Raw genomic sequence first — 144,179 nt, forward strand, 5'->3', positions numbered from 1 at the left:
TATATGTTTGTGTGGTGGTACTTTGGGGGGAACTCACTAAGCTTCGTTGTAACATACTTAAAAATACGGTCTGAAAATTTCATTTTAAATCATTAATAAAAGGCATAATTATCAACCATTTCATTCATAAACAAAAGTATTATATCCAATTAGAGTATAATCCCAAAACATATTCTTTTTATATCATAGTAAAACATCCCAGGGTAAACAAATAATGGTGTATGCCATGCGATCACCCCGAGCTCCTCCCTCCGCTACCGAAAGTACCTGAAACCAAAACTGAAAACCGTAAGTACAAAGCTTAGTGAGTTCCCCAACCTACCACATACCACATACGCATAACCACATGCACATAACCACATACTGGGCCCCCGCCCGCTGCATCGGGACTTGACAGGCATCGGACTAGCTCCGGCATCGGGCCTCGCCCGACATCAGGCCCCGCTTGGCATCGAGCCCCGCTCAGTATACAAATCTGTTTCTCTTAGGCCCCGCCTGTCTCTGGGCCCCGCCCGCTAATCACATACAAACATATTACATAACACATAATAAATAGCTAAACATACTCTACTATACTCCTGTTCTAAGGCCTCGCCTGAGTTGGGCCACGCCCCTGTACTGCTACTGATGAGTCATGGAACCCCATCCACGCTCCTGCTGATAGTGAGATACGGGCCCCCGCCCACACTCACCTCCCTCCTTACTCGGGCCTCACCCATGTTCTGCTACTAATGAGATGGGAACCCCGTCCATACTCAGCTAGTGATGAAATACGGGACCTCGCCCACACTCACCTCCCTACCAGGCACATACAAGTATCACGCAGACAACATGTATAACTAACATACTAACATTACTCGGGCCTCGCCCGGCATCATATCGTAATCCGAAACATATATCATAGTAATACCTATGGCTAACCCCCTGGTCTTCCTACTATACACAAACAGAATGGGCCGGCATTGTGGCCGTAGACCCATGCACACAGTGAGGAGACTCACCTCGCACAACTGAAGACTGGTTGCTGTTCGACAATTTCCCGAACTGCTACTCCCCTAGCTCCCCGAGCTACCAATACCAACATAACACTTAGTCCCAAAATGCTCTTCAGAAGTCAAACTCAATCAACTCTGACCAAAGTCAAAGTTAACGGTCCATGGTCAAATTCAACCCTCCAAGTTGACTCAACTCGTTGAGTTCCTCCTTCAACTCGCCGAGCCCTAAAACCCAGATCACAGAAATCCTTAACCAACTTGTCGAGTCAGCCCCTGACTCGCCGAGTTCCCTGGCTATTCAGACTCGTGCTAAATCGAGTCAACTCGCCGAGTCATTCCCCTGACTCGCCGAGTTCTTCCATAACAGAAAACGGGACAACTCACTTAGACTCGTCGAGTCCCTCCCTGGACTCGCCGAGTACTCCTGTCTGTTGGGCTATCTTAATGGATTAAGCCCCTACACCTCAGATCTGAACTCCAAACTTCATAAACACTCTGGAAATGACTTATTAAGGGTAAAGTTTCTAGATTTAACCATCCCAAGTCCTTCTTAATGGGTCTAGACAAAACCCTAGCTCATTAAGACATAACTCCATGATCCAAAACCCTTACTACTCCAAACCAAAGGAGGGAAATCAAGATCTAGGCTCTAGACATCCAATAACCACGTAAAGTCCTGGACTTTACTTCCTTGCATGGCCTTTAGGGCTCCAAAAGGCCATGATAATCTCTTTAAGCATGCATGAGGCATCCTAATGGCATAAAGCTTGCACCTTTATGCCTTAGCCACACCTAGGGTGTCACACCCCGATCCTTGTCGGAATCGATCAAGGCGTGATATATTGTTCAAAGTCTCATGACAACTATGTTATAATATGATTAGATTCAATTAAGTACTAAGTATGCAAACAAGATCCACAACATACAAATACAAATCCAAATACGAACAACATTTATTACATCAAATTTAAATAGTCTTGTGGATTTCTAAGGCACAACCTATTTTTCATCAACTTCATTCTTCAAATCTGCATCATGGGTAAAAACAGGTCAACTACGAGAGTTGGTGAGTAATCTAATTTTAGTAGAGAAAATTTGTGAAGTTGAAACATTTATAATTTGAAATTTGTTTTCTTTTGAAGTCGGCAAACAATTGTATTTGAGATAACGGTTTATAAATCCAAAATTGATTAACAAATGATAACAACAACAACAATAAGTCCTCACCCTATATATACATATGTATATATATATATATATATATATATATATATATATATAAATATAAATATATATATATATATATATAGGATGGAGCATCTAATCATCAAACACACTCAACCACGTGCGATCAATCACCTTAGCGTCCCAAGGCGGGGTGGTCACCCCAATAGCGCTATTATTGTCCATAACGTACCTCAAGAATACGGGCATAGTCATGGAGATTAGACTAAAAATGGTAATGCACTACAAGTACATGTAGCATAAACAAACAATAGTTATACAATTAATGACTCACGTATAAATGTCCCAACCATGTCTCAATTGTGATAAAACAATAAAATGAAGTTGGAACATATTAGAACCACATGATACACCCAAAAGTATTGAAAATTATAAAGTATGGGGTAGATTACTCACATTAGTCCCAAAACGAAATGCGTGTGTCGTACGATAGACGGTTCGGGTCAAAATGGCGTAGAACCTAATATAATTAATAGTTTTGATTTAGGAACTGCTAAACGAGAATAGAGTATTAATACAAATTATAGTTTGTTATGTAAATGTATCATAAACTATACCTATTATAGTTTATCACAACAAGGGTAGTAGTAGTGTTCATAAACAATAATTGTCATAGTTTACCAAATGTTTGTGTATAACGGATGTAAACTTTGTTTATAAAAATTAATTATTTACCATACTTGTGAAGGTAAAAATCCATTTGTTTTCTGATGTATGTCTAATTACCAAGACAAAATAACTTATAATGTAATAATATATGATTACATAATGATATACACCTTGCTCAACGAGTTACAAGGCGTAAATGAAATTGATGGTATTTTTCTAGTAATAACGTTTCTGTTACTGTTCTTAGAAAATTTATAGAAAAATCATCAAAGGTCTAAATCAAAAACCGCAAATTCTGAGAGTTTATAAAGTGTGTCTAGTTTGTTCATAAATTTTCTCATGATTTTTAGTGATCTCCAACTTGTGTGAAAATATTCATATTCACAGACTGGTCCGGTTTTGTTTCTGAAATGATAGACAGTTTTGTAAAAATCACCATAAATCGTAGAAAAATCATATGGTGATGTGCAAGTAGTCATTTTAAAGGTATGAACCTGAACTATATGTGTCTGAAACAGTTTTGAAAACTAAAATGTTTAAGTTGACCAAAACAGTCCGTGAATGGAGTTAATTTAAAAGGAGTTTGGAAATTTCTTATTGTAACTCGAGCTGAGTCAATTTAAAAGGAGTTTATTGTTTTAGGATGATAAAGTATTATATGTGTGCTTTTATACTCCCTGTTTTATCCTTGGTATTACCCCTATGAATATTTTATAGTTAGCGAGTTCCATCATTACGAATGTTTCAACAAATTTTGACGAAATTTGCATTATAAGTCCTACCAGTTCTTTTATAGTCGCTTGGCGTAAACTAGTCGTATATCATTAAGATTGCAAGGGCATTCGTCGTCACCACAGGTTTAATCTATTACGATGACTTGTTGTCGTTATAGGTTTTTAACAAGAGCCAACGACATACCTATAGCGACACACAAGTCATAATTTGCATGTGTGAAGACTTGGAGTACTTTCTAACTGGTTCATGTGTAAAGACTTGGAGTATTTTCTAATGAAAAGTGTGCTACTGGGGAAATTGGAAACTGATACGTAGCTTCAAAGTCAAGAATATGCAGTAGGCATGTGATGCATTAAATGCATGAGGCACACAAGTCATAATTTGCAGCAACAGATACGTATATGTGTGTGAATTGAAGAAGAAGGTTACGGATCAAAGAATATATATATTCATTTTCTCTTCATTTGTTAGATACACAATAACCATAACATCATAGACTATATATATTCAATTTCGTTTGTAATTTTCACTAGTTTATATTCCGCGAGTGTTACCGAAATCATTTATCAATTTTTCAGAAGTGCTTAACTTGTTTTGTTGCATTCCCAACAATTTGCTATTTATTACTTCTCCCACTTCACTTATATAAATCATCACATTCTTACCGCGACTTTTAACTTCTCCCTCACAAATGGATCCACCTGCAGATCATCAAAACCCCATAGATGACCTCGATTGGTTTCAGTACTTTGATCATCAAGATCTTTTCAGGTATATATAAACGTCACTCATTACACCATCTTTCGCACAGAAAAGTGATTTTGTCGACATTGATCAAAACATGGTTTGGATTTGTAGGGATCAAAAAGAGTCTTTCATCGTGTTGGATTTGATTATCTTGAGTTTTTTTTTTTGGATTTTTGCAGTGGTGACATGCTCGACCATCAAGATTACGAGTTGTCGGAAAAATTACATGAAGTGCTCGATCAAAACGTTTCCACAGTACTTAACAAAGATCAAAACATCATTTCTAGAAATGAGTTTCACGATTTTGATCCCCTTGAAGACATAAGCTTATGGGATTGTTGGGAGGATGGTAATTTACCATTGGTTAGTTTCAGTGAAGACTGTAAATCTGGTGGTGAGGCTACATGTAGTTCTAGTGCTGCCACCACTGATCACGGTGGCCGGAAGATGGCAAAGAGATTGAGACCATTGGAGTTTGAAGAGATAGAGAAGTACTTTGAGATGCCGATAATCATGGCAGCAAAGGAACTAGGGATAGGGTTAACAGTGTTGAAGAAAAGATGCAGAGAGCTAAACATAAACAGATGGCCTCATAGAAAACTTAAGAGCCTTCAATCCCTCATTCAAAATGCCAAGGTAAAATACGATAATAACCTTCTATACATTACTCATGCATGTATGCATGCACTTGGTAACCAAAGTAGTTTTGGTATTTTCTAAAATTTTAATTATTAGTTTCTTTATAACATAAACATAGGCCCTAGGCATATGCCACATCAAATCAATTGATTTACTACGATTTCCTGATTTATATTTATATAAACTTAACTCATTGTAATTTTTTTTTGTGAACTCACACGAAAAAATATATTACATCTACCTTTAAAAAACTAGGAGTTGGGATTAAAGGAGGAGATAGAGACGTTAGAAGGGCACAAGAAGATGATGGAGAAATTGCCAGATATGGAATTGACAGAAGGAACAAAGAAGCTTAGGCAAACTTGCTTCAAAGCTATTTATAAGAAGAGAGGACTTAACAATCCTTAGTCCTTACCTTTTCTTTTAGCCATTTTGTTATAATTAGTGGATTTTAATCTACATTGTATGTGTTTTTCTCTTGATAGTTTGATACCCTTTTCAGTTTCATTGTGTTTATCTATTGATTTTTAATGCAGAAAATTTTGTATAATTTGGGTATTATAGTTTGTATTATGTATTTAACTATATTCTAGATTGCCGACACGACTACGCCGACGACTCTATACCAGAGGTCTTTATAAATAGACTTATGAATTTAGTAGGAATAATTTGATTATAATCTTGTGATTTGTTCCATGTCTGATCCACTCCTAAGATTCACTCGACATGCCCCCAGTTATGTGTAATTAAAATTTTATTAGACTGTTGATCCTAATGAGTCTACCCTAAGTCCACAACCAAACAAGGAACAAGAAGTAGAGCAATAGTCATAGATTCTGAGTCTATAATATCTTTAATTATGTATAACGTTGGCGTATGCACTCAGTTATCATAGGCCTACTAATAGAGGTCTTTAGTTTTCACATAAGTTGGTTATAGTATCACCAAATACTCCTATAATATTTTTAGGTGTTTAGATTCGATTCTTAAAGTATTCCCTGTAGGATGTAGTTAGGTTGTTAGATTTGTTTCCCATTATGACTATCCCCCAGTATATGCAAGTCACTCCTCGGACAGATATAGTTGATCAGTCTATATCCTTCCCAGACTTGATTCACATATACCAAGGCATACAGCCTCTCCCTTTGCCCGTTTTTTCTAGGTTCCACCATGTGAGAGCATGACCTTGGAGGCACCCTGTAGCATGACGGACCATCAGGTCCTCAGGACACTCGCTATGGATGAAAGTACTCTCCATTTCTTCAATCCATGTGAGGAGTGCGGTGGCACCCTCGATGCCTTTGAAGTAAGGCGGATTGCAGTTATGAAAGTGCTTGAACGAGTAACGAGGAGTGGTTGCTGGAGCTTGTGGCTGAAGAGAATGAAGTTGGGTTGCAATTGTTGGGATGATGTTTGCTACCTCCTTGGCGATAAGGGCAGCTAGCCTTCAGTTGTTGCGAGCAGCGTATGGGGGTCGTAATGCTATCTACGAGAAACACGCATATGGACTTGTGAGTTATTTGTAAATTGATTATGGAAGTAAAGTTTTTAGACATTGTTGGGTAAAATAATTATAAAACACTTGTTGGGCCATGGTTAGGAGTGTTGGGCACCTTTTGGGCTTTCCATGGTTACTAAATGTGAAACATGTAGCACTTGCGTGGGCCCCTACAAAACTAAGTTTTCACATGTCTTTCCCACTTCTAGGCCCATTAGGGAACTTAATAGTCCAATGAGTTGGCCATTTTGGAGTGTATCATTTTGGATACGTTTGATAAGGTCAGGTATTTTGATGGCTCAAAAGTAATGTGAATGACGCACTTTGGCCTATAGGTTTGGGAACTCTCGCCTTTGGTCCCCAGGTAAGCAAACTGGTCCCTCAGTTGATTGGGATGTATACGAATGCTTGCCTAGTCAGGACTTTCGGGCTACCGGCACCTCCCCCTTCCAGTTACTACACGTCCATTAGTATGATCCTACCCAACTAGAGTGGATGACTTTGAATTTCCTATGAGCTCTAAGGAATATATATGTATATACATTTTTTTTAAAACCACTTGAATATGTGTGTGATTTTCAGAGAAAGAGGAGAATATTCACCAGTGTATGCACACATATAAGCGTCAGGAGTAATACGTATGCACTTAAGGGAGCAATTAACACATAAAGGTATTCCTAGGATTTTCTAAGTGTGAATTGCATGCAGTTGTGTGTCCATTTTATAAACTAGCATACGAGAGGACCCTAGAGGCTATAGACTAGGTCAAGGCAATTAACCTAATTCCCTATAGTCAAGGGCTCTGATACCAATCTGTCACACCCCGATCCTTGTCGGAATCGATCAAGGTGTGATATATTGTTCAAAGTCTCATGACAACTATGTTATAATATGATTAGATTCAATTAAGTACTAAGTATGCAAACAAGATCCACAACATACAAATACAAATCCAAATACGAACAACATTTATTACATCAAATTTAAATAGTCTTGTGGATTTCTAAGGCACAACCTATTTTTCATCAACTTCATTCTTCAAATCTGCATCATGGGTAAAAACAGGTCAACTACGAGAGTTGGTGAGTAATCTAATTTTAGTAGAGAAAATTTGTGAAGTTGAAACATTTATAATTTGAAATTTGTTTTCTTTTGAAGTCGGCAAACAATTGTATTTGAGATAACGGTTTATAAATCCAAAATTGATTAACAAATGATAACAACAACAACAAGTCCTCACCCTATATATACATATGTATATATATATATATAAATATATATATATATATATATATATATATATATATATATATATATATATATATATAGGATGGAGCATCTAATCATCATACACACTCAACCACGTGCGATCAATCACCTTAGCGTCCCAAGGCGGGGTGGTCAACCCAATAGCGCTATTATTGTCCATAACGTACCTCAAGAATATGGGCATAGTCATGGAGATTAGACTAAAAATGGTAATGCACTACAAGTACATGTAGCGTAAACAAACAATAGTTATACAATTAATGACTCACGTATAAATGTCCCAACAATGTCTCAATTGTGATAAAACAATAAAATGAAGTTGGAACATATTAGAACCACATGATACCCCCAAAAGTATTGAAAATTATAAAATATGGGGTAGATTACTCACATTAGTCCCAAAATGAAATGCGTGTGTCGTACGATAGACGGTTCGGGTCAAAATGGCGTAGAACCTAATATAATTAATAGTTTTGGTTTAGGAACTGCTAAACGAGAATAGAGTATTAATACAAATTACAGTTTGTTATGTAAATGTATCATAAACTATACCTATTATAGTTTATCACAACAAGGGTAGTAGTAGTGTTCATAAACTATAATTGTCATAGTTTACCAAATGTTTGTGTATAACAGATGTAAACTTTGTTTATAAAAATTAATTATTTACCATACTTGTGAAGGTAAAAATCCATTTGTTTTCTGATGTATGTCTAATTACCAAGACAAAATGACATATAATGTAATAATATATGATTACATAATGATATACACCTTGCTCAACGAGTTACAAGGCGTAAATGAAATTGATGGTATTTTTCTAGTAATAACGTTTCTATTACTGTTCTTAGAAAATTTATAGAAAAATCATCAAAGGTCTAAATCAAAAACCGCAAATTCTGAGAGTTTAGAAAGTGTGTCTGGTTTGTTCATAAATTTTCTCATGATTTTTAGTGATCTCCAACTTGTGTGAAAATATTCATATTCACAGACTGGTCCGGTTTTGTTTCTGAAATGATAGACAGTTTTGTAAAAATCACCATAAATCGTAGAAAAATCATATGGTGATGTGCAAGTAGTAATTTTAAAGGTATGAACCTGAAATATATGCGTCTGAAACAGTTTTGAAAACTAAAATGTTTAAGTTGACCAAAACAGTCCGTGAATGGAGTTAAACGTTTCTGTTGAAGACTGTTAAATGAGTTTAGTTGTGTTTTTGGTGTTTTAACTTGTATTCCCCCCCCCCTTAAAACTTAAGAAAAACATGAAAATATAGGGGTATGAACTCACCTTATGTGTTATTAGAGGATGGATGTTGGAGAAGAGAAGTGTTCAACCCAAGAACACTTAGAAGATGCCTTGACGAATCGAGAACCTAACATGAAGGTGACGATGTTTGTGTAAGATTCTTATGATTTTGAGTAGAAGGATGTGTAATAATCATAAGAAGAATGAATTATACTTACCAAGAGTGGAAGAAAGCTTGATAATCAGCCTTGGAAGTCTTGGAATTGAGAGAGAATTTGGAGTGTGATCCTTGGAGGAAAATGAGAGAATGAAAGAAGTATGAAGGGATGGGTTTTTATACTTAGACAAGGAGTGGGGCTGGTCATGTAGTGGGTATGAGTTGGTCATGTAGTGGGTAAGAGCTGGTCATGTAGTGGGAAAGAGTTGGCCATGTAGTGGGTGTGAGTGGTGGCATGTGACATAAAGTAAAGTAAAGTCATCTTTCCACCTCAAACACCTCCCCCACTAATTATTGGTATGAATGGCCCTAAAAACGTGGGGATTACTGAAATATAGAGTTCTAACTGTAAAAATAAAGTTTTTGGTGAAAATCCCGCGTTAAAATGATGAAAAACGGGCCTAAAACAAAGTTGTAGTCGAAAAACCGGACAAATTATGACACGCAAAAATGCATGTCGTCTTCTTTTATGACGGAGGCTTCCTTGATACTCATTGCGTGTCATCAACACGCGCGTCGTAAGGTTACGACAGACAAATGTGTGTCGTCTTCCTTTATGACAGGGACTTCGGTCCTGAAGCTTCAGTTTTGGGTCCTTAAGCCTATTTTACCCGTTTTTACCCCGTTTCAAGTGGTTTTTGACCCAGTTAAGGGTCGGGATGGCCCGAATGATTACAAAAATTTAAAGGAACTTTTGAGAGAGATTTGGGAGAGATTCGGGAGAGATTTGGGAGAGATTTTAATAGAGAGAGGTTGAGTGAAAGAGATTGTGAGAGGTTTCGTTTGTGATCTTTTTGAGTGTCCGGCTTCGCAACGAAAGGTCCATAAACCCCGTTAAGCCATGATTTAGTGTCTTACACAATCCCGATGATTGTGCAATAGTGTTTTATCGCTTTGGTTCGTTGTTTAGCACTGTTAAGGCTAAGGAAAATCAAACACATGAATTTTTCAAATGATGTTTTCTCATTGAAATAGCGAATTGTATAATGTAAACCCTAACATACAAGGGTTAATGGAGTTGACCGGTTTGACTTGTTGACTTTGTTTGACTTTGACTTGACCGAAATTTGACGGTTGTCACATAGGGGCTCCAGATCTGAATGGATCTAAGCTTGGGACGTCCTTGTCCCCATAAATCTAGCTTTTGAACCAAAACTCAAACAAAAGGGACATGAGGAGATCTAAGAGGTTGATGAGCAAGGTCAAGACTTGATTACCAGAAACTGATGAGATTGAGAAGCTACTTCTGGATCTACAATCCTCTTCTTGATTCCTCCAAGCTTTTCTCCTTCTTCAAGCTTCCAAGTAGACCACACACACTCCAAAAATGGCTTACAATCACAAGAAAGGCACTAGGGTTTCGTGGGTGAGAGTTTGGGGTCTGGGGGTTGAAGATGAGGCTGAGGGGATGAGAATATGAGGCTTAAATATGGCACCAAGTTCCGAAATTAGGGTTTCCCAACCCAGACCAGACTCGCCGAGTCAGTCCCCCGACTCGCCAAGTCGGCCACTTAATCCGCGACACGAAACTCGCTCCTACTCGTCGAGTTCTTCCTTGGACTCGACGAGTTGACTCCTTGACTTAGGGTTTTCCTTTCCATTCTTGGTATGCTGGATTAGGGGTGTTAAAACTCTCCCCCATATAAACTAGACTTCATCCTCAAAGTCCGCTACGACCAACTATCCTGCAATCTGCTCACAGCATTTCTGCCCGGAGGATACATCTCTTATCGAGTCCGATCCTCGAGGGATCAATCCCATTGACCTTCCGCCCGATCATTTAGCCAAAACTAATCCTTGAAGATAAAAACCTCGAGAGTACTCTGATCACCAGCAATCCTGAGAACATGGCTCTTATCCAGCCGACAATCCCTCCAGTAATCCCCGAGTACTTTCACTTGGCATCCAAGGGGCTCACCCCTTTACTCTGTGCCGCTACGCCCTTCCCAAGGCAATGATACACAATCAACTCCTTTTCCTATCTATGTGAAGGGGATACTCTTCACTGTATCTGCATTTCCAGCCACTCCCAGTGCTGGTCACTTCACTGATACCCACCGAATGCTTCCTCCTACTATATCTCAGTGCTGAACGCCCATCGTAGCGAATGGATTAGATATTTCTTCGAGTAAAAGATTCATCCCTGCAACGGTTAGACTCATACGAGAGCTAGGCAACAGGATCAAACCCTTCCCTCTGAGATTATTCAACCCTGCTGTGAGTGGCGTAGCACCTCTCGGTCAACTAGCTGCTCCACCAAGAATTCTCTTATCGCTATCCCCGACCGAAGGTCCTGATATCCCCTGTCCGCTTTCCAGATGAAATGCGACCACCCCGGTCCCAACTAATCTGCCATTAACTGGTTTACCGGACTCCCACCGGTTACTGAACCCAAGATCAATCGCTCAGTCGCTCCCAGCGACTTCCGAAGTAACTTCGGCTATCTGCAACTGCTCTATCTACTTAGCCACTCTGACCCCATAAGTCCTGGGGTCCTCGATCCCCTATCTTGACCCTACGGTCTCTACCAGGTCCCACCTGCGCTGCTAAAATCTCACGAGCCTCGCCCACGGGTCTCACCCAAACTTTATCTTAGAGCGGTCTCTCCCTCAAGTCTTACTTGTCTTGCTACTATCGCAAGGGCCTCGCCCACGGGTCCCACCCAAACCATACTACTGAGCGACCCTGCCCCCGGTCTCACCTATCTAGGGCTACGCGGGTCCTAAACCATCCTGAATTCTCAACGAACTATCCTTTCTCGATCTCTATCAGGCTGACTAGGAGATACGGGCCCTCGCCCATATTCCTCTAACTAGCTACTAGTGAATGCTGCGGCTACACCCACAGACTTACAACACCCTAACACTATCTTACTGCTAGAAAATGCTATGGCTATACCCACAGCCTTACTACTCTTCCCGCTCTGTCTAACTGCTGGAGATTGCTACGGCGACCCCGTAGTCTTACATCCTGACTAAACTCGCATCCTGCCGCGAAAATCTCCCACCTAGTTCCCACCCAGGGATCATCTACCGCGAATACACGAACTCAATGTTGGGAAGTTTCCCAAAATCCCAACTCATGTGCTCCTCTATCCCAACAGCCATTGGGGCTGCTTTCCTTCCCAACAAAGTTGCAAACTAATCCCAATTTGCACTTACTCCTGCTCCTGACCTCTAGGATAGTTCTCCCCCACTTCAATTCGACTAGACCCTTACAGATCCCAGCTTGGGAAGGATTCCCAATCCTTCTCTCCATCTAAAGGGTCGATCTGCTGACAACCAACACTTACTACCGCTAGAGCCCCAAAACTAACCAATACCGAATCTGAGCCACTCTTGAAGACTAGTAGAACACCTCCCGAGCCCCATTCACACTTGCTACATTGACAGCATCCTGAGAACCTCCTCTACAATGGAACAACTTCTAACTACTACTCTAAAATCCAAGGTATGCAGATGGCATATAACTTAACCATAATCAGGAAACATAGTACCAAAGCACACTACTAACATCAATGTAGTACCATAACAAATAAATTACAGATAAAAGCTGGTAGGGAATAGAAAGATACGCACCTGCCACATCAGGGGCTGCTCGCGTCTCCTCGGCGATCAACTGTAATGCCCTGCTCCCTACTGTAGGTGCCTCTGCTCGGCCATGACGGCCGCCGGTGATCCTCAAAGTTGCAGGATCAGGTGCCATCACCTGTCCTGCTGGAAACAAACTCGGACACTGGGCCTTCTTGTGGCCCCTCTGGTTGTAATGGAAACATATCAGGTCTGATCCCTGAGTGGTAGTAGCAGTATAATCCCTTCTGAAATGACCAGTCCGACCGCACTTGAAGCAGCCAAAATCACCACCACTACCACCCCTGCACGCACCCTCATGCGTCCTGCCACACTTGCCACAACGACTGCGGTCCTGATAATCCCTCGATCTTACATCTGACCCCTTGGGTCTCTTTCCTGAACCTGCGACTACCTGAACCTCCTCCGGCTTCCTCTTCCTGAGGTGCTCCAGATGGATCTCCCTCTCCCTGGCCTGAGCAATCATATCCTCCAGCGTCTTGCAGCTGGACCTACTCACAAACTCACTGATGTCACTCCTCAGCATCTCATGATATCGGGCCTTCTTCATCTCCTCGTCCGCGACATACTGTGGAATAAGAAGAGCCCTCTCCCTGAACTTGGCGGTGATCTCCTCCACTGTCTCTGTGATCTGTCGCAAATCCTGAAACTCTCGTGCTAACTGTTGCACCTCAATCACTGGTGCAAACTCGGCCTTGAACTTGGTCGAGAAATCACTCCATGTCATCGCGTCCAACGCGACATCATCTCTAATGGCATGTCCAACCTCCTCCCACCAATCCCGTGCTCTGTCCTTCAGAAGACATGAGGCAAGTCGGACCTTGTCCCGCTCGGGACATCGGCTCGTACGAAAAGCGTTGGCAACATCAGCCAACCACCTGCTGCTAGCAATAGGGTCCCTAGCCCCATGATAATCCGGAGCTCCACAAGCTCTGAACTCTCGGAATGTCAGCGACCGCGCCCCCATCATGGCCATTATCTCAGTACGAAAAACTCCCAACTTCTCATTCAAAAGCTCCAAAATACCCTCCTTGACCGAACCAAAGATCACAGGAGTTTGGTCTAGAATACTGCGCGTAACCTCAGCTGAAATAAACTCCCTCATCCGCTCCTCAAGCTGCCTGTGACAACCATCAAATTTCGGTCAAGTCAAAGTCAAACAAAGTCAACAAGTCAAACCGGTCAACTCCATTAACCCTTGTATGTTAGGGTTTACATTATACAATTCGCTATTTCAATGAGAAAACATCATTTGAAAAATTCATGTGTTTGATTTTCCTTAGCCTTAACAGTGCTAAACAACGAACCAAAGCGATAAAACACTATTGCACAATCATCGGGATTGTGTAAGACACTAAATCATGGCTTAACGGGGTTTATGGACCTTTCGTTGCGAAGCCGGACACTCAAAAAGATCACAAACGAAACCTCTCACAATCTCTTTCACTCAACCTCTCTCTATTAAAATCTCTCCCAAATCTCTCTCAAAAGTTCCTTTAAATTTTTGTAATCATTCGGGACATCCCGACCCTTAACTGGGTCAAAAACCACTTGAAACGGGGTAAAAACGGGTAAAATAGGCTTAAGGACCCAAAACTGAAGCTTCAGGACCGAAGTCCCTGTCATAAAGGAAGACGACACACATTTGTCTGTCGTAACCTTACGACGCGCGTGTTGATGACACGCAATGAGTATCAAGGAAGCCTCCGTCATAAAAGAAGACGACATGCATTTTTGCGTGTCATAATATTTCCGGTTTTTCGACTACGACTTCGTTTTAGGCCCGTTTTTCATCATTTTAACGCGGGATTTTCACCAAAAACTTTATTTTTACAGTTAGAACTCTATATTTCAGTAATCCCCACGTTTTTAGGGCCATTCATACCAATAATTAGTGGGGGAGGTGCTTGAGGTGGAAAGATGACTTTACTTTACTTTATGTCACATGCCACCACTCACACCCACTACATGGCCAACTCTTTCCCACTACATGACCAGCTCTTACCCACTACATGACCAACTCATACCCACTACATGACCAGCCCCACTCCTTGTCTAAGTATAAAAACCCATCCCTTCATACTTCTTTCATTCTCTCATTTTCCTCCAAGGATCACACTCCAAATTCTCTCACCATTCTCTCTCAATTCCAAGACTTCCAAGGCTGATTATCAAGCTTTCTTCCACTCTTGGTAAGTATAATTCATTCTTCTTATGATTATTACACATCCTTCTACTCAAAATCATAAGAATCTTACACAAACATCGTCACCTTCATGTTAGGTTCTCGATTCGTCAAGGCATCTTCTAAGTGTTCTTGGGTTGAACACTTCTCTTCTCCAACATGCATCCTCTAATAACACATAAGGTGAGTTCATACCCCTATATTTTCATGTTTTTCTTAAGTTTTAAGGGGGGGAATGCAAGTTAAAACACCAAAAACACAACTAAACTCATTTAACAATCTTCAACAGAAACGTTTAACTCCATTCACGGACTGTTTCGGTCAACTTAACCACTTTAGTTTTCAAAACTGTTTCAGACTCATATAGTTCAGGTTCATACCTTTAAAATGACTACTTGCACATCACCATATGATTTTTCTACGATTTATGGTGATTTTTACAAAACTGTCTATCATTTCAGAAACAAAACCGGACCAGTCTGTGAATATGAATATTTTCACACAAGTTGGAGATCACTAAAAATCATGAGAAAATTTATGAACAAACCAGACACACTTTCTAAACTCTCAGAATTTGCGGTTTTTGATTTAGACCTTTGATGATTTTTCTATAAATTTTCTAAAAACAGTAATAGAAACGTTATTACTAGAAAAATACCATCAATTTCATTTACGCCTTGTAACTCGTTGAGCAAGGTGTATATCATTATGTAATCATATATTATTACATTATATGTCATTTTGTCTTGGTAATTAGACATACATCAGAAAACAAATGGATTTTTACCTTCACAAGTATGGTAAATAATTAATTTTTATAAACAAAGTTTACATCCGTTATACACAAACATTTGGTAAACTATGACAATTATAGTTTATGAACACTACTACTACCCTTGTTGTGATAAACTATAATAGGTATAGTTTATGATACATTTACATAACAAACTATAATTTGTATTAATACTCTATTCTCGTTTAGCAGTTCCTAAACCAAAACTATTAATTATATTAGGTTCTACGCCATTTTGACCCGAACCGTCTATCGTACGACACACGCATTTCATTTTGGGACTAATGTGAGTAATCTACCCCATATTTTATAATTTTCAATACTTTTGGGGGTATCATGTGGTTCTAATATGTTCCAACTTCATTTTATTGTTTTATCACAATTGAGACATTGTTGGGACATTTATACGTGAGTCATTAATTGTATAACTATTGTTTGTTTACGCTACATGTACTTGTAGTGCATTACCATTTTTAGTCTAATCTCCATGACTATGCCCGTATTCTTGAGGTACGTTATGGACAATAATAGCGCTATTGGGTTGACCACCCCGCCTTGGGACGCTAAGGTGATTGATCGCACGTGGTTGAGTGTGTATGATGATTAGATGCTCCATCCTATATATATATTATATATATATATATATATATATATATATATATATATATATATATAGGGTGAGGACTTATTGTTGTTGTTATCATTTGTTAATCAATTTTGGATTTATAAACCGTTATCTCAAATACAATTGTTTGCCGACTTCAAAAGAAAACAAATTTCAAATTATAAATGTTTCAACTTCACAAATTTTCTCTACTAAAATTAGATTACTCACCAACTCTCGTAGTTGACCTGTTTTTACCCATGATGCAGATTTGAAGAATGAAGTTGATGAAAAATAGGTTGTGCCTTAGAAATCCACAAGACTATTTAAATTTGATGTAATAAATGTTGTTCGTATTTGGATTTGTATTTGTATGTTGTGGATCTTGTTTGCATACTTAGTACTTAATTGAATCTAATCATATTATAACATAGTTGTCATGAGACTTTGAACAATATATCACGCCTTGATCGATTCCGACAAGGATCGGGGTGTGACAGATTGGTAGCAGAGCCCTTGACTATAGGGAATTAGGTTAATTGCCTTGACCTAGTCTATAGCCTCTAGGGTCCTCTCGTATGCTAGTTTATAAAATGCACACACAACTGCATGCAATTCACACTTAGAAAATCCTAGGAATACCTTTATGTGTTAATTGCTCCCTTAAGTGCATACGTATTACTCCTGACGCTTATATGTGTGCATACACTGGTGAATATTCTCCTCTTTCTCTGAAAATCACACACATATTCAAGTGGTTTTAAAAAAAAATGTATATACATATATATTCCTTAGAGCTCATAGGAAATTCAAAGTCATCCACTCTAGTTGGGTAGGATCATAGTAATGGACGCGTAGTAACTGGAAGGGGGAGGTGCCGGTAGCCCGAAAGTCCTGAATAGGCAAGCATTCGTATACATCCCAATCAACTGAGGGACCAGTTTGCTTACCTGGGGACCAAAGGCGAGAGTTCCCAAACCTATAGGCCAAAGCGCGTCATTCACATTACTTTTGAGCCATCAAAATACCCGACCTTATCAAACGTATCTAAAATGATACACTCCAAAATGGCCAACTCATTGGACTATTAAGTTCCCTAATGGGCCTAGAAGTGGGAAAGACATGTGAAAACTTAGTTTTGTGGGGGCCCACGCAAGTGCTACATGTTTCACATTTAGTAACCATGGAAAGCCCAAAAGGTGCCCAACACTCCTAACCATGGCCCAACAAGTGTTTTACAATTATTTTACCCAACAATGTCTAAAAACTTTATTTCCATAATCAATTTACAAATGACTCACAAGTCCATATGCGTGTTTCTCGTAGATAGCATTACGACCCCCATACGCTGCTCGCAACAACCGAAGGCTAGCTGCCCTTATCGCCAAGGAGGTAGCAAACATCATCCCAACAATTGCAACCCAACTTCATTCTCTTCAGCCACAAGCTCCAGCAACCACTCCTCGTTACTCGTTCAAGCACTTTCGTAACTGCAATCCGCCTTACTTCAAAGGCATTGAGGGTGCCACCGCACTCCTCACATGGATTGAAGAAATGGAGAGTACTTTCATCCATAGCGAGTGTCCTGAGGACCTGATGGTCCGTCATGCTACAGGGTGCCTCCAAGGTCATGCTCTCACATGGTGGAACCTAGAAAAAACGGGCAAAGGGAGAGGCTGTATGCCTTGGTATATGTGAATCAAGTCTGGGAAGGATATAGCCTGATCAACTATATCTGTCCGAGGAGTGACTTGCATATACTGGGGGATAGTCATAATGGGAAACAAATCTAACAACCTAACTACATCCTACAGGGAATACTTTAAGAATCGAATCTAAACACCTAAAAATATTATAGGAGTATTTGGTGATACTATAACCAACTTATGTGAAAACTAAAGACCTCTATTAGTAGGCCTATGATAACTGAGTGCATACGCCAACGTTATACATAATTAAAGATATTATAGACTCAGAATCTATGACTATTGCTCTACTTCTTGTTCCTTGTTTGGTTGTGGACTTAGGGTAGACTCATTAGGATCAACAGTCTAATAAAATTTTAATTACACATAACTGGGGGCATGTCGAGTGAATCTTAGGAGTGGATCAGACATGGAACAAATCACAAGATTATAATCAAATTATTCCTACTAAATTCATAAGTCTATTTATAAAGACCTCTGGTATAGAGTCGTCGGCGTAGTCGTGTCGGCAATCTAGAATATAGTTAAATACATAATACAAACTATAATACCCAAATTATACAAAATTTTCTGCATTAAAAATCAATAGATAAACACAAAGAAACTGAAAAGGGTATCAAACTATCAAGAGAAAAACACATACAATGTAGATTAAAATCCACTAATTATAACAAAATGGCTAAAAGAAAAGGTAAGGACTAAGGATTGTTAAGTCCTCTCTTCTTATAAATAGCTTTGAAGCAAGTTTGCCTAAGCTTCTTTGTTCCTTCTGTCAATTCCATATCTGGCAATTTCTCCATCATCTTCTTGTGCCCTTCTAACGTCTCTATCTCCTCCTTTAATCCCAACTCCTAGTTTTTTTTAAAGGTAGATGTAATATATTTTTTCGTGTGAGTTCACAAAAAAAAATTACAATGAGTTAAGTTTATATAAATATAAATCAGGAAATCGTAGTAAATCAATTGATTTGATGTGGCATATGCCTAGGGCCTATGTTTATGTTATAAAGAAACTAATAATTAAAATTTTAGAAAATACCAAAACTACTTTGGTTACCAAGTGCATGCATACATGCATGAGTAATGTATAGAAGGTTATTATCGTAGTTTACCTTGGCATTTTGAATGAGGGATTGAAGGCTCTTAAGTTTTCTATGAGGCCATCTGTTTATGTTTAGCTCTCTGCATCTTTTCTTCAACACTGTTAACCCTATCCCTAGTTCCTTTGCTGCCATGATTATCGGCATCTCAAAGTACTTCTCTATCTCTTCAAACTCCAATGGTCTCAATCTCTTTGCCATCTTCCGGCCACCGTGATCAGTGGTGGCAGCACTAGAACTACATGTAGCCTCACCACCAGATTTACAGTCTTCACTGAAACTAACCAATGGTAAATTACCATCCTCCCAACAATCCCATAAGCTTATGTCTTCAAGGGGATCAAAATCGTGAAACTTATTTCTAGAAATGATGTTTTGATCTTTGTTAAGTACTGTGGAAACGTTTTGATCGAGCACTTCATGCAATTTTTCCGACAACTCGTAATCTTGATGGTCGAGCATGTCACCACTGCAAAAATCCAAAAAAAAACTCAAGATAATCAAATCCAACACGATGAAAGACTCTTTTTGATCCCTACAAATCCAAACCATGTTTTGATCAATGTCGACAAAATCACTTTTCTGTGCGAAAGATGGTGTAATGAGTGACGTTTATATATACCTGAAAAGATCTTGATGATCAAAGTACTGAAACCAATCGAGGTCATCTATGGGGTTTTGATGATCTGCAGGTGGATCCATTTGTGAGGGAGAAGTTAAAAGTCGCGGTAAGAATGTGATGATTTATATAAGTGAAGTGGGAGAAGTAATTAATAGCAAATTGTTGGGAATGCAACAAAACAAGTTAAGCACTTCTGAAAAATTGATAAATGATTTCGGTAACACTCGCGGAATATAAACTAGTGAAAATTACAAACGAAATTGAATATATATAGTCTATGATGTTATGGTTATTGTGTATCTAACAAATGAAGAGAAAATGAATATATATATTCTTTGATCCGTAACCTTCTTCTTCAATTCACACACATATACGTATCTGTTGCTGCAAATTATGACTTGTGTGCCTCATGCATTTAATGCATCACATGCCTACTGCATATTCTTGACTTTGAAGCTACGTATCAGTTTCCAATTTCCCCAGTAGCACACTTTTCATTAGAAAATACTCCAAGTCTTTACACATGAACCAGTTAGAAAGTACTCCAAGTCTTCACACATGCAAATTATGACTTGTGTGTCGCTATAGGTATGTCGTTGGCTCTTGTTAAAAACCTATAACGACAACAAGTCATCGTAATAGATTAAACCTGTGGTGACGATGAATGCCCTTGCAATCTTAATGATATACGACTAGTTTACGCCAAGCGACTATAAAAGAACTGGTAGGACTTATAATGCAAATTTCGTCAAAATTTGTTGAAACATTCGTAATGATGGAACTCGCTAACTATAAAATATTCATAGGGGTAATACCAAGGATAAAACATGGAGTATAAAAGCACACATATAATACTCTATCATCCTAAAACAATAAACTCCTTTTAAATTGACTCAGCTCAAGTTACAATAAGAAATTTCCAAGGTCGTCATGTGACATCAGGCGGGTTGTTCCTCACCATAATCAATTTCTTGTACTACGAGAAGTTTTCCACATCTTTTTCCAAACTCTTGAAGTCCCAGTCAAAATGCAAATTTCGGGACGAAATTCCCTCTAACGGGGGGATGATGTGACAACCGTCAAATTTCGGTCAAGTCAAAGTCAAACAAAGTCAACAAGTCAAACCGGTCAACTCCATTAACCCTTGTATGTTAGGGTTTACATTATACAATTCGCTATTTCAATGAGAAAACATCATTTGAAAAATTCATGTGTTTGATTTTCCTTAGCCTTAACAGTGCTAAACAACGAACCAAAGCAATAAAACACTATTGCACAATCATCGGGATTGTGTAAGACACTAAATCATGGCTTAACGGGGTTTATGGACCTTTCGTTGCGAAGCCGGACACTCAAAAAGATCACAAACGAAACCTCTCACAATCTCTTTCACTCAACCTCTCTCTATTAAAATCTCTCCCAAATCTCTCCCGAATCTCTCCCAAATCTCTCTCAAAAGTTCCTTTAAATTTTTGTAATCATTCGGGCCATCCCGACCCTTAACTGGGTCAAAAACCACTTGAAACGGGGTAAAAACGGGTAAAATAGGCTTAAGGACCCAAAACTGAAGCTTCAGGACCGAAGTCCCTGTCATAAAGGAAGACGACACACATTTGTCTGTCGTAACCTTACGACGCGCGTGTTGATGACACGCAATGAGTATCAAGGAAGCCTCCGTCATAAAAGAAGACGACATGCATTTTTGCGTGTCATAATATTTCCGGTTTTTCGACTACGACTTCGTTTTAGGCCCGTTTTTCATCATTTTAACGCGGGATTTTCACCAAAAACTTTATTTTTACAGTTAGAACTCTATATTTCAGTAATCCCCACGTTTTTAGGGCCATTCATACCAATAATTAGTGGGGGAGGTGCTTGAGGTGGAAAGATGACTTTACTTTACTTTATGTCACATGCCACCACTCACACCCACTACATGGCCAACTCTTTCCCACTACATGACCAGCTCTTACCCACTACATGACCAACTCATACCCACTACATGACCAGCCCCACTCCTTGTCTAAGTATAAAAACCCATCCCTTCATACTTCTTTCATTCTCTCATTTTCCTCTAAGGATCACACTCCAAATTCTCTCTCAATTCCAAGACTTCCAAGGCTGATTATCAAGCTTTCTTCCACTCTTGGTAAGTATAATTCATTCTTCTTATGATTATTACACATCCTTCTACTCAAAATCATAAGAATCTTACACAAACATCGTCACCTTCATGTTAGGTTCTCGATTCGTCAAGGCATCTTCTAAGTGTTCTTGGGTTGAACACTTCTCTTCTCCAACATCCATCCTCTAATAACACATAAGGTGAGTTCATACCCCTATATTTTCATGTTTTTCTTAAGTTTTAAGGGGGGGGGGGGGGAATACAAGTTAAAACACCAAAAACACAACTAAACTCATTTAACAGTCTTCAACAGAAACGTTTAACTCCATTCACGGACTGTTTTGGTCAACTTAAACATTTTAGTTTTCAAAACTGTTTCAGACACATATATTTCATGTTCATACCTTTAAAATTACTACTTGCACATCACCATATGATTTTTCTACGATTTATGGTGATTTTTACAAAACTGTCTATCATTTCAGAAACAAAACCGGACCAGTCTGTGAATATGAATATTTTCACACAAGTTGGAGATCACTAAAAATCATGAGAAAATTTATGAACAAACCAGACACACTTTCTAAACTCTCAGAATTTGCGGTTTTTGATTTAGACCTTTGATGATTTTTCTATAAATTTTCTAAGAACAGTAATAGAAACGTTATTACTAGAAAAATACCATCAATTTCATTTACGCCTTGTAACTCGTTGAGCAAGGTGTATATCATTATGTAATCATATATTATTACATTATATGTCATTTTGTCTTGGTAATTAGACATACATCAGAAAACAAATGGATTTTTACCTTCACAAGTATGGTAAATAATTAATTTTTATAAACAAAGTTTACATCCGTTATACACAAACATTTGGTAAACTATGACAATTATAGTTTATGAACACTACTACTACCCTTGTTGTGATAAACTATAATAGGTATAGTTTATGATACATTTACATAACAAACTATAATTTGTATTAATACTCTATTCTCGTTTAGCAGTTCCTAAACCAAAACTATTAATTATATTAGGTTCTACGCCATTTTGACCCGAACCGTCTATCGTACGACACACGCATTTCATTTTGGGACTAATGTGAGTAATCTACCCCATATTTTATAATTTTCAATACTTTTGGGGGTATCATGTGGTTCTAATATGTTCCAACTTCATTTTATTGTTTTATCACAATTGAGACATTGTTGGGACATTTATACGTGAGTCATTAATTGTATAACTATTGTTTGTTTACGCTACATGTACTTGTAGTGCATTACCATTTTTAGTCTAATCTCCATGACTATGCCCGTATTCTTGAGGTACGTTATGGACAATAATAGCGCTATTGGGTTGACCACCCCGCCTTGGGACGCTAAGGTGATTGATCGCACGTGGTTGAGTGTGTATGATGATTAGATGCTCCATCCTATATATATATATTTATATATATATATATATATATATATATATATATATATATATATATATATACATATGTATATATAGGGTGAGGACTTATTGTTGTTGTTATCATTTGTTAATCAATTTTGGATTTATAAACCGTTATCTCAAATACAATTGTTTGCCGACTTCAAAAGAAAACAAATTTCAAATTATAAATGTTTCAACTTCACAAATTTTCTCTACTAAAATTAGATTACTCACCAACTCTCGTAGTTGACCTGTTTTTACCCATGATGCAGATTTGAAGAATGAAGTTGATGAAAAATAGGTTGTGCCTTAGAAATCCACAAGACTATTTAAATTTGATGTAATAAATGTTGTTCGTATTTGGATTTGTATTTGTATGTTGTGGATCTTGTTTGCATACTTAGTACTTAATTGAATCTAATCATATTATAACATAGTTGTCATGAGACTTTGAACAATATATCACGCCTTGATCGATTCTGACAAGGATCGGGGTGTGACACTGCCCGCCTCCTGAACCTGAGCCTAATCCCTCTCCGGCGCCCGATCCACCCACTGGTCTCTCACGCAACGTCACCATGCTGAAAACATGCCATAACAACCATCAGAATACACATCACTACCGAGGGATCACACACGCACTACAAGTTCCCTGATTTTATCTCAGCTCTTCTTGAATCGAGTACAGATCCTCTGCTTTCAGTAGTATGGGCCTCTACTACCTTCCACATCTATCCGTACTTTCCTCAAGAATTGCCTCGACTACACCAAGTCCCTTTCACTGCCACTAACACTGCTCCCAACACTACTCTCATCCTAGGCTTGCCCTAGGGTGTCCTTTAACTCACTATCTGCCATCAGCTGCATAAGAAGTTCCAGTTATCTCCCCCTAACTAAATCGCGAATACCATTACATATCATTCAGACTAGATAATTCTTCGAATGAGAGGTCCTACCCTACAACGGTTGGACTCATACAAGAGCTGCGAAATAGGGCTAGACCTAACCTTCTGAAATTATTTAGTCCTTTGCAATATGTAACTTAACATATTTGTTTACTAGTTAATCAGATATAAATAGAACTCCTAATAGCACAAAGCATTCAACATTCGGGCATTGGGAAAGCTAACCACATAATCCAATGAAGTTGTTCTATACTCTAATCAGGAATCTGTACTAGCATGCAACTCATAAAGCTCATACACATATAACAGGCACATAAGGCATCCTCCTAGATCCTTAGTCCTAAACTAGCATGCAATTCTAATACACATATCATAACATAAAGCTGTATGGGTAATTTGGGAGAACTTACTTGAGCTCGGTTGATTGCATGCACCACACCCTTTTTCTCTTTTTCAAAGTTCTTTTCTCTTTTTCAAAGTTCTTTTCTCTTTTCAAAATCCTTTTTCTTTTTCTCAAAGCTCTTTTACAAAAATGATTTTCCTTTGAAAACTTTCATACCAAGTCCTCAGTTTGAGTTCAGACACACCCGCGAGTGTATCCGAATCCCTCAAACCAAGGCTCTGATACCAACTTGTAACATCCTTAAAAATATGGTCCGAAAAATTCATTTTAAATCATTAATAAAAGGCATAATTATCAACCATTTTATTCATAAAAAAAGTGTTATATCCAATCAGAGTATAATCCCAAAACATATTTTTTTATATCAGAGTAAAACATCCCAGGGTAAACAAATAATGGTGTGTGCCATGCGATCACCCCGAGCTCCTCCCTCCGCTACCGGAAGTACCTGAAACCAAAACTGAAAACCGTAAGCACGAAGCTTAGTGATGCGTGAAAATAGCTACACCTAATTTTATATTTATAGCCTAACTAACTTAACTAACTAAATTGCACCTAGGCAGTGTACCTAGTCAAATTATAGAATAGTTAGGTAAGTTGGGTGTCGATCACATGGAACAATTTTGACTGATTAACCTATCTACTATTAAATTAACCTAATTTTCTAGCAAGGATGGGGTTTTATCTAATTTTTCAAGTTTAGATGAACTTAATTTTCTTAACACAAAATTCGATCAATTACTAAAAATACTCCCGTTTATTTCGAATCCACTTCTTCTTTCTGGTTAGCTAACAATTATGGATTATCAAAGTTGGTTATCTAATTTTATATTATATTAGTAATTTAAGTCTAAATTTACCAATATTTAACTTATTCATGTAAAACCATGCATGGTCACACACAATCAAACACAGAACTAGTTATGATTATGAATAAGCTATGTAAGATTTATTAGGCAAACATAATTATGGTCATAACTTATGCTCTCTAACACAGCTAAATTCAATTACTTCAATTACTTACCTAAGATTTGGTCGATCCTAGCTCTAACAATTTAATGTTCACTAAATCACTAGGTGTCAAGTTCATGTAATTTAATTATTACTAAGCTACACATAACATGAATTCAAGTAACTAAAGAATCAAATATTAGCATGCTAGGTATAACAATCAAACACAAGCACAATTCTAACTAATCAAATCCATAATAAATTAGCTAAACCATAAGTCGAAGTTTCATCTAGCTAAACAGGAGTTACTAAATTCAGCTACTCATACTCAAAATCAAACTAAAACAAATCAAAGTAATAGACATGATTAAAGTACCAAACGATTGAACTAATTATGAACTCTCTTCTCCTTGGATGTTAATAGCCAATTCCAGAACTTTTCTTCTTCTCCAAATCGTCTCCAGGAACCCTCCAAGCAGCAAAAAGTCCCCCAAGTCGTAATGGACAAGGATATATATATTTTCTGATTTTTTCCAAGTTCACGTCGTGAATGGATATGTCTCACGACGTGAATAGTGGATTTCTGTGTTAGCTAAGGACTCTTCTTCGCGATGTCAATCTTCTAGAATACTCCTACTCACGTCGTGAACTTTCAATGCTCACGTCGTGAATATAGCAGACTTCGTGGGTTTCTTTTTTTTTTTCTTCTCCAAATCTCCAAAGTTCCATGTTTTATCAATTTTAGTCCCTTTCTTCGAAAATGCTTCTATTTGGCTGCAAAATATAATTTAAGCTTATAAGTACCATTATTCTATGCAAATAACCAAATTATTAATAAAAATGTAAATAAATATTGCCTAAAAATATGTATAAATAAGGCAATATCACTTAGTGAGTTCCCCAACCTACCACATACCACATACGCATAACCACATGCATATAACCACATACTAGGCCCCCGCCCGCTGCATCGGGACTTGCCCGGCATTGGACTAGCTCCGGCATCGGGCCCCACCCGGCATCAGGCCCCGCTCAGTATACAAATCTGTTTCTCTTAGGCCCCGCCTGTCTCTGGGCCCCGCCCGCTAATCACATACAAACATATAACATAACACATAATAAATAGCTAAACATACTCTACTATACTCCTGTTCTAAGGCCTCACCTGACTTGGGCCACACCCCTGTCCTGCTACTGATGAGTCATGGAACCCCGTCCACGCTCCTGCTGATAGTGAGATACGGGCCCCCGCCCACACTCACCTCCCTCCTTACTCGGGCCTCGCCCATGTTCTGCTACTAATGAGATACGGAACCCCATCTATACTCGGCTAGTGATGAGATACGGGACCTCGCCCACACTCACCTCCCTACCAGGCACATACAAGTATCATGCAGAAAACAAGTATAACTAACATACTAACATTCCTCAGGCCTCGCCTAACATCGGATCGTAATCCGGAACATATATCATAGTAATACCTAGGGCTAACCCCCGGGTATTCCTACTATACACAAACATAATGGGCCGACATTGTGGCCGTAGACCCATGCACATAGTAAGGAGACTCACCTCGCACAACTGAAGACTGGCTGAAACCTCTGGCTGCTGTTCGACAATTCCCCGAACTGCTGCTCCCCTAGCTCCCGGATGTAACACCATAATTTTTCAAACAAATTTTTCATTTTAAAATCGCATACTTTTCATAACATATTGTATAGAAATCTCGTTTATTCAAATTACAAAACACAACTCCATTAATAATCCAGGATCCTCAAAACATAACTCTTTCTCTGGTGTGTACAATCAAGTCGGTGCCTTTCCGCGATCCTCTGAGATACCTACACATAACACATAACACGGTAAGCACGAAGCTTAGTGAGTTCCCCAAAATACCACACACAACAACTAGCCACTCGAGGCTGTTACTCTGCGAGACCTTCCGGTCAATGTGTCTCAGTGGGACCTTCCGGTCCCATAGCTCGTTGGACCCTCTGGTCCGGTCATAGCTTGTTGGACCCTCCGGTCCGATCTAACTCGTTGGACCCTCCGGTCCGGTCTAGTTGAGCCTTCCGGCCTCATAAATCGTCGGACCCTTCGGTCCGGTCTGTAACACTCCGCATAGCATAAATCACAAAGAAATAATGCACAGCATAAAACATAAGGCATAATAACACAGTACTCAATGTAAGCACATAAGACCTTCCGGTCACACATAACTACCACTCAAGGTAAAGTATAGTAAGAAGACTCACCTCGGCTAGCAGGTGAGCAAATAACCTCGCGCTCGGATCTCGAACTAGCCTCCTCCTAACACAAAGGATGAATATCTCTAATTAATACCCTTTTCACGACTCAGATAACCGGAGGCGATTCTTTCTCTTTCTAACTCTTTGAAGTGGGTAAAAGACCATTTTACCCCTCCAAGGTCTCTATCACTTATGTTGACCAAAACTCCAAAGTCAACAGAAGTCAAACTCGAGTCAACAGTCCAAGTTTGACCCGACTCGTTGAGTGCACTCCTGCGACTCGTCGAGTCCCCTCGTATCCTCAGAAGTCTCAAAAGTCCAGCTTAACTCTTCGATTTGACCCCCAACTCACCGAGTTATCGCACAATCAATCCATCCAGACAAACCCTCGCCGACTCGTCGAGTCAGTTCATGGACTCGGCGAGTCCCTTTGATCTGATTTCTCATTCAGACGATTTAATGCAGATCTATCACTCCAATCACTAGATCTACTATTCTATGGCTCGATTAGCACGTAAAGCTACAAGCTTTATGTTCATGCATGGCATGTAAGGCTCATAATGACAAAACATGCTCCAATAAGGGCTAGATGTACAAGGGCTTGCTTCCAACTCAATAAAGCTCGGGTTTCTGGACTCACAAGGCCACTCATAGTCCAGATCTGAGGTCCCAACCTCAAACCATACACAAATCACTCCATGACACAAGATAAATGGAAGAAAGCCCTAGAAGTTCCCTTAAAACAAGATCTTATAAGGAAATGATCAAGATATCATCTTTTTACCTTCAACTGAAGCAGAACTCTGAGAATCTCTGGATCCAAAGCCTTCTCTTGATCCAAGCCAAGATGCTCTCCAAATCCCCTCTCAAAATTGCACAAGCACACCCAATTTAGCCACACTCTCTCTCACAATGGATGGAACTGATCTAGGGTTTCCCACAGGGCTCTCTGTAGATAAGGGAGGCGGAAATAAGGGCTTAAGGCCATTTAAACAGGGCACAAGTCCGGAAAATTAGGGTTTCTCTGCCCAGCGCCTACTCGGCGAGTCCCTCCTCTGACTCATCGAGTCCACTCATTAAATCCACTCGACTCGGCGAGTTGGACCCTTAACTCGCCGAGTCTCTTCTTCAACCTCAAGGTTAACATATACAATAATATCCCTGAAAATCCTGATGTTACACCGGAGCTACCAATACCAACATAACACTTAGTCCCAAAATTCCCTTCAGAAGTCAAACTAAGTCATCTATGACCAAAGTCAATGTCAACGGTCCATGGTCAAAGTCAACCCTCCGAGTTGACTCAACTCGTCGAGTTCCTCCTTCAACTCGTCGAGTCCTAAAACCCAGATCACAGAAATCCTGAACCAACTCATCGAGTCAGCCCCTGACTCGCTGAGTTCCCTGGCTATTCAGACTCGTGCTAAACCGAGTCAACTCGCCAAGTCATTCCCCTGACTCGCCGAGTTCTTCCATAACAGAAAACGGGACAACTCACTTAGACTCGTCGAGTCCCTCCCTGGACTCGCCGAGTCCTCCTATCTGTTGGGCTATCTTAATGGATTAAGCCCCTACACCACAAATCTGAACTCCAAACTTCATAAACACTCTGGAAATGACTTATTAAGGGTAAAGTTTACAGCTTTACCCATCCAAGTCCTTCTTAATGGGTTTAGACAAAACCCTAGCTCATTAAGACATAACTCCATGATCCAAAACCCTTATTACTCTAAACCAAAGCAAGGAAATCAAGATCTAGGCTCTAGACATCCAATAACCACGTAAAGTCCTGGACTTTACTTCCTTGCATGGCCTTTAGGGCTCCAAAAGGCCATGATAATCTCTTTAAGCTTGCATGGGGCATCCTAATGGCATAAAGCTTGCACCTTTATGCCTTAGCCACACCTAGGGGCTCCAGATCTGAATGGATCTAAGCTTGGGACGTCCTTGTCCCCATAAATCTAGCTTTTGAACCAAAACTCAAACAAAAGGGACATGAGGAGATCTAAGAGGTTGATGAGCAAGGTCGAGACTTGATTACCAGAAAGTGATGAGATTGAGAAGCTACTTCTGGATCTACAATCCTCTTCTTGATTCCTCCAAGCTTTTCTCCTTCTTCAAGCTTCCAAGTAAACCACACACACTCCAAAAATGGCTCACAATCACAAGAAAGGCACTAGGGTTTCGTGGGTGAGAGTTTGGGGTCTGGGGGCTGTAGATGAGGCTGGGGGGATGAGAATATGAGGCTTAAATAGGGCACCAAGTCCCGAAATTAGGGTTTCCTAACCCATACCAGACTCGCCGAGTCGGCCACTTAATCCACGACACATAACTCGCTCCTACTCGTCGAGTTCTTCCTTGGACTCGACGAGTTGACTCCTTGACTTAGGGTTTTCCTTTCCATTCTTGGTCTGCTGGATTAGGGGTGTTACATTCGTGCTTACAGTTTCAGTTTTATGTTTCAGGTACTTCAGATGATTGGGACAAGGAGAATGCTTGATCGTGCAAATCATCCTGGATTCTATGAGATTATGATTTTGGGATACTCTGATTCATTTTTATGACTTTTGAAAATTATGATTTGTAAACACTTATGGTTTTGGATTGGTTTCAAAAATGAAAAATTTTACTGTGATTTTCGGGACGTTACATATCATGATAAAAATTGAGTCTTGGACACTTACAAAGGTTCAGAAGATTTCTATAACCAAGGATGGAGACTTGCTTGCTGACTCTTAGTTCACTTATTCTTCTTTCTTCTTTTAATGGCTTCAAAGAACACCAAGACAAGGTTTAAACAAGGTGGAGGGGATTATGGGTTTCACAAATCTCAAAGAGGCTGAAGGAGGCTGAGGGTGAGAAAACACTAACCTCCTCATCCTTTAAATATGGAGCAAAACCCAAAAATAGGGTTTTGTCATTTTCCAGCTGCCACGGCGTGACCATATATTGCCACGTTGTAGCGACTGAAATGAACCTGTGGTTTTCTTGAAACGCCACGTCGTGGTGCCTTCCTCATGTCGTGGCAAACCTTAAAATGCTTAAAAGTTGGAATTTCAATTACCTCGGATCCGAATGTTACAAGTTGTCATCTACTTCACATAGTGTGTTTAGAAAATCACAATTGTATATGTCAGTTGCTTTGCTTTTGAAATCGTCTTATTCTTCAACATCTATTGCTACACCGTCCAAGTGAGCGTCTTCATAATCATGTGGCCAAATATGGTTTGTTATGTTGGGCAGTACACTCCATAACCGAATCATTACAACACAAATAAACCATCATTAATATGAATTAACGGTCAGATATGGAAGAAACTTGAAGAAAATGCGAAGAATTTGTTGTCATTTACCTTCTATCATTAACGAGGTGAGAATTTTGAAATGTCGTCTACCGATAGTTAAACCATAAAACCGTAGAAGATGACTCGGCCTATAAGTCATCTATATGAATTACCACGTAATCTTGGGTTACAGGATAAAAGTATCTTTTTGAAAAAATTATCTCGTAAGAATTTTAGGTGCTGTTTGTTTTTTGTCTACAGATCTTCTTGGCCTCTTCTGTCTGCGCAGTGCAGACCACGCGCAGACATTAAGCTTCGCATACTGTTTGTTTTTTGAAGACTACGGACCTAAAAAGGTCTACGTGTCATCTTCTTGGCGCAGATGTGGACCAGAGTTTTCAAACCTCTTCAAATATCTTCTAGTCTATAAAACACATATATCTTTGTTTTTTTAAACTTAGATTTATTTCAACTTTATCTATTATAAACAATTTTTAATATAAAAATTACAATTCTAAAAGAAAAATGTTCGACGACACAATCATGACATTTTTGACAAATTTATAAATAAAAATATAATTACAATAAGGTCATTGGAGCTGTTTATATAGACATTAAAAAAATCTTACTATTGGCTTATATTTTTTTGTGCCAAATTTTATAAAACATTATTTAATGCAGTATCATTCATTTCCTAGGAAAAATATTTATGCCCAATTTTTAATTGATTTAATTGAAAAGATAAAATAAAAAATTTGAAAATTTTCATTTAAAATCAAAGTTTATTTCCATCAAATTTATGTGTTAAATCTTTTATCCCTAATTACAATGTTTATTTATAACTTTACGACCAAAGTTTGTTAGTTTTTATCAAATATATATGTTAACCTGTACAATTTTATTTTCACTTTTTATACAATAATACATAAAAGTTGATATACATGTGTTAATTATCTATAATAAAGTAATTAAATTATTGAAAAACTCTTTTAAGTTTTTTTAATAAGTTTAATTAGATTTTAGTTTATTATAACAGCCTGCAGATGTTAAAAATCAAACAATATTTTTCTTTCATACTGCAGACGTTTGGTCAACTTCTTATACTGCAGAGGTCTGTAGATGTGGTCCGTTGATTGCAGACATTTTACTTCCGAAAAAACAAACATCACCTTAAAGCATCTCCAACCCACTCCCATTTTCAATTTTTTCTCTCATTTCTTCTTCCATTCCTCTCCAACCCTACCCCATTTATTTCCTCATTTTGGGGGAAATGAATAGTATAACACTAAATATGGTGTTATACTATTCATTTCTCCGAAAACGGGGATGAACTTTGAGTTGTATGTTTTAGTCCCTCTTTTATATATTTATACATTACCAGTTTATTTTTATCTACTAATTATAATTTAAATATAATATTAATACTTATAATATTTTATTATATATTAAATTATATTAATTAATTATAAATATAAAGTTTATTTTTTCTTTATCAAATTCATATACAAATTTAAATACATATTAAAATTTTAAAACAATGTAACTTATTTTACAAAAGCTTATAATTAAATGTTATAAATATAATCTTATTTATTTAATAGTATTGTAATAAAAAAATATAGATTATATATTTGTTAAAACCAAATTAGTAGAAGGGGTATGGTTAACGATCTATATAAGTTGGAAAAATAAAATATATTAAGAATATATTTTTTAGGGTAAAAATAAAATAAAAAATAGAATAAGGTTGACGATTTATCTTATTTTTTAGGGGGTGTTTGGCTAAGCTTTTTAAAACAACTTATTAGGTTCCACACCACTATAAGTTAAAAAAGTGTTTTGATGAAAATAACTTATTCCGGTGGAGAACTTTTAATAAGTCATTTTTTTATAAGTTACCCTATACTTACTTATTAACTTATAAGCTAATAAGTTATAAGCTAAATAACTTATTGCGGTGGAGAACCTTTAATAAGTCATTTTTTTATAAGTTACCCTACACTTACTTATTAACTTATAAGCTAATAAGCTAATAAGTTATAAGCTAATAAGCAATAAGTTTTTTTTGCCATACACCCCCTTACTCCAGAGTTTAGAAAAGGGATAATGACTTAGGAGGGTAATTAGGTTTCCAGTTTGTCCGTATTAGGTCACTAAGGTTTTTTTTGTGCATATTAGACCAATATTGTTGTTATTACCGTTTAGAAATAGTCCTTTTTACCGGTTTCTTCCTGTTAAACCGGTAAAAAAGACTATTTTTAAACGGTAATAACAACCATATTGGTCTAATACGCATAAAAAAAAACCTTAGTGACCTAATACGGACAAACTGGAAACCTAATTACCCTCCTAAGTCATTATCCCTAATTATTTAGAGAACATGCTTACTAATCAATGTGACTGACTTGTTTGACTAAAAAATAGTTGCTTCCATTTAAACTTATCACACAACCCTTCCAGAATTTCCAAGTCCAAAAACTCATATGTAACGCCCGTAGATCCGGGCTAGTCAATTTAGAGATAATAGGGGTCGAAAACGAATTTTCAAGTATGTCGTTACCATCGTTTCGGTAATGACTAAGAAGATTGTTGTTATTCCGACCCTAGTGGTTATATCGAATTGAATCCGACTAAGACGAGTATGTTACATGGTTCAGAGAACCAAGTCCGATGTAGCAACTGAGTTAAGCCGGCAGAATTAATCAAAGCGATCAGTAGAGGTATCACGACGGTTGCTTGTAGCTAGAAATGCTACCTTTTAAGATGAGATTAGAACATGAAGGAAAGTATAGTCTGTTCTGGAAGACTCTAAGATACCTGATTCTAAGCGTTGCAACATACGATGATAGGTCATTAGAATATGACACATCGTTCCATTGTAGAAATAAAAGAACTTATCTTAAGTTCGTATCCAGTGAGGATCGAGATTGTGACTTGAAGGTCATAATTTGGAGTCTAACGTAAGACAGGGAGCAAGTGCAAGATCGAGCACCGTTGCAGTCAAGGAGTCCAAGAGTTAGATACTCATTTGAAGAAACAAGGAAGTTACGATTATTACCTAGGATGAAGAGATAACGTATGGAGTCATTATACTGCCATGTTTCGTTGATGATTCCGGGACGTAATCATCCTAAGGGGGAGATAATTGTAACGCCCGTAGATCCGGGCTAGTCAATTTAGAGATAATAGGGGTCGAAAACGACTTTCCGACAAAAGATTATTTAGAATAAAAAATCTTAACCGAGTTGTAGAATATGTCTCAAAGGTTCCGTACATATAAAGAACGCCGAAATCCGAGTTATAACGAAGAAGTTATGGCCCGTCGAAGTTTTTCGGCAAAACCGACACGGCACCGGGAGACGTAAATAGTGAATTTACGATAGAAGACTTTTTAGACTTAGTGATATAAACAAAAGTTGTAGTATATGTTAAACCGATAACATACAAAAAAAAGAACGCCCAAATCTGACTTCGTATGAGGAAGTTATGAATTTTCTAAGATTTGGCATAACAGTGCACGACCCGAAACTCGAATTTTAGTTCGAGCGGTTTTTGGACTACGCGACCTAAATTAGAGTTGAAGATCTCATTAATAGGAACTCAACGATAAAAAGACAGACGAAAACGGAGTCCGTATGTAGAAGTTATGAATTTTACGCGGACATTTAACAGTATAATCTCCTCCTACTGTTAAATTTAATATCGGTCGAGAATTCGCCGATGGAGTCTAAATGAAAGTTGTAGATATTGTTTTTACCTACGCGTGGATATAAAGAACGTCGATAACGGAGCTCGTATGCGAAAGTTACGGGGTTTAGAAGTCGGCAGAGTGTTGTGCAAAATCGGGTGACGTGGCTGAATATGGGCCAATGCTTTCTCCCCAAGAAAAGCCATCGGGTGATGACACATGGCACTGACTCGGCGAGTCAGTGACCCGACTCGGCGAGTCCATCAGGATTTGGCCCTATAAATAGAGGTGTCGGGTTCTCTCATTTCTCACACCTCTCCTCTTCAACTTTCTCTCTCTACACTCTCTCTCTAAGGGTCCCAAACCCCCCAAAAAGCCTAGGGAAACCCTAGCACGAGGCGGAAGCCCCGGAGTGCCTGACGGCTCCGAGAAGAAGAGCCTTTCGGCTCGGAAACGCTGCTCCAAGCGAAGCCCGGTTTTCTATAAAACCCGCTGTAAATGAGCTACGTCTACGCTATTTTTAATATAACTTTTATTTAATTATAGTAACATTATTAGGACCTTAAAATAATTATTTGGGCTATTATTATGAGTTATATAGAGTGTTGTTTAACGCTTATATAATAGTAATAATAGCTAGACAATTAATTAGTCGCGGTTAACGTTAGACTAAACCCTAGTGGTATTGATACTAGGTTTTGTCAAGGGAAAAATTGTTTTAGGATAACGAAGCGTTGTCCGAGTACCGAGTCACCACCCTAACAGGTGAGTGCATAGTTACTTTCATCTTACACATAGATATGAAGTATTTAATATAAATTACATACTATGTGTGCATATTGTCTGTATACTTGTCGTCTATGCTGGGTGAAGGATTTCTATACATGTATTAAATGATTTAAACTGTATATGTATTTTATATCTACAAAATGTGTTGGGTAAAATATGGGTAGATGAAATAGTTGCTGTGTGACAAAAATAAAATGATGAGAGGTGATATAGACCATGAGATAAGGGTGAGATGTGAACCATGAGAGAAGCCTTTTACCCAAGTGTTGGCCCCGTCATCTAGCAGAGTATGGATAACAACCATGGACTATTCTAGACAGTCCAGTGGAACATTAGCAGGCTCGCAACCTGTAGGTGTTATTTGAACTGTGTATTCACTAACTGTACTCTAAAAACCCATTGACATGTATTGCGAGTGGATTCTCGGAAACGATACTGTCAATAAACGAGATAACCCTGACAGCTATGAATTTAGTGCCTGATGAGCAAACCCTGGAAACTATGGATTTAGTGCCTGTTGAGTAGACCCTGGCAACGATGGATTTCGTGCCTATTCCTTAGGATAATCCTTAGGAAAGAATGAACGAGGAATAGCTAATTCTTAGGGTAAATCCTCAAGAGTAAAGAAGATAATGGGGATGGGTAACTGGGTTAATTGTTTGATGATTAGACATAATAATTATATTATTGTGGGTTGAAAACCCTATGTACTCACCAGGTTTCCCAACCTGACCCACTCAGTTTATTTGAATCACAGGTGCCGATACGAAGTTACATTACTCTGAGAGATTAAAGAGGTGTAGATCACTAGTGTAATTGAATGTAAGTTCTGTTTATGCTTATGTTTCTGTATTGACAATGACATCCCAAATGTTTTAAAATGAATAAAAATACTTTTCTTCGGAAATGCCTTGATAACATATTTATCATGTTTTACTGGGAACAAATTCCACAACATTTTTATTAAAAGAGGTACTCTGATTTTTATAAAGCATAAACAAAATCGGTCTTTTTCTTGCCGTGAAAATGGGGATGTCACATCATATGATTGATGATCTTCATTACATAAATATGCAACATTTTATCAATAACTTCTTTTTTGTCATTTAAATGTTTACATAAACACATCCATATGTACAAAAACAATCTCACTTTGATACCTCCCATCAATGTCTACATTTGATAACGAATGGAAATATAAAACCAACAGGGACTTGCAAAGGATGCCTATTATCAATTATTTTATAAACAGCAAAACCACAACATGAACTAAGAAACTGAAGTTGCAAAATGAATAAAAAATCAGCACATAAACAAACACATACAGACTATATACAACACATAAACGGAAGCTTATAAAACATGAAACTTAATGACAGGAAAAGTAGAAAACTTAAAGGAGACTTTATAGAAAGAAAGATCGCCCTTACTTGCCACAAATGGTTGAAAACATCAACAAGAAGATCAATCTGACCATGGAATCCACATGTTGTCTGATCATGACTTCAGCGGTTCATCTACTGAAACGTAAGAAATGCAATTGAACTCTATTAGCATTTGAAAAGGGAATTAGGGTTTCAGAGAAGACGACAACGGGTTTAAAATTTTTTTTTGGACCATTTCTCGATTTGTGCGTGTCATCCTTGCGCATGGGCCATGCTAATCTTCTCTATATCGTACCAATTTTATCAGATGTCCCCGAAGGGACAACTATAGATGAAGAGCTTCGCCATATAGACGATTTGTTCTTCTTCTGGTCGATATGGGACAACGCGAGTTCTAAACGAACTAGTTTACTGTTGATGGTCATATATTCTTAATGTCTTTAAAATTAGGGTTAATGACTTAGGAGGGTAATTAGGTTTCCAGTTTGTCCGTATTGGTCTGATACGCACAAAAAAAACTTTAGTGACCTAATAAAGACAAACTAGAAACCTAATTATCCTTTTAGAAAATGAAAGTGGTTACCATTAAAGTGTAAACAATCCCTAATGGTGAATGGTGCATATATATGCTCAAGGAGAATAACTCTCAACGTGATAAACACCCAAAACCCAACAAAGCTAAAACACAGCCATGAATGTAGAAGAAGAAGTTGAAAAACTCAAAGTAGAGATCCAAAGACTCGGCAGTAAGCAAGACGATGGCTCTTACAAGGTAATTTTCTTTTCCCCTCAATTTTCGGAGAAAATTCCTCTAAATCCGCCTCATACTTCTGGATTTACATAATAATGTTTCATATTGCAAAATTGGTATGGATCTAGTCTCATACCTCTGACTATCGCCGATCTGTGATGAATTTCGTTCGCGATCTAATACAGTATTGAACAATCCGATAATTTAGGGCTTCGATCTATATCATGAGCTGAAATTGGCCATGTTTAAAACCTTGAGATTTAACAATCTACCAATGGATATAAGATCCCGAGCAGCCGAGCTCCTGATGTTTTGCAATTCGATCTTGTCATATCTGTTTCTCGACAATAAAGTTCGATTTTTCATCCGACTTATTGTCATTAAATGTGTTGAATGTTGATGAAGGTGACATTTGGTGTGCTCTTCCACGATGATAGATGTGCGAACATATTTGAAGCATTGGTTGGGACATTGAGAGCAGCGAAGAGGCGTAAATTATTGACATATGATGGTGAATTACTTCTTCAAGGTGTTCATGATAATGTTGAAATTGTTCTCAAACCCACTCCCACTCCCACTCCCACAGCAGCAGTATAATCGATCGCTTCAAATGTTTTTATCACTGTTTTCTTGTATCATTTATCATAATTTGTGTTTGTAACTTTGTATTGTAACCTTGACATTGTGATCATCATCATCATATGGCTACATAATCTGTGCTTCAAAACTGATCAAATTTCAATCTGTTATCATCTTGTTGTATACTCGGAACAACTTTTGAAAATTTGTCATTTAAAATCAAGTTTTTTTTTTTTATCTTGTACTTTGTCATGGTTTCCATACTTATATCAAGATTCCACATACAATTTTTTTTTGGAAAGAATTGCTATAAGCAAAGAAACTGAAAATCCAAAGGTCTGGTATTTTGAATTTTGTCACACATATATTGTTTGGTAAAAATGAAATGAAAGTCAGATACATTCTTTTGTATATATCTATTCGATTTATAATTATGTAAAAGCCAAATTCCGTTAACCTTATTATATTTTGTAACATATTTTGTTTTTTTTTTCTTAGGATGTCTAAACTGAACAAATCCCAAACTATAGAATTTAAAATTGTATATAATATTTTAAAAAATATACATCAAAATCTAAATGGTTAAATAATAATAAAGAAAGTTAAACCCAAAAAATCCAAACTAAAACGGTTTTTATAAATTTGGGCATTTCATAAATCGCAAACTTGTCCTTTTATTAACCTTTTGTTGGCAGACATTTTTAAATACTTGTACAAATACTAAAATTGACTTTTTAATAATTCTTTGTTCTTCAAGAAAAAAAGAAATCAAATAGTTACTAGTTAATGAATAGTTATGTAAATTTAAAGAGGGATGAAAGAATAAAAACTTAATTACATAAGTTTTAGCATGGTTCTTAAAAGGCTGGCGACTATTTATTTTAAAATTTTGATTCATTCATAAAAATTATATGTTTTACTAATTTATACAATGTAAAGATGTTATACCCCATATAAACGAATCAACTTTTTAAGTCGAAGAATTACATCGCTTCCAAAAATATGTCATGGCAGCACAAAGGCATAACATCAATGTCCAAAAAAAAATTTGCAAGGCATATTTTTTTGCATAAAACCTTTGAGTTTTTATATTTATTTGTTGTTAGTAATTGTTGATATTACACTTTTAAAAATCTATTGTATTTGATGTAAATCTACAATTATGTTATATATTTTTTATTATATGTATTCAAGTTGTTCAAGATAAGTGTAATTGCATAGTATACATATCTATGTATATAATATAATTATAAATCTTACAAATAACAGTAAAAACATATATATATATATATATATATATATATATATATATATATATATTAGAATATTAGATACTCGCATATACACCGCTTGATTAAGCCATAAGTCAGTTGATAGCTTATAAGCCAGCTGACAGAAAATGACGTTTGATAAAAATTAGATAATAAGCTAGCTGAAAGAAATAAAATGATATAAAAAGACATTTAGAAAAATATATTTTTTATAATTAATTAAAGATATATGTGAGAAGTTTTAGAAAAATTCCTTAAAGGCTAATCAAAATAGTTTTTTTTTTTTTAAAAACTAACTTATTAGCTACTTTTTGGTTTGTTAAACTTAACAATTTAAAAAAGTTCGAAAAATAAACTAGCTTTTCAGTTAACTTCTACTTTTCAATTAGCTTCTTACAGCTTTTAGAACTTTGATTTTAGCAAAGATCCTACATCGTATTTCATAAATTCTATTTCACGAATTCCAACAAGATTTAATTCCCCTAACACTTTTACAGCCAAACAAAAGAATTTACCAGAGTCGAATTCCAATTCTCCTATAAATTCCTCTATTTCGCCTACAAACAATGGTATACTCCTACATACTACATACAAACCAAAAGATTGTGCACGCATTTCTAAAAGAACTCACCCATATAAAGATCATGAACCCACCAAAACCACATAAAAAACACAATACAAATACATCCTATCCATTTACAACAACACACCAATTAAAAAAAACGTACATGACAACCAAACAATGTCACGTGATGATGTTCCCATGGTTAGCCTTTGGTCACATGCTCCCATTTCTCGAACTCTCCAAAAAACTAGCCTCACATGGTATCAAAATCTCATTCGTTTCCACCCCAAAAAACCTCAAAAGACTACCCTCAATTCCCACGAATCTTTCAACCAACATCAAACTAATCGAAATCATATTACCAAAAGTCAACGGTCTACCTGAAAACTGTGAAGCCACCATTGACATCCAACAAGAAGAAACACCTTATTTAAAAAAAGCCCACGACAACTTACAACAACCATTTGAAAAAATACTCGAAAACGATCCACCGGATTTTATTTTTATAGATTTTTCTTCATTTTGGGTCCCAAAAATTGCTGTCAAGTTCGGGGCGAAAACCGCCTTTTTTAGTGTGTACACTGCCGCCACTCTGGCGTACATAGGCCCACCGGAGGAGCTGAGGTGGGGGCATAAACGGAAAACTCCGGCGGCATTCACAGTGGCGCCGGAGTGGTTTACTTTCCGTTCCACGGTGGCTCACCGGCCAGATTATGCTCCGACGATGCTCCGGAACTTACACGTTCCGGATGCATCCGGAAAGTCAAGCGGTCAACGAATAAGTCAAGTAATCGAAGAATCCGAGTTTGTAATAATTCGAAGCTGTAAAGAGTTTGAAGGGGAGTACATCGATCTTCTCGAAAAGCTTTACGAAAAGACGGTTTTGCCCCTGGGGGTACTTCCACCGGAGAGAAAAAAAGAGGATGTAATCGAGTCAACTTGGTTGACAACTTTTAAATGGTTAGACGCGAAAAGGGCAAAATCGGTACTTTTTGTCGGATTCGGGAGCGAGTATAAAATGCCGGTTGAACAAATCCATGAGTTGGCCCACGGAATTGAGCTTTCGGGGGTTTCTTTCATTTGGGTTTTGCGGAAGCCGAAAGAGGTGGGTAGTTTGGACATTTTACCTAAAGATTTTGAAAGTAGAGTCTCTGAGAGGGGGGTAATTTGTCTTGGGTGGGTCCCACAAATGGAGATATTGGCGCACCCTTCAATCGGAGGGTGTCTTTTCCACTCGGGGTGGGGGTCGATTGTTGAGAGTTTAGGGTTTGGGCACCCGTTGATTCTTATGCCTATGGTGGCCGACCAAGGGCTTAATTGTAAATTGTTGGTGGAAAAGGGAATTGGGTGTGAAGTTGAGAGAAATGAAGATGGGTCGTTTAGGAGAGAGAAGGTGGCGGAATCGGTGAAGTTGGTAATGGAATCGGAAAAAGGGGAATGGATTAGAAAAAAGGGTTTGGAAATGAAAAATGTATTTGGGGATGAGAGTCTTCATGAGGGTTATATTAGTTCGTTTGTAAGCTACCTAAATAAGTTCAAAACAACCTTATAATATATTTATCCTTTCAATCCAAGCATAAATGTATTTTTAAAAAAGTAATAAAAATATTATAATTTTATTTTCCCCATAACTTATATATACATTAAAAGTAATTGTGGTGCCATTATTCCTCCATTAAGTAACATGTAGTCTACTTTATAGCTACTGTACATGAAATAAATGCAGCATTGCTACAAAATGCCATGGCTGCATTTGTCGATGGAAAAGTGGCTACAGTGAATAAAGGTCAAAGCAAAGTGGTAATACACTTTACTCATCCACTCATATGACTCCATAGGGGATGGAAATCATCTCACACTACAAAAGGGTAAACCAAAACTTTGATCAGAATATGATAATAGTGATTTTGAGAATATCCCCTAAAAACAATTGAAGTTTAAAAAGCTTACCTGTAAATCCGATTCGATGTTAAAACTTCTTTTGTGAAAACTGTCTTAATTCTGCAGCCTTAACTGATTAAAGAACACCAAGAAATGATATTCAGGTGCCCAATATACAAATCCAACAACAGGACCTCCTTTAATATACTGCAAAAACATCAATAAAAGACAAGATTCCAGAATTAATAACTATTTCACAAAAAACAAAAAAAAAAAAACTACATATTATAATGAAGATAGAAGAAAAAAGTGAGACCTTTCCATCAAGAATTACAAGTTCGCCATCAACCCATCTGGGATTTTGAAATCCCGGATCTGCAAGCCTACCTTGTCCTCGATATCGAGCAATCTGAATAATAAAATAAAATACAAATTAAGAATTTAAGATATAAAGTATAGAATTAAGGAATTCCATAGTTTGAATTTATAAAAACTTGCCACTCCAAATTCTTCAGGAATGATCCCTTTATGAGGAAGTTGATACTTTGTTCCAACTTTTGCACGAAACGCCACCTGTCACAATAAAAAAAAAGTGAAAAAAGAAATTGAGGATGAAAAGTTTTACATGTTTGTTTACCTGTCCAGCTGGCACATAAGCATCCCCTGTTAACTTAACAGCTTCTACATATTCATAAAACTCAAGATTTGAAAGCTCTTTCATGCTGCCTTCTTCTTTCCACTGACCAAATTTACGCCTTAATTGAATCACTTCTGAAGTGTAAAGCCCATGTGAACCAACGTACAATGCTAAAAAAGTATTTATAATTTAGTAAGAATAAATTATAAAATAAGATAATGAATAAAATAGAATGGATGATACCATTTAATGGATCTTTATTTGTTGGAAGCTCAATTCGGTTAAATGTTGTGGATCCAGATAAAGGTTGACGATTTTTAGCACGGGTAAGTGTAAGATTAATCAACTGCCCAACATCTTTAAGCACCTGTAAAAATGTTTTATAAAAATTATATATTTTGACAAAAAGTCAAAAATACCCCTCTTGTTTTACCCTATTTCAGTAATCTGACTGACCTTCATGGGTATCTTTCCTTTTCCAATTGACTTGGCAAGATCAAGCATGATGCTGTCTGTGCTACGATTACCATGGATTTTAACATCTTTTTTCTTTAAAGATTGTGAATTACCAGAGGACACCTGTTGTTTTTCTTTCTCTAAAAAAAAGGAGAATGACGAACGTGTCCTTTTCTCTAGCTTAGCTGGCACACGGATCAAATCTTTACGAGGGGTATTACTGGAAATCTTTTGTACCAAGCCACCAACTACAATCTTGACTGCAATTTGACTTTTTCCTTCATCAAGATTGTCTTGTTCTTCACTGATTCCATCTTTTACTTCATCTCCTCCATCTCTGTCTTCCAACTCTTCATCTTCATCATCTTCTTCTTCTTCCTCCATTTGTTCAACCACTTTAGATATCAAATCCCTGTCTATTTTTCCAGGTGTTGTTACATTCAGGACTTTGACTTTTAGATCTTTTGCACCAGGTATCATGTCTCGCAGGATGTTTTCAAAGGCAGATTCTTCAGCCATGTCAGCATCATCATCATCTGTATCTTCAATATCTTTTACAAAAAGATCATCTTTTTCTCCCATTGTGTCTGATGGATTCATGGTGCTAATGAAACCTGATGACTTTGAGGATACAACTGGAAATTTTTGGGGGACTTCATTTCGTTTCAAGTATACAGCCTGGTATTTGTATTCTCCATGCTCATTTGTTGTTAGAAAAATTTCAAACAATGGAGCTCCATCTGCAGCTGTGGCAAGCTGCCTGAAAGTCAAAGAAATGGTCAAACCTTCATCACATACTCTTATAGATAACTAAATAACTTGCTACTTTACCTTGGACTATAACTTCTTGCTAGGTATCTTCCATGCTCTGCACTTATACGGATAATTCGACCATATGGATCTTTGCTATCATCTGAAAGTCCAGCCCACCATCCCACCTAAATTGGGAATCGAATAGTATGATTGTTCAATAAGCAAAAGCATGTAAATAAGTTTGAATGTAATTCAAAATGTTCAAGAACTCACCAGACCTGCACTAGCATAATCTCTTACAAATGCTGCATCCATGTATCGTTCTTCCTCTATAGCTTTCTGCAAAGTTAGAAAGGTCGACAGATAAGGAATTCATGGCTGTAAATGTGATAATCCTTGATTTAAAGAATAACAACATTCTCTTACTCTCATGTAAGACATCACTCTGCCAACAGTGTCGTTAGTAGCAGCAGCTGCAATTGCGACCTTAATCCTGGCAGCATCGTCATAATCCTCTTTGGCAATAGCACGATTTAGATGTGACTGTGATGATGATATACATATCAATGTATGAAGGTTATTGTAGCAAGAGTTATCATCTTAATCTCTGATACTATGTTCTCCTATTAGTTTACAGAAGTACCTTCAATGTAGAAACGATACGTTCCTGCTCATCGACATCAGTGAAATGCTTCTGCCAGCGTTCCCAATCCCATTCTGTATCGCCATCTCCATCCACCACGACCTCTCCTTCTATCTTCACAACACCATCACCAGAATCATCCTTCTTCAATTCATCGTCTTTCATCTGATACTTCCGATATCCAGTCATGTAATCCTCAAACCACTTAATCGCATTCCTGACATTCTCTTGCAAAACCGAGTCCCATCGACGATTATCTTTATCGTTATCGTTGTTGTCACCGATATCTCTGTTACTAACGCAACGACAGACGGATAAAGGATCGGAAACCCTAGATAGAGAGTGAGAAAATAGATTCGTTGAATAAGAGGAACGGTGGTTCAATCGGCTAGTTGTGGTAAACTTAGGGGTTGTGTAGGTGAATTTGTGAGGGCTTGTAACGGAGCTACCGGCGGAAGAACGGAACGTCGGCGGTGATATTGACGCCATTAATGAGAGCTAGAGACGATGGTATCGTCGAATTTGGTTACACAATAGGGGCAGCACAGTGATGATACGAAGATGGGGTTAGGTTTTTCCAGAATCGAAATTGCTGATATCCGATTTGATGTACGATTTTTGATGCACGATGTACAAATGTTACTGCATGATTGCTCTTAGTCTATGAGCATCCAGGAGCGGATAGAGATGCTGTGGGTTTATGACCGGTTTTTCTTTCATATGTTGTCATAGCCGATAACCGGTCTATCGATAACATGTTTTTTGTGATTTTAAATTAAAAAGTGAGTGTAGGAATTTTGACAAAATATCTGTCTATCTAGAAAGTGTTAGATTATAGGTATAATTGTAAAATTAGTTAGATGGAAATTAGAAACCAATATCTAACCGGTAGATGATAAATAGTAGTTGGAAGTTGTAATTTTTTTTGTTTTTGAACCGGCAAATACAAATATATAATTTACTTGTAAACTAACACATAATTTCACATATGTCCACGACGGGACTTGAACCCTCGACCTCAAAGAGGGAGGGCACCACCTGACACCACTGGGCTAGAAGCCCTTTATTTAGATAAAGTGTTTGATAAAAATAACGGTTAGTTTTTAAATGTAAAAAATTATTTAAAAATAATATTAGAAACTCCGAAAAATTAAAAGTTTCCAAAAGCCATCTAATTCACTCATGATCTCAAATTGAGTTTTTTATTTGAAAATATAAGCTAAAACTCATTTGGTCAAGTCAAACGATTTTTGCTTTTACGTTTTTTTATAAAAGCTAAAAGATAAAAACTCAAAAAAGTTTCCAAAAATTCTGTGTCAAACAAATTGTTAAGGTAAAAACTTTAGCTTTTGAAAGTTGGTTGTCAAATATGGCTATAAACTGTTTCAATCTTCACAATATAGTTCTAACCACCTAGTTCCCTAAACTTTACTCTTGAATATTTAAAATATACATATGAATGTTGTCATTTATCATTATTTACTTTCTAATCCCACTCCTATACATACAAACCAAAACAAAATATAGTCGAACAAGGCTAATTGCATTTTAGAAACCAGATGTTCACTTACAATTTTTTTTTTCTTCATTTTATCGAATCATTTAGTGCTGAATGATACCAATTTTTTAATGATTTAGAGAAAGTAAGGTTTCTTAACCGTTCAAAAGCCATTAGAGCTTTTGATTTGTTCAGAGGTCAATACTAAATCAATCACACTAAATGCTAACTCGTTCAAACGTTACCTTTGAATATTTCCATTAAAAATTATCAAACAACCCTTTTACCCATGTAACATTGATAATTGTTGAAAAAACCTATAACTATATGTTATTAATAATTACAAAGGATATAGGTCCCACTTTTTATTGGATTAAAATAATATTTTTTTAATAATCACATGTTAACATTATCACCAAAGTATCTAATTATTTATTCACTGGTTATTTTATTTGTTTATATTTTTTAGAAACATATAATCAAAAACATAAAATAAATGTGTTGTCATACAAGGGCTGTTTGGCAATAAATTTTTAGGAGCTTTTAAGAACATGTAACTTTTAGCTAAAAAAAATCTCAATTTAATATAAAAAGCTTCATTTGAAAGTACGAACTTAAAAGCTTTTATTTTGGAACAAAAAATGTTTAATTCAAAAGATACTTCAAATAAGGTTAAAAGAAAAAGCTTATGTCTATTATAGCAAATTACTAGGTTGCCCTTAAACACCTATTTTTTTTTTTTTTTCAGATGTCCTTTTATATAATTTTACACATTTCAAAACTTATGATTACTTTTGTCAAACATTTATGCGACAAATAAAAATTCAACTTCCATCTTTTAGCTACCAACTATTTTAGCCAAACATACTCGATGCCTAAAAATCGAAAAGCCTTCAGACCAAGTTGCAAATGTTCAACCAATCAAAAAAAAATCGCTTTAACAACTTTCTCGTTTTTCTTTCAAATTATAATTCTTTTACAAAAATCATCGTGAAATGGCTCAAATAATAGTTACTACTACAATTGAATATGTAAAACGACATTTTCTAATACATAAATCAAATCCAAATCAAGTTCAAAAATCTGTATCACCATAAACAATATGGATACAATATCCAAATGATGTATTTTTTTAAAGTGTTTTTATTCACTTTTTCTTATCCCTCTTTGATGAACTTGGAGTTGGACCTTGAGAAAATTCAGTAAGCCCTTGCCTAAAGGCTCCAAAAGTCACCCCATTATTCACCAAAATACTTGTCACCCCCATTTGTGAAACCTGCATGATGTATTATAAATATATATAAAATGTAAGTTTTTGTTTGTGAGACAAAGGCAATGTAGCTAATAGTGCAATTGTAAATGCACAATGTACAAGTATGTCAATGCATAAAGTGCAACTTTAATCACTCAACTTTGTATAATCTATCACTTGCAACCCTTTTATTTTGAAAAATAATATTTTTCATCCCTTTACTTTTTAAAGTATCACTTTCACCCCTCCACCTTCAACTTTGTAAAATGTTAACTCTTAATGCACAATGTACAAGTTGTCGATGCGTAAAGTGCAACTTTAATCCCTCAATTTTGTTAATCCGTCACTTGCAACCCCTTTATTTTATAAAATGGTATCTTTCATCCCTTTACTTTTTAAAATATCACTTTCACCCCCTCCACCTTCAATTTTGTAAGATGTCACTTTTACCCTTTCTTTTTCTACACTTTTGCGCGTATCCCCCATCCCCGTAGTATATATATAATATGATTTTTACTCCTCTACTTTGAAAAATACATTTTCCACCCATCTATTTTTTTAAATGTTACTTTGACCCCCTGAAGTTTGAACTTTGTAAAATGTCATTGGTTTAATCAATTCTCACTCCTAATACGCAACAAAAACACATAAAAACCAGCGGCAAAGCGGGGGCTCATTTACTAGTTCTCTATAAATAACAACATACTTTCATTTATTTGTTTATTGTAACATCCTAATTTTATTTATTTCTTCTTAAGGCATTGTACTTTAAAAAATCTACCCAATTATAACATTGTACTTTTATCAGTCTTCTTATTAGGACATTATACTTTAAAAAAATCTATCCAATTACACCAATGAAAATAAGATTTTTTAAAGTACAATGCTTTAAAAAGAAAAAATGAAAGTGGATTGCTATAATAAAATAATCAATGAAAGTACCTTGCTATTTCTTGTATTGAACCTTATCAACATTTTCAGAATTGTGTGAATTTCAATATAAGGGGAGTAAATGGAAGAATTTTTACCGCTTCAATATTACGATTTTCATCATCAAAGAAAAGCATCTTATCAAATGGGATTTGAGTCTTTTGTTGGATTTTCTTGAAATGTTCTGTTTTGTGACTCCAACTGGAAAAGATCTCCTGAAACATCAAAAGGAATTGCTATCAATCAAAGGAATTGTAATTTGAAGGATTTAGAATATGAAGGAATTGAATTTTGTCACGTGTTTTTTGTATATCTATGTTTGGTTTGTGATTCTATCATAGGATTTGGAATGTAAGTAACAAGAAATGACATAATTGCCCTTGATTAACATTTCGTTCATGAAACTTTTCTAAATACTCATAAAAGTCATTAAGTCTACGATCATCTTAACTCTTAACAGGCTGCATATGAAGTACTGATAACCAGAATTCATAATCAATGGTTTAAATATGATCATCCAATAAAAGTCTTCTCTTTTGCTATAATTTATTCACACATATTTTCAAAGGATCAAGTTTTCACAAACCTGTGCTACAAACATCGACTTTATGCCCAATTTGTCAAGGAAAGTCTCTGCTATGTCTCTTGTTGGTGATCTGGAGGCAATAGCCATTTTAACTCCCTTGTCCTTTAGTGCATTTAAGATATCTTTACAATGGGGATACATAGATGGCATCTCACGTTTGGATCGACATTCACTAACATTAAAAAAAAAATCATTTGTTTTATATAATCTATATATAACATGAGTAACTGAAGAATTTGATAGAAATGATCACAAATATGTATATAATCAGTAAACAAGTTAGTCTTAAGCATTAGTAATCATGAATCCTTCTTGTGTAATGAATGAATTAACACCATGGAGCAAAATCCAAGGTTTTATGATTCTCTATAAACAAATCATTCAAGTAAATGTACCTAAAACCTTATCATTCATGAAACGAACAGCCCAATTACATCCAACTGAATCACAGTTCGAAGAAATCCCTTCCATTGATATGAAATGAAAAAATCGATGTTAGGTTTGCATGAAAACGTCTCTAGAAACATGTAGGCAAAAATAAATTCCTACTACTTTCTAAATTATGGTCAATATATAAGACATTTATCCAATTAAATGACAGGAACTAACAATTCGTTGAGCTAAAGTGAGGATCTTACATCGGAGAAGGCATGAACAATTAACTGAGCTTTTAGATAAACTATATGCAATTAAGAAACATACTCACAAAAATAAAACTCATGTTTACTTGGATTATAGGTAAGTTGCATAGAATTAGGTTTACTCATCAAAACAGAAGGCAATACTCGAAAATTTACAGTCAAACAATGAAATAGAAATTTGGCGTATTACGAAAGCAAGATTGTAGATATTCATATACCAGTAGAAAGGCCAGAGAGTGTAATCGAGATCGAAGACGACTAAACGAGGCAAGACTTGAAATAATCCCAGGATCTCCATTGCTTCGTTCTTCAGCTTCTCGTCTCCCATGGTCGTCGCTCCTGTTTGCAATTGCAGATGACGACCAATAACGAGTAACGACCCCGAATCATATGTATATATCACCTCTCATTTTACAAGAAACCCCCTCAATATTCATGAGAGTTATCTTTTCGGACCTAAAGCTGTTCAAATACCAAAGCTGGTCCCGATTAAGATTAACACCTTTTACAAAATAACTAGTAATATCATTGTAGATGTGATGTATTTATCGTCACCTTCTTTGTTGTTGGTAATTTTAGTGTTATAGCATATTTCAGTGTATTATTATTATTGTCGAGACCAGACCCGTCCCAGTGGGTGGGCAATAGGGGCGAACGTCTAGGGCCCATCTTTTAAAGGGCCCAATTTTTTTTTATGGAAATTGTTATATTTAGAAGATAGTATAAGTAATTTTCTTTCAATTATTGAGTTATTATAAAAAACTTGATGACATTTGTGTATTTTAAGGGCCCATTTTTTTATCTTGTCATGGACCCAAAATATGTTTGGAACGGCCCTGGTCGAGACAGACCAAGTTCAGTTTACCATCCGAAACTGGAGGTACAGGATGCACACTCGGAGTGTTAAATGAGGCATATGAGGGTCCGGGAACAAAAAAATTATTTTGGACCAGTAATGCTAGTCCAAAACCTTTTGGACCAAAGTGACATTTTTTTAGCTAAATATAAAGACCATTTTTTGCAGTTTAGTCAAAAAGAATTATTTACATTCTGTTTTCTTACATTTCTAATTGAATTGACTCGTATAATTCATCATATCGAAACCGAAGTTGCAAGTGAGAGAATGAGTGTGGCTTTCGTGTTTACCATCACCATTTCAGATGTTGGCAACAAACTGTTCGCCCTCATCGTTTGCATCCTATTGACGCAACTCTCTCTTCCCTCTTCATTGCTATCTTCTTCTTTATGTACATGCGATCTGTAATGGGGAATTGGAAAAGTGTAGCTATGACTAGAATTGAGCATCACGAAAAAAGTATATTAAGGTGAAAATGATTGTCGTAGAGGACGGGCTTTGTCGGAGATTGTGATTGAAATGAAGGACCAACAACTTGAGATGATGAAGGAGTTCCACGCTTAACATTGCCCTTTGGTATAAGAGAAAATGACAAGAATAGCCAAAAATACTAATCACTTTGTGGAAAATAGCCAAAAAAAAATTGAAATTGCAAAATTGGCCACTAAAATCGCAGATGAGAATGGTCCATCTGCGATTTTCACATTCCATCTGCGAATGTACAGGTGGCTAAAGCACAAGTGTGCTTTAGCCACTTGTACATTCGCAGATGGGTATTTTTTATAATTTTTTTCTATATATATATATGGGTGGAGCAGGCTTAAATCGCAGATGGACACAGTCCATCTGCGATTTCCTCTATATTTCATCTGCGAAATTATGAAATTTTTTTTAAAATTTTTTTTAAAATTTTTTTTGACTATGAAATCAATTGGTTTGACTACGAAATAACCTTACTATATATAAACTTTTGTAGAAAATTATCAGTTTAGTTGTTATTTGTTTAGGAAATTTCTCTAAAATCTCTCTAAAAAATGATTGAATATTTGGTTTGTCTTGTAATCGGTGGGAGATAGCAAGTTATTGAAACAAATCTGGAATACGTATGTCCACAGGGAGGTATTTCTGAATTCGCTTTGATATTTTCTGAGTATATTAGTTATAGTGATTTTGTATCTTTGGTGAGAAGCAAAATTGGTCATAGTGAAAGTTAGCCGGTTGGTAATTTATGCAGCTATAAAGGGAGCAACGATCCGATAGGTACTTTCAATACTCCTAGTGTACCTCAATTTCACAGTGTTGCTGAAAATGTTAATGTTAGTTATTCACCTATTCACTATGTGGATCCTGAGAATTACAAGTATGTTGGTGATGATGATGTTGGTACATATCTTAATGATGTGGGTGGTCGTTGTGATGATGTTCTCGAAGAAGAAGTTAAAGTTATGAATAGGCGTGTAGTAGATAAAAGTAAAAAGAAAAAAAAATGAGTCAAAAATATGAAAAAAAGCATGTTTACGGGGATTATGTTGATGTTGCTGATGTACGTTTAGATATAACCGACTTACAAAGCAATTCAGATAGAGATGAGTTGGGTGATGAAGTTAAAGCTAAGTTTCCCAATAACGTTTTTTACGGTATGCCCCCTGTACCAGCATGCCCAGTTGATATTAATGAAGATATCCCAACACAGATGGTAGACATCAATCTTCAAAAGATTGAATGTGAGAGTATATTTAAGAACAAAGAACTTTTAAAGCGGTGTATTGGTAAAAAATGTCTTCGAGAAGGTTTTCAGACGAGGACAAGTAGATCCACCAAATCAAGGTATGAGGTTGTTTGTGTTTTGAAAAATTGTTCTTGGTTACTAAGAGCAAAAGCAATTAAAAATTCTGATGGACTTTTCCAAGTGAATAAATTTGTTGATGTACACACATGTTCTTTAACAATTTTGCAACCTAATCATCGACAAGCAAACAAATATGTTTTGGGTGAATATCTTGCTGATGTTTTGGCTGAAGATTATAATAGAGTTTATCGGGGAAAAGATATTATAAATGATATGAATGCTCAATTGAATATCAATATCTCATACCATCAGGCATGGCGTGCGAAGCAATATGCATTGTTGTTGTTAAGGGGTATGAAAGAGGATTATTTTACCAAACTTCTGGCTTATTGTCACAATTTGGTCAAACATAATCCGGGTACGGTGACACATATTAAAACAGATGGTGATGATCGCTTTGAGTTTTTGTACGTCGCACTTGGTTGCTGGGTTAGTATTTTAATATATTATTAGTTTTTTCATTTTTATTTTGGTGTATTTGAATAGATATACAATGTATTGTAGGTACGCGCTTTTGTCAAATTTTGTAAACCGATCCTTGTAGTAGATGGAGCCTACCTAAAGGGCGAGTTCAAAGGTACCATGTTACTTGCAGTTACTAAGGACGGACAAAACCAAATATTACCGGTTGCATATGATATATGCAAAAATGAGTGTACAGATTCTTGGACATGGTTTTTTCAAAAACTACGTGATTGCATAGGCAATATGCAGGAGCTTACAATTATATACGATAGGTCTCCATCTATAGCAACATCCGTTGCCAACATTTTTCCTCACGCTCATCACGGAATATGTGGTGTCCATTTGTATTTCAACATAGTATCTAGATTCGGGAAGAGTAACACAGTTAAAGGAATTTTTTGGGAGGCTTGTAGGGCGTACACAGTTGATGCTTTTGACGCTATCATGGATGTTATGAAAAAGACAAAAGAACCAGTATGGGAGTACTTAAAAAGTATAAATCCAGAAATTTGGTCAAGGGCACATTTTAGAGGGAACCGATACAATCTTATGTCGTCCAACAGTGCCGAGTCTATAAATGCATTATCTAGACACGCACGTAAGGTGCCGATACTTATGTTGATCGATTTTTTTCGTGCAACAATGCAACAGTGGTGCTTTCAAAGACATAACTTTGTAGGTATTAAGTTAATTTTTAATATTAATGTTTTATTAATTTAATATTATTGATCTTAACTTCTTCATTTTGCCTATTTTTTTAGCGGAAGCAACAACAACACTCACCCCTTGGGCCGATGATATTGTAAAAGAAAACAAAAAAAGTTTTAGTAAGTGGGATGTTCGCATGATCTCAAATACGAAATGCGAGGTCAAAAAGGGGGCACAAAATGTGATTGTTGATTTCCAACATATGACATGTACATGTAGGCATTGGCAACTTGATGGGATACCTTGTGGTCATGTCATAAGATGTTTAACAGTGAACAATTACCAAGACTGCTCGAGGTATGCGTTAAATGCTTACTTCATCGAAACACTGAGGAAAACGTATGAGGAATCAATAAACCCTTTGCCAAAGCCATCTGAATGGGATATCCCCGATGATTTGATGATTGTTAAGCCACCTATAATGGATAAACGTCAGCCAGGCAGGCCAAGAAACACACATCGCATTCCATCCCAAGGCGAGGGTCCAATTAGAAAAGAGTGTTCTACATGTGGTCAACTAGGACACACGAGAAACAATTGTACTGGAAGGGCGTCCGGTAGTGGAGCACGTCGCACAAATTCTACTGCAGAAATGACATTTAATATTGGTGGTTCAGCGAGTTGCTCACAAACCTATGACGCTGATTTTGATATAAAACAACCTTGAAATGAAGAGTTGTTAACTTATTATGTATTGTAATTTTTGTATTAAATCTTACAAGTCATTGCTATGCTTTCATATTTTAGTTTAGTTTGCAGATTATAACAATTAATGAAGCTTTTATATTATAATATTTAGTTTGCATATTAGAACAATTACAAGATGTTATTTAAAACAAAAACCATCAAACGATCCTTTTGCACCCTTAGGTGTATCATGATAATATTACAATATTTTTGTAACTAATTATTAAACTCAGGGAACGGCAATGGGTACTTCTCTTTCTCGATTGTTATATAGTCATCCCTAATTCTCATTTTGTCTTCCAAACGATCCTTTTGCACCATAATGTGTATCAACTGCTCGTCCTTCTCAGCAAGCCATTTTTCAGTCGTTTTGATTGCCTTCTTAGTCTTTTTTATCCATTCTTCATGCTCTTTGATTTTGTTTTTATTGAGGTCTATCCATTCTTGAGCTTCTTTGTATTCCGATGCAATATCTTTACCACGTTGAGTGAGAAGTCGGGATGACTCTTTGTCCTCTTCTTGTTGTTCTTCAGTCTTCTTCGATTCTTCAAAATTTTCATCTGACATATATGGCCCGGCTGAAGAGGGTTTAAAAAAAGGGTCGACTGAATCACAGTAGTAACAATCTACTTCGTTGCATGAGCAAACTTCGAATTTGTGTGAGGAAGTCATAATAAAGTCGACATTATAATAAACTGGTGCTATAAGTGGTATTTATACATACTAGTCCAAATGCTACCATTTCGTAGTCAGAGTTGTAATTCATAGTCCAACTTTGAAATGACTAGACATTAATGACAAGTCACTGAAGTGACAAGACGTAAATGACTGTTTGACATGATAAGTCACTGCAGTAACCTGCAAATCGTAGTCAAACTTTGAAGTGACAACACATAAATGACTGTTTGACATGATAAGTCACTGCAGTAACCTGCAATTCGTAGTCAAACTTTGAAGTGACAACACATAATTGACTGTTTGACATGATAAGTCACTGCAGTAACCTTGAATTCGTAGTCCAAATGCAACCAATTCGTAGTCAAAGTTGTAATTCATACTCCTGTATTTATTAAATAGATGTTTAAGATCTAAAAACCAAACACCCAAATCACCTAAACGAAACCAACTCCCATATTTAGAAATGTCGTCGAATGCAGCAAGTTCTTCGAATGAAGTACCTGGTTCCAATTCTGAACGACCATGGACGACAAATGAGGTGTTGATTCTAACACGATGCTGGCTAAGTGTTAAGGATGGTGTATCGTTACTTGCTCCCCCGCATTGCCTAATAGGTGATGAATGGACTCGCATAACAGCTTTGTTCAACCATGAGATGGGAGAAGGACAACAACGACAACAATCAGATGTTGTTACTAAATGGATGGATGTAAAGGAAGAAGTGACATGGTTCAATCGAGCGTGTAATTATGCGAAAAGTTCCAAACTTCGTTGTCGGGACGAAGAAGAGTTCTTGGAAGTTGTTACAGATTTTTACATCTGTGAGCGTGAAGGTAGAGACTTCGAATATGAGGAAGTTTGGAAGGTTGTTAAAAATAATCAGTATTTCATGTAGACCGCTCTATTTTCCGTTAATAATAACCTATGGACTTGGTTTTTATTTTAATGTTTTGTTTGTAGTAATGTCATAAGTTTAATGTTTCATGAAATAGTTGTTAGTTTAATAGTTTAAGTTTAAATCGTTGTTTTTCATGTAATTGTTATAATGTTTGTAATGGTTCATGGAATTGTTGTTAGTAATGAATTCTAATGTATTGTGAAAACTAATGCAATGAGCATTTATTAATTAAAATTAAACATAGGAGATGCATCCAATACATACGTAATACATGAAAATAACCTAGTACTCACCTAATAAATTGAAATAGATTTTAAATAAACGGGATATATTTCAAAATATTCCAAGGGGCTTCAAACTGGAATTCCAACCCGTCACTTAATGACTTGTATTCCTCCTTAGTAGCTTCTAAGATTACCTCCTCAGTAGCATTTAAACGGGTGTCGTTAATTTTGGTATAAAGATCGTTGAATAATAGAACTTCCGTTTTCATTTCATACCATCTTGCTAAGATGTCTAGTTCGCCATGATCGTTTGTTGTAGTCATTCGGTTTTCACCGTTGAAAATATTGGTTAAACGAGTCCAAAACATTGGATCGTTCAACTTGTTGGTCTCGTACACATGAATATATGCACGTGTAAGAACCAAGAACTCGTCATTGCTCCATGGTATAGAACTCATTTTTATTGAAACAAAGAGAGTAAAATGTCAAAAATAATATATGAATAGCTGTAACATCGTTTAGTAAACTATTTATTTAACTTAATGTCAATTTATAGTAGTTTATACACAATATCGCAGTCCAATCTTCTAATTTGTCTGCAATTCATAGTCCAACTTAACTGACGAACGCAGTGTACTAACTGAGAACACAAGAGATCATTGTTCGAGTTGACAAGTCATTCCATCGAATGACAACACAATACACTGCTACTTGAATTGACAAGCCATTGCACCGGGAAAATAAAGAGTCGCTATAAATAGTTGTTAATATCCATTTTAATTGTATCGCATTACTTTTACCCTTGCAAGTATGGACTCACCTGTACCACATATATGGAGCACCGAAGAGGAGGTCGCTTTGGTTCAAGCTTGGATTGTAACTGTAGAGGAGGATTTTCCACCGGGTCCGCCACAAGTTCGCGCTGGATCATTTTGGTCTCGTGTCTGTCATTTGTTTCACCATTTAATGGGGCGTACTCAATATCGAAGAAGAAGAGATGTCAAAGCGAAGTTTCTGGATTTGAAAATAAAGGTGAAGCAATTTCAACGTATTTATAACGAGTTGGATAATGAACATGCAAATACGGATGAAGACATTCTGCGACAGGTGGCTTTGGAACTATACCCTTTTGAATATGATGGTAGCGAGTTTACCCACGCAGATGCATGGAATCTTTTAAAGAATGTCCCTCATTTTTAATATGCATGATGGTTAAGTTAAATGTATTTCGTTAGTTAAGTTGCTTGTTGTTGTACGTGTGTTTTGTGACTAGTTAATAAATGTCCCTTACTTTTAATGTTTGTTGTTTCCTCAATCACAATTAAAAAAGAATTAACAAAACAGGTACATAAATAACTAATACATAATACGACATAAAATGAAAAAAGGGTACATGAATAACTAATACATAATACGACATAAAATGGAAACGGGGTACATGAATAACTAATACATAATACGACATAAAATGCAAACGGGGTACATGAATAACTAATACATAATACGACATATTAAAAATGCATACGGGGTACATAAATAACTACATCCTTTAGGGAGGTAACAGGACCACCGTTTCATTTGGTATTTCCCAGTACACATGTGATGGTATAGAATTCACCGACTCAGATCCAAATGCAAGTCGATACACGAAAGCAGTGAACTTGTAATCAACCATTTCGTGAATGGCTTCAGACGTACGGGTTCTTAGAGATGTTATAGCGTGGCCACATGGTATACCGCTTTTTGTCATTTCCCATAACTACATACCCTACGTTCAAGTTGTACTTTGCTGGTGGCAAAATTGTCATCGACTTCAAATGTATCCCCATACAAACGTCTTGCCATCCAATTATAAGACTTTTTGACATGTTTTTGAACCTTACTCTCAACATAAGGGGTCAACCCACCAGACAACCTCCCTGGAAATTTTGATAATTTTAGAAAAATAATAACACAAGAAAAAACTAAATATAACAATCTCCCTTACCCGCCACTTCAGCCCGTTCAGCATACTTTGATTGTATCGACGTATTGATTAACTCAATTATCGTTGTTATAGGAAACTCACGTGTGGATGTAGATATAATTTGCAACATTTCAAGGACATCAATCGATTTAACATTGTAACGTACTTTTGGGAAAAATGCTCGTGTCCATTTTGAAATTGCTATATCGGCAAGCCAAAAAATTGGACTCCTAAGCAAGGTGCAGAAAGGTGGTTTCCTACATGCACTTTGCAACCTTTCCAGACACGAGTAAAAATCATGAACACTATATGCATTGCATGACTTCCAAAACAACGATTCGACTTCCGTATCGTTATGTCCGACAGACTCACATATTTTTTGAGCTATATCTTTAGGACAATATCCATGATACGAATTTGGGTAGGCACTCTGAACACCAAAGTCTATTTTATCACATAGGTTGCTTATGAAACCAACCTCTGTATCCTCACCTAAACACTCTTTTAACTTCATCATGAACCATCTCCATGATTCTTCACACTCTAAGGTTCCAAAACCAATTGCTAAGAGTAGGGGTTCATGATTTCCATCCAAAGCCACTGCGAAGTACATTGTTGTCAGATAGCTTCCAAGAAGGGGTAAATAACCCACATATATTAACGGTATCATGCACCTAAGGAAGGTACGAATCTGCATAAAAAAAACAAACATAAATTAGTGATAAGTAAAGAGTACACGAGATACATTAGCAAGAAATATTAATTAAGTCAATAAAACAAATATGTTATACCACGCAACCTAAAGCCACAAAACAGAATTGAAAGCGGTTGGTATCCGTTTTCTTGATGGTTGTGAAGGTATTAGGATTTGTTCTTTGTAGATTATACAAGAATATTGGTAGCTGAGAAAAGCTTCTTTCGGTGTAAGTACTCATTTTCACAAGCAATGAAAGTGTATTATATTCATCACACAAATACAATTTTAATTATATACAAATTGGTGTTTCTCTACAATTCATATTTCATAGTTTAACTTTTTAATTTCATAGTCAAACCAGTTCATTTCATAGTCAAACATCACTGGCCGACAAGACAAGACAATGTACTTGTATGCAGTTCATAGTTTAAGTTTTTAAATTCGTAGTCAAACCAGTTCATTTCATAGTCAAACATCACTAACTGACAAGACAAGACAATGTACTTGTATGCAGTTCATAGTTCAACTTTTTTAATTCATAGTCAAACCAGTTCATTTCATAGTAAATGAAACATCCCAAAAACACGGTCCGAAAATTTCGTTTTAAATCATTAATAAAAACCATAATTATCTTTCAACATATAAAATCATAAATCGTATATCTCAAGAACATAATAACATCTGTCAAATATATCAGAGTATAAACATCCCAGGCTGAACAAATGGTGTGTGCATTGCAATCTTCCCGAGCTCCTCTTTTGAAAACTGAGTACCTGAAACCAAAACTGAAAACTGTAAGCACGAAGCTTAGTGAGTCTCCCCAAACTACCACATATCATACCATAACACATATAGCACATACTGGGCCTTGCCCACTGCATCGGGCCCCGCCCACTGCATCGGGCCCCGCCCGACATCAGACCGAAGTCCGGAATAACTTGGGCCCCGCCCACTGCATCGGACCGAAGTTCGGAATGTACTGAACACAACAAAACATAATCATATATATTGCATCGGGCTTGCCCGACATCGGACCGAAGCCCGGAACATATAACACATAACATAAACATGCATGAATCACAAAGACATCAAGCATACATAACTACTTCTCGGGATTTCCCCGGCATCGGACCGAAGTCCGGAACACATAACATATAACATGTAAACTAAATCACTGCATCGGGCCCCGCCCGACATCGGATCGAAGTCCGGTACTACTAACATCTAAACGGGTCGGCATTATGGCCGTAAACTCGTTCCTACTGGAAGGAAACTCACCTCACACTGCTGAAGTCCCGTAGACACAATCCCACACTGCTGAAGTCCCGCATACTCAACCCCAGCTGCTGGATGACAGATTCTCGAACTGTCAACACCAAAATAACACCCAATTAATAATTGGGTTCTAACACATAACTATAAATACATACTTTTGATAATTACTACATTACCCCTAGCTTGGCTTACCCAAGCCTAAGGCCCAATCCATAGGCCCAAAGTCAACTAGGGATCAAAGCCCAACATATGGCCCAATTTTCCAAATTGGGCCCAAACCTCTACATGGACTTCCCTTAAGGCCCAATTGTTCAGTCCAGTCCAACATGTCTCATTCTAGGGGCCCAATATCATACAACCATCTAGGCCCCAACTATGGCCCAGTTTTCCAAATTGGGCCCAATCCTTCATATGGGCCTTATCCTAAATCCCAATTAATTACTCTAGTCCATTTAATTATTCTTGGATGGCCCAACACAAAGCCCAAGTGAAATTAGGGTTTCACATAAAATGACGATTAGGGTTAAGTGTCTCTTACTTAACCCATTAAGGACTTAATCTATTAAGTCCTTTACTCTACTAGATAAATGATATGGAGAAATTGGGCTTAATACACAATCCAATCTCAATAGCCCAAAAGTGGGTCCAATAAGTCTAAGGCCCAATTACTCACAATTAGGGTTTTTCACCCAAACATGGCCCAATAAGCCCAAAACTAATCCTTAAGCCCATTAGGGTTTTGCTAGGTCAATTGGGGTTTGCTTGTGGGGCACCACCCACTACCACCTCGGGTAGTGGTGGTCAATGACGGCTCACGGCGGCGGCCACCACCTTACGGTGGTGGTTATTATTATTTTTTCATTATTCCATGCTAATTACAATTACAAGGCTTTTATCCAAAATACACACACTAACTAATACACACACACACACAGCCACACCATGGTGGCCGGCGGTGGCTCGTGGCGGCAGCCACCACCTCACGGTGGTGGTGGTGGCCCTTTTCATGATTTCCGGCCAAACAATCCCAATCATACATCACTGAAATAACACATACCCACCCCTATGCTCGGAAAAGTAACACAACCACCACCTGGTGGCGCTTGGCGACGGTAGAACCCCGGAGAGGCGGCAGTGGTGGTTTCGCGATGACAGCGGCGTTTTCTCTTGATTCCCAATCAAGAAAACCTATGTGCACACTCGAAAACATGATCTAAAGGCTGATACATCTCCAACTCGGCCACTATGGGTGGCAGGCGACGAACGAAATCCTAGAGATGGCGACCAACAGCGGCGGCGACCCAAACGGCGACCATAGGGCTGCTGGCGGCAGCACCTGATGCACACAACACAAAGTCACAGAAAAAATGAAGAAGAAAGGATAGATGGGTGGTTTGCGGTGGAGTAACCTAGAGTTTCAAGTCGTTCACACTCAACAGCGGCGTTCACCGCCTCCTTCGTGGGTCTCGGTGGCTCCTCCGACTTCCTAACGTCTCCGGTGGCAGCTATGTGGTGGTACTCGCCGGTGAGGCAGCAGGCAACGCTCTTGACTGGTCGGAAGAACAAGAAGAAAAGGGAGATGGCGGCTGATGAAAGCGTTCCATGGGTAGTGGCGGCTGCATCCGATTCTCTCTTAGGGTTGAAGATGCGACGTGGGGAAGGGATACGGGTATATCCTGTGTCTTTTTCAAACTTATGCCAAATATACACTTCTGGTCCCTCCCCACCCATTCCTTTCTAAATGAGCTCCAATAGTTACCATATAACCCTTCATGACAAATTTCTTTCCAACTAGATACTTAATTTACCATTTATACCCTGTCTTCTAAAACCTCTTTCAAAACAAGTCCCATAATTACCAAATGCACCCTGACTTCCAAAAACTTTTCAAATTAAATTCATAACTTATACTTTTAACCCCCAACTTTTAAAATCCTTCACAAATTAGTCTGGGACTTACATTTATTAATTTATTTAAATAAATGGGGCGTTACATCAAACATCACTGACCGACAAGACAAGACAATGTACTTGTATGCAGTTCATAGTTCAACTTTTTAGATTCGTAGTCAAACCAGTTCATTTCACAGTCAAACATAGTTGTCTGTAATAAAATTTCTTCTATAAATGGGTGTAAAGTAACTCCATGAAATTTATCTGTGAAAGTAATTCATATTAGATAGAATAAAAAAGGCGAATGACATACTGTAATTGCGGAGGTGAACGTGTCATTAGGATTTCGGGTACAGCTAAAAACCCAGGAAGATTATTTTACGCTTGCCCATATATGGTATCATGTTCTTAACTTCATTCATATTTACACCCTAATCATTATATGGCAACAATTCTTATTGTCAATGTTTAAATTTACAGGGACCAAAATGCGGGTTTATCAGTTGGGTTGATGAAGAGAAGGACCAATCATCTGTCGTAATAGCTAAAATAGCTAACTGTAACAAGCTCTTTCAGTCAGAAAATAAGAAGTTAAAGATAGCCTTGGTTTGTAGTTGGGTGTTGTTTTTGGCAATTATTGTTTACAAATTTTAAGCTTTTTAGTATTGTTTTCATAGTTTTGAGGTTGTTACATCAATAAATTGTTGTATTTGCTGTTATGTTTAGAGCAGTGTACTTGTTAGTTTAAAACAAATGTGGTGTCGTTCTTATGTTGTAAGTATTGAAGTTATTAATAGGTCATTAAATCCAACATACAATTACATATACAAATATATAATCCAACTACATAAGACCAAGACTCGACCCCCAAAAAATTTTTGCCATCCGTTGGCGAAACTCTAAAGCTGCGTTCCTTGGGTCAATAAGTTCACGTATTGGTTGGCCTGAAACTAATTGTTCCATAAACATACAAACAAAAACACTGCAATCTCCCAAATGACTACTTTGTTGGGGAACATTTGTTTCGAATATGAATTGCATATTCAATGGAATCCTTGGGATGTTTCTCCGGGCCCAATAGTCAATCTTGTCTAAATAATCTGCCACCCGAGCTTCAAATTTGGTAAAGGTTCCATCAGAGTTGAATTTTTCATAAGCCCCTCTACCGAGACTGTCATAAATATGGACTTCCATATTCGCCAATCGTAGTTCCCCAAATAACCAGTGACTAGGGGTTGAATGAATCGGCAATAGGACCTGTATAAGAATAATAAATAAATAAATTTTGTTTACATATAAGAATACAAAAACATAACGACAATAACGAAAATATTTTCAAAAAATAAAATTCAGTTTACCGTATCGACATCCCACCAAGCAACCATGAAGTTGGGGTATCTAGCAATACCAGCCATAAACACCCTCCAATCATGCCCTTCCTCCAGAGCATGGCAAACAAAAACATTTGAAGGCATTATTGTATGTCGGTCGCTATCAAAACGTCTCTCCATCAGTAGTCTATACCAAAGGGTGATATGCTGCACAAAATTATGATACTTTGTTATTAACCAAAAAAGAAAATACTTTTAAAATAATAAATTAACTATTATTTTACCGCTGCCTCCAACCATCCGTCGTGTGTATGGCCAAACAAGGCGCTCCAAAAATCTCTATCTAACACCAAATTAAACAAACGATGCTGCACGTCATATGAATGAAATAAATAATTATGGATCACAACATCACCGCCTGCTACGTAAGGTTGCAGGCGCAACACAGAGAAGTCGTGAGCAACAGCAAATGCTGGAGGAGGAACAGGGCTTGTTGATTTGATATCAACCTTCTTTTTTGGTCTTCTTTTTTGCTTCGGTGTCGTGTGCAGCTAAAACAACATTCAAATGTTTAGATCTCTATCTTTCAAATAATTCACATAAAAATAAATTTCTATTATTACGATATAAGTTTTTAAATTAAACAAATACCTCGGTGTAAGGAGGGCACAAATACTTTGATGGATTTCGAGCCCTCGGTCTATCGGGTGTAACTTCTTTGCCATCAAAACCATAAACATCATAATAATTTACATTTCCCGTAATTATTATTTCATCTTCCTCTGACACCTACATTAATAAGCAAAAATCTCTAATTAAAAAATGTTTCAATCTACTAAAAAAAATTAAAATAAATATAAGTATAACAACCTCTTTAGCTTCATTATAATCATTTACATCAAACACATCATCATCAAATTTGTTCCTACTACAACCCGCATTCACATTCCTCTCGTCCAACTCCTACATTAAAATTAACACATTATTAACGAAAGACACCTTAAAAATTAATTATTAAAATCGTAACTGTAATATATATAATAACATTGTCGTCTTCAATATCACCAAAAATATTTTCATTTGTATTATTTTTAGTCATCACTTCATCTTCTACAACCTACATTTTCAAATATAAAATATGAACACAAATTTTCAAATATGTTAATAAATTAATAAAAAAAATGTAGCATGTAACTAACCGGTTGATCAAAATTTGTTTGGAATACTGCAGGCTGGTCAAAACTTATGTTATTCCATAGATATTTATTATTCACTTCTTCAACAAACACCTCTGTAGGTTCTCAGTTCGTAAACACCTGTTGCTCCAGTGCATGTAGCCGTTTCAACACCTCCTCTAAGTTGGGTTTCCCACTGCGCCCACCTCTACCGTGAAAGCGACCACTTGACGACATACTAGACGAAGATTCGTCTTGTCTCCTAAAATGGTCCCATACTGGGGATGAAACTGATTTCAATTCACCATATACATACTCTTGAAATGACATATAATAACAAGATGTCATCTCATCATCACTCGGTGACATTTTTTTTCTTGGTGGTTGTCCCTCCTAAAAAGTTGAACATATTAAAAATGCATATAAAAGTATAATAATGAATTTTATTAATAATAAAAAAATATTTATAAAACTGTATCTTTGAAAAAATCTTGTTCACATCAACCCATTTCAATTTTTTTGTCCCACTCCATCGTTTCATCCGAGGCGTGTCTCTACTTTTTCTCAATACAAATTCACAGGCACGAACAGCCGGAAGCATCTCATATATCCATATCTATAATTTTTACAATTATAGTAATAAAAGTTAAAATTAAAATAACTAACATAACAATAAAACAATTTAAATATAAGTAATTTTTTATACCCTAATTGGAGCCGTAAATCCTGAGACGGTGTATTTTAAAGTTTGACGACGCTCAGGCAGTGATAAATATTTATTTATCTTGTTCCACGTATCCTCAAGGTAATCATACGTAAAATCCCATAAATAGCTACCCCAAGCGAAACTAACAAAACAAAAAAATATTAGTTATAATATAAATTAACATTAATAATATAAAACTTTCAAAGTAAACAAAAAATACATGTTCCAGACATCCAAATTCTCAGCAAAAAAAAAAACCAATCTTGTGGCACCCGATCATTTATTTCTTTTCCCAAAAAACATTCACACAAAATGTATATCAAACATACTCTAACTGCATCGGCGTCGTCAACTTCTAAGAATAGTTGATTTAAAATAAAACTTTTCAGGTCACCGATTTTCACCGACTATTTGTATAGTTCGGAAATAGCCGCTCACGTAATAAACATATTTTTTTACTACTAACTATTTTTTCAGGCACTTTTTTCCCGATATTTTTTGGATACTCCCCAAATTTCAACCCGGTTATCAAACAAAACTCTTCTGGCCCATATACTATTTTCGTATCGCCTACTCTAAAATATAACCGTTTTATTCCATCTGGAGATAAAACAGCATCCGGCCGTATCTGATGAAGAAACATTTTGTGGAACAGCAATCCGTCCCCTTGTAAACGAGGGACGTCCAATAAGTAACCAAATACCGTATCTCTAAATATATCACGTCTGACACCATCTAACACTTCAAATACTTCTCATATGTTACACCCCGATCCTTTTAAGTTTACAATAGCTTTCACATTGAAATTATTATAATCATGCTGCACAAAACACAATAACATATTACAAAACTAAACAACTATTTCATTTTAAAATATATGATTATTAAATGCAATAATAACATAAACAATAATAACAATGCAAATACAAATATTTAATCAATAATTTATATATTTACGCTGAAAAACAATAACATACTATAACAATTTTTCAACTTAAACGACAACTATATAAACAATTTTCCAAGTTATACGACAAGTATACAAACGATTTTTAATTTTCTAATTATATAAAATAACATTTTCTAACCATATAAACAAACAATTTTTCAACTTAAACGACAACTAAATAAAGAATTTTCCAAGTTATACGACAAGTATACAAACGATTTTTAACTTTCAAATTATATAAAATAACATTTTCTAACCATACTATAAAAAATTTTCTACTTAAACAACAAATATATACAAATTTTCAAGTTATACGACAAATATACAAACGACTATTGTACACATATTATAAAATTTTCTAACTATACTATAAAATTTTTTATACTTCAACAACAAATATATACAAATTTTCAACTTATACGACAAATATACAAACAACTATTGTACACATATTGTAAACATTATTTTAACCATTTTTTAATTTATAAAAACAACTATACGATAAGAATATACAAATTTTCAAGTTATACAACAACTATACAAACGACAAATAACATATTCTAACCATGCTATATCAATTTATCAACTTAAACTACTAACCAAACATATTGCAAACATTATTCTAACAATTTATTTAACTAAGAACTTAAAAAAATTAGCATATTCTAACCATTTTACTAAATGTACAACTACCCAATGCACACTCTACGCAGTCTCTACTTGTACATTCATACAACCACTAACAAAATAACATTTAAACTTCAAGTTTATTAATAAAAAATATTAAAACTATCAAATACAATAAAATTACACTATCACAAACAATATAATTTCATTTTTTTACACTAACTAATACAATAAATAATAAAATAATAAAGACATATACTAAATAAATGTTAATTAAAACATAAAAAAAGTTAAAATCTAACCATATTTTCGGGATTGTTGAAATAATCGTCCATTTTCTTTAAGAAATCGTCAAAAGGAATCCCCGTGAGAGAGAGTTTTTCTATATTGAAGAATGAAAAATGAAGAAAAAAAAACGGTTTTATACTTTTTCAAAAGCAAAATCGCAGATGGAAAGCCAAAATTGCAGATGGGTTATTTCCATTTACGAATTTAGTGGTTATTTTTGCAATTTTTATTTTTTTTGGCTAAATTTGTAAGGTAATTAGTGTATTTGGCTAATTTTGTAATTTTCTCTTGGTATAATTGTTTACTAAAAATCAGTGTTGTCTTTGAATATTTAATTATATTTTAAAATTAAATGAAGGGTATAATTGTTAATTTCTTTAGAAGTCTGGGAATATATAAAAAAAAAAGCTGTGAAATACCATCAAAATGTTGTAATGTAATTTTGATATAACCATTTTTAATTTGTAAAAATTAAATCGAAACAGTATATAAGCCTATAAGGGCTTACTTTTCCATTATTTAGTCAATTTCAGACAAGAACATAAAATAGAGAGGAAAGGAGCGCAGCAACTGCAGATCGATCGGAGAGGAAAACCAGGGAATCGGAAAGGCAGTCGTCGTGGCTTATAGACGGAGCAGCAAGTCGTCGTGATAATCTGGTCGACGTACTCACACGACAGTCAAGGGTTAGAGGCGCGATTGTAGGTGGGGAGGGTTTCATATTTTGACCTAATTTATCATCCGATTATGTTCAAACGAAAACATCATGGTTTTTTTTTTTTTTCAAAATTCAAGTATATTGATTTCCGATTTCGTGTTCCTTTTTCAATTTCACAAAGGTTTCGTTTCAATTTGGTCGACTGAATCGCGTTCTTGATGTATCTGTAGTTTGGTAAAGAAGTAACTAGTGCCCAAATGGGGTCACTGAAAGAAAGTCTGGACAGGTTCAAGAAGCAACAAGAGAAATGCCAATCAACCCTAAAGAGCATTGCTGCAGGTTCTAAAACAACCACCAAGACAACAACACCTGCTCCTAGAGTTGTGCCTGCAAACACCTCGACCAAATTACCTTCTCCTCCAATTAAATTCTCTAATGACACTGAGAGGTTGCAGCATATTAATAATATAAGGAAGGGCCCTGTTGGAGCTCAGATCAAACGTGTGATTGATCTGCTGTTTGAGGTACAAATCTTACATAGTTACATGTTCTTGTACTTGTTAAGTTGGTTGTTACAGTTATCTTTCTGTATTTATCATGTATGGTAGTATACCATTATAGGTCATTAGATTGGTTCAAGAACCATGTTGATGGAAATATTTTCTTGAGATTCGAGAAATATGTAGGCTACTTATGGTGTCCCAAACCAAAGAGAAAAACAGATTTTGACTACATAGAAGAAAAGATGTTAAAGCTGTATCATACTTATATAATTCAAAGTATTTTTTCTTGGTGAATTCATAGTTAAGGTTGCTTCCTGCTGCCTCACTTGCTTCTTACTTTTTTACTTAATTTAATGTAGAATTGTGGCTCATACATTGTAAAAGAACAATTTCCATATTCTCTTGACACATCATTTGTTTTTGTTTTCATTGTTTTCAATTTTAATCTGATTATATGATATGATGATAAGTTTATAACCCCCAAAATGGTTGGCTTTGTTTTTGGTTTATGTTGGATTTCTTGAGATAATATTGTTGGTTTAAGCCATTCAGGTGATTTCTATTGACCAGAAATTCACAGTATTTGTGTGATATTTACATTTTACAATCTAAGTCAGATTCTGTAGCTTTAAATTAATTTCTTTATATACATACAGTCAAGGCAATCCTTCACAGCAGAGCAAATAAATGAAGCATGTTATGTTGATGTGAAAGGCAACAGAGCTGTGTTTGAGAGTTTAACAAAAAATCCAAAAGTTAGTTATGAAGGAAAACGCTTCTCTTACAAGGTAATAATCTTAATCTTTTATATGACATCATTATTTTTCTAATGCCTCTTTACTTTGATGGATTTTTTTTTTTAATTTATTTATCTACAGTCGAAGCATAATGTGAGAGACCAAAAAGAATTACTCCGTTTGGTTCGGACATTTGCAGAAGGTATTGCTGTTGCTGATCTTAAGGATGCTTACCCAACTGTCATGGAAGATTTACAGGTATTTCCTTTCCAACCTCCAAAATTACCTTTTTGGTCCTTGGGTATAGCTGATTTTTGCAATTTTGGTCCCAAAAAGTTCTTTTGCAAATTTGGTCCTTGTTTGAGGTTTTTATAACATTTCTGGTCTCTGTTCCAAGTAAAATGATTATATTTGGGACCAAAGTTGCAAAAATCAGCTATACCCAATGACCAAAATAGTCATTTTACTTGGAACAAAGACCCAAAACAATACGAGTACCTCAAATAAGGACCAAATTTGCAAGTCAACTTATTGGGATCAAAATTGAAAAAATCAGCTATACTCGGGTCTCGGAGACCAAAATTGTATTTTATTTTAAAATAAAATTCCATTTTTGGTCCCTAAGTATAACTGTTTGTCAATTTGATATCAAAAAGTTTTCTCTTGCAGTTTTGTTCCCTATTAAGATTTTTGCTACGTTTTTTAACCCTTTTCCAAATAAAATGACTATTTTTTTGACCAAATTTGCAAAACTCAAGGACAAAAAAGTCATTCTATTTGGACAAAAACAAAAAAACGTTACAAGAACCTCAAATAAGGACCATAATTGCTAGAGAACTTATTGGGACCAAAACTGCAAAAGTAGCTATATTTAGGGACCCAATATGAAATAATAAAATAAAGATAAGTTTACATGTTTGGTCCTTAAGTATAGCTAATTTTTGCAATTTTGGTCCCAAAAAGTTTTCTCTTGCAATTTTCGTTTTATTTGACGTTTTTGGTCCATATTTAATGTAAAATGTTAATTTTGGGGGCCAAATTTGCAAAAATCAGCTATACTCAGGGACCAAAATTAGTCATTTACTTGGAGCAAGGACCAAAACATTACAAGAACGTCATCTTAAGAACCAAAATTGTAAAAAAAAAAATCAGCTACACTCAAGGACCAAAAATGTAATTTACCGATAAAATAAAAGTAAAAAATTTATAATTCCTAATGAACTTTATGTTGATGACAACTTTTAGGCCTTGAAAGCTGCGAGACAGATATGGCTTCTATCAAATTTTGACTCACAAGAAGACATAGCTTACCCTAATGATCCACGTGTCCCCATCAAAGTTGATGATGAATTGAAACAATTATTCAGGTCAATTGAACTGCCACGTGACATGTTGGACATTGAGCGGGACCTACAGAAGAATGGAATGAAACCTGCAACTAACACTGCTAAAAGAAGAGTAATGGCACAAAATGGTAATATTTATAACAAACCAAAACAAAAGAAGAAGAAGACTGAGATTAGTAAACGCACAAAGCTCACAAACGCCCATCTTCCCGAGCTCTTCCGCAACCTTAATGGCTAGTTGGATTTGCTATTGTATATGTTAATGTTTCGATAAATGAGAAAACAAAAATGGATGATGGATTATGAATGTTTTTTCAATATGTGTCACGATTTGATATTCAAGTGGATGATTTTATGTGTACGTATATGTATCAGTTTTTTATGCTTGAATGTATGCTGAGGATCAGTAAGTGAGGTCTCAGGTTTAAGTATTGGCGTTGCTGTTATCATCTATTTTTTTAATTCCATTATAGATTGGTTTATATGATTGTTTAGGGTTAGTTGATTGAATTTGCAACTAAAGGTTAGGTAGTGTAGAGTTGTTTAAGACCTGTGTTTGTATAATGTTTTAGGATTACGGGTATGGTTGGTAGGAAATGGAATGAAATTCGTGAGTGGAACAGTAACAAAGGATGTTCAAAGAAACCTCAAATAAAGATAAAAATTCCAACTACCCCAACCAAAATCCGGTGTTTATTGTCCCTGCCTTGATGCCCTATTCACCGCCCTATAATTTCAATATAAGAATGTTCAACAATATTATATCATGGTTATGCCAAATATGACCCCCAACATGATCAATAATTTCGTGACTTTTCCCAATCAATTTCACCAACCTAACAGCATCTTACGCCACAAACCCAAACCTAACCCTATCTTGCGCCACAAAGCCAATCTGTAGACTACTCTCGCAATCAGTAGACAAACCCAAACCTAACCTTATCTTGTCATTGCGTTAAACTTTCAAAAATATATAATTAGAGTTTTACAAAGGAACTATTTTTAAAACATAAGCGAAAAAAATAACCCATGTTCAAAATTAATAACTTCATAAATGAAAAATCAGTAGACTAACCCCGCATGCAGTCATGTTGATTTCTTGCATCAATATGTACAAGGTAATCATGAAAAAGGTTAAACAACAATGGGTAAGTTTTAAGTTTAATGAGGATACACATATTTAACACATGATTTCTGGTATGTGATTTATCTCTTGATCTAAGTTGATTTCGATTTGGGGTTTCTGGAGGGTTGCGACGTGGCTACTTATTGGTCGTGGTGTGTGCCATGTCATTAAGTAGCGACACAGCCTTATGTTGGTCATGACACGAAGCCATCACATGTAACACCCGTTTTCTTGGATGAATCGAATTAGGGTTTCAAGGAGTCAAAAGGTTGGATTTTGGAATAAAATGAGCCTCACGACGTGAGACATAGAGACTCACGACGTGAGATGGGTTTATATGGAACGTTTGTTCGGGACTGGTCTCACGACGTGAGACATAAGGGCTCACGACGTGAGAACTGATGCAACCCAAGCCTATGATCTTTTAGGGTTTCCTTCGTATTTAAGCACATCTAAACCCATTTTAGGGTTCATCATCAGCCTCCAAACCCTCTTTCACCTCAGAAAACCCTAGCCTTCATCTCTTGCTTGGTTCTTGGCCATTTTGGAGTATTTCTTGATTTAGAGAAGAAGAGAGGAAGAAGAAGAAGGTGATCTTTGGAAAATGCTTGCAAGGAATCATCATCATCATCATCACCTTGCATTGCTTATGGAACCTTGTAGTGTCAAAGCTTCCACATTTATTATTGTTTGTGGCTAGATCTAAGCTTTGTCACACTTGCCTCCTTGGTTGAGCAAGTTTGAATGAATGGAAACCATAAAGTTGACAACTTTATGGGTTATAAAGGTCCTTAGAGTCCCATGAAGTTCAGATCTAGTGAATGGTTGGGTTTTGGAACCTTGCATGAAAATTGGATGATCATCTCTTCAATATTGGTCCCAAATGAGATCTAGACATGTATTGGACATGCATGCCCATAAAGCATCAACTTTTAAGTATATTATGGAGTTATAAGGCCTTCTGGAAAGTTAGGGTAAAAGGCTTAATTGATTAAGGACTTAAATTGTTGGATTTTTGGATTCAGACTGTGCTCACGACGTGAGACAAAGGGTCTCACGACGTGAGAGAAGGCTGCTCACGTCGTGAGGTCAACTTAAGTGACTTTCCTTGACCGAGTTAGCTAGGTTGAGTTGAAATGGCGGTCCAGGCGGTTGAATCTTGTTCGACTTTGTTTTCACACCCAAGATTCGAAATACAAATATAGCCAACTCTCCGTATAATAATCTTGACCGGCCAAACAACTGTCATGACAGAACATATTGTACTGCATTTAGCATGACATGACAGTACATAACAAGACAGGACAGAATAGGTTGTAATTGGACTAAGACTAATGTCAATGAAACAAAAATGTTACCTGAAGAAGGGCAGACATGAACATATGAAATGCTTGGGCATTTTGGTCAATTAACATCGCAACTCGGCCAAAGAAAGTTACAAATCCTTGCATCTAGAAACATAAAAATAAAATTAAAACTAAAAAGATTTATATCCTAAGATGATTAAATTAAAGTATTATTATTCGACTTACCACACGCATTAAAGAGATCCAAAATCCAAGAGGTTGTGAAGGAGCCCCACATGCACGAAACTCTTGGAAAGTGAGAGAAAGTGCACCCACCATAGCCACCATCTCAGTACGGAATGTGCCCAGAACAAATCCATAATTTCCTCTTTGATCGTACCAAAGATCATAGGAGTCTGCTCCAGAATACCACGAATGATCTTTGTCGAAATGAACTCTCGCATCTGCTTGTCCAAGGGTCCGGCTCCAGAGCCCGAACCCGATTCCTCAGCAATACCTGAACCACCTCGAGTGCCCACCATACTGAAAATAAATAGTGTAACCATTAGAAAACACTCGAAGAATTTTCACGCTTAGCGAGTTCCTTAGTATCCTCACGACTTCCCTTGTCTTGAGTACGAATCCTGTGCTTTCAGTAGTACATGCCCAATACTACCTTCCACACCTATCCGTACTTTCCTCAAGAGCCATCCCGATTCCCTTAAGTGACTCCTTTACTACCAATCATTCGACCATCCTGCTAAACAACACATCTTCCAAGCTAATTATACTTCCTAAATTCTCCTAGGATTCCCTTCACACCACTATCTGCCATTAGCTGCAAAAGAAACTCCCACTAATACCCACTAACTACCTCATGAATACAGTTACATGCAACATAAACTAAATAATTCTTCGATTGCAAGGTCTCACACTACAACGGTTAGACTCAAACAAGAGTTGCACAATAGAGTTAAACCTAACCTTCTAAAATCATCTAAATTTTGTAATAGGTAACCTAGAATATTCTCTTGATAGTTAGTTGATACTAGTGGAGGTCCCTAAAAGCACAGAGCAGGCAACATTCGAGCATCGAGTTCTAACCAGTGCACTGCCTAAATCAGGCCGCTCTATCATATCATCTAAAATCCATACTAGCATACAGTTCTAAAGGCTCATACAACCAACATACAAAGCCATCTCTCCTAGCATCCTATCATGCGATTCTGAGCAAATCCTTAGCCCTAATCTAGCATGTTATTCACATATACACATACTAGAACAAATAAACATGTATGAGTATTTTGGGAAAAACTTACTTGAGCTTAGCCGATTGCACGCATCATACCCCTTCTTTTATAAAAACTTTTTGGAAAATCTTTTTCTTTTTACCAATTCCTCAGTTTGAGTTCAGACACACCCGAGAGTGTTCCCAAATACCTCAAACCAAGGCTCTGATACCAACTTGTAACGTCCCAAAAATACTAAGTAGAAAATTTTGTTTTAAAATCAACCAAAATCATTAACCATTCATTTCAAAACTATCAAAGTATGTCAATGTAGAAAATAGTTATTAGAGTACAATCCAAAATCATAAAATGAAGAACACTGGTGGATGTTGTGCGATCATGTCGGGCCCTTCCCTTTCGAACCAAAAGTACCTGAAAACATTTTAAACATAAACTGTAAGCACAAAGCTTAGTGAGTTCCCCAAAATAGCACATACCATACATACATTTCCATAGACTGCCCCTATGGTCTTGCATACAACTGCCGTGGGCTACCCCCATGGTCTTTTCCCTAAAATGCCATGGGCTACCCCTAGGGTCTTACAACCAAGTGCCATGGGCTACCCCCATGGTCTAACATCCAAGTGTCATGGGCTACCCCATGTTCTTTCATGCATTTGCCATGGGCTACCCCCATGGTATTTCATACAAATGCCACAGGCTACCCCCGAGGTCTTTCATGCAAGTATCACAAAGACAACTAGCATCCTACATAGTATAGTGAGAATACTCACCTCAATCCGATAATAAACAAATCACACACTCGAGTTGCTGCTACAAAGGCTCCTCACACTGAACATATCCACAACCAACCCTAATTAATAATTAGGGTAATAACCCATAATCAAATGTCCATTTCATATTCTCTCCCACTAGGGTAAAAGCCTATTTTACCCTTTTCAAGCTGGACACACCCAAATATGGCCCAAGGCCCAAAATGGCCCAAGAACACTTCTCGGAGTATGCCATGCGTACTGCTTCCTTATACACTGAGCTTCAACAGAAAAGGATTTGGGGCTAAACCCGTTACGCCATGCATACCCAGAGGTTACGACCTGCATAATCCTCTGTTGTCCAAAACCACCTTTTAAGCTCTTAATACCTAAAGACTAAACGTCCAACTCGCAGATCTTAATCTTGCGTAGGTATTAACTAATAAAGTCAACAAATTCAAGCTTTTGCATGGCTTAATAGAGCCTAAAACCAAACCCTAAGTCTATAACACTCTTTAATAACCTCAAACTCTTGCATGAGTGAGAAATAGCAGCAAAGACTTCATTTTTATGACACAAGATCCTTAAAAACAACATAAAGTGACAAACTTGAGCTTTGTAGTAGCTTTTACTCACAAGAACCAAACCATGCGACCAAAAGCATGCAAATCTCAAAGCTAGTCTAGATCTAAGCCATAGAACCATAAATGTAAGAGCTTTATACCTCCAGAAGCTTGAAAAGGTAACGAAGGCCCTGAATCTTTAAGCTATAGCCACAACAATCCTCATGGAAAAACTTCTACTCCTTCACTATGCACCAAGAACACACAAAAGAGGATCACACAAGCTAATCAAGGATTAGGGTTTCGAAACACTGATTGGGTAGGATGGAGGCTGAATATGGGGAGGCCTTAAGGGACTTAAGGTCCTTAAATAAGGGCTTAACCCTAAAATTTAGGGTTTGGGGTCTACATAAGTACGCCCTGCGTACTCCTCACATACGCCCTACGTACTCGATGAAGTCTGCATCCATCTTAAGTGACCTACGCCCAACGTACGCATCAAGTACGCCATGCGTAGGGACTGATTTTGCAATATTTTGTTATTTAAAACTGGAAATGAAAATAATTGGAAACGGATGTTACAACTACAAATATTTCTTATTAGTTTTTTATTTTTTATTATTTTATTTTATTTCATTTATTAACTTTTTCTCATTAACTAATCACTTTAATTTTGTAACCCCTTCAATTAATTAATCCCTTATAAAACCTTAAAAGTTTATCCCTCATTACCTCATTATTCATATTCTTTATTAAATTCATTTTTCTAGATAATTAATCAAAAAATAAGGTGTTACAATCATTTTTGGCTACACATTACCGTAAGATTTCTCGAAGAAATGGAGCTTGGTGACTACGTAATAAACACCAACTGAATAAAGAGTTTTAGGAAATATGCAAGATTGTTACAAAAGTAAACGAGTTCTACAACAACCTAAAAAGCCAAAGGAAAAGTGGACTAAGTGATTCAAAAATTCTCCTAAGAGGCGTATCAATTATTTCAAGAAGGCAACAATGGAAGACCATTCAAATATAATGACCATATGGAAACTTTTAGCAAAAAGTCTGAAATGGAAATATATGCAAAAGAAAGAGGCTTTAGCCACAACAAAAAATGTGAAGAAAAAAAAACATCATAACAGTTACATAATTTATTCTGATGCTTGTGTCGGGTTTGATTTGAATGAAGATGACGAGCTTGGTTAAAGAAATTGTCCGCCCGATGAGTAGGGACAAAGCAAAAAGGAAGGGAAATGGACATTCTTCAAATGCATTGGGATTTAGCGAATAAGAGAAAATACAAGAAAATGACAATGAGCTTCGAACAATATAACTTGAATTTCATTAAATGTTTGTCATTTGAAAAAAAAAATTGGCCAAAAAATAAAAGACGCACGAGTAAAAATAACACTCAAAAGATACGAAAATTCTGATGAAAGCACAAACCATCTTTCGGGAGACAACCTCCAAATGGTTTTAATGATAAAGGTGGACATCAAGAAAAATTATCTCGGCTAGACTTGATTTCATAGTTTTTTTTTTTGTTTTGTTTTTTTTTTCTCAGTGCACTTTGCTATTTCCAAGTAATGAAATGTTTGTATTTTTACTAATTTTGTGTTTATTAACCATTGTTTTAATAATTTTAATAATTTAATAAATTATAGTTTTTAAATTATAGTAATTTAGAGAGAATATTAGAAAGACAAAATGTGACATTTATAAATATCGGGAAATAAGACCTAAGATTAATAAAATAGAAAAATATTGTTGAGTTTTATTCAAAACTAGACGAATACTCGCGCGTTGCCTAGAATACAATAATATATTTGAAATATTTACAAATACATGATTTCTAAATCTATCAATGACGTTGTTAACTCTTATATAATAAATCTTATAAAAGTTCGTATAAACATTGTTAGTTTTTAGTTATATGATAATGCATGTAGATATCTTTTAAAATTCTATAATCTCAATTGTCTCAATGACCTGTACTTGCGCGTTAATCCTGAATAAAATTAAATATAATATATGGTTTAATGATATTTATAGTTGTTGTTATAATTAATTAATTTTAAAAAGTTTATTTGCTTAATATTTTAATTTCTATCATTGTAATTATTTAAAATATCAAACATTGTTTTTGTTTTTAAAGGTAACAATATAATTTTGTATATAATGTTAATTTTAACTATTGTTGTTGCAAGTTATATAAAATAACACATTTGGAAACTCTTAATTATTTTAATTTGGTTTTAGAAATTTAACTTTTTTAAAATTTATTTGATGAATATTATTAGTTTCTTTGATTGTAATTCTTTAAAACAACAAACATTAACATTATAATTTTTTATATAATATTACTTTTAATTATTCTTATTGTAAGTTATTTTTAAGCTATTTATTTGAAAAATCTTAATGATTCTAAAAAATAGTTTCATGATTTTTTTTTGTTAAATTCGGATTACAATTTAGCTTGAACACTATAATTTATAACTTTTAACTATTTATAAAATAGTCTCTCGATTTTTTTCAAGTTTAACTGAAATTTTTATTTAAGTTAACCGTTTAACATTATATTGAAATTAATAATTTAACTATTTTGCATAAAATAATAAATTATACAAAAGTTGTGACTTTAAAATGAAAATTGCTTACATACTACAAAATGTCTAAAATAATAAGTTAACTATCATATGTTAACAAATTAAAGTCATAATTTTATAAACAGAAATAAAATATGATATTTTAATATTGTAGTTTAGTTAATTTATTATTAGAATTTAGTTTTTGTATTAATCTAACATTATTAACCAATTTATAATAATTATTAAAAAGAAATTAAAAAGTTATGGAGGTTTCAAATGCATATGGTGCAAGTAAAAATGTTTTTTTTATAAGTATAGTAGACGAACGCCAACGCGTTGCGCATAAACAACTATATAGTTGAAATCTTTACCAATATATATTTTTCTAAATATAACAATAACGTTGTATTTGATATAATAATTTGTATACTAAAATGATATAATATATTGATTATGTTGAATTATATGATAATATATGCATCTATTATAACTGCATAATCTCAATCGTTTGAATGACTTCTACCCGCGAGTTACTCATGAATAAGATTAAATATAATATATGGTTTAATGTTATATATAGTTGTTGTTGTTGTTAATTAATTTTTTTAAATTTATTTGTTTAACGTTTTAATTTCTATCATTATAATTATTTAAAACATCAAACATTGTTTTTTGATTTTAAAGGTAACAATATAATCATTTATATAGAGTTATTTTAAACCATTGTTATTGTAAGTTATTTTAAGCTATTTATTTGAAAACTTTTTGCGATTATAAAAATATCTTTAGGAAATAGTTTCGTTAAATTGAAATTATAATTTAGTTTTTGCATTTAGCACTACAATTTATCACTTTTAACTATTCAAAAAATATTCTTTGGGTTTTTTTAAGTGGAACTGAAATTTATATTTAAGTTGACACTGTAATGTTATATTAAATTAACAATTTAAGTATTTTGTTCAAACTGTTTAAAAGTTGTAGCTTTAAACTGATAATGGTTTACATACAACAACATATTAAATCTAATAAATTAAGTATAATATGTAAAAAGTTAAAGACATAGTGATACGGAACCCCCGCCCACACTCACCTCCCTCCTAACTCGGGCCTCTCCCCTGCTCTGCTACTAATGAGATACGGAACCCCGTCCATACTCGGCTAGTGATGAGACACGGGACCTCGCCCGACTCACCTCCCTACCAGGCACATACAAGTATCACAAAGACAACAAGTATAACTACACATCCACTACTGCCTCGGGTACCACCCGGCATCGGACCGAAGTCCGGAACATATAAACTGCATCGGGCTAACCCCGGTGATGGATCTAAATCCGAACAAATCACTATAAGTGCCTAGGGCTAACCCCCGGGTCTTCCTACTATAAATATCCATAAGCATAAACATAATGGGCCGGCATTGTGGCTGTAGACCCAGGCACACAGTGAGGAGACTCACCTCGCACTGCTGAAGACTAGCTGAACACTTCTGACTGCTAGCCGGCAACTTCTGAACTGCTGATCCTTCGGCTCCCCGAACTATCAATACCCAAAGTAACATTTAGGCCACAATATTCCAAAAGTCCACCCTGGCCAAACTTGGTCAAGGTCAACGGTCAAAGTCAACCTCCAGTTGACTTGACTTGCCGAGTTGGTCTACCAACTCGTCGAGTCCATGCTTCTCCAACTCGAAACAACCACCGATCCTACCCGTCGAGTCTAGCAAGAACTCGACGGGTTCTCCTTCAGTCTTATAATCGGGACCTTCTTCAACCGACTCGCCGAGTTCCTCCTTGAACTCGTCGAGTTCATCTCCCTCTTATGAATGTCCAGACTATGACTCGCCGAGTTGTATGAACAACTCGTCGAGTCCATCTTCATAAACTAAGAAGATTGCCTTAGACTCGCCGAGTTCCTCATTAAACTCGCGAGTACGATGATCCTCATACCCGCTATGGACCCAGACTGATTGATTCCCATACCAAATCAACTCATACCCTTTAACAGAAGGATTCTAGGGCAAGAAAGCAGACTGACTTGCCGAGTCCCATAAGTGACTCGCCGAGTCCCTCTATGTCTCAATCTATATAGACGATTTCCAAGCCCAACAGCTTCTCCCAAAGGTAGATCCATCCTCTTAGAGCATGCTTTCCACGTAAAGTTGCAACCTTTACGTGTGAATAGTTCCCAAAGGATAAAACTAAGCTACAAAGAAGGGTTTTACTAAGGAGGAGGGCTTCATGTCTTAAAAGCTTGAAACTTTAATGCATTAGGGACCTTGGGGAGTCCAGATCTGAAGTTGCAAACTTCAGATCGTGCCCCATGCAAACACTAGCCACCAATATGCTAGAAAAGGCCATGAAACTCAAGATGAAGAAATCTATCAAATGAATGCTCAAGGTAACAACTTGTTACCTTCTATTAATTGCCAAAATGAAGTAGATGCTGGATCTAAACTCTCCTCCTCATTCCTTGCTTCCAATCTTCCAAGAAGTGCACCACCAATACAACTTTTAGCTTCACAATGGTCTAGAATGGAGTTGGATGGATAGGGTTTCGTTTCTGGACTTGAGGGAGTAGTAAGGAGGCTGAGGGAATGCTATAATGTTCTTTAAATAGGGTACAAGGCCCGCATTTAGGGTTTTCCTCAAACCTGGCCAACTCGTGAGTCAGTCTACTGACTCGTCGAGTAGGTCACTAAACCCGCGACCCAAAACGCGCTCCTACTCGTCGAGTCACTCCATCTACTCGACGAGTCTCTTCCTCGTTTGAGGTTTTCTTCCTTTTCAAGGATCTTCTGAATTCGGGGTGTTACAATTCTCCCCCACTTAAACTAGACTTCGTCCTCGAAGTCAGCTACGGCTAACAATCTTGCAATCTGCCCACAACATTTCTGACCGGTGAATTCATCTCCTACTGAGTCCGATCCTCGAGGGATCACCTTCATTGACCTTCCGCCCAATCATTCGGCCAAAACTATGTTGGATATAGTGTCTAAGTCCATAACTTTATTTGGTATGAACTTGACCCGACCCGGCATGGTCCATTTGGGTTGCATGGCATTGCAATACTTGGATAGACTAAATGAGAGAATAAGGCACTTATGATTATTAATATATTATAAGTTCTAATATATTAATAATAGTATTATTTAATTAGTATTGATCAAGTATTAATCTAGTATTAATTTGGTGATCAAAATGAGACTAATTAAATATATAGGGTTGATTATGACAATCATCAATTCTTTTATGGTGGATTAATGATCCATGGTTTATGGGTTTGGTTGTAACCATATGGAGCTCCATGGATAGTCTATGGGAGTTACAAACCCATGGGTCATGAGAAATGAAGAGTCATGACAATTAGGGTTTACATTTGTAACTCCTAATTATGACACACTATAAAAGAAACCCTATAGCATGCAAAATGTACACTAAGTGTTTCTAGAGAGGGCATAACCGATTTTGAGGCTAAGTGACATTCTCTCAAGTTATTCCAAGTTTTGTGGTGTTGTGTGAAGCATTTGAGGCACAACATTTGGGGTGCTAGGCTCACAAAGTCTTGAAGGAATCCAAGCAACAACAAGGTATGTATTTCTACTAGTTTTTATGTTTTATGTAATCCCCATGCCATGCTAGTTAGGAAATAACCTTGAAAAAGAAATTTGCATGTATATAGAGAAAACATAGATTCAAGGTTATTAGGGTTGCATGTACACTTAGGAAGTGTTAGAATGCTCAAAACCCATCAGTGGTATTAGAGCCAGGTTTGTTTTCTGTATACTTGTTGCAAAACTGCTTAAAAAATCGAAAATTCTGCACTCTGACGACTGGACTCGCCGAGTCCATGGGGAGGACTCGCCGAGTCCATGAACAAATTCATCCTACTCGACGAGTAGAATAATGCACTCGGCGAGTAGGAGCGTGCTGGGCAGTTTTTTCGAGTTTTGTTGCTGGAAATGGATTAAGATCATTATCCCAATCTGTTTTGGACTTGTAAAATCTGTTTTTCAAAATGATAATGATTATGTTAACCCATTTTACATGACTTTTATCAATTTTCAAGTATTGTATATGTTTATATGATTTTCTTGAAATTGCTTGACATGAATTTGTGTTCATATGAGTTTAGAAGATCATAGGAATTATGTGTAACCTCCATGTGTGTTTAATTCATGATCTTAATGGCAATGATGGTGTCCATAACTTGTCCTCAAGTTATGGATAACCAAAAGTCACTTCTTTAAATTGTGATTAAAGAACTAAAGAGGTTTCATAAAATGAAGAGTCTTCATTTTTATGAACCATTAAAACTCATAAGTTACAAATTGAAGAGACTTGGAATAGTTTCAAATCTTGCCCTCAAGTTTTGGAATTTGAAAAGTCTTACACTTTAATACTTTAATTCCAAATTAAACCTTAGATTTTTAAAAAGTTTAAAAATCAACACTTATACTATTATTATAATTTTATTATATAGATAGGTATAAGAATATGTCATTCTTACCGCAAGTAGGCCTCATTCACGAAGCCGGTCTATAAGGGGGGTATAAGGTTGTTGCCTATAAAATGGTGACTTAATAGGTGTCCACTCTCACCCACCGCTTCCTTGATCGGTGGAGGGTCGTTAGCCGAACGGGTAGGATACGACTTTAAATACTCATTAAAAGTATAATGAATTATAAAGTAACTATACATTATAAATTCCCAATCTTAGTTACTTTAGGAAAATGTGAAATTGGTGCTAGCCCATAAAATTACACTTTGTACCTTACCAAGTCGTTAGTGGAGCGTGTGTGGTTAACCGGCACACTAACATGGACTAGTAAGAGTGGCAAAGGGTAACTTGACCTTATTATAGATCGGTGGAGCGTGTGTGGTTAACCGGCACATCGATTAGGTAATATTGTTGAGGGTACCAAGTCAATTTGTATGGTTATTCACACCTTGTTTGTGATCCTCGGCATCCCAGTCACAAACTTGAGAGGGCACAATCGAGATTCAAACATGCCATTGAAAAGTTCAATGTATCTCAAAAGATCTAGGAGTTTCAAAACCAATAAAACCTAATAATAAAATATTTCGTTCTTATGGTGGAAATTGGTAAATCGTCATTTACCTACCTTCAAATATTTTATAGTATGGATTACGACATCCCTCTTCCAACTATAAATAGTTTGTTGGATCCTAGCCTTAATATTTCATTTGGGTGAATTATTAAGGATTCTTAATCTAATGAAACTTGTCTTTCTTTCCTTTCAGATGTCTTCCAACAATGCTTCTGGCTCAAACCCAACAGGCTCCTTTTCCCTTATGAACTTGTATGGCAAGGTCATCTTTGATGGATCCAATTTCAATGAGTGGATCAGAAACATCAGAATGATTACCCGCTATGAGGACAAAGAATATGTCCTCGATAGGGAGCTTAAGGTTGTGAGTGAAGCCACTGCTACTCCTGAAGAGTTTGCGGAGTTTGTTGCACATGAAAAGGATGCTACTAAAGTAGCATGCATCATGATGGCCTCCATGACTCCCGAACTTCAAAAATCCTATGAAGATTTCTACCCCTATGAGATGCAACTGGATCTGATGGAAAGGTACCATCAGAGCGCGCGTCAGGAGAGGTATGAAATCATCTCCTCCATGATAACCGCAAGGATGAAGGATGGTGAACCCATCACCGGTCACTTGCAGAAGATGCAAAGGTTCGTTGACCGGTTGCTGAAGCTAAATGTTGACTTCCCTGAGGAAATGGCGATTGACATCATTCTCCATTCCTTACCTCCAAGTTATGATCAGTTTCGTATGACTTATCACATGAACAAGGAGGAAGTCACACTTAGCAAACTTCAAGGACTCTTAAGGACAGCTGAAAATGGCCTTAAGGGTAAAGCGGTTACTACTTCTACTCCTTCAACAGCCCCTGTTCTGGCTATTGGGCAGGGAAAGGGTAAGAAGAGGAAAACCCTTCAAAGGGTACCAAGGGTAAGACTCTTGATGGTGCCTCTTCAAGTGGGACAAAGAAAGGTCCCATTACTCCTTCTTCAAACCCAAAGGAAGCACAATGCTTCTATTGCCAAGATAAGGGACACTTCAAGCGAAGCTGCCCCAAATATCTGCAAGATGTAAAGGATGGGAAGGTTAAACCCACCCATACAGGTATTTACACAATATTGTCTAACAACTCATCCAATGCTAATTCTTGGGTGCTTGATACAGGTTGTGGTATTCACATTTGTACTGATTTGCAGGCACTAAGAAGAAGTGAGCAAGTGGAGCACGGGAAGATAAACTTAGTCATGGGCAACAGGAAAGCATCACCTGTTACCAAGATAGGAGTTTATTCTTTATTGCTTAATAATGGGTTAATGTTAGATTTGAATAAGTGTTGTTACTCGCCCGAAATGGCGAGAAATATTATTTCTTTTCATGGCTTGTACAAACAAGGTTTTTCATTTTCATTTGATAATAAAAATGGTGCTATTAATGTTTATTACAATGATGTATTTTACTTTAAAGCATTACCTTGTGATGGTGTATATGAAGCTGTGAATGTTGTAGACAATCTAGGAAATAATGTGTTGTGTATTGATTCTTCAGATAGCTTGGATAAAGCATCCTTGTGGCATTGTCGTCTTGGACATGTTAACAAGAAGCGCATAGGCCAACTCCAAAAGGCTGGAGTCTTGGAATCATTTGACCTCAAGTCAGATGATAGTTGCGAGTCTTGTTTACTTGGAAAAATGACAAAGTCACCCTTCACAGGTACTTGTGATAGGGGTGAAGGTTTGTTGGACCTTGTACACACGGATGTGTGTGGGCCCTTCAGAGTTGCTACAAAGGATGCTAATCGCTATTATGTGACTTTTACTGATGATTACAGTAGATATGGATATATTTACTTAATCAAGCATAAGTCAGAAACCTTTGAAAAGTTCAAAGAGTTTAAACAGGAAGTTGAGAATCAATTGGGCAGGAACATCAAGATGCTCCGATCCGATCGGGGAGGAGAGTATCTTAGCATTGAGTTCCTTGACTATCTTAAGGAATGCGGGATTGTCTCACAATTAACACCTCCCAGGACACCACAGTTGAATGGTGTGGCTGAGAGGCGCAATCGAACCTTGTTGGATATGGTTCGTTCCATGATGAGTCGAGCTTCGTTACCAATCTCTTTCTGGGGGTATGCTTTAGAGACTGCTGCCCATATCCTTAATCTAGTCCCTACTAAAAAGGTTGCCAAAACACCTCACGAGATGTGGACTGGGAAAGTTCCCAATTTGGAACACATCAAGATTTGGGGTTGTGAAGCTTTCGTGAGGCGTGAGACTCATGATAAGCTTGAACCTCGAAGTGAGAGGTGTATTTTCATCGGCTACCCACAGAGATCCTTTGGTTACCTCTTTTACAGACCCAGTGATAACGTGGTCTTTGTAGCAAGAAGAGGAGTCTTTCGTGAGAGAGAATTCATAAGCCAAGGGGACAGTGGGAGGCAAATTGACCTTGAAGAGCTTCAAGAGTCAAGCGGTGAAGGAACCTCAAATACTATCGACCAACCTGAGGAGGAAACTCCTGTTGAGCCGATAGATGAGTCTGTACCTCCAAGACGTTCCACTAGGGTGAGGAACACACCTGATTTTTATTATGGTTATCACATCACCACTGAAGGTGATACATTTATTAGTGATAGTACACTAATAGATTTGGATGAACCTAATAATTATAGGGAAGCCATGGCAGGCCCTGAGCCTACTAAATGGAAGGAGGCTATGGACAGCGAGATTCAGTCCATGTATGACAATCAAGTGTGGAACTTGGTTGACAATGTACCAGGTCGTAAGACAGTTGGGTGCAAATGGATCTTCAAGAAGAAGACCGACATGGATGGGAAAGTACACACTTATAAAGCACGATTGGTTGCGAAGGGCTTTACTCAAACTCAGGGAGTTGACTATGATGAGACCTTATCACCAGTAGCTAAGATTAAGTCTATTAGAGTGTTGTTAGCCATAGCTGCATTTCATGATTATGAAATATGGCAAATGGATGTCAAAACCGCTTTCCTTAATGGGAAATTGGCTGAGGATGTTTACATGGCTCAGCCAGAGGGTTTTGTCGATCCAAAATACCCTAATAGAGTGTGTAAGCTTGAGAAATCCATTTATGGATTGAAACAAGCGTCTCGCAGATGGAATCTTTGCTTTGATGAGAAGGTCAGAGAGTTTGGCTTCTCTAGGAGTGAGGATGAGTCCTGTGTGTATGTGAGGGCCAGTGGGAGTATAGTCAGCTTTTTGGTGTTGTATGTGGATGACATACTTCTCATAGGAAATGACATCCCAACTTTGCAAGAGGTTAAGTCTTGGCTTGGGAAGTGTTTCGCTATGAAGGACCTTGGGGAAGCTGCCTATATCCTAGGGATAAGGATATTAAGAGACAGGAGTAAGAGACTAATTGGACTTAGTCAGAGTACTTATGTGGATAAGGTACTGAAGAGGTTCAGTATGCAAGATTCCAAGAAAGGAGAATTACCAATCCAGAGTAATGCCAACCTGAGTAAGACTCAGAGTCCGAGTACAGAGGCTGAGATAACTGAAATGAGTCATATACCATATGCTTCCGCTGTGGGCTCGATCATGTATGCTATGACTTGTACTCGCCCTGATGTGGCTTTTGCTTTGAGCATGGTCAGTAGATATCAAGGGAACCCTGGCAAAGCACACTGGACAGTGGTAAAGAACATTCTCAAGTATCTGCGGAGGACTAAGGATTGGGTCCTTACCCTCGGAGGCAGTGATGACTTGAGAGTGGAAGGATATAGCGATGCTAGCTTCCAGACTGATAGGGATAATTTCCGCTCTCAGTCAGGCTGGGTCTTTATCCTAAATGGAGGGGCAATTACTTGGAAAAGTTCCAAGCAGGAGACAGTAGCTGATTCTACTTGTGAATCAGAGTACATAGCAGCAAGTGAAGCAGCTAAGGAGGCGATATGGCTAAAGAACTTCATCGGAGACCTTGGAGTTGTACCAGCTATAAAGGAGCCAATGGAAATTTTTTGTGACAGCGAAAGTGCGGTTGCTTTGGCTAAAGAACCAAGAGATCACGGGAGATCTAGGCACATTGACAGAAAATACCATTTCATCAGACATAGAATAGAAGAAGGACTCCTCGTGGCAAAGAGGGTATCATCAGATGAGAACCCGGCAGATCCCCTCACGAAGGGACTGAGCAGGGTTAAGCATTTACAGCATGCGAGGCGCATTGGGCTGAAGGATGATATTAGTTTCAATAATTAGATTCCTGAAACTTGTAAAATGTAATTGACATTTGATGATAAATAAAAGTTGTTATTTATTTATGAGTAAGGTGTTACTATCTTGTGTTGATTGTTTACTATGTTTCAATTTTGCATGTTTTTACTTCCAGAATAATTATGTTATTATTCAAACCATCCACAGTCAGTCAAACTTTGGAAGTAAGTATTGATTTAATACTGTCATGAATTTGGCTTGTATGATTTGTCTAAAAGTGCTTTGGACAATGCAATGGTTGCTACAACATTCATGAGTACTCATAAGGGCTGAGTATTGGATCCAACCCACGCTCACTTGCATCACTTCATGGAATTTATCTCGAGTGATCGTGAGACGGTAATATCATATGAATCTTCAAACCTAGAGATATGAGTTGTTGACTATGAGTTGGTTATTCATTGATTGTACGAAAACGCATTGGTAACTCGATGTTATAAAACGTGCCTTTGTGAATAATTCAACAAGTAGTTAGTACAAGCATATCAGTCGAAGTTTATCTGTTCCTTCTAGAAATAGAAGCGATATCTGGGCCCCTCGATGATTTGGTTTTGACTTATGTACGGGGCCCGGTCAGAACCTAATTGATGTGTTCAATTTAGTTCTATGTCGAAACAAATCAGAGATCGAGAAACAAATGCTGGACAATAAGTAAGACCATGTTCCATGTGTTTGTCCGGCTGATATCATGAGAACAGAGGATTATATGATCACTTATCTTAAATGGCGTATCATCATCATCTCAGTTCCGAGAGACTTTGAAAGAGCTACGATTGCTAGTCAGGTTTTGAAGTCATATTTGCAAATATAGTTATTAGACTTATCCAAGTGGGAGACTGTTGGATATAGTGTCTAAGTCCATAACTTTATTTGGTATGAACTTGACCCGACCCGGCATGGTCCATTTGGGTTGCATGACATTGCAATACTTGGATAGACTAAATGAGAGAATAAGGCACTTATGATTATTAATATATTATAAGTTCTAATATATTAATAATAGTATTATTTAATTAGTATTGATCAAGTATTAATCTAGTATTAATTTGGTGATCAAAATGAGACTAATTAAATATATAGGGTTGATTATGACAATCATCAATTCTTTTATGGTGGATTAATGATCCATGGTTTATGGGTTTGGTTGTAACCATATGGAGCTCCATGGATAGTCTATGGGAGTTACAAACCCATGGGTCATGAGAAATGAAGAGTCATGACAATTAGGGTTTACATTTGTAACTCCTAATTATGACACACTATAAAAGAAACCCTATAGCATGCAAAATGTACACTAAGTGTTTCTAGAGAGGGCATAACCGATTTTGAGGCTAAGTGACATTCTCTCAAGTTATTCCAAGTTTTGTGGTGTTGTGTGAAGCATTTGAGGCACAACATTTGGGGTGCTAGGCTCACAAAGTCTTGAAGGAATCCAAGCAACAACAAGGTATGTATTTCTACTAGTTTTTATGTTTTATGTAATCCCCATGCCATGCTAGTTAGGAAATAACCTTGAAAAAGAAATTTGCATGTATATAGAGAAAACATAGATTCAAGGTTATTAGGGTTGCATGTACACTTAGGAAGTGTTAGAATGCTCAAAACCCATCAAACTAATCCTTGAAGATAAGAACCTCGAGAGCACTCTGCTCACCAACAATCCTGAGAACACGACTCTTTCTCAACTGATAATCCTTTCGGTACTCCTCGAGTACTTATGCTGGACATCTTAGGGGCTCACCCCTTAACTCTGTGTCGCTACGGCCTTCCCAAGGCAACAGTACACAATCAACTCCTTCTCCTAACTTTGTGAAGGACATACCCTTTGCTGTATCTACATCTCCAGCCACTTGCAGTGCTGGTCACTTCATTGATACCTACTGAATGCTTCCTCTTGCTATATCCTGATGCTGGATACCCCTCCCAGCGAATGGACCAGATAATCCTTCGAGTAATATACTCATCTCTGCAACGGTTAGACTCAAACGAGAGCTGCGCAATAGAGTCAAACCACTCACTCTGAGATTATTTACTCCTGCTATTAGTGGCCTAGCACCTCTCAGCAACTAACTACTTCCACTCACGGATCCCCTTATTGTTGTCCCTGTCCGAAGATTCTGCTGTCTTTGATCCGTTCTCCGGACGAACCGAGCCCACCCTAGTCCCAACTAATATGCCATTACTTTGAGTACCGGACTCCTACCGGTTATTGAACTCAAACTCCATCTCTCCATCGCTCTCAGCGACTTCCGAAGGAAACTTCGGCTAACTAAAATTGCTTTGTCTACTTTGCCACTCTGGCTCTCTAAATCCTGGGATCCTCGATCCCCTAACTTGATTCTAAGGTCTCTACCAGGTCCCACCTGCGCTGCTAAAATCTTACGGGCCTCGCCCACGGGTCTCACCTAACATGCAATTCATAAGGCTCATACACATATAACAGGCACATAAGGCATCCTCCTAGATCCTTAGTCCTAATCTAGCATGCAGTTCTAATAAGCATATCATAACATAACTTGTATGGGTATTTTGGGGTACTTACTTGAGCTCGGCTGATTGCATGCACCACACCTCTTTTCTTCTTTTTCAAAACTCTTTTCTTTTTCTAGAAATTCCTTTCTTTTCTCAAAGCTCTTTTTCCAAAAATGATTTTCCTTTTGAAAATTTTCATACCAATTCCTCAGTTTGAGTCCATACACACCCGAGAGCGTGCCCGAATCCCTCAAACCAAGGCTCTGATACCAACTTGTAACATCCCAAAAATCATGACCAAAAATTTCTTTTTAAAACATTACTAAAAGGGTTATATAAAAAATCAGAGTATTTTTTCAAAACACTTGTTCATTTTATCAAAGTAAACATCCCAGGCTAAACTTCTTTGCTGTGTGTGTGTGCCATGCGATCACCCCGAGCTCTTCCCTCCGCTACCGGAAGTACCTGAAACCAAAACTGAAAACCGTAAGCACGAAGCTTAGTGAGTTCCCCAACCTACCACATACCACATACTGGGCCTCGCCCACTGCATCGGGCCCTGCCCGACATCGAACCGTAGTCCGGACTAACTTGGGCCCCGCCCACTGCATCGGGCCCCGCCTGGCATTAGGCCCCGCCTGGCATCGAGCCCCGCTCGGTATACAGATCTGTTCTCTTAGGCCCCGCCTGTCTCAGGGCCTCGCCCGCTACTAACAAATACAAGCATATAACATAACACATATCATAAAGCTAAGCATACTCTACTGTACTACTGATGTAAGGCCTCGCCTATCTTGGGCCCTGCCCCTGACCTGCTACTGGTGAGCCATGGAACCCCATCCACGCTCCTGCTGATAGTGAGATACGGGCCCCCGCCCACACTCACCTCCCTCCTAACTCGGGCCTCGCCCCTCCTCTGCTACTAATGAGATACGGAACCCCGTCCATACTCGGCTAGTGATGAGACACGGGACCTCGCCCGACTCACCTCCCTACCAGCCACATACAAGTATCACAAAGACAACAAGTATAACTACACATCCACTACTGCCTCGGGTACCACCCGGCATCGGACCGAAGTCCGGAACATATAAACTGCATCGGGCTAACCCCGGTAACGGATCTAAATCCGAACAAATCACTATAAGTGCCTAGGGATAACCCCCGGGTCTTCCTACTACAAATATCCATAAGCATAAACATAATGGGCCGGCATTGTGGCCGTAGAGCCAGGTACACAGTGAGCAGACTCACCTCGCACTGCTGAAGACTAGCTGAACACTTTTGACTGGTAGCCGGAAACTTCTGAACTGCTGATCCTTCGGCTCATCGAACTTTCAATACCCAAAGTAACATTTAGGCCACAATATTCCAAAAGTCCACCCTGGCCAAACTTGGTCAAGGTCAACGGTCAAAGTCAACCTCCAGTTGACTTGACTCGCCGAGTTGGTCTACCAACTCGTCGAGTCCATGCTTCTCCAACTCGAAACTGTTGGAGATAGTGTCTAAGTCCATAACTATATTTGGTATGTACTTGACCCGACCCGACATGGTCCATTTGGGTTGCACTTCACCCGAACAATTTACGGATAATCTTTTGAGAATAATATAAGTTATGATTTATTATTATATTATAAGTTCTAATATATTAATATAAAATCATATTATTTAATTAGTGTTGATCTATAATTAATTTAGAATTAATTTAGATATCAAAAGTATGACTAATTAAATATGGGCTCTTGTATTTATATAGTGTGGGCTAATGCTTATTTGGAATGAGCTAGGCTTGCATGGAAAGTCCATGGATACTCCACGGAGCTTTAACCCATGGATCTCATGAAAATGAAAAGACATGGGTATTAGGGTTTACATGGATGTAACCCTAATCCACCACACTATATAAAGGAGGCTTTGGTTCTTGAAATAAGACTAGTTGATGTGTGTAAACCAAGAGGGCCGATTTCAAGAAGTTTGTGACTATTCTCTCAAGTTTCCAAGTTTATGGTGATTTGTGACTTCCATTTGAGGCATCCACATTATTGGTGCTAGGCTCTCAAACTCCAAGCAACCAACTACTACTACAAGGTAAGTAATTCTACTAGTTTTATTTGATTCAAGTATCCAATGTCATGCTAGTTAGGATAAGAACCTTGGAAAAATAATTATTTGCATGTATCTTAGTCAAACATAGATCCAAGGTTTCTAGGGTTGCATGTACACCATAGGAGTGTTAGAATGCTCAAAACCCATGAGTGGTATCAGAGCCTGGTTTGTTTATTTGATACTTGATGCAAAAAAAAAAAAAAAAACTTGAAAATCGAAGTTTTGTTCAAAAGCCCGTATCAAAATTTCAAGTTTTGTATATGTACTTACGATTCTTGAAATTTTTGATATGAACATTCATAAACATATGAGTTTAGAAGATCATAGAAATTATGTGCTAATAATTGATTAGATTAATTCTTGATCTTTATGTGTTTTAATGGAGTCCATAACTAGTTCTTAAGTTATGGATAACCAAAAGTCACATTTATAAATAACCATTAAAAGAACACATAGGTTACAAAAAATGAAGAGTCTTCATTTTTAATAACCATTAACTCATAAGTTATGAGAAATGAAATTTTTTGAAAGTTTACAAAACTTCCCCTCAAGTTTTGGAACATGTAAAGTCATATTAAAAACTTTAGTTCCAACCCCTAGAATTTTAAAAGTTAAAATTCAACCCTTATACTTTATAATATTATAAGTTTAATAATATTTATATATGTATAAGATCAAGTCGTCTTACCGCTAGTACGCCTCATTCACGAAGCCGGTCTATAAGGGGGTATAAGGTTGTTGCCTATAAAATGGCAACTTAATGGGTGTCCACTCTCACCCACCGCTTCCTTGATAGGTGGAGGGTCGTTAGCCGAACGGGTAGGACAAGGACTTATAAATTCTCATTAAAAGTATAATGATAATACTAAAGTAACTAAACTTTATTGAATTCCCAATCTTAGTTATTTTAGGAAAATGTGAATAAGGTGCTAATCCATGAAATTACACTTTACACTTTGTTTAAGTCGTTAGTGGAGCGTGTGTGGTTAACCGGCACACTAACTTGAACTTAACAAGGTAGGTAAAGGGTGACTTAATGTTTATCATAGTATCGATGGAGCGTGTGTGGTTAACCGGCACATCGATTGAGGGGTAATACATTAAGGGTACCAAGTAATTTGCATGGTTACTTCACACCTTGTTTTGTGATCCTCGGCATCCCAGTCACAAAACTTTAAGGGCACACTCGAGATTGAAACATGCCATTGAAGAAAGTTCAATGAATCTCAAAGAATCTAGGAGTTTCTAAACCAATTAAAACCTAATTAAATATTTCGTTTTTCATGGTGGAAATTGGTGAATCGTCATTCACCTACCTTCAAATATCTTATAGCTTAGATTACGACATCCCTCTTCTAAGTTATAAAATATTGTGTTGGGTCCTAGCCTTAATATTACATTTGGGTGTTTTGTTAAGGACTATCTCTATATCTAATCTAATCTATTCCCTCTTCTTTTCAGATGTCTTCCAATAACAATGCTTCTGGCTCAAACCCTACTAGCTCCTTCTCTCTCATGAATCTTTATGGGAGAGTCATCTTTGATGGGTCCAACTTTACAGATTGGATCAGAAACATCAGGATGGTCACTCGGTATGAGAACAAAGAATATGTTCTCGACAAGGAGCTGAAGGTACCCGAGCCAACTGCTACTCCTGAAGAGCTTGTTGAATATGAGCTACATGAAAGAGATGCTACAAAAGTGGCATGCATCATGATGGCCACCATGACAACCGAGCTCCAAAAGTCCTATGAGGACTATTATCCTTTTGAGATGCACCCGGATTTGATGGACCGCTACCATCAAAGTGCTCGTCAAGAGCGATATGAAATAATCTCCTTCATGATAACAACCCGAATGAAGGATGGTGAACCCATCACGGGCCACATGCAGAAAATGCAAAGGTATGTGGACCGTTTACTGAAGCTGAATGTGAACTTCCCTGAGGAGTTAGCAATAGACATCATTTTGCACTCCTTGCCATCGTGTTATGATCAATTCTGCATGACATATCACATGAACAAGGAAGAAGTCACCCTCAGCAAACTTCAAGGACTCTTGAAGACCGCCGAAAGTGGTCTAAAGGGTAAGTCGGTTGTTACTACTCCTACTCCTACTCCAACTGCGGCCAATGTCTTGGCAATTGGGCATGGCAAAGGGAAGAAGAGAAAGAACCCTTCTAAGGGTACCAAGGGTAAGACCCTTGAAGGCTCCTCTTCAAGCAAAACCAAGAAAGGTTTTGTCACTCCTTCTGCTAACCCTAATGAGGCTGAATGCTTCTATTGCCATGAAAAGTCGCACTGGAAGCGAAACTGCCCAAAGTACCAGCAAGATTTGAAGGATGGGAAAGTAAAACCCAACCATGCAGGTATATACACTATATGTTGTGATTTGCAGGGACTAAAAAGAAGTGAGAATGTGGAGCAGGGAAAGATAAACTTGATCATGGGAAACAGGAAAGCTTCACCTGTCACCAAGATAGGAGTTTATTCCTTAGTGCTAAATAGTGGGTTTACATTAGATTTGAATAGATGTTATTATTCGCCAGAAATGGCAAGAAATGTTATTTCCTTTCATGCATTGTATAAACAAGGTTTTACCTTTTATTTTGATAATAATAATGGTAGTATTGATGCTTTCTTTAATAATGTTCTTTATTTTAAAGCATTACCTTGTGATGGCGTGTATGAAACTGTATTTGTTGTAGATAATCTAGGAAATAATGTATTGTGTATTAACTCTTCCACTAGCTTAGATAAAGCATCCTTATGGCATTGTCGTCTTGGACATGTAAGCAAGAAACGCATAGGCCAACTCCAAAAGGATGGAGTCTTGGAGTCATTTGACCTAAAGTCAGATGCTAGTTGTGAATCTTGTTTGCTTGGTAAAATGACAAAGTCACCTTTTACTGGCACTTGTGCTAGGGGTGAAGGTTTGTTGGACCTCATACACACGGATGTGTGTGGACCCTTCAGAACCGCCACAAGAGATGCTAATCGGTTCTATGTGACTTTTACTGATGATTTTAGTAGATATGGATATGTCTACCTAATCAAGCATAAGTCAGAAACCTTTGAGAAATTCAAAGAGTTTAAGCAAGAAGTGGAGAATCAGTTGGGCAGGAACATTAAGATGCTTCGATCCGATCGTGGTGGTGAGTATCTTAGTACTGAGTTCCTTGACTATATTAAGGAATGTGGGATTGTCTCACAATTGACACCTCCTAGGACACCACAGTTGAATGGTGTAGCTGAGAGGCGTAATCGGACCTTGTTGGACATGGTTCGTTCCATGATGAGTCGAGCTTCGCTACCAATCTCATTTTGGGGGTATGCCTTAGAGACTGCCGCTCATATCCTTAATCTAGTCCCTACAAAGAAGGTTGCCAAAACACCTCACGAGGTGTGGACTGGAAAAGTTCCCAATCTAGACCACATCAAGATTTGGGGTTGCGAGGCTTTCGTGAGACGCGAGACTCACGATAAGCTCGAACCCCGAAGCAAAAGGTGTATTTTCATCGGCTACCCACAGAAATCCTTTGGTTACATCTTCTACAGACCCAGTGATAATGTGGTCTTTGTAGCAAGAAGAGGATTCTTTCGAGAGAGAGAATTCATGAGCCAAGGAGACAGTGGGAGGCAAATTGACCTTGAGGAAATTCAAGAGTCAAGTGGTGAAGGAACCTCAAACCCTAGCCCTCAACCTGAGGAGGAAACTCCTGTTGAGCCGACTGAAGAATCTATACCTCTGAGGCGTTCCACCAGAGTTAGGAATGCACCTGAGCATTATTATGGTTTTCATATTACTGCAGAAGGTGAGAAACTTATCAGTGATAAGACACTGGTAAATCTGGATGAGCCTAACAGCTACACGGAAGCCATGGCAGGCCTTGAGGCTGCTAAATGGAAAGAGGCTATGGATAGCGAGATACAGTCCATGTATGACAATCAAGTTTGGAACTTGGTTGACAATGTACCTGATCGTAAGATAGTTCGGTGCAAATGGATCTTCAAGAAGAAGACCGACATGGATGGTAATGTACACACTTATAAGGCACGACTGGTTGCAAAGGGTTATTCTCAAACTCCGAGAGTTGATTATGATGAGACCTTTTCACCAGTGGCCAAGATTAAGTCTATTAGGGTTCTGTTAGCCATTGCTGCATTTCATGATTATGAAATATGGCAAATGGATGTCAAAACCGCCTTCCTTAATGGAAAGTTGGCTGAAGATGTTTACATGGTTCAGCCAGAGGGTTTTGTCAGTACAGAGTACCCCAGTAGAGTGTGTAAGCTCGAGAAATCCATTTATGGAGTAAAACGGGCACCTCGCAGATGGAATCTTTGCTTTGATGAGAAAATCAAAGAATTTGGCTTTTCAAGGAGTGAAGATGAATCTTGTGTCTATATCAAGGCTAGTGGGAGTATAGTCAGCTTTTTGGTACTGTATGTGGATGACATACTACTCATAGGAAATGACATCCCAACCCTGCAGGAAGTAAAGTCCTGGCTTGGGAAGTGTTTCGCTATGAAGGACCTTGGAGAAGCTGCCTATATCCTAGGAATAAGGATTTTGAGAAACAGGTGTAAAAGACTAATTGGACTTAGTCAAAGCACCTATGTGGACAAAGTGTTGAAAAGGTTCAACATGCATAACTCCAAGAAAGGAGAGATACCCATCCAGAGTAACGCCAGATTGAGTAAGACACAAAGCCCTAGTACTGAGGCTGAGATAGCAGAAATGAGTCGAATACCTTATGCTTCAGCTGTAGGATCGATCATGTATGCTATGACGTGTACTCGACCTGGTGTAGCCTTTGCTTTGAGCATGGTTAGCAGGTATCAGGGGAACCCTGGCAAGGCACACTGGACTGCGGTAAAGAATATCCTCAAGTACCTACGGAGGACTAAGGACTGGGTCCTTACCCTCGGTGGCAGTGAGGACTTGAGAGTTGTAGGGTACAGTGATGCTAGCTTTCAGACTGACAGGGATAATTTCCGCTCTCAGTCGGGCTGGGTCTTTACTCTAAACGGAGGGGTAATTACTTGGAAAAGTTCCAAGCAGGAGACAGTGGCTGATTCCACTTGTGAATCAGAGTATATAGCAGCAAGCGAGGCAGCAAAGGAGGCTATATGGATAAAGAACTTCATCGGAGACCTTGGAGTTGTACCAGCTATAAAGGAGCCAATGGAGATTTTCTGTGACAGCAATAGTGCGGTTGTCTTAGCCAAGGAACCAAGAGATCATGGGAGATCCAGACACATTGACAGAAAATATCACTTCATCAGACATAGAATAGAAGAAGGAATCCTCGTGGCAAAGAGGGTATCATCGGATGAGAACCCAGCAGATCCCCTCACGAAGGGACTGACTCGGGCTAAGCATCTCCAGCATGCTCGGAGCATAGGGCTGAAGGATGATATTAGTTTTAGTAGTTAGATAATCTTGAAATTTGTAAAATGTAATTGACATTTGATGATAAATAAAAGCTGTTATTTATGAGTAAAGTGTTGCTATCTCTTGTCAATCGTTTACTATTATTTCTTTTTGCATGTTTTGACTTCCAGAATAATTATATTATGGTTTATATCATATTATTCAAACTCTCCACAGTCGGTCATATGTTGGAAGTAGATATGAATCAAGACTGTCATGGGTTGGCTTGTAGAGGTCTAAGATGTTAGACAAAGCGGGGCTACATCACTCATGAGTGCTCATAAGTTCTGAGTATTGGATTCAACCCACGCTCACTTGTATCACTTCATGGAATTTATCTCGAGTGATCGTGAGGCGGTAATATCATATAAGTCTTCAAACCTAGAGATATGATTTGTTGCCTATGAGTTGGTTATGCATTGATTGCACGAAAACGCATTGGTAACTCGATGTTATAAACCGTGCCTTTGTGTGTAGTTCAACAAGTAGTAGAGCAAACATATGAGTCAAAGTTTATCTGTTCCTTCTAGGATTAGAAGCGATATATGGGCCCCTCGATGATTTTGTTTTGACCTATGTACCGGGCCAGTTCAGAACTAAATTGATGTGTTCAGTTAAGTTCTATGTCAAACAATTCGGAAATCGGGAAACAAATGCTGGACAATAAGCAAGACCATGTTCCATGTATTTGTCCGGCTGATATCTAGAACAGAGGATTATATGATCACTTATCTAAAATGGCGCTTCATAGTTCAACAGAGTTTTAAGGGCTACGATTGCTGATCGGTTCCTGAAGTCATACTTGCAACTATAGTTATTAGACTTATCCAAGTGGGAGACTGTTGGAGATAGTGTCTAAGTCCATAACTATATTTGGTATGTACTTGACCCGACCCGACATGGTCCATTTGGGTTGCACTTCACCCGAACAATTTACGGATAATCTTTTGAGAATAATATAAGTTATGATTTATTATTATATTATAAGTTCTAATATATTAATATAAAATCATATTATTTAATTAGTGTTGATCTATAATTAATTTAGAGATCAAAAGTATGACTAATTTAATATGGGCTCTTGTATTTATATAGTGTGGGCTAATGCTTATTTGGAATGGGCTAGGCTTGCATGGAAAGTCCATGGATACTCCACGGAGCTTTAACCCATGGATCTCATGGAAATGAAAAGACATGGGTATTAGGGTTTACATGGATGTAACCCTAATCCACCACACCATATAAAGGAGGCTTTGGTTCTTGAAATAAGACTAGTTGATGTGTGTAAACCAAGAGGGCCGATTTCAAGAAGTTTGTGACTATTCTCTCAAGTTTCCAAGTTTGTGGTGATTTGTGACTTCCATTTGAGGCATCCACATTATTGGTGCTAGGCTCTCAAACTCCAAGCAACCAACTACTACTACAAGGTAAGTAATTCTACTAGTTTTATTTGATTCAAGTATCCCATGCCATGCTAGTTAGGATAAGAACCTTGGAAAAATAATTATTTGCATGTATCTTAGTCAAACATAGATCCAAGGTTTCTAGGGTTGCATGTACACCATAGGAGTGTTAGAATGCTCAAAACCCATCAGAAACAACCACCGATCCTACCCGTCGAGTCTAGCAAGAACTCGACGAGTTCTCCTTCAGTCTTACAATCAGGACCTTCTTCAACCGACTCGCCGAGTTCCTCCTTGAACTCGTCAAGTTCATCTCCCTCTTATGAATGTCCAGACTATGACTCGCCGAGTTGTATAAACAACTCGTCGAGTCCATCTTCATAAACTAAGAAGATTGCCTTAGACTCGCCGAGTTCCTCATTGAACTCGCCGAGTACGATGATCCTCATACCCGCTATGGACCCAGACTGACTGAGTCCCATACCAACTTAACTCATACCCTTTAACAGAAGAATTTTATGGCAAGAAAGCAGACTGACTCGACGAGCCCCATAAGTGACTCGCTGAGTCCCTCTATGTCTCAATCTATATAGACGATTTCCAAGCCCAACAGCTTCTCCCAAAGGTAGATCCATCCTCTTAGAGCATGCTTTCCACGTAAAGTTGCAACCTTTACGTGTGAATAGTTCCCAAAGGATAAAACTAAGCTACAAAGAAGGGTTTTACTAAGGAGGAGGGCTTCATGTCTTAAAAGCTTGAAACTTTAATGCATTAGGGACCTTGGGGAGTCCAGATCTGAAGTTGCAAACTTCAGATCGTGCCCCATGCAAACACTAGCCACCAATATGCTAGAAAAGGCCATGAAACTCAAGATGAAGAGATCTATCAAATGAATGCTCAAGGTAACAACTTGTTACCTTCTATTAATTGCCAAAATGAAGTAGATGCTGGATCTAAACTCTCCTCCTCATTCCTTGCTTCCAATCTTCCAAGAAGTGCACCACCAATACAACTTTTAGCTTTACAATGGTCTAGAATGGAGTTGGATGGCTAGGGTTTCGTTTCTGGACTTGAGGGAGTAGTAAGGAGGCTGAAAGAAATGATCTTTAAATAGGGTACAAGGCCCGCATTTAGGGTTTTCCCCAAACCTGGCCAACTCGCCGAGTCAGTCTACCAACTCGTCGAGTAGGTCACTAAACCCGCGACCCAAAATGCGCTCCTACTTGTCGAGTCACTCCATCTACTCGACGAGTCTCTTCCTCATTTGAGGTTTTCTTCCTTTTCAAGGATCTTCTGAATTCGGGGTGTTACATATGGTTTAATATTATTTATAGTTGTTGTTATTGTTAATTAATATTTTAAAATTTATTTTTTTAAGGTTTTAATTTCTATCATTATAATTATTTAAAACATCAACATTGTTTTTTGATTTTGAAGGTAACAATATAATCATTTATATAGAGTTATTTTTAAATTTTATTATTGTAAGTTATTTTAAACTACTTATTGAAAACTTTTAACGATTATAAAAATATCTTTAGGAAATATTTTAGTTAAATTGAGATTATAATTTAGTTTTTGCATTTAGCACTACAATTTATCACTTTTAACTATTCACAAAATATTCATTGAGCTTTTTAAGTGGAACTGAAATTTATATTTAAGTTGACACTGTAATGTTATATTTAAATAACAATCTAAGTATTTTGTCCAAACTATTCAAAAGTTGTAGCTTTAAACTGATAATTGTTTACACACAACAACATATTAAATCTAATAAATTAAGTATAATATATTAAAAGTTAAAGACATAACTTTATAAGTAGAAGTAAAGATACCATTTTAATATTAAAATTTAGTTCATTTGTGATTACACTTTAGGTTTGATATTTATTTAACCTTATTAACCAACTTATAATCATTATTAGAAAGATACTACAATTTATAACTTTTAACTTATTACAAAATATTCTTTGGGTTGTTTAAGTTCAACTAAAATTTATTTTTAAGTTGACCCTGTAATGTTATATTTAAATTAATAATTTAAGTATTTATACAAATTGTTCAAAGGTTATAGCTTTAAAATGATAATGGTTTATATCCAACAATATATTAAAACTAATAAATTATATACATGAAACATCCCAAAAATATGACCCAAAAATTTCGTTTTCAAAACATTATTGAAATCATAAACCATCCAAAGTCATAAGTAAAATCGTAAGTCAGGTATCATAAAACATCATAGTGTCTGCCTCAAATCAAAATCTCATAATAAAACATCAGAGTAGCTCCCAGGCTATGACAGTGGTGTCTGCCATGCGATCATCCCCAGCTTTTCCCCTTGCTATCGGAAGTACCTGAAACCAAAACTGAAATTGTACGCACGAAGCTTAGTGAGCTCCCCCAAACTACCACATACCATACAAATTCATATAACAAATCACATAACTCTGGGATTACTCCCAACTGCATCGGGACGACTCCCGACATCGGCTTACCCGACATCGAACTCCTGTCCGGCATCGGGCTCACCCCGGCATCCGGCCGCACCGGGCATCGGGCTCGCCCCAACATCGGGCTTGCCCCGGCATCGGGATCACCCCGACACATACACAACATAACATAAACATATAACATGATCACATATACTGCTTCGGGCTTGCCCGACATCGGGGGCCGAAGCCCGGAACACACAATACATAACAAGTAACATGCAAGAATCACAAAGACATCAAGCATACATAACTATCTCTCGGGACCGCCCCGACATCGGACCAAGGTCCGGAAACATATAAACTGCATCGGGCTAACCCCGACATCGGGCTCGCCCCGGTATACTATAACTACTTAAACGGGCCGGCAGTGGTGTGACAACCGTCAAAATTCGAGTTAGTTCTAGATTTGAATAAACTTAGTTGCACGTATAGGCACGACACATACTAGACTTAGTAACTAGAAGCTAAGTTATAACCTAGTGGAAACTTGGAAACAGATAGAATGCAATGGATGGTGTACTTAGATTTCACATTGATATGTGAATTCTATAACTACTTAACTGTAGAGACTATCCATATTCGGGTCACTTTTTCACTCGAACACCTTTTCATAAATCATATACACACATTATGCACTTGACTTAGTAGTAGAAATTAGGTCAAAGTCTCATAGAAACTTAAGTCAAAGTTGAAAACTAAGACTAGTATATTTGATTCTGCAATTTCGCGTGAATCTCAAAACCATTACATAGAATGCCAATAAACCGATAAAATAAGTTACAAACATTATTTATAACTATAAAAGAGTTATAATACCATAAAATAATTTGAAGTCTCAAAAATACAATTCACTTTGTTATCCAAAGATTTATTAAACTCCAAAAACCCTAAAAACCCTAAAACCTAAATTTTATAAAGTTTAACATCAAGAATTATATAAAAATTGTTATGAAACTTATAATATTATCTTAAAATAATCAAGTTGGGAAATATAGTCAAGGAAATCATAGTTTAATGTACCAACATCTATCCTTATTTTATAAGTGGAAAATCAAGGATTTTATAAAACAAGGTAAAGCCTAAGCATATTTTATAAAAACTTTAGAAATTTATAAAAATTGGGGGAAATGATTTGAATGGGATTTATGAGAGAGAAATCGTCTCTCCTCCTCCCAAAAATCGGACTCATCCCCCCAATACACCATTTTCCCATGTCACTAATCAATTTCACTCACCCACTCCATCTCTTTCTCTCTCACACTCCCTCACTTCATTTTCTCTCTATTCTCTCTTCCTCTCACCCTCAACCACGAAATTCTCCAGAAAATGGGTCATAGAACACACCATGAACTCTAAATCTTAATCATCTTGAGGTGTTCTTAAAGGTAAACCCGAAAATCATTCATTTTCCTTCTCTTTTCCTTCAAGTTTTACTTGTTTTTCATGGATTTTCTCCATCTTCTACTCCATTCTATTGTAAAATCATGAACACTTGCACCTACTTACGGTTTTGATGATGATGGTGGTAGGATTTCACCCAAAAACAACATGCATGTTGTAAATGGTGAAATCCAAGGACCTAAACCTAAGTCAAAATCAAGGAAATGCAATTTTCTACATGTTTTGGTGGAAAAACACCACATGCACCCTATGTTTTCTATCAAAAACGATTTTTGAACATTTCAAACTCATGAATGGTCTACAAAACAACATGCATGTGATGATCTTCAAGCTTAGATGCTTGATGATCAAAGTTTGTTGTTAAAAGCTTTCAAATATGTTCATGAAGGATTTATTTCCAAATAAATATCTCAAACTCCTTTTCTGACCAAATCCGATTTTTCCCAGATTCCCATCAACAAAATAAGATGATCTGTAAATTTCTAGAAAATAATTCATTTTTCTGGGATTATTATAATTAATGCAAGAAAATAGGGCAATAAATCATATAAAATACTTTCAGAGGTCTATAAATCCTAGATAAATTCGCGGATGACCCCTATGGTAAGTAATGACTTCTCATCAAGTTTAATCGATTTGTGTTACTGTTTAGTATGGTTGTTAATTTTCTTTTTGTTTAGTCCCAATAAATCATAAAACCATTTTAGAGAATGTGAAAATGATATCTAACAATTTTCGAAGCTTCTTCCAGAAGTTTAAGACTCAGAAAAATATTTTCAAAATTTTTCCTAATGAATTCCTATTTTTCTCCGATTTTTGTATTTATAATGGCCTAAAAATAGAAAAAATAGTTCTGCTCATCCAAAATTCATGAAAATTTACCAGAACCTCTTGTAGAACATTGGATGCTACATGAAAATTGTGATGATTTTTCTCTTCTGTATACTATTTTTATTCTATTTTTCCAAGATTAAATACACTCAAACCCAATTTTTATTAGAATAAATGCACAAAAATCATAAAATTAGGTTAAACTGTTTAGAAATCCATTTTTATATTTTTACCAGCTTAATAATGTTTAATAACAGTAATACAAAAAGTTTGGGTAATTTTGGAAACTGTTCTCTATTTATTTTAATTTTTATTGGAATAAATGAACAAAAATCATAAAAATTGGTTAAACAGTTTAGAAACCCATTTTTATATTTTTCCTAGCTTAAGTATGTGTAATGGCAGTATTATAAAAAGTTTGGTAATTTTTATTAACTGTTTAGTATTTTTCATGATTTTATGGTTATTCAAGAAACTAAAATAGTGAAAAATAGTTGGACAAATCAAAACTTCAAGAAAATTTATCTTGAGGTGTTTGACTACAATTAAAAATTGAAATGCAAAGTTTGGGAATTTTTATCATCTGGATTCTATTTTTCATGAATTTATATTGTTATGAAGGCATAAAAAAATTTGGAAAAATAGTTAATCATATCAAAAATTCAAGAGAAAATTTCTAGAAGACATCTACTGTATTTGAGACAAAAATGTAAAATTTGATGAATTTTGGAAACTGTTTGATAATATTTTTGGATTTCTAGGAGTTTAAAACACTTTTAAATGTATTGAAATACCCTCAATTAATATTACAAATTTATGGAAAATAATATCCAAAATTATCTTAATCACATGAGTTATAAAATTTCACCATTTTAGAAAAATGTTTGTAACTTATCATTATTAAATTTTGACACAATATTGGCATAATTCTATAGTAGTAGTAAGTATACTAGTGTTAGATTTCGATTAGAGACTCACTAGCGAATACCATTATTGTAGGAATCGATAGTGGTACGAGTGGAGCGTAGTCAAGGCACCATTTTCATAATCTTAATGCATTGTGAGTATTCACGCACTCCCCTATTTTCGGTTTTTATGTTTTGGGGTGGAAAAGCATGTCCGAAAAACTATCTATTGTTCGTTGTATTTAAATTGATTGGTATCAAACTCGATTGCTATATTTTGCTATAACTTGCTATATTCTGCTATGTATGTCTATGCAACACGGAACACGAGAACTTATCGTCTTAAGTCCCTTCCCTTATACTTTACTCCAACCATTAACTCTTTGAGCCAATGGTCATTGTGGATAGCGCTATTAGGAATTGACAACTCCTCACTCGCCCGATTGCTTGAGTGCATGATACCATATAATCTATGGAACGATAAGCATAGATCTTGATAGGGCATCAATTATAGGCTTGGTTGGGAACTCATTGTTTGCTCATACACATACAAACTTGTTACTTATTATAGCAACACACTTGTTTATTAATTATAGCAATGAACATTGTCTCTCATTACAACAACGAACTTTTATTACTGAAAACTTATATACATGTTTTAGCAATGAAATTGTTTGCTCCTTGTAGCAATGAAATTGATTGCTCATTTTAGCAATGAAACTTGTTTACTCGTTTGAGTAACGAACTTTATCTTCCATGAGAATATGAATGTTGCATCTTATTTGGGCAACATACTTTATCTCTCATGATGACAAAGAACTTTGTTTTTTTTTTACAAACTTATTTACTCATTTTAACAATATACTTTTATTATTGGAAACTTTTATCAAAACTTTGATTTCAATTCATTGAACAAATATTATTTTGTTTATCTGTGAGTACTCACCAACTATTTTTATAGTTGATGCTCGTTTTACATGCTTTTTCAGGAATCATCGAGTAAGTGGCACTTAGGGACACATCACTTTTAGGAGCATTCGCATGTGTTGTATTTCAATTTACATTGTAATTTCTTTTAAAAGTTGTAAATTTGTAATGATTTTTAATACTATGGTTGGTGTTGTCTTTTAACTTTTGCTATGAAACCCTTTATACTGTCACGCCTCGTGTTTCCGGTTTAGCGGGTTGTGACAAGTGGTGCCTTAGACCCATTCCTACTGAAGGAAAACTCACCTCTCAAACTGACTGCTGAATATCTCATGCAAAGGTGACACCGTCTGCTGCTCCAACTACTCCCCGACTATAATGACCAAAAAGACATATGGTTTAATATTATTTATAGTTGTTGTTATTGTTAATTAATATTTTAAAATTTATTTTTTTAAGGTTTTAATTTCTATCATTATAATTATTTAAAACATCAACATTGTTTTTTGATTTTGAAGGTAACAATATAATCATTTATATAGAGTTATTTTTAAATTTTATTATTGTAAGTTATTTTAAACTACTTATTGAAAACTTTTAACGATTATAAAAATATCTTTAGGAAATATTTTAGTTAAATTGAGATTATAATTTAGTTTTTGCATTTAGCACTACAATTTATCACTTTTAAATATTCACAAAATATTCATTGAGCTTTTTAAGTGGAACTGAAATTTATATTTAAGTTGACACTGTAATGTTATATTTAAATAACAATCTAAGTATTTTGTCCAAACTATTCAAAAGTTGTAGCTTTAAACTGATAATTGTTTACACACAACACCATATTAAATCTAATAAATTAAGTATAATATATTAAAAGTTAAAGACATAACTTTATAAGTAGAAGTAAAGATACCATTTTAATATTAAAATTTAGTTCATTTGTGATTACACTTTAGGTTTGATATTTATTTAACCTTATTAATCAACTTATAATCATTATTAGAAAGATACTACAATTTATAACTTTTAACTTATTACAAAATATTCTTTGGGTTGTTTAAGTTCAACTAAAATTTATTTTTAAGTTGACCCTGTAATGTTATATTTAAATTAATAATTTAAGTATTTATACAAATTGTTCAAAGGTTATAGCTTTAAAATGATAATGGTTTATATCCAATAATATATTAAAACTAATAAATTATATACATGAAACATCCCAAAAATATGACCCAAAAATTTCGTTTTCAAAACATTATTGAAATCATAAACCATCCAAAGTCATAAGTAAAATCATAAGTCAGGTATCATAAAACATCATAGTGTCTGCCTCAAATCAAAATCTCATAATAAAACATCAGAGTAGCTCCCAGGCTGTGACAGTGGTGTCTGCCATGCGATCATCCCCAGCTTTTCCCCTTGCTATCGGAAGTACCTGAAACCAAAACTGAAATTGTACGCACGAAGCTTAGTGAGCTCCCCCAAACTACCACATACCATACAAATTCATATAACAAATCACATAACTCTGGGATTACTCCCAACTGCATCGGGACGACTCCCGGCATCGGCTTACCCGACATCGAACTCCTGTCCGGCATCGGGCTCACCTCGGCATCCGGCTGCACCGGGCATCGGGCTCGCCCCGGCAGCGGGCTTGCCCCGGCATCGGGATCACCCCGACACATACACAACATAACATAAACATATAACATGATCACATATATTGCTTCGGGCTTGCCCGGAACACACAATACATAACAAGTAACATGCAAGAATCACAAAGACATCAAGCATACATAACTATCTCTCGGGACCGCTCCGGCATCGGACCAAGGTCCGGAAACATATAAACTGCATCGGGATAACCCCAACATCGAGCTCGCCCCGGTATACTATAAACTACTTAAACGGGCCGGCAGTGGTGCCTTAGACCCATTCCTACTGAAGGAAAACTCACCTCTCAAACTGACTGTTGAATATCTCATGCAAAGGTGACACCGTCTGCTGCTCCAACTACTCCCCGACTATAATGACCAAAAAGACATTAGTCAAAAACTGATGACTTTCCCATGGGTAAAATGACTATTTTACCCCTCTGATCTATTTTGGGTCGTGACCTAGGCCCAATCATTTCTAGTCCTCACTAAGGCCCATTAAGTCCCAAATGGCCCGACTTTCTAAATTGGGCCCAACTCTTCAAATGGTCTTTCCTCTCAAGCCTAACAAATCCTTGGGCCCTTAACAGACTTCTGAAGGCCCATCACGGCCCATTGCTGCTATGTCCAAGACCTGGCCCAAACCAATGCCCAATAACAAAGTCCACTGACTGAGCGTACGCTGAGCATACCTCTTTGTACACTGTGCGTACTGCTGAAAAGGCTTGTACACTGCGCGTACTGGCGTATACGCCCGGCGTACTCTCCTGTTAAACAACTTTTTCCAAAAACTGCTTAACCCCTTAAGACATACGCCTAAACTACATATATGAGTCTCATGCTTCGTCCTATCCCTTAAAGTTGATCACTTGATGGCTTGCAACCCACCAAATGAGCCCAACACTAAAAATGACAATGAACTTCCATGGGAATGGCTAGATCTCTTGCATGGCTTCATAAAAGCCTCAAAGCTTGCAACTTTATGGCTAAAGGAACTCATTGAGATTCAAAGGTGGCAATCCTAAGCTCAAAATCGAAGTTGCATGATCAAGATCTAATCTTTGGACCTAAAAAGGTCCAACTCTTAAAAACCCTAGATCTAGACTTTGAGGAGGAAAGATATGAGATTTATACCTCCTCTTGCTGCCAAATAGTGAGCTTGTTCCAGATCCTTGAGCTCAAGGTACTCAAGGGCTTCTTCTCCAACCTTTCCTTTCTTCTTCTAAGTCCTTCTTTGCCAAAATAAGCTCAAAATGTCAAACACACACACAAGGAAGAGTATGAACAAGTTAGGGTTTCTCTGAGGGTGATGGACAGGTGAGGAGGCCAAAAGGGGAGGCTATAATGATGTATTTATAGGTTCTAAACCCTAAAAATTAGGGTTTGTCATATGCCCGCGTACGCTGTGCGTACGCATACGCGTCCCTCGAATCCAATGGCCACTACGCCCCGCGTATGCTAGGTTACGCCCGACGTACGGCTTATGTAACGACCCAAAATTTTCAAAGAAATTTTCGTTTTTAATTAATAAAACACACTTGCATAATCCATGAAATCCCAACATAATTGTTTTCAAATCAGTATTCATTACAACTTATTTAATTCATCAGAGTGTCCCCAAAAACATATCAGTAAAAGAGAGATAGAGTGCACGTCATCACGGATATCATCCCTCAGCATGGAATGATATCTTGTCCGTCTCATATCCTTATCCGTAGCGTACTGTGGGATCAACAAAGCTCGCTCCCGAAACTTGGTGGTGATCTCCGCCACAGTCTTGGTGGTCTGCTGAAGGTCATGAAACTCCCTCACAAGTCATTGCACCTCAATAGGTGGTGCAAACTCCGCATCAAAATGTCGAATGAACTTGGCCCACGTCATCTCAGCCACACCCGCTGCTCCCACCTGGCTGGTCACCTCGCCCCACCAATCTCAGGCTCTGTCTCTCAGCATACATGAAGCAAATCTAACCTTTGCCACATCCGGGCAAGAACTCGTGCGCTGGGCGTTCTCAATGTCTGCCACCCAGCGTCGGCTGACAATGGGGTACCTGACCCCGAAGAACTCTGGCGCCCCACATGCCTTGAACTCCCGAAACGAAGGAGTTCGGGCCCCATTCTGACCCGCTGCCAATTCAGCCCTGAACAATCTGAGTCTCTCCTCCATAATCTCCATCATGCCCTCCTTGACCGTCCCGAAAATGACTGGGGTCGCGTCAAGGATGCCCCTGGTAACCTCGGCTGCAATGAGTTCGCGCAGCCTCCCATCGATGGCATCAGTAGTGTCCCCTGATCCCGCCCCGGATCCAGACCCCGATTCTGATCCTCCTGCTCCAAATCGTGTCATCACCATGCTGGACTGAAATATCATAAATTACAATGATCAGGATTTCCATATAAGGGATCTTCCCACACCGGTCCTCCTTGAAATTGTCAGATCTAACATTGGTTCGGGTACAGGTCCTGTGCTTTCAGTAGTACGGGCCCAATACTACCTTCCACACCTACCTGTACCTTTCCCCAATGCCATACTTGACAACTCCAAATTGTCCCAAAACTAACCATATGCCACAAACCACTGCATACATCAAATCTCAGGCCATCCTAAGATTTATTCTACTCACATCCATCAAACTAATCCTGACAGGTTGCCTTTATGCATGCAAATTGTACACAGAAAAAGGATCAAATAGACTTTCGAATAAAAGATTTTACCCTAGGACCACAACTAAACAAGGAACAGGAAATAAGTTCAAATCAATCATTCTGAGGCTATAAGCTCCTAACCGTATACAATTTTAAAAGCATACACATAGCAAGTTCCATGAAATCAACAAGCTCAAATATCAGTATAGCATGGCTAACTTATTGAGGAACTACTTACTTGGCCCGGCTGATCACACGCGTTGCACTCTCATCTTTTCATTTCCTTTTGAAAACCCTTTTTAAATTACTTTTTGAAAATGATTTTACCATTTACTTAGTTTGAGTCCTGACACACTCGAGAGTGTGCCCGAATCCCTCAAACCAAGGCTCTGATACCAACTTGTAACGACCCAAAATTTTCAAAGAAATTTTCGTTTTTAATTAATAAAACACACTTGCATGATCCATGAAATCCCAACATAATTGTTTTCAAATAAGTATTCATTACAACTTATTTAATTCATCAGAGTGTCCCCAAAAACATATCAGTAAAAGAGAGATAGAGTGCACGCCACGCCATCACGCCTTGCCCTTGCCCTTGGGCTCAGATGTACCTGAAACATTTCCACAAACTGTAAGCGAATGCTTAGTGAGTTCCCCAGAGCATACCACACATACAAATCAATTATAACATATCATATTAGCCCTAAGGCTACATACATCACATAAGTCATGCATACAAGTGATAAGGACGCCGTGGGCTCGTCCCCACGGTCTTACTCCAGGATGCCATAGGCTCTCCGCATGGTCTTACACCTAAGTGCCATGGGCTCTCCCATGGTCTTTAATAGGAAAGCCATGGGCTCTCCACATGGTCTTACATCCGAGTGCCATGGTCTCTCCTATGGTCTTCCATACAACATACCACATATATCAAAAGCATATTTCCTAGTTCATACCAACTATCATGTCATATAACACAACCTCAACTAGGATACTACACATCATAAAATGGGCCGGCCTTGGTGCCTTAGACCCATTGGTATGGTGAGGAGACTCACCTCAGTCTGCTGAATACAAAAGCTGTTCTCCTAACATTCCGTAACCTCCCACGCTGAATAGTAATTTTAAACAATGTTAGGACTTTAATTAGTCAAGGAAACCCAAACTCCAAACCCTTCCCTAAAGCCCAATTATCCATCCCTTGCTAATGGGCCCAAAGTCCAAGTCCAAAATCCCTATTAGACCTCTTGGCCCAATAAGGCCCAATCAATATGTCCATGGCCCATAATAGATGATATGACTCATAATTCTCAGAATACCACCATGCCCAATAATCAAATGAGGCCCAATAGCTCAAATGCCCAAAACGGATTCGACCCAACTGTGATGCGTACGCTTCGCGTACCATCCTGGTACGCGCAACGTACTGGGTTCTAGGGCTTACGCGCAGCGTACACTGGGGTACGCCTAACCGATTAAGAACTTTTTCCATTAAGCGCTTAATACTCGATTCTTTTACGTCCAGAAGTCAGATCCAACCCTATTAAGGCGACCTAAGGCATAAAGTTGGAAATTTTATGCCTTTGCATGTCTCAAATGCTCCCAACACTCTCATTAAGACATTTTTAAAGCTCTTAGCCCATGCATGAGGTCAAAATACCCATCAAGACTCCATCTTTATGTTGAAAAAGGACTAAGGGACCTCAGATCTGTCATTTCCATCCTTTGGAGTTGCTTAACTCACCAATGGAGGTCCAAAATCAACCAAAAGGGACAAAGATGAAAACCCTAGCTAGATCTAAAGATTAAAGAAGAAAGATCCAAGCTTTTTACCTTCAGTAGCTTTGCAAGATGACTAAGATGCAGGTTCTTGAAGCACCAACTTGTTCCAAGCTTGCTTGACCACCTCTTCCTCTTGGAATGAACCCTAGAAGGCCACAAATGCACTCTTTAAAGCTCAAAATGGTCTCACAAGTTTCTCTGGAGTGTAAGGACGTTCTAAGGATGTGGAGGCTCTCTAGGGTTAAGTCCAAGGGACTTAAGGTAGCTTAAATAGGCCTCATGTCCGAAAATTAGGGTTTTGGATCCCTGGCGCGTACGCCCAGCTCCTCCGCGTCCAACCCTGCATAGTACGCTAAGCGTACACCTATGTACGCCCAGCGTACTTAAGTGGCCAATTATGCTAAAAAAAATCAATTCTTAAGGGTTTCAAGTCATACCAGATTTAGGGTGTTACAGCTTATGGGCAGTCCATCAACTCGGCCTATTTTCTAAGTCCACTCAAATGGGTCCAAAATCCAAGTGCTAGCCCAAAACAATTATTAACTTATATAATTTTAAATAATACCTCGAGGAACGAGTGTTACAATACAATATGTTAAAAGTTAAAAAACATGACTTTATAAGTAGAGAAATTTAGTGTATATATGATTACACTTTAGGTTTGATATTCATTTAACCTTATTAACCAACTTATAATCATTATTATAAAGAAATTGAAAAGTCATGAGAGTTTGAAATCAATGTGGTGAAAGTAAAAATGCATAAGAGTTTCAAATGAATGTGGTGAAAGGAAAAATGCTTCCTTTATAAGTATACTAGATTATAGCCCGTGGGAACCACAGTTATAAAAATAATTAAATTTTTTGTAGTAAAACTCATAATTATTAATCAACTATTTTCAATAAATTATTAATTAAACATGATTTTGTAGGATTTTAAGTACAGAAATTTGATATAATAATTTGTATACTAAATTGATATAATATATTGTTTATTTTGAATTGTATGATAATATATACATCTATTATAACTGCATAATCTCATTAATTTGAATGACTTCTACCTGCGAGTTACACATGAACAAAATTAAATATAATATATGGTTTAATGTTATTTATAGTTGTTGTTATTTTTAGTTAATTTTATAAAATTTATTTGCTTAATGTTTTAATTTCTATAATTGTAATTATTTAAAACATCAAACATTGTTTTTTGATTTTAAATGTAACAATATAATCATTTATATAGAGTTATTTTTAACTATTGTTATTGTAAGTTATTTTAAGTTACTTATTTGAAAACTTTTAAAGATTATAAAATTATATTTAGCAAATATTTTAGTTAAATTGAAATTACAATTTAGTTTTTGCATTTATCACTATAATTTATATTTAGCAAATTAACAATTTAAGTATTTTGTCCAAATTGTTCAAAAGTTATAGCTTTAAACTGATAATGGTTTACATACAACAATATTTTAAATCTAATAAATTAAGTATAATATGTTAAAAGTTAAAGACATAACTTTATAAGTAGAAGTAAATATATTATTTTAAAATTGAATTTTTTTATTTATGATTACACTTTAGGTTTGATATTTATTTAACCTTATTAACCAACTTATAATCATTATTAGAAAAACACTACAATTTATCACTTATAACTATTTACAAAATATTTTTTGGGTTGTTTAAGTTAAATTAAAATTTATATTTAAGTTGACCCTGTAATGTTATATTTAAATTAATAATTTAAGTTTTTGATACAAATTGTTTCAAAATTGTATCTTTAAAATGATAATGGTTTACATCCAACAATATATTAAAACTAATAAATTAAGTATAATATGTTAAAAGTTAAAAGACATAACTTTATAAGTAGAAGTAAAGATATTATTTTAATATTGAAATTTAGTTTATATATAATTACACTTTAGGTTTGATATTTATTTAACCTTATTAACCAACTTATAATTATTATTAGAAAGAAATTGAAAAGTCATGGAACTTTCAAATGAATGTGGTGAAAGGAAAAATGCATGGGAGTTTCAAATGAATGTGGTGAAAGGAAAAATGATTCATTTATAAGTATATAATGATATAGTATCCAGCAATATATTAAAACTAATAAATTATATATAATATGTTAAAAGTTAAAAAACATAACTTTATAAGTAGAAGTAAAGATATTTTTTAATATTGAAATTTAGTTTATATATGATTACACTTTAGGTTTGATATTCATTTAACCTTATTAACCAACTTAAAATCATTATTATAAAGAAATTGAAAAGTCATGAGAGTTTCAAATCAATGTGGTGAAAGTAAAAATACATGGGAGTTTCAAATGAATGTGGTGAAAGGAAAAATGCTTCCTTTATAAGTAGATATAGATATAGATAGATATATAGATATAGATAGATATAGACTAGGCGAATGCCCGCGCGTTGCGCATAAACACCTATATAGTTGAAGTCTTTACAAATATATGTTTTTTTAAATATAGCAATAATGTTGTTGTTAAATTTGATATAATAATTCATATACTAAATTGATATAATATATTGATTATTTTGAATTATATGAAAATATATGCATCTATTATAACTGCATAATCTTAATCGTTTGAATGACTTCTCTCCGCGAGCGAGTTACACATGAATAAAATTAAATAATATATGGTTTAATGTTATTTATAGTTGTTGTTATTTTTCATTAATTTTTAAAAAATTATTTGCTTAATGTTTTAATTTCTATCATTATAATTATTTTAAACATCAAACATTGTTTTTTGATTTTAAAGGTAACAATATAATCATTTATATAGAATTATTTTTAACTATTGTTATTATAAGTTATTTTAAACTACTTATTTGAAAACTTTTATTGATTATAAAATATCGTTAGGAAATATTTTAGTTACATTGAGATTACAATTAAGTTTTTGCATTTATCACTACAATTTATCACTTTTAACTATTTACAAAATATTCTTCGGTTTTTTAAGTGGAACTGAAATTTATATTTAAGTTGACTGAAACATCCCAAAAAAATACACACCGAAAATTTCTTTTTTTTAAATCATTTATATCAAAACCATAAGTCATCCATCATCATATAAGAAACCATAAACCGTGTATCTCAAAACATCGTGTCAAAATACTGTATCAAAATCATATAAAAATATCATAGTCTAAACATCCCAGGCTGAGGCTGTGGTGTGTGCCATGCGATCATCCCGAGCCCTTCCCCTTGCTAGTGGAAGTACCTGAAACCAAAACTGAAATCTGTAAGAAAAAAAACTTAGTGAGTTTCCCCAAACTACCACATACCATACAAATAACATGCAACTAGGAGATACGGGCCCCGCTGTAACGCCCGTGTTTCTAGGCTAGGCATTAATATTGACGTGATAGTCTAGGTTAACCTTTGTAACTCATTTTGAAGAAATGAAAATGAATTATGTGAATATTATGTGAAAATTATGTATTTTATGCTTAATTATTAGGGTTTAATTAATTAAGAATAAAAATAAGCGTCGAAAATAAATATTAGATAAAGCCGATATCTATTAAGAAAGTTGTAGTGATCGTGACAAGGATTACAGATATATAAAGAATACCGAAATCCGAGTTATAACGAAGAAGTTATGACATGTCGAAGTTTCGCGACAAAACCAGCACGGTGTCGAATGACGTAAAAAGTGAGTTTTTGATAAACTATTTTCTAGCCTTAGTGATCTAAACGAAAGTCGTAGTGTTCGTTAAACCGAGAGTATGTATAAAAAGAACGCCCAAATCTGACTTCGTATGAGGAAGTTATGATTTTTCTAAGTTTCAGCTTAGCAGTAGACAGCTAAAAACTCAAAATTTAGATCGAGTGATTTTTAGCCGACACAACCTAAACGAGAATCGAAGGTCTCGTAAATAGTAATACAACGGTAAAGAGACAGACAAAAACGGACGTCGGATGAAGAAGTTATGAATTTTTAAAGGATTTCCTATCCCGGTCTGTTAAAAATAATAATATAAAAATTAAAGTCAAAATTAGCCGACAAAGTCTAAACAAAAGTTGTAGAGCGTAATTTTACCTACGCGTGCATATAAAGAACGTCAAAAACGGAGCCCGTATGCAAAAGTTATGCATTTTAGAAGTTTTGCACAAAAATCGAGAAAAAATGCCAAATCCTAGAAATTTCGCATGGTGGGACTTCGGCCACGTCACCTTCGCTCCATGCACGCCACATGTCCGAAAATGCTGAGTCACCGAGGCCACATGGCGAGGCGTGTCGCGTTCTTCTCGATTCCGAGGTTCGGTCCAATCAGAAGCTGCCCCGTGTCCGATCTCGGTGTGTCATTAGAAGCGTGTCCGAACCGGAGAGCCATCCGAAGCGCGGTCCAATAGGAGTCCGACGTGTACCCTTCTTGACGTGTCCGAGCTTCGCATGGTGTGCCACGACTCCAACCTCGGACCTAGACCTCGGTTGAATCAGAGGTCAGCAGCTGGACCCTCGCACGTGCGAGCCACCTGCCTTCTCTTCGGATCTGCTGACACCTGGTAGCTTCTCAGCCCTTAGATCAGAAGCCTCGCCCCTATAAATAGAAGGGTGCGAGACCTCCCGGTGGTACTTTGAAAAATTTCCACTTTTCACCCCTCTTTCAATATTTCTTTCATTCCAACTTCCCCCAAAGCCTCGGTATTATACCAAACACCCGAAACACGTCCCGAAGTGCCCGAGAAGCCCGAGAAATTTATCTTTTCGGTTTTGAAGCCCAACCCTCGCAGAGCCCGGTTTGTCAATAAAACTCCCGGTTTTATTAGAAACGATCGTTTTAGGAAACGAAGTGTTGCCCGGTTATCATTAAATCAAGTGAGTGTGTAGTCACTTTCACCTTACACCTAGATATGAAGTATTTTCTATAAAATATGTGTTATGTGTAATTATATTAATTGTTTAATTGAGGTGACTGTTGAATAGATGTTTTATATAAGTTTTAAACTGTATATGTATTTTATCTACAAATATGTTGGGTAGAACATGGGTAGACGAAATAGTTGATGTGTGTTAAAATGGTAAGAGGCCTCGATGTTGTTGTTGTTGTTGTTGTTGTAGTCGTCTAGCGGAGTATAGATGACGACCACAGACCTTTCTAGACAGTCCGGTGAAACACTAGCAGGTTCGCAACTTGTAGGTGTTGGTGAACTAAATGTTCATTGGCGTACTCCATCCCCCTCATGGTTGCCTTTAGGACATGTATGGCTGAGGAGTCCCCTTAGCAGTAGTGTCCATCCCGATGATATTCCTTAGGCTAGGTCCCTTGTGATAGGTGTTTAGGGACGTAAAGTGAGGATAACGGGAATGGGTAATCAGGGTTATTGTTGATTGGTGAACTTAATAAGTTTATTTTTATTGTGGGTTGAAAACCCTATATGCTCACCAGGCTCCCAAGCCTGACCCGCTTGACTTTTTATTATTACAGGTAGTGGACCCCGAGCATAATCGGAGGATGATGAGAGATTTTTGGATTATAGGCCAGTAGTTGTAAATAACTGTTGTAAGGCTTATAATGTCTTGTTTATGCTTTTGATCTGTATCGGAACATGTCATCCCGAGGTTTTGATATAAAAGGAAATTATATATTTCTTAAAGAAAGGTTTTGATAAACTTTTATCATGTTTTGTTTTGGGGACCAATTCCGCAACATCTTTTAAAAGGATTTCTCTGATTTTATTTTAAAAGCATAAATTAAATCGGTCTTTTCTGGCCGAGAAATTAGGGGATGTCACACCCGCCCACTCTCATGGAGATCCGGGCCCCGCCCACACTCCGCTGTCTAGGAGATTCGGGCCTCGCCCACACTCCACTGTCTAGCAGATTCGGGCCCCACCCACACTCCGCTACTAACATCCATACAAGTATCACACAGACAACAAGTATATCTACCAAACAATCACATATCTATACTCAAATAATACTATGAGAATCGGGCCCTGCCCACTCTAAACTACTATGAGCTTCGGGCCTCGCCCACACTTAGCTACTACATATAAGCATCGGACCCCGCCTACTCTAAGCTACTACATATCACTTATACGGGTCGGCCTTGGTGCCGTAGACCCGTTCCTACTGAAGGAAACTCACCTCGCAAGACTGACTCGTGAAAACTCGAGCGAGGAATTCCTATCTGTTGCTCCGGCAACTCTCCGACTATCATTTCCATAATAACACTTAATCAGAATCTACTAATCCTCTCTTAGGGTAAAATGACCATTTTACCCCTGGTCAACGTCAAAGTCAAAGTCAAGATCAATTCCCCAGTCAACCCAACTCGACGAGTTCCTAAACGCTTAAACCCGTGGTCAACTGAGTCAACTCGTCGAGTCCCCTAACAGACTCGTCGAGTTCTTGTTGTCATAAAAATCGGGACAACACGCTACGACTCGTCGACTTCCCTTATGGACTCGATGAGTCCTTCTGTCTGTTTGGCCATCTTAACAGATTAAGCCCCTATTTTCTAGATCCAAGGTTCTTAGCTCGTTTGTCCATTGGAAAGGCCTTCATAAGGGTAAAGTTTCCAACTTTACCCATTCAAAGCTCCTCTAAAAGGGTTTAGACAAAACCCTAATTCCTATGATACATGCATCTTGTCCAAAAGGCCATATAATCTGAAATCCACGCATACAAACCCAGATCTAAGGTCTTAGCATCTGTTGGACACATAAAGCTTCGAACTTTTCTTCCATGCATGGTCTTTTAGGGATAAAAAGACCATAAACTTGCTCATATGCTTGCATGGGGCTTCCATGGTCATAAAGTTTGCACCTGTCACACCCCCGAACCAAACGGCGGAAAACGTCCGGGCGCTTGGTGTGACATTCAACATTGTAGTATCATTACAGAGTATATAATTGAAACATAACATCATCATCATCACACATGTAATATAACAGCATTCATTGTTTACATCGAGTATTATATTTGAATATTACATGCCAAAATAGTCAGATTATGATGAAACAAAATATAACACAATATCCATTAGTTTGTTTCGTTCATCCTGCTTCAACGGTTTTCTGAGAATACAAGTCAATTTAAAAAGGTCAACATAAAAATGATGGTGAGTTCATAAGCATGTTTATGAAAATGATTTGTATAACTTTGAAACCACCAGAAAATCCTATATTTTCTGCAAACTGTTTAGTATGTTTGTGTCAGATCTTGTATTAATGCATGTATGTTATTATTTATTTGACTAAAGGGGTAAAGAGAATGTAGAGAGAATGTAAAGAGCATGTAAAGAGAATGTTCCTAGACAACACGATGTAGTCTGTAAAAGAGAAAGCTGTCATACCAACCCCTGAGGTTGAGTACCAGTACGAGTATGTTTCTGAGTAATCCAAAAGAAAAGATAATGGTCTTCCGTAAACTTCATAACGTTAATTCCTCTAAGTGAGTCGTCATAACCATACTAAATAAAGACAATTTCGCCTGTCTTGGCGTTGTTGGACGCCGGTTTTGATTATAAGGTTTTCGTCACCCTAGATTGAGTTAGTCTAACTGTAGCGAACAGCTCAGGTGTGGGGTGTCATCCCCGTATAGATCTATACACAAATCCCCGCTCTCCCTCCAAGAGACTCTGGTTATAATTACAGGCTACGATCGTACACTTAATAGGTGCCAACCGACAAAACTCACTAGATCCTTCATCGAATTTACGCGAACAAAAGTATAAACTCATTCCAGGCCCAATGAACCATGTAAGTGAACCACTAAGGCATTGCTAAACATGTAAATCATTTCAAGGCCCAATTGGAATGAGATTATATAACATGGGCCCGAAATATATATGAAATGACAACTAAGGCCCATTTCACATGTAAGGTATTTACAGGCCCAAATAGCACACAAATAGTATCGAAGGTCCGTCGGACATGTTAATGGGTCAATGAGGCCCAATAAACATTAAAATAGTATACAGGACCTATCAAACATATAAATGGGCCACTAAGGCCCAATAACCTAGAAAATGATCAAATTAATCCGTTTGTTAGTTTATCGTTGGTTTTGGTTCAAGTATTCACTAAAATAGCATAAAAGCCCACTTTTTGTAAAAATGACGTTCTTGGCCCAATAAGCCAAAAATTTACAATTAAGACCCAATTTTTGTAAGAATAACACTTTAGTCTCCATTTTGTTCAAAACTTGTGTTGATGACTAGTTTGTTGTAAAAATAACATTTTAAACCCATTTTTGTCAAAAATATCATTTTTGGCTTGATTTTGTGAAAACACACATTTTTCTGGTTTTGGGCTTTTCTGACCTAGTTGTTGGAAAATTTGTAGAAAAATCATCGTAAGTCGAAATTTGGATCCGTAAATTCTGGAAGTTTGGAAATTTTGTCTACTTTGGTCACAATTTTTCTCATAATTTTTAATGGCTTCTAACAAGTGTGAAATTGCTCACCGTCACAGGCTGGTTCGAAATTATTTCAAATCTGATAGGCAGTTTTGTAAAATTCGCCAAACATTGTAGAAAAATCGTATGAAAACGTGAGAGTAGTCATTTTAAAGGTAGAAACCTGAAATTTTAGCATGTAAAACAGTTTTGAAAAATATTTTCATTTAGGTGGTCGAAACAGTTCGAGATTGGGCCAAAACTTTCTTGTGAAAGGCTGATTTTTGAGTTTAGTTTGTAGATCTTGGAACACAACACTCATTTTTAATATTTTAAGTGTATAATTCCCAGATCTACTAGTTTACATGTATTATATGTGATAACACATACTTTTCTCAAGGTTTTCATGTAGATCCAAGTGATAAACTTAATATTCTTAACATATTTTTAGATTTATGAAGTAAATAACACATAACCACCAAATAAATCATGAAAAACACACATATTCATGCATACACACATAGATCTACACAAAACAACTTGTATTCTCCCCCAAAACAAAGTAAAACTCGAAAATAGGGGGTATGAACTCACCTTTGCTTTGATGTTTCGGTTTTGAAGAAGAACTGAAGAGATTTTTGGTCCTAGAAACACCTTGATGTAGTTTTCGGACTTAGATGGGTTCTAGGGAGCATGATCACGAAATTAAGGTGGTAAGAGGAGAGAATGAGTTTAAAGAGAAAGTATGTTACTTAGGTTTGTGAGATCTTACCACTTTGTGAAGATTTGAAATGGATTTCTTGGTGTTCTTCCTTATGCTCACGGTTTTCTTGAGGAAAATGGGTGGAGAAGTTTAGTTGAGTTTGGAAGAGATATGTTGGAGAAATGAGAGAGAGTGGCCGAGAGATAGAGTGAGGGAGTGAGAGACATAGAGTTTGACTTATGGTGGTGTGATAGGTGCATGGATACATGCACTCTTGCATGGATATCCATCATATAAAAATTAGGTGTCATTTGTTGGATATTTCTTCATTCCCATTTTTTTTATATATCTTGGCCGAGAATGGGTCTAATGGAGTGAAGGAAAATGATGTTGGGCTCAATCTCTTGGTTTTATTCGAATTTCCTAGGTCCAATAATGTTTTTCGGCCCATTATGGTATACATGAATGGTTTTATGGTCCATTAGGGCTAATTAATTTAGTTATGGCCCAATAAGGCCCATTAGAGTAAACATGGACCATTCTAGGTCCACATGGTCCAAAATGTTGAGTTTTGTGAATGTGGGTCCATTTAGAGCCCATTTAAGGGTCCTAGGCCCCAAAATAGTCGGTTTGGATGCTTATTGGCCCATTAGGCCCAATAAGAATGTCCTAGACCATAATAGCCTTGAACCGGAATATTTAGAGTTTCAACTCTTTGTTGAACATGAGAGATGTATTTGAATGAGCATAGAGTATGATATTCGCTTAGAGTACCAGTTATTATACTGGTTGAATGATTATATAAGAGTAGAATTTCCTAGCAAAAATGCTAGTTGTGACATCATCCCCCCGTTAGAGGAAATTTCGTCCCGAAATTCTTTCGAAAGATAGGTTCATGAATGAGGGAATAGGTGAGGGTACTTCTGCTTCATCTGGTCCTCACGTTCCCATGTGAATTCCGGTCCGCGCTTGGCGTTCCATCGAACCTCCACAATTGGAATGTGTCTCTGCTTCGCATGCTTCACTTCTCTATCCATGATTTCAATTGGTTCTTCGATGAACAGGAGATTCTCGTTTACTTCGATCTCTTCTAAAGGAATGGCGAGAGTTTCATCCGATAAGCACTTTTTCAAATTTGAAATGTGGAACACGGGGTGTACGTTGCTGAGCTCTACAGGCAACTGCAGCGTATAAGCCACTGGACCAATTCGGGCAAGAATCTCAAATGGTCCAATGTGCCACGGTTTCAGTTTTTCCCTGTTTCCCAAAGCGGATCATTCCTGTCCAGAGAGAGACTTTCAATAGTACCCGATTCTCCGACTTGGAATTTCAGAGGTTTTCGTCATTTTTCAGCATAACTCTTCTGTCTGTCTCGTGATGCTTGAAGTCGAGTTCTGATTTTGGATTATCTTCGCTATCACTTCGCGAATGGTTTCTGGTCCTGTGAGAGTATTGGCGAGTGATCTGCACTTACGACCATAAAGAGCCTCGGAAGGAGCAACCTTGATGCTCGTGTGATAACTGTTGTTGTAAGAGAATTCAACCAAGGGAAAGTGGTTATCCCATGACTTGTTGAATTCGAACACCTAATTCCAGAGCATTTCTTCGAGTCTTTTGGATGGTTCGTTCGCTTTGGCCATCGGTTTGAGGGTGGTAAGCAGTGCTCATGACTAGTTGTGTTCCCCTGGCCTTCTGGAGTGACTGCCAAAGAATCATGTGGTAAATCTACTATCCCGATCCGAGATTATAGACGCTGGCACTCCCTGGAGTCTCACGGTCTCTTTGGTATAGATCCGTGTTAATCTTTCCATATTGTATAATTCTCTTATCAGCAGGAAATGAGCAGATTTGATTAACTTATCGACGATCACCCAGTTAGTGCTCGATCCAACTCTTGTAAGCTTCGTCCTTTTGACTTTGAGAGTTTTATCCAATCCACGCAATGCTTCTTTCGCGATATTCTCCGACTGTGATGCCTCCAAAGCCGATCGTAAGTGTTGACAGTGTTTGTTCTTGTTTCGTGAGCAGACGAGTATACTATCGATGAAAATAATTAAAAGGTTGACTAGGAATGGTTGGGAAAACTCGGTCCGTGGGGTCCATGAATACCGTTGGGGCATTCGTTAGATTGAAGGGCATCACGACAAATTCGAAATGACCGTATCGAATTCGGAAAGCAATTTTTTTTGGAATGTCCTCTTCTTGGACTCGGAGCTGGTGATAACCGGATCTTAGATCTATTTTGGAGAAGTAACTAGCTCCTTGGAGCTGGTCAAATAGGTCGTTAATCCGAAGGAGTGGGTATCGGTTTTGATAGTGAGCTTATTCAATTTCCTACAATCGATGCACATTCTGAAGGATCCGTCTTCTTGATGAACAAGATTGGAGCTCCCCAGGGTGAAAAGCTTGGTCTGATGAATCCTTAGCTCAACAATTTTTTAATTGACTGGATAACTCCTGAACTTCGGCGGGAGCTAACCTATAGGGTGAATTGGCAATTGATGTGGCTCCTGTTATTAGGTCGATTCGAAATTCGACCTGTCTCTCTGGGATATTCCCGGAAGTTCTTCGGGAGATACATCCGTAAAATCGCATGCTACTGGAATACCTTGTATGCTTACTTCTTCCTTGGTCTTGTCCACAACATGAGCGGGGAAAACGTAGTTCTTCTGGTGCAGGCACTTCTGTGCCTTGATGCACGAGATAGGACGAGGATTGGCGCCAGGTTTATCACCATGGATTATTAGAGTTTCGTGATTGGGAAGGTGAAGGCAAACGGACTTCTCGCGACACATAGTATCAGCACGGTGGGGGCTTAACCCAACCATGCCGATTATCACATCAAAACTCCTAATATTTACTGGCATTAAATTTATTTGATATGAATGGTAGTTTAGTGTTAAGGTATACTCTACATAAATATCCTAGGTTAATTCAGCTTTTCCTATTAGCCATCTCCACCGTGAAGGCTTCGTTTAGCTTCTGGGGTTGTTGTTTTAGTAAGTGTTCGAGTTTGTTATTAACGAAGCTTCGCTCAGCTCCACTATCGAGTAAGATTTAAGAAAAAGAGTTGTTAAGTGGGGACATACCAGTAACAACTGTCGGGTCTTGGACTGCTTCACCTTGACCCAAGGTCAGGACCCTTCCTAATCCTTCTGCCCCTTGATTGTTAGTCTTGGGGCAATTGCGCCTGAAGTGACCGGTTCCTCCACACCCATAGCAGCTGTGACTAGTCTCATCATTGGTGTTGTTGTTAAGGTTGTTGCGATTGTTGTTGTTTTTGTTTGGCTGATGATTTTGTCGTGGATAAGTTCTATAGTATTTGGTGGTGTGACTCTTTCGGTTGCATTTCTTACAATGCAGCTCCCGACAGGCTCCCTTGTGATGAAAATTGCACTGGTTGCATCTTGGAAGGCTTCCAGCATATGGTCTCGCTGATGTTGATGTAATAGGGGTCATGGTCGCATGAACAGCAACAACATGTTGCTTCTTTGAGAACCCTTGAGTTGGCTGTCCCTTTCTCTTACTTCTAAGACTTTTGCTTCACTTGTTGGTTTCCGTGCTCGTTCCTTCGGCTGGAGTTGTCGATACTGTTTCCACCTCTATTGGTGTTGTTTGCGTTGAGTTGTACCATGACAACGGTTATTGCTGCTGTTACAGCAGCTTGGAATGTAGCAGAGTCCATCTGCAGGAGCGGTGTCTCGTGGGTGTGCTTGTTATTTCTGTGGGATGACATTTTCCTGCTGCATGATGATAAGCCAGATGGTAAGTAGTGATCGTTATTCCTGGTTGTACTCTATAAATTTCGCGTCTTGTCGCATGATTCACAATGTTTCAATCTACATCCCTATGATGTATTTATGGTAGTAGGTAATCGTGGATTTGGCATGAATATTAAGTCTATCCCTAGAGTTCATAGATTATTTTGGTTTCGAGATCCTTGAGTGTCTAGCGGTTTCAGGGCTTCGGTTGTGCATATAAGTGAATTCGTGCAATAACATGAAATAAAGAAAACACATTATTGCTTCATTAGTAAATACCATCTTAGCACGTGAAAGAGAATCATAACAAATGGTAGTGGGAGGGGGAAGTTGATCCTAATAGTGGTGGAAAGTGTCTGGTGGTGGTTCTGATGAAGTGGATGCACCCTGAAGATGAGCTACTTGTCGCTCGATGTCTCGTAGTCGTGCCTCCCGAACTAACTGCCTCGTTTGGGAGTCCCCGATCACTTCCTCAGTTTTTCTCTCAGTTCTCTCAATAGCAGCCCACATTTGGTCCATTTGATTGTGGGTGTCCTGAGCTCGGTTGCCAATGTCTCGAGTGCGCCGGACCATGCCTGGGAGTGCCTGGTCAGCTGGTCCTTCATGACTGAGATCGAAGAAACCTCGGTTCCTACCGTAGGGCGGTTGCATCCCCTGTTGGCGACTCCATCTCCAATATCGTGTGCTCATGGGGCGTGGGGCCATCAGGGCCCATATGATAAGCCGGTACTCTGGCCACGTATGGAGGATTGATGACCTCAGACTTTACATCCGAGTCATCATCGTCATTGCCCTCGAGCTCTTCTTCTTCGAGGTCCACCACTGGCTCGGCGGGTCCATCTGCAAGTTCTACTTCATGTTCCTACTTTGGCTCTTCCTCCGAGTCTCCTTCTGGGTCATCCACTCTGCCTTCCCCGGACTAGGGAGATAGGAGTCTCCTGGCTAATGGTACCCGACCATAGTGTCTGCACGAAGTTGTATAAATACTAGAAACAAACAGCACACCAAATACTCCTATAGTGTTTTAAATTTTTACTTAGGTTTGGTTCTATAAGCTCTTTGGACAATTAGATGGTAATTTTTTGATTCATTGTCCATCACAATTACTCCCGAACACATGTTGGTCGTATGAATGAATGTAGTTGATCAGGCTACATTCACCCCCAAATACAACTACATAACTGCCCGAGTTTAATAGCGATGTTCAAATCCTCCAAAGACGTTCTTGTTGTGTTATTATTCTAAAATGCACACATAGGTATGTATTTTAATTATTATGTTCAGAGTTGTTTAGTCCCATTGTATTTATAGTTGCATATCCTGTATGATTAGATATGCTAGTTCACTATAAACAATGCTCTGATACCAATCTGTCACACCCCCGAACCAGACGGCGGAAAACGTTCGGGGGCTTGCTGTGACTTTCAACATTGTAGTATCATTACAGAGTATATAATTGAAACATAACATCATCATCATCACACATGTAATATAACAACATTCATTGTTTACATCGAGTATTATATTTGAATATTACATGCCAAAATAGTCAGATTATGATGAAACAAAATATAACACAATATCCATTAGTTTGTTTCGTTCATCCTGCTTCAACGGTTTTCTGAGAATACAAGTCAATTTAAAAAGGTCAACATAAAAATGATGGTGAGTTCATAAGCATGTTTATGAAAATGATTTGTATAACTTTGAAACCACCAGAAAATCCTATATTTTCTGCAAACTGTTTAGTATGTTTGTGTCAGATCTTGTATTAATGCATGTATGTTATTATTTATTTGACTAAAGGGGTAAAGAGAATGTAGAGAGAATGTAAAGAGCATGTAAAGAGAATGTTCCTAGACAACACGATGTAGTCTGTAAAAGAGAAAGCTGTCATACCAACCCCTGAGGTTGAGTACCAGTACGAGTATGTTTCTGAGTAATCCAAAAGAAAAGATAATGGTCTTCCGTAAACTTCATAACGTTAATTCCTCTAAGTGAGTCGTCATAACCATACTAAATAAAGACAATTTCGCCTGTCTTGGCGTTGTTGGACGCCGGTTTTGATTATAAGGTTTTCGTCACCCTAGATTGAGTTAGTCTAACTGTAGCGAACAGCTCAGGTGTGGGGTGTCATCCCCGTATAGATCTATACACAAATCCCCGCTCTCCCTCCAAGAGACTCTGGTTATAATTACAGGCTACGATCGTACACTTAATAGGTGCCAACCGACAAAACTCACTAGATCCTTCATCGAATTTACGCGAACAAAAGTATAAACTCATTCCAGGCCCAATGAACCATGTAAGTGAACCACTAAGGCATTGCTAAACATGTAAATCATTTCAAGGCCCAATTGGAATGAGATTATATAACATGGGCCCGAAATATATATGAAATGACAACTAAGGCCCATTTCACATGTAAGGTATTTACAGGCCCAAATAGCACACAAATAGTATCGAAGGTCCGTCGGACATGTTAATGGGTCAATGAGGCCCAATAAACATTAAAATAGTATACAGGACCTATCAAACATATAAATGGGCCACTAAGGCCCAATAACCTAGAAAATGATCAAATTAATCCGTTTGTTAGTTTATCGTTGGTTTTGGTTCAAGTATTCACTAAAATAGCATAAAAGCCCACTTTTTGTAAAAATGACGTTCTTGGCCCAATAAGCCAAAAATTTACAATTAAGACCCAATTTTTGTAAGAATAACACTTTAGTCTCCATTTTGTTCAAAACTTGTGTTGATGACTAGTTTGTTGTAAAAATAACATTTTAAACCCATTTTTGTCAAAAATATCATTTTTGGCTTGATTTTGTGAAAACACACATTTTTCTGGTTTTGGGCTTTTCTGACCTAGTTGTTGGAAAATTTGTAGAAAAATCATCGTAAGTCGAAATTTGGATCCGTAAATTCTGGAAGTTTGGAAATTTTGTCTACTTTGGTCACAATTTTTCTCATAATTTTTAATGGCTTCTAACAAGTGTGAAATTGCTCACCGTCACAGGCTGGTTCGAAATTATTTCAAATCTGATAGGCAGTTTTGTAAAATTCGCCAAACATTGTAGAAAAATCGTATGAAAACGTGAGAGTAGTCATTTTAAAGGTAGAAACCTGAAATTTTAGCATGTAAAATAGTTTTGAAAAATATTTTCATTTAGGTGGTCGAAACAGTTCGAGATTAGGCCAAAACTTTCCCGTGAAAGGCTGATTTTTGAGTTTAGTTTATAGATCTTGGAACACAACACTCATTTTTACTATTTTAAGTGTATAATTCCCAGATCTACTAGTTTACATGTATTATATGTGATAACACATACTTTTCTCAAGGTTTTCATGTAGATCCAAGTGATAAACTTAATATTCTTAACATATTTTTAGATTTATGAAGTAAATAACACATAACCACCAAATAAATCATGAAAAACACACATATTCATGCATACACACATAGATCTACACAACACAACTTGTATTCTCCCCCAAAACAAAGTAAAACTCGAAAATAGGGGGTATGAACTCACCTTTGCTTTGATGTTTCAGTTTTGAAGAAGAAATGAAGAGATTTTTGGTCCTAGCAACACCTTGATGTAGTGTTCGGACTTAGATGGGTCTAGGGAGCATGATCATGAAATTAAGGTTGTAAGAGGAGAGAATGAGTTTAAAGAGAAAGTATGTTACTTAGGTTTGTGAGATCTTACCACTTTGTGAAGATTTGAAATGGATTTCTTGGTGTTCTTCCTTATGCTCACAGTTTTCTTGAGGAAAATGAGTGGAGAAATTTAGTTGAGTTTGGAAGAGATATGTTGGAGAAATGAGAGAGAGTGGCCGAGAGATAGAGTGAGGGAGTGAGAGACATAGAGTTTGACTTATAGTGGTGTGATAGGTGCATGGATACATGCACTCTTGCATGGATATCCATCATATAAAAATTAGGTGTCATTTGTTGGATATTTCTTCATTCCCATTTTTTTATATCTTGGCCGAGAATGGGCCTAATGGAGTGAAGGAAAATGATGTTGGGCTCAATCTCTTGGTTTTATTCGAATTTCCTAGGTCCAATAATGTTTTTCGGCCCATTATGGTATACATGAATGGTTTTATGGTCCATTAGGGCTAATTAATTTATTTATGGCCCAATAAGGCCCATTAGAGTAAACATGGACCATTCTAGGTCCACATGGTCCAAAATGTTGAGTTCTGTGAATGTGGGTCCATTTAGAGCCCATTTAAGGGTCCTAGGCCCCAAAATAGTCGGTTTGGATACTTATTGGCCCATTAGGCCCAATAAGAATGTCCTAGACCATAATAGCCTTGAACCGGAATATTTAGAGTTTCAACTCTTTGTTGAACATGAGAGATGTATTTGAATGGGCATAGAGTATGATATTCGCTTAGAGTACCAGTTATTATACTGGTTGAATGATTATATAAGAGTAGAATTTCCTAGCAAAAATGCTAGTTGTGACAGCACCTTTATGCCATGGAACCCTTTCTAAATCCTAGATCTGAGATATGAGCCACTTAGGACGTCCCAATCCCAAGGACCAAGGTTCTTGAACCAAATCTTTCATAATATGGAGTTAACTAGATCTAAGAGAAGAAAGATCAAGTTAGAAGCTTGATTACCAGAAAATACAGTAAATGAAGTGTAGTTCCTGGATCTACTCCTTCCCCTTTGATTCTCCAAACTTCTACTTCTTCTACAAGCTTCACAATGCACAAAAACACAAAAAAATGGCAAGAACTAGCTCAAGATCACTTATGACGGATTAGGGTTTCGATAATTCGGTTTGGAGGTGATGGAGGCTGGGGTGGAGGCCAGATATGATGCTTAAATAGGGTGAAAACCCTGAAAATTAGGGTTTCCTTCTGATGGACCTAATCGCCGAGTCCAGGCTTGGACTCGTCGAGTAGACCACTTAAACCCCACGATCAAGATGACATCTACTCGACGAGTTAGGGCTACCAACTCGTCGAGTAGCTCTTACAAAATGAATACTTTAAATAGATTAAATGCGTACCAGGAACGGGGCGTTACATTGACACTGTCATGTTATATTTAAATTAACATTTTAACTATTTTTTCAAAACTGTTCAAAAGTTGTAGCTTTAAACTGATAATTGTTTACATACAACAACATATTAAATCTAATAAATTAAGTATAATATGTTCAAATTTAAAGACATAACTTTATAAATAAAAGTAAAGATATTATTTTGAAATTGAAATTTAGTATATTTATGATTACACTTTAGGTTTGATATTTATTTAACCTTATTAACAAACTTATAATCATTATTAGAAAGACACCACAATTAATCACTTTTAACTATATACAAAATATTATTTGGGTTGTTTAAGTTAAACTAAAATTTATATTTAAGTTGACCCTATAATGTTATATTCAAATTAATAATTTAAATATTTTATACAAATTGTTCCAAAATCGTATCTTTAAAATGATAATTGTTTACATCCAACAATATATTAAAACTAATAAATTAAGTATAATATGTTAAAAGTTAAAAAACATAGCTTTCTAAGTAGAATAAAAGATATTATTTTAATATTGAAATTTAGTTTATATATGATTACACTTTAGATTTAATACTTTTTTTAACCTTATTAACCAACTTATAATTATTATTATAAAAAAATTGAAAAGTCATGGGAGTTTCAAATGAATGTGGTGAAAGAAAAATGCATGAGAGTTTCAAATGAATGTGGTGAAAGGAAAAATGCTTCCTTTATAATATAGTATGATATGATATGATATGACTAGGCGAATGCCCGAGCGTTGCGCAGAAACATATATATAGTTGAAATCTTTACAAATAAATGTTTTTTTAAATATAACAATAACGTTGTTGTTAAATTTGATATAATAATTAATATACTAAATTGATAGATCATATTGATTATTTTGAATGATATGATAATATATACATCTATTATAACTGCATAATCTCAACCGTTTGAATGACTTCTACCCGCAAGTTACTCATAAATAAAATTAAATATAATATATGGTTTAATGTTATTTATAGTTGTTGTTATTGTTAAATAATTTTTTAAAATTTATTTGCTTAACGTTTTAATTTCTATCATTATAATTATTTAAAACATCAAACATTATTTTTTGATTTTAAATGTAACAATATAATCATTTATATAGAGTTATTTTTAACTATTATTATTCTAATTTATTTTAAGCTACTTATTTGAAAACTTTTAACGATTATAAAAATATCTCTAGAAAATAGTTTAGTTAAATTGAGATTATAATTTAGTTTTTGCATTTAGCACTACAATTTATCACTTTTAACTATTCACAAAATATTCATTGGGATTTTTAAGTGGAACTGAAATTTATATTTAAGTTGACACTGTAATGTTATATTTAAATTAACAATTTAAGTATTTTGTCCAAACTATTTAAAAGTTGTAACTTTTAACTGATAATGGTTACATACAACAACATATTAAATCTAATAAATTAAGTATAATATTTTAAAAGTTAAAGATATAACTTTATAAGTAGAAGTAAATATATTATTTTAATATTGAAATTTAGTTTATTTATGATTACACTTTAGGTTTGATATTTATTTAACCGTATTAACCAATTTATAATCATTATTAGAAAGACACTATCACGTTTAACAATTTACAATATATTTTTTGGATTGTTTAAGTTAAACTAAAATTTATATTTAAGTTGATTCTGTAATGTTGTATTTAAATTTATAATTTAAGTATTTTATACAAATTATTCAAAAGTTGTAGCTTTAAAATGATAATGGTTTACATCCAACAATATATTAAAACTAATAAATTAAGTATAATATGTTAAAAGACAAAAAAACATAACATTGTAAGTAGAAGTAAATATATATTCTTTTAATATTGAAATTTAGTTTATATATAACTACACTTTAGTTTTGATATTTATTTAATTTTATTAACCAACTTATAATCATTATTAGAAAGAATTTGAAAAGTCATGAGAGTTTCAAATGAATGTGGTGAAAGGAAAAATGCATGGGAGTTTTAAATGAATGTGATGAATGGAAAAATGTTTCATTTATAAGTATACTAGGCGTAACCTCGCGCGTTGCGCAAAAATGCATTTAAATGGTTAAAATAATGAAAAAATAGAAATATGTTGAAATTTACGTTTTTAGTCATGTTTTGGGCATTAACCGAATTATTAAATAATATAAAAATCCATCAACTTATATTTTGATACTATCTAATATAGTCCATACCTTATAAACTTTATTTTTACTTTTATACTATCCAATATATATTATAAGTTTTTGTATAACATTAATATAATCTACTTTTCTTATATCCGATAATATTTTTTGAATAAAATAAAAAATAAGTTGTTTTGAATGAGCTATTAATAAACAATATTGAACTAATAAACTTTGTATTACACTATTTATATTACACCAAAACATCCAAGGTTTATATATGAACTTTCAAATATTAAACATTGAAATTAAGAATGAAGTCATACAAAATATATCATTATACATAAATATCATCAAGAGTTTTAAAATAAGTCGATTAGTAAATATGATATTTAATTTTAATTACATATTTTGCATGGCGTACGTTTGACTTTATGTTGGTGCGCCGAGAATCCTCTTCCTTAATTTGTACCTAAAAAATTAAGGTGAATAGGAATATAAAATAGATATTACTAAGCATTAACATAAATAATTAAAAAGGGTATGTGGATCTCCTACCACCGGTTAAAGACAACATATCTCTCTAGTGGTATCGATTCCTATGTAAAATTGAAGTAATCATTCTATGTACACATTGTTTTCTAATTACATAAACAAATATGAGTAACCAAACATAAAAATGTTATCTTTATTTAGGAAAAATATTTTAGTTAACTAACAAATTAAATAATAGAAGTTTAAGAGTTAGGAGTTTCAAAACATTAATATTTTTATTAATCAATCAATTAAGTAACACATGTTGAAATTATTACAATCATTATTAAAAAACATTTGAAATATTAGATTTTAAATGAATTTTGGTTGAAATGTTTTGACCTCTATTTTATATATATATATATATATATATATATATATATATATATATATATATATATATATATATATATATATAGAGAGAGAGAGAGAGAGAGAGATGGAAAGTATAACATATGTATGAGTTTTAATTAATTATCTTTTTGAAACGGTACAATTACAAAAAAAAACATATTTAAAATATTTAATTAAATATATTCGACATCACCCGTATATAACATATGATCAATATATTAACGATTAAACCACAATATAGAACGACTGTATTACAATAATTCAAAAACTAAGAAAATATAAAAACGAATTAGTATAACAAACTTACAAATTAAAATCTCTAATATAATGGCATATCTCCAAAAGTGGTCATAAGACCTCAACCCAACACAAAACCTTTAAGTTTGTTTTCTTTCTGAAATTTATATATGATTTGTATGCATGTCTTCCCAACAGATTGACCTTTTTATAGTAAACTTTTCACTAAATGCTAATTAAACGTAATATAAGTTATAAATTTTTGAGTGTTAAATCATAATTAAGAAAACTTTTGAGTTGCATTAGTTAAGAAGGGGGTTTCAAATGAATGTGATTTGAGGAAGTTAAAAAAGGGGGTTTCAAATAAATGTGGTTTGAGGAAAAATGTTTCTATTATGAGATATATAGATATAGATAGAAGCGGTTTCTAAAAAAACACTAGAAACAACAATAGAATCTTTAAAATTGTGAATAAACTTAAAATCATTTTAACTTACCAATGATCATTTTGCAAAGCATGAAAAGATTAATACAACCATAGTAAGAAAAGAACTACAACCTTTGAAAACTTTGATAATCTTGAGAGGTTGGAAGTTGATAAAGAATGTAGATGTAGAACTCCACCTAGTATAAACACCAATAATTCTTCAACTTGATAAGGTGCTAGTCTTGGATTCTTGTAACAATAAGAACACTCTTAAGCTTTAAGTCAAAACCCAAGTAATGACTTAAAGAGAGTTTACAAGTATCAAACTTTTCTTCTAGTTTCTTAACACTTTAAGAACATCATATATATATATATATATATATATATATATATATATATATATATATATATATATAGAGAGAGAGAGAGAGAGAGAGATGATTTTAAGGAGGAATAAACAAACCTTATGAAATCCTTATCTCATCTCTTAAATACTTAGAAAAAGTCTTTGACAAGTTTTAGACCCATACTTTCAATATGACACAAGTAATGGGGCATGATATGACATAAACTAGCAAGACAAGCCAAACATCTAACAACAGCCACCCCTTGGAGTGTATCCTCGGGTTTAAAGAAGACAAGAAAGGAATAGTGTCTAACACTCTTTCAAATTATATAAAAATCATGTTTAATTTTTATAAAACAAATCCCTTTAGGTTTGTATAAAAATATATGAATTTTATAAATCATTCCATATGATTTTATTTGATACCTAATATAACATTATTATTTTCATAAAATAATTATTTTCCAATTAATTACAAGAAATATAAATATTTATCAATGATTAATTTTTTATAAATAATATATTTACATCAAGTTGTTGTTAGTGTGACCATTTAGGATTATATATTATCTAACAAATATCATCCTATAATGATTCTTGAGCATAAAGATCTTTTAAAAATACATCTATAAGGCTAAAGCAAACTTTGAACTCCAATTTAAAAGTCTCGAACTCTTGTCTTCACTATTCACTCTTCGAACTAAAAAGTCAACAATAGCACTGTAGCAGAACTTAAAAATCGAGACAGTTTCACATATTGTATAAAAAAATTGATCAATTATGAGAGGGTATCAACTATTAAAGAATTGAATGTGCAACAAAACATTATAAATGGGGGAGGGTATCAATTATTGTCGATGGTATACAGATGAGAAACAGAAAATCGACAAATTGGGACCAAAATTTAGAATTAAAGAGAGAATCAGAGGGGATCGTCTTCTACTTTTCCACTATTGATTCGATTTCAGACCTGGAAATTGAGAGCAAGGAAGTGCAACAACAATATATTGCAGATAGGGTTAGGGGTGTAAGTGAGCCGAGCTACTCGTGAGCTACTCGGGATCGACTCGTTAAAAGCTCGACTCGAGATCGAGTTAAATGAGCCCGAGCCTAAATATGAGGCTCGTTTATTAAACGAGCTCGAGCCGAGCTTCAATTAGTGGGCTCGCGACCTTAAACGAGCCTATATATATACATATACACACACACACACACATAGAGGCTCGTTTAGGCTCGCGAGCCCACTAAATTGTTCACGAGCCAAGCTCGAGTTTCATTTTAAGGCTCGAATCGAGCTCGAGCTTCCTCAAAATTAAACGAGCCGAGCTCGAGCATGGTCAGGCTCGGGCTCGGCTCGGCTCGTTTATACCCCTAAGGATGTTGTTCGGTCAGTTTAATCGTGTTTTGATTTATTCGTATTGATATAATCGGTTTTTTAATAATTATAAATTAGCTGTAACCTAAATAAAATTCGGTTAAGGGGCTGCTTGGCATCATCTGAATTTTTAAGAGCTCTGAATTTCTAAGAGAGTCTGAATTTTTAAGATCTGAATTTCTAACATGTTGTTTGGTTAGAACCTCTAAATTGTTATGTTGAATAATAAAAATGACCATTTTACGCTTCTGTATTATTTTTTGTAAAATTCAATGTTTCTATTTAGAAAATAATTTAACAAACTTCTTGAATAGCAACAAAGTAGATAACTGATCAAATTGGTTCAAATCTTGATAAAAACATTTGCCAGCAAACTCAATAATGGGTGAATAGTCTGAGCAAGTAAACTCAATTCTTGTTCTTCAATAAATGATTTGTAGACATTTTTTCCACTTTACTAGTGCAAAATATATCACTTACAACAGTTTTGGTCAATCCAATTTGACTAAAGGCGTATCACCATCTCAACTGATCATATGATTTACATCACTTTGCCAGAAAAACAGCTCAACATGATCAAAACTATATTGATTCCGAGTATACACCTGCTGTCATAATTCATAAACAATAAATACCAATATGACTTGAAATATGCACAGGGAAATGGTGGGGCTGGCCGATTAGGGCTGAGTCGTGGGGTTGGCTAATAAACAATACATCATGCGGTGATCGATTTACAATTCTAAAAAAGCGAGATGGATTGAAAACCCTAAAATTCTACACAACACCTGATGCGATATCCGAAAATGGTGGGGTTGGCCGATCGTCCTATTAGGTGGAGGGACTGCGCTCCAATGATGGTCCGATTAGGGCTGTGAGTCGTTGGAGGAGACGACAACAAGCAGTCGGCGGAGGGTAGCAATCGTCGGAGTCGTGAGAAATAGAAAGAGACGAGGGAGTGCAGGGGTAAAAATGAAACACACGTGTTTTATTTTTTTTCAGACATAGCCTATCTCTGATATATTAAGAGTCATTTAGAAAATTAAGAGGCACAAAATAATATCTTACCAAACGTCTAAATCTGAAACTTTAAGAGCTTGCCTCTTAATTTATAGGCTACCAAACAGCCCTAAATGGTTTTTGGTTATTAGGTTTTGGGTTTTATTTAAAATTTTAAATAAAACACAAACCTTATTCTGCAAGAACAACACAAACCTTATTTGATTGGGTTTTGACGCCCCTAATCGCAGAGGGAAACCAGGGAATCGGAAAGGCAGATCGTCGTGGCTTATCGACGGAGCATCAAGTCGTGGTGATCATCCGGTTGACGTACTCACACGACAGTCAAAGGTTAGAGGCGCAATTGTAGGTGGCGAGGGTTACATAGTTTGACCTAATTTCTCATTCTATCATGTTCAAAGGAATACATCAAAGGGTTTTATAAAATTTTCAGTATCTTGGTTTCCGATTTCGCGTTCCTTTTCAATTTCACAAAGGTTTCGTTTCAATTTGGTCGGCTGAATCGCGTTCTTGGCCGTTTACTCGTCGTCCACTCGCCGTCGCCTAGATGGCCTTCTATGGTGTTGCTTTATCTGAATTATATCATAATAACATAGAACCACGGTTTTACCTCCATATGCTTACATAATCTGATAATCTCTAAAGATATTAGATTTTTATGCATACTCAAACGAATAGCTTACCCCTTCGTCATGCGGAAGCTACCTTTGTCTAGAACTCTTTTGTAACCTAAATTTCTTGAATTTAGGTCTTAGAATGCTTGAGATATGCTCATTTAGACATGTCTTTCTTTGGTTGATACATGTTTCACTTTCACTTGCTTGATGTATCTGTAGTTTGGCAAAGAAGTAACCGGTGCCCTAATGGGATCACTGCAAGAAAGTCTGAACAGGTTCAAGAAGCAACAAGAGAAATGCCAATCAACCCTTAAGAGCATTGCTGCAGATTCTAAAACAACCATTAAGACAACAGCACCACCTGCTCCTAGAGTTGTGCCTCGTGCAAACACCTCCACTGATTTACCTTCTCTTCCAATTAAATTCTCCAATGACACTGAGAGGTTGCAGCATATTAATCGAATAAGGATTAGCCCTGTTTCATCTCAGATCAAACGAGTGGTTGATTTACTTTTCAAGGTCTGAATCTTACGTGTTCTTGTTCTCATTATTTACATTTGTAACCTGATTCCATGATATGGTGATACGTTTATAACCCCTAAATGGTTGGGTTTATTTTTGATGTATGTTGGATTTCTTAAGAAATGAAAGTACATTGAAATTAATATTATTATATTATATATATACAGTCAAGGCAATCCTTCACAGCAGAGCAAATAAATGAAGCATGTTATGTTGATGTGAAAGGCAACAGAGCTGTGTTTGAGAGTTTAACAAAAAATCCAAAAGTTAGTTATGAAGGAAAACGCTTCTCTTACAAGGTAATAATCCTAATCTTTTTATGACATCATTATTTTTCTAATGCCTCTTTACTTTGTTGGAAATAAATTTTGATTTTTTTTTTAATTTATTTATCTACAGTCAAAGCATAATGTGAGAGACCAAAAAGAACTACTCCGTTTGGTTCGGACATTTGCAGAAGGTATTGCTGTTGCTGATCTTAAGGATGCTTATCCAACTGTCATGGAAGATTTACAGGTATTTCCTTTCCAACCTCCAAAATTACCTTTTTGGTCCCTAGGTATAGCTGATTTTTGCAATTTTGGTCCCAAAAAATTTTCTCTGGCAATTTGATCCTTATTTCAAGGTTCTTGTAATGTTTTTGGTCTGTGTTCCAAGTAAAATGACTATATTTGGGACCAAAGTTGCAAAAATCAGCTATACCCAATGACCAAAATAGTCATTTAACTTGGAACATAGACCCAAAACATTACAAGAACCTCAAACAAGGACCAAATTTGCAAGTGAACTTATTGGGACCAAAATTGAAAAAATCAGCTATACTTAGGGACCAAAATTGTAATATATAAAGTAATGTGTAAGTTACATTTTTGGTCCCTGAGTATAGCTGATTTTTGTGATTTAGGTCCCAAAAAAGTTCACTTGCAAATTTGGTCCCAAAAAGCTCACTTCCAAATAAAATGACTATTGTAAAATAAAACCTTTGGGGCCAAAATTGTAAAAAAAAGTTATTTACTTAGAACATAGACCAAAAATGTTACAAGAACCTCAAATAAGGACCAAAATTGCAAGAGAAATATTTTTGGGATCAATATTGTCAAAATAGTCATTTTATAGAGATCAAAAACATTACAAGAACCTCACAATAAGGACCAAAATTGTAAAATTCAGCTATACTTAGGGACCAAAAATGTAATATATAAAATAATGTGTAAGTTACATTGTGGTCCCTGAGTATAGCTGAAAAAAGTCATTTCCTTAGAACAGAGACCAAAAATGTTACAAGAACCTCAAATAAGGACCAAAATTGCAAGAGAAATTTTTTGGGATCAATATTGTAAAAATAGTCATTTTTTCGAGATCAAAAATATTACACGAACCTCAAATAAGGACCAAAACTAGCAAGAAAAAACTTTTTGGGACCAAAATTGTAAAAAATGTATTTTACTCAAATAAAAAATTTATAATTCCTAATGAACTTTATGTTGATGACAACTTTTAGGCCTTGAAAGCTGCGAGACAGATATGGCTTCTATCAAATTTTGACTCACAAGAAGACATAGCTTACCCTAATGATCCACGTGTCCCCATCAAAGTTGATGATGAATTGAAACAATTATTCAGGTCAATTGAACTGCCACGTGACATGTTGGACATTGAGCGGGACCTACAGAAGAATGGAATGAAACCTGCAACTAACACTGCTAAAAGAAGAGTAATGGCACAAAATGGTAATATTTATAACAAACCAAAACAAAAGAAGAAGAAGACTGAGATTAGTAAACGCACAAAGCTCACAAACGCCCATCTTCCCGAGCTCTTCCGCAACCTTAATGGCTAGTTGGATTTGCTATTGTATATGTTAATGTTTCGATAAATGAGAAAACAAAAATGGATGATGGATTATGAATGTTTTTTCAATATGTGTCACGATTTGATATTCAAGTGGATGATTTATGTGTCGATTTTTTATGCCTTAATGGATGCTTGAGGATCCATAAATGAGGTATTGGGCTTAAAAGTCTAGGTATAACTGTTATAATTTATTTTTTAATTCGATTTTAGATTGGTTTATATGATTGTTTAGGGTAGTTTTTGGGTTTGTTTGGTTGGTTGAATCTGTGACTAGTTTATATATATAAACTTCTACGATTAGAAAAAGAAAGGAAACCATCCAAAAAATCAAACGGAATATATTTATAAAATAGCAAAATATTTATAACTAACTTTAGATTTAATATAAAATATATATTTTTAACTTCATATGTGAATGGATTATGGACATACTATATCTTTGTACATGTGGATGCTTAACACCCACTCTTCCAGTAAATTAAAACCAATATATATACATCTTGTAACCATTTTTTGTTTGAAGCTTGAAGTAAAAAATATGTGAAACCAAAAGTCCCACTCATTTATCCTTGAGATCAATAGTTTCATACACTGTAAAAGGTCAAAATTTTGCTTTTTAACTAAAGTTGCCGAATCTCCCAAAGTGGTGACCTACATATTAATAATATTAATTGCTTTTGTTCATAAAGATTGTGACCATTGAAGGAAATCACCATGTGATTTTACTAAGAAAAGCTTGCATCCTCCGTTGATACCTAAAGTATGTAACGTATTTAAGTATGTCATCTTTTTAACATGCTAGGTTCAAAGTATCATGGAAAAGTGAACAAAAATGATTGAAGAGGTAGCATTACCTTCATCCCAAAAAACCTTTCATTCAAATTTACAGTTGTTGGAATTTCGTAATTTACCACATAGAAAAAATATCACTAACCTTCATAATGAATAAAATACTATACTAATTGTTTGTATAGAAAAAAATACAACCAATCTTCAGAATAAGAATAGAAACCACGAACCTTGGTTGAGATCCTTTTAGGAAGGCTTTGTACACTAACTGAATCCAAGACCACCTATGTTACACCAATCATTGTCCGATTGTCGCCATCCATAAGCTGGAATTTTATGTTTCCTTTTATGTATCCTTTGGAGACTAAACTGAATCCACTAACTTTGGATGGGTTTGTGCTGTAAAAGAGGAAAAATATGACAAATATTACATATCTATACAAATATGCTTATATACACACAAATCTGGTTACAATTTTTAGCAAGTAAAATGTAATAATAAGATAAATGAAAGGAGGATGTCAAATCTTTTTCTTCATAAATTGTACCAAGAGATATGACCTGGTACGGAGCTTGAAAGACAAAGACTCTTTCGAGACCGGAAACTATATAAGATTACAATGGAGAGAGAGAGAGAGAGAGAGAGAGAGAGAGATGTTACTGGTGGTGAAGCTCATGGTTGTATTGGTGTGCATTTATGTATCAACTCCATTATTGAAACATCCCAAAAATCATAAGTAAAATTTCATTTTCAGGTCAACCAAAAACCATTAACTATTTATATAAAACTATCCATAAATATGTCAATATGAAAATAGTTATCAGAGTACAATTCCTAAAATTATGAAAATGTTGGATACGGGTGGATGTGTTGCAATCAGGTCGGGCCCTTCCCCTTCGAACTGGAAGTACCTGAAACATAAACTTAAACCGTAAGCAAAAAGCTTAGTGAGTTTCCCCAAAATACCACATATCATACATACAATGGGCCTCACCCGACATCCATCAGGCCCCGCCAGGCATCGGGCCTCGCCCGGTACAGATCTGTCAGTAACATGCGATGGGCCACGCCTGGCATCGGGCCCGCCCGGTATACATACAAACACATATAATACATGTAAGAGTCACAAAGCCACCTAGCATTCTCTAAACATAAATCAATGGGCCAACATTGGTGCCTTCGACCCACCAAATACTGTGAGAAGACTCACCTCAATCCGATGATAAACAATCACACACAAGCTACTGCTACGATGGCTCCTCACACTGAACACATTCACACCAACCGACATGTCGTCAATCGTCCTTTTTATCTCCTCCCTGGTATCCAATACATAAACCACGAACCTAGAGCAACCCTACTGTAAATATCTCCAAGCTCTCGTAGTTGAACAAAGAGTTGGTCCATGCTGAGCACCCTCGCCATGAACAACTAGTTCTCCCCCACTTGGCGTTCAAACCGAACTAACTGGTGCCCGCAGTCAATCATCACCCCATTAGGGCTTAACCAATTCATTCCCATGATTACCTTACTCTCACGTAAAGGAATAGGAACTAAATCAATCGGATAACGCTCGCTAAATAACTCCATAACACAACCCCAATGAACCCTCGAAACCCGGACTGTACGATCATCGACAATCTCTACCTCTAGTGGACAATCAAGCTCCCTTGGAGCGTTACCAAATCTCTTGCTAAGCGTAAGAGATACAAATGATCGGGTGGTGCCCGAATCAAACATAACTAAAGTTGGAATACTGCTCACTAGGAACGTCCCTATATAACATCAAATCATAATAAGCATAAATATCGAAGCAATATATGACATAGGGAAAAAATATATACCCGTAACCATGTCTGGCGCGGTGCGAGCCTCCTTGGCTGATAATGGGAAAACTCAACACCTCACAACTGGCACCTCAGCCTTGCCCTGGCGGCCGTTGGTGATCCTCAAAGTCACCGGAGCGGGTGCTAATCCCCTCCCCCCCGGTTGTCAAAATCGGACAATCGACCTTCTTGTGGCCCCTCTAATTGCAGTGAAAGCAAATCAGACCTGATCCCTGGGTAGTAGTGGCAGTACAATGCCTGCTGAAGTGACCAGTTTTTCCGCACTTGAAGCAGCCAGAACCACCCGCCCTACAGGCCCCCTCGTGCGTCCGGCCGCACTGGCCGCACCGAGACCCTGTTGGCCCCTCGATCTCGAATCTATAACCTTGGGCTTCTTCCCCGAGCCCTCAGATACCTGAGCCTGAACCGACTTCCTCTTCCTCACTGTCTCCAAATCGATATCCCACTCACGAGCCCAAGCTATCATGTCACCCAATGTCTTGCAGTTAGACATACTTACAAACTCCCGTCTCTCATCCTTTAGCATATCATGGTATCGGGCCTTCTTTATCTTCTCGTTCATCACATACTGCGGAACCAACAAGGCCTTCTCACAGAACATGGTGGTGATCTCCGCCACATTCACGATAGTTTGGAGAAGGTCCTGAAACTCCCTCGGGGTAGAAGCTAGTCCGGAAGGCATTCTCGATGTAAACCAACCACTGTCTGCTAGCAATGGGGTCCTTCATTCTGAAGAACTCAAGAGCCCCACAGGCACGAAACTCTCGGAAAGTCAGCGGGCGTGCACCCACCATAGTTACCATCTTAGTGTGAAATGCGCCCAAACGTTCATTAAAAATCTCCATGATACCCTCCTTGATCGTAAAAAAGATCACATGAGTCTACACCAAAATGTTACGGGTAATATCAGACGAAATGAACTCCCGCATCTGATCATCCAAGGGTCCGACTCCAGAGAAAAAAGCGAATGAGTGGGAAGAAACTTGACCATTATCTTGATGGAGTCAATGTAGCTATCATAGTCGTCAAATATGCGTCTGTAGTTACTTGCAACAATGGAAGGAGTTAAATCCTTCACTATTGACCCATATCCAAGTGGTTTGGCAGAGCATGATGCCTTGGATTGTTTCTTTGAGATTCCATACTTCACCATTTTGTAGAAAAAGGGTTTGAAGAACATGCACGATGTAACGTCCCATTTTCACAACCAAAAATTTTCATTTTTACTAAGGTAAAACTTCCCAATTTATTAATCCATTAATTAAGAAAACTGTTTATTCCGAATTACATTTATTAAAAATAAGAGTATTGTAGAAACGCGGAATCTTCAATGTTGCTGATGAGTGTGTACAGTCCCGCCTTTGCCTTCCAGCAATAACCGATGATACCTGAAACCATAAACAACTGGGTAAGCATAAAGCTTAGTGAGTTTCCCTCAAAATACCACCATATAAATAGATCACATATGTAATCAAACATGTTGGGTCTAGTCAACCATCGAGTTGGAATACCCCGACCCAGTCAACCTCCGGGTCCAATCATCCTTGGGATAGAATACCCCAGGTTGGAATGCCAATATACAATAGGTCCCAAGTCATCGCGGACCTCTGCTCAGGAGTATAAGAACTAGTCACCAGTCTCCACCAATCCCTTGCCCCCAACCTAAGAAGGTTCAAGGCATACTTGACCTTCTGTTCATCCGGACAAGAACACATGTAGAAACAACCCTCCACGTCAGACATCCATCTCATCGCCATGATCGGGTCTGAGACCCCATCAAACTCTGAGGGCTTTGTACAATTGAAGTCCCAATACTGTAAATCTGTAACATCTCAAAAATCATGACCAAAAATTTTATTTTTAAAACATTACTTGAACCATATTTGTCAATCCATAACATAAATCATCACATAAGATTAGAGTGTTAATTTAAAACATATTCTTATTATCAGAGTAAAACATCCCAGGCTGACTAAACAATGGTGTGTGACATGCGATCACCCCGAGCTCTTCCCTCCGCTACTGGAAGTACCTGAAACCAAAACTGAAAACCGTAAGCACGAAGCTTAGTGAGTTCCCCAACCTACCACATACCATACACATAATCACATACTGGGCCTCGCCCCTGCTGCATCGGGACTAGCCCGACAACAGACTCGCTCTGGCATCGGGCCTCGCCCGACATCAGGCCTCGCCTGGCATCAAGCCCCGCTCGGTATACAGATCTGTCTCACTTAGGCCTCGCCTGTCTCTGGGCCTCGCCCGCTAAACATATACAACATATAACACATCACATAACACATAAGCTATGGTACTCTACTGCATTACTGATCTAAGGCCTCGCCTGTCTTGGGCCCCGCCCCTGTCTACTACTGATGAGTCATGGAACCCCGTCCACACTCCTACTGATAATGAGATACGGGCCCCAGCCCACACTCACTCTTTCCCTAACTCGGGCCCCGCCCCTGCTCTGCTACTAATGAGATACAGAACCTCGTCCATACTCTGCTGATGGTAAGATACACGACCTCGCCCACACTCACCTCCCTACCAGGCACATACAAGTATCACACAGACAACGAGTATAATCTAACATGCAACTTTCCTTGGGCTTACCCCGACATCGGATCTTGATCCGGAATAACAAACACATAACCTTCCTCAGGCACCCCCCCGACATCGAACCTTGGTCCGGAATAACATACTAGCATATAGTGCCTAGGGCTAACCCCCGGGTTTTCCTACTCATAACTACATGGGCCGGCATTGTGGCCGTAGACCCATACACACAAAGGGAAACTCACCTCGTACTGCTGATAACCCTATGGCTGCTATCCAACAACTCTCCGAACTGCTGCTCCTCTAGCTCCCCGAGCTACCAATACCAATAATAGTAACACTTAGCCTATCTGTCCTCAAGAAGTCAACTAAGTCAACTCTGGTCATAGTACTTCTCAAGGTCAAAGTCCTGGTCAAAGTCAACCTTCCAGTTGACTCGACTCGTCGAGTTGTTCTGCCAACTCGCCGAGTCCATGCTCCTCAAATCCCAAAACAACCCCGACTCCACTCGTCGAGTCTAGCGAGAACTCGACGAGTTCTCCTTCATCTAACACTTCGGGACTATCTTCAACCGACTCGCCGAGTTCATCCTTGAACTCGTCGAGTTCATCATCATCGCATGAATGTCTAGACCATGACTCGCCGAGTTGTATGAACAACTCGTCGAGTTCGTCTTCATAACTAAGGAGATTGTCTTGG

The 144,179-nt window shown here is 36.7% G+C and overlaps 7 protein-coding genes, 3 long non-coding RNA genes, 1 other non-coding gene and 1 pseudogene across 12 annotated transcripts; 7 read left to right on the forward strand and 5 right to left on the reverse strand.

Annotated features, from left to right (window-relative positions):
- Positions 1–7,463: 7,463 nt before the first annotated feature.
- On the reverse strand, positions 7,464–9,094 carry LOC145124440 (uncharacterized). The gene is made up of 3 exons (XR_013715618.1): positions 9,028–9,094; positions 8,129–8,192; positions 7,464–7,512 (listed from the first exon to the last, which is right to left on the reverse strand). It is a non-coding gene; the product is annotated as an uncharacterized LOC145124440 (long non-coding RNA).
- A 5,810-nt stretch (positions 9,095–14,904) lies between these two features.
- Positions 14,905–16,695, forward strand: LOC145123866 (uncharacterized). Its single transcript, XR_013715376.1, has 4 exons — positions 14,905–14,984; positions 15,076–15,160; positions 15,993–16,056; positions 16,644–16,695. It is a non-coding gene; the product is annotated as an uncharacterized LOC145123866 (long non-coding RNA).
- Positions 16,696–22,059: 5,364 nt separating this feature from the next.
- On the forward strand, positions 22,060–23,686 carry LOC145124027 (uncharacterized). The gene is made up of 3 exons (XR_013715437.1): positions 22,060–22,126; positions 22,966–23,029; positions 23,638–23,686. It is a non-coding gene; the product is annotated as an uncharacterized LOC145124027 (long non-coding RNA).
- Positions 23,687–37,234: 13,548 nt separating this feature from the next.
- Positions 37,235–37,342, reverse strand: LOC145127919 (U6 spliceosomal RNA). Its single transcript, XR_013716525.1, has one exon. It is a non-coding gene; the product is annotated as a U6 spliceosomal RNA (small nuclear RNA).
- Positions 37,343–37,634: 292 nt separating this feature from the next.
- Positions 37,635–38,586, forward strand: LOC145123446 (costars family protein). Its single transcript, XM_079058656.1, has 2 exons — positions 37,635–37,791; positions 38,176–38,586. The coding sequence occupies exons 1-2, from the start codon at positions 37,711–37,713 to the stop codon at positions 38,365–38,367; spliced, it is 273 nt and encodes a 90-aa protein (XP_078914782.1). The 5' UTR covers positions 37,635–37,710; the 3' UTR covers positions 38,368–38,586.
- A 1,757-nt stretch (positions 38,587–40,343) lies between these two features.
- LOC145127598 (UDP-glycosyltransferase 91C1 pseudogene) lies at positions 40,344–41,737 on the forward strand (annotated as a pseudogene).
- Positions 41,738–41,782: 45 nt separating this feature from the next.
- Positions 41,783–45,239, reverse strand: EX1 (UvrB/UvrC domain protein (DUF3506)). Its single transcript, XM_079058947.1, has 11 exons — positions 44,556–45,239; positions 44,339–44,455; positions 44,186–44,251; positions 43,991–44,097; positions 43,160–43,919; positions 42,947–43,070; positions 42,704–42,873; positions 42,565–42,639; positions 42,383–42,475; positions 42,136–42,273; positions 41,783–42,043 (listed from the first exon to the last, which is right to left on the reverse strand). Exons 1-10 carry the CDS (start codon positions 45,042–45,044, stop codon positions 42,181–42,183), a joined length of 2,094 nt encoding a protein of 697 aa, XP_078915073.1. The 5' UTR covers positions 45,045–45,239; the 3' UTR covers positions 41,783–42,043; positions 42,136–42,180.
- A 1,726-nt stretch (positions 45,240–46,965) lies between these two features.
- On the reverse strand, positions 46,966–49,821 carry LOC145123742 (Haloacid dehalogenase-like hydrolase (HAD) superfamily protein). Its single transcript, XM_079058948.1, has 4 exons — positions 49,681–49,821; positions 48,822–48,993; positions 48,334–48,450; positions 46,966–47,329 (listed from the first exon to the last, which is right to left on the reverse strand). Exons 1-4 carry the CDS (start codon positions 49,788–49,790, stop codon positions 47,201–47,203), a joined length of 528 nt encoding a protein of 175 aa, XP_078915074.1. The 5' UTR covers positions 49,791–49,821; the 3' UTR covers positions 46,966–47,200.
- Positions 49,822–51,423: 1,602 nt separating this feature from the next.
- On the forward strand, positions 51,424–54,007 carry LOC145127599 (uncharacterized). Its single transcript, XM_079062764.1, has 5 exons — positions 51,424–51,437; positions 51,553–51,788; positions 51,872–52,596; positions 52,672–53,311; positions 53,394–54,007. Exons 1-5 carry the CDS (start codon positions 51,424–51,426, stop codon positions 54,005–54,007), a joined length of 2,229 nt encoding a protein of 742 aa, XP_078918890.1.
- A 3,566-nt stretch (positions 54,008–57,573) lies between these two features.
- Positions 57,574–58,307, reverse strand: LOC145127600 (uncharacterized). Its single transcript, XM_079062765.1, has 2 exons — positions 57,815–58,307; positions 57,574–57,746 (listed from the first exon to the last, which is right to left on the reverse strand). The coding sequence occupies exons 1-2, from the start codon at positions 58,305–58,307 to the stop codon at positions 57,574–57,576; spliced, it is 666 nt and encodes a 221-aa protein (XP_078918891.1).
- An 8,954-nt stretch (positions 58,308–67,261) lies between these two features.
- Positions 67,262–70,339, forward strand: LOC145125123 (transcription initiation factor IIE subunit beta-like). The gene is made up of 5 exons (XM_079060610.1): positions 67,262–67,439; positions 67,623–67,916; positions 68,552–68,683; positions 68,774–68,890; positions 69,878–70,339. Exons 2-5 carry the CDS (start codon positions 67,650–67,652, stop codon positions 70,214–70,216), a joined length of 855 nt encoding a protein of 284 aa, XP_078916736.1. The 5' UTR covers positions 67,262–67,439; positions 67,623–67,649; the 3' UTR covers positions 70,217–70,339.
- Positions 70,340–135,442: 65,103 nt separating this feature from the next.
- On the forward strand, positions 135,443–138,394 carry LOC145124934 (transcription initiation factor IIE subunit beta-like). Of its 2 annotated transcripts, none has more exons than XM_079060414.1 (5): positions 135,443–135,636; positions 136,128–136,427; positions 136,598–136,729; positions 136,830–136,946; positions 137,932–138,394. In XM_079060414.1, the coding sequence occupies exons 2-5, from the start codon at positions 136,155–136,157 to the stop codon at positions 138,268–138,270; spliced, it is 861 nt and encodes a 286-aa protein (XP_078916540.1). In that variant the 5' UTR covers positions 135,443–135,636; positions 136,128–136,154; the 3' UTR covers positions 138,271–138,394. The 2 variants fall into 2 exon arrangements, with proteins under 2 accessions (XP_078916540.1, XP_078916539.1); XM_079060413.1 differs by having other exon boundaries at positions 135,444–135,621.
- Positions 138,395–144,179: the final 5,785 nt, after the last annotated feature.

Source organism: Lactuca virosa, chromosome 7, assembly GCF_052849685.1.
Source record: "Lactuca virosa cultivar CGN04683 chromosome 7, Lactuca_virosa_CGN04683_v6, whole genome shotgun sequence".
Classification (NCBI taxonomy): domain Eukaryota; kingdom Viridiplantae; phylum Streptophyta; class Magnoliopsida; order Asterales; family Asteraceae; genus Lactuca; species Lactuca virosa.

Excerpts from the sequence above, each read along its gene's own strand:
- LOC145123446 (XM_079058656.1), top strand. The coding sequence starts at position 37,711 with ATGAATGTAGAAGAAGAAGTTGAAAAACTCAAAGTAGAGATCCAAAGA. Across the intron at positions 37,792-38,175 it reads AAGACGATGGCTCTTACAAG|GTGACATTTGGTGTGCTCTT; the intron begins GTAATTTTCTTT and ends ATGTTGATGAAG.
- EX1 (XM_079058947.1), bottom strand. The coding sequence starts at position 45,044 with ATGGCGTCAATATCACCGCCGACGTTCCGTTCTTCCGCCGGTAGCTCC. Across the intron at positions 43,920-43,990 it reads GCAAGAAGTTATAGTCCAAG|GCAGCTTGCCACAGCTGCAG; the intron begins GTAAAGTAGCAA and ends TTTGACTTTCAG. Across the intron at positions 42,274-42,382 it reads TTGTAATTCTTGATGGAAAG|TATATTAAAGGAGGTCCTGT; the intron begins GTCTCACTTTTT and ends ATGTTTTTGCAG.
- LOC145123742 (XM_079058948.1), bottom strand. The coding sequence starts at position 49,790 with ATGGGAGACGAGAAGCTGAAGAACGAAGCAATGGAGATCCTGGGATTA. Across the intron at positions 48,994-49,680 it reads ACTCTCTGGCCTTTCTACTG|TGAATGTCGATCCAAACGTG; the intron begins GTATATGAATAT and ends TTTTAATGTTAG. Across the intron at positions 47,330-48,333 it reads AAAATCGTAATATTGAAGCG|GTTTCACAAATGGGGGTGAC; the intron begins GTAAAAATTCTT and ends TACATCATGCAG.
- LOC145127599 (XM_079062764.1), top strand. Across the intron at positions 51,789-51,871 it reads TAGGCGTGTAGTAGATAAAA|ATATAACCGACTTACAAAGC; the intron begins GTAAAAAGAAAA and ends ATGTACGTTTAG. Across the intron at positions 53,312-53,393 it reads TCAAAGACATAACTTTGTAG|CGGAAGCAACAACAACACTC; the intron begins GTATTAAGTTAA and ends CTATTTTTTTAG.
- LOC145127600 (XM_079062765.1), bottom strand. The coding sequence starts at position 58,307 with ATGAAGTTAAAAGAGTGTTTAGGTGAGGATACAGAGGTTGGTTTCATA. Across the intron at positions 57,747-57,814 it reads TGAACGGGCTGAAGTGGCGG|GGAGGTTGTCTGGTGGGTTG; the intron begins GTAAGGGAGATT and ends CAAAATTTCCAG.
- LOC145125123 (XM_079060610.1), top strand. The coding sequence starts at position 67,650 with ATGGGGTCACTGAAAGAAAGTCTGGACAGGTTCAAGAAGCAACAAGAG. Across the intron at positions 67,917-68,551 it reads TGATTGATCTGCTGTTTGAG|TCAAGGCAATCCTTCACAGC; the intron begins GTACAAATCTTA and ends ATATACATACAG. Across the intron at positions 68,891-69,877 it reads CTGTCATGGAAGATTTACAG|GCCTTGAAAGCTGCGAGACA; the intron begins GTATTTCCTTTC and ends GACAACTTTTAG.
- LOC145124934 (XM_079060414.1), top strand. The coding sequence starts at position 136,155 with ATGGGATCACTGCAAGAAAGTCTGAACAGGTTCAAGAAGCAACAAGAG. Across the intron at positions 136,428-136,597 it reads TGGTTGATTTACTTTTCAAG|TCAAGGCAATCCTTCACAGC; the intron begins GTCTGAATCTTA and ends ATATATATACAG. Across the intron at positions 136,947-137,931 it reads CTGTCATGGAAGATTTACAG|GCCTTGAAAGCTGCGAGACA; the intron begins GTATTTCCTTTC and ends GACAACTTTTAG.